Raw genomic sequence first — 144179 nt, forward strand, 5'->3', positions numbered from 1 at the left:
CAGGCAATTTCACTCTGGCATACATAAAGGAAGCAACACCTGTTATTAAAACACCTTGGAAATCATTGCCAAATAACTCTTACAAACATCAAACACAGGAGAGATAAGCACCTGGATAAAAGGACAAATTATGTGCCCTCAATACCATGAAGGCAGCACTGAGGGAAATGTATTTTCCCATAAGAAATCCACAGGAAAGCCTGCAGTTCCTGCAAGAAGTGAGAGGAAAGGATGGAAAATGAGAAAGCCTGAACACTCTCCTTTCCCAAGGGTGGGAGGACAGGTGGTGAGCCTGTTTCTCACAGACCACAAAGCAGATGTTCAGTTTCAAAATGGAGTTTGGACAGTATGAGACCTGAATGGAGATCCTGGGGTTTAAGTTTGTTCTTTAGGGTTTGGTGTTTCTATAATCCTCCTTAATTCCAGGAATTTAATTCTGTGTGATCTACAGTGTCCTCAATGTGTCCAAGCTCCTTGTTCCCTGGGCACAAGAACCCTTATGTCCTTGGTGTGAGAGGATATCCTCCAGAGTGCCATGCTCTATCCTGTGCTGCAGGGAACTATAAGCTCCATTCCTGCTAGGCCTTTCCAGGCTTCTCAGCCCTGGAAAATGAAAAGTCTGAAATATTTAGGAGCCCTGCAGATTTGTGGATGTCATGGGCAATTGTGCAGCTCAAGAAACCAGGAAGGAATGAAGCAGGTCCTGAAAAAAAAAATATCTCTTTCTTTTTTTTCTCAGAAGTTCATTGGAAACTGCTCAGCTAGTTCAAAGCCTACTAATTTTGATGAACTGGCATTTTCTAATGAAAACTTGTTGTTTTGATGAAAAGTCGTGCCAGCTGAGGGACATACATTGCTGGCTGGTGGAGCTGCATGATCAGTGTCAGCCAGGCCAGCAAGCTCTGAGCCACCATGCTCAGGGAGCACAGCCCTGCTCGGTCCACACCTAGCCAGGGTCCATGAGCTGCTTTCAAACCAGGCCAGGACTGGAGAGGAGCAGCATTAGAGGCAGGCAGATTCTCCTTCACATCTCCTGCAGCCAGCTGCTGGAAGGATCTGGCCCTCCCCTTCTTTGGCTGTTGATGCAATGGGGCTACCAGAGCTCCTGTATCTCCAGAGCAGTTTCTAATTTGTTTATTGACGTTGACAAAAGCCCATTTTTACTTCTGTCAGCAAAGGTGACGTGGCTGTAAACAAGCAGGCTTGCTCTGCCTCCTGCATTATCAGCAAAATTGCCAGCTAAGCACTAACTCCTGGACCCTTTGTGGCTGATATATGGAACAGAGCAGCAAAACAAGTGGCCTATTTACATTTTGCTATGCTGGGAGTGAGAAAAATGAGGTTTTAACCTCTGAATTGCCTGAATTCATGAACAGGAAATGTATGTGTATGCAGGTGAGTGTACAGCCCATGATTTCATGGAAGTGTATTTCTGATCACAGTTGATCTAAAAGAACTGGGGATTTAGTAATGTCTAGCTATTTTGCTGCAATTCATACTTTCTGAGTAAAACCCATAAGATATAGATAGGAGTGATAAGAAGCTGATGGCCCTGAAGTGATTTGCATGTTGGTCCATATAACAATATATATAACATATACATATAAAAGCGTTAACTCAGATTATTGTAGGCATGGCATTATAAAACCAGCATTAACTTGAGATAATTACAGGGAGATTTGCTTCAATTAAGTCCATACTTTCACATTTATCTCTCTCCCTCGATGAGATCCTATTCTATGAATGTTGTTATGAAGCCCCTTTAATATACATTTTATGCTTTTGTAGGACACTTAATAACTTGACTGGAGTTCAACACAGAGATTGTCACAAGCAGAAGTGGAATGCTCTTCCTTTGGCTTGTGCCCCTCAGCAGCCAGCAGAAGCACAGTGTGATACAAACCAATGGACGGGGTGGTCAGAGGAGGTTGTGGTTTTATTTACTTTAAAGAAGCCTCAGCATTGAAACCCAGCTGACAGTGCTGGGATTGCCATTGGAAAGGCAATGTTTGGGCTAGAGCTTGTCCCCGTGCAGGAGCAGGCTGCACAGAACAGACTTGGACCAGGGGGCTCCAAGTGCTCAGAAGAGATTCAATAGCAAAAGGGTAATCTAACATTTTGCAAAGTATTTGGGAGTATTCTGGAGTGCTTCACCCACCATTATCAGTGGGTATCTCCAGCTCTCTACGCTGCAATGGCATCACTGGTTAAATTGTCACACAAATCCTTTCGGCCTTCAGCCCAGGTATTTCTGGAGAACAACAGCAAATTTCATCAGAAGGCACTTCTCCGATGTTCCCAGATGTTTTTACCCTCTTCCCCCACTCACCTCTATCCCAAGAAACAAAATAAAATCCTGTACTGGTCCTGGATGCAGAATTTCCCCAGGCCAAGGGGGTCCTGTAGTTGCTTTCTGTTCAGGAAAAAGTGTGGCTTTGTCTGGTGCGACTTTTGTCGACCACTGAGTGTGAGTAACTGGACAGGATGGTGGTAGCCAGAGCTGCCTGGCAGCACCCGTTCCCTGTGGAGAGACTGCAAGGCTGGCATCGATCCTGCCGTGGGACATGCAGGCAGGAACTCACTCGGTGTCTTGCAGTATGGTGTCCTTAGAAAGGATGAAGGAGTGGACTTGTGGGCTTAGGAAGGAAGAGGAGTTTGGGACGACAGCCAAACAAGTCCCAGCAATATGTCCAAGACGAGTGTGACAACTGCTCCTTATCCCTTGGGTGCCAGGCTGGGAGCACAGAGCCTCTGCCACTCCTCGTTCTGCAGCTGTGAGGAGTTTCCTGCTGAGCAGAGCTTGGCTTAACAGCAGAGCTGCTGCTGCACAGTGGGTTTGATCCTAACACAGAGCCTCGATGTCAAAAGGGCCATTTTGGAAGTGGGTGGGCAGCACATGGGTGTGGGAGTGCTGATGAAGCTGCACTGGGAGCAGCAGCTGGAGAGAGGAAGGGATGCCAGAAAACACCCTTCCTCCCTCAGCCTCCACAGCTTACACAAGTGTGTCTTTTGTCCCACTTTTTTACATCCTTCCAAAGATGCCAGCTGCGGTGAAATTGCCCCTGCCAGCTCTCTGCTGCATTTTGGGAGTGCAGCCCCCTGAGCCAGGAGCCAGCCCACATCTGCAGGGCTCAAGCACTGCACAGCCTTCCAAAAGCACTTTCCTGAAACTGTATTCATTTACCTGCATGCTTAGATATAGGCAAAAGGGGGATTATCAGCTGCTTTACCTTGTCCTTTTCCAGAGCCTATTTTCCTGTTTTGCCTATGACAGGCCAGTGCAGCCTTACGGCAGAATTAAGGAGTACATCTGGCTCTCCGGAGAGCAGGGCTGTGGTGAGCTAGCCCCTGCTCCTGACACTGCCAGGAAGGGCTTTCACTGAGAGGCCCCCTTTTCTCTCCAGGTTGCAAAAGAAATTTAAACTTTTCTAACAGGTCACCATCAAGACAATAGTCTTAAATCAATATTGCTGCGGGACTGAGCAAACAAAACGGAGGTTGTTTGAAACATTTCTGTTCCATGTTTGGCTCAAGCACAGCCTTTGTTACGTGTGTGTAAACCCGGAGGAAAATTGCTTTTGATAAACAGCGTAGTTAGCTGGGGCATGAGTACCTTCCCTGCTCAGAAATTAACCCTAAAAATAAATACTTTGGGAGCAAACTGTGCAGGAGCCTGTGCTATGACGCAGCAAGAGGGTCAGGACACCGGTGGGGTTTCAGCATGTGCTTGGGTTTTTTTGAGAAAAGCATTTACAACACCAGCGTCACCAGCCAAAGCAAACAGGGTGATTTCTCCTTTCCTTCAGCTAAATCAGCCCTTGGCAACAAGGAGACAGAGAGCTCCACCATCCCCAGACTTTGGACAGGGATGTGAGCTCTGGGGCATTTTATCAATGCTTACAGCCTGCTTTTAAGCTCTTAAGCAATGCCTTGGGGCCAGGAAGGTCACTGCACCCTATTGGCTCTTGGGCTAAATGTCATGAACACCGAGGGCTGGAGGAACCATCTTTTACCTGCCAGCGTGGCCACCCTGCTGGGAACCATCAGGTTTGTTTGCAGAGGTGATCTGGGGGAGGAAGGTGCACTTTGGGGTTACCCAGACCTGCTGTAGAGCGCAGGAAGTTGTGCTCTACTCCTAACCTTGCTGATGGCTGCAGTTCTGTAGAGTTTAGTTTGTGTGTCCCAGCAACTCCCAGTGCCTTTACTCGTCCTGGCAGTGGGAACCGGCAGGGAAGCAGGGGAGGGGTGATTCCCAGAGGGTCTCTAGGGGTGAAAAGGAGTCTTTCTCTCACAGCATGCAGCTTTTCTCAAGAGATCAGGCTTTGTCCTTGGCCATCCCCAAAGCTTCTGACATCTCTCCTGGAAAAATATCCCAACAGCCAGGAATGCGGAGTGAGGACTGGGCTTGGCCTGAGGATATGAGGGCACAGGTGAGGGTCTGCCTCTCATCTGAGCTGGCCTGAGCTGAAACCATGAACCTGGGGTTAAAGAGATAAGCCCTTGGCACATCTCAGGGGTGGGTTTTAGGCTCATCAGTGGCAAACCCACAGAGCAAGCTGGGCAGAGCTGGATGATTTTGATGCACATACCCTCTAGTGGCTTCAGTTCTTAAATTATAACACCTTCTCTCAATAAATAATTCCTTAAGCTGTGCTTTAGAGTGCTTGAAATTAAGACGATTTAGCCTGTTAAGATGTCCCATAGAGAGGCAGCCAAGTTTTTGTGTTTATCAGGGGGACCACAGATACATGATCTTCTCCACAGCCCAACATGCACTTTCTGTTGCTGTTTTCCACATCCTGGGGGAGTTTTCACTCGGTACATACAGTTTCATGCAGCCACCATTGGACATGTTCACTGGCAAGTTGTATGGGGCTTTGAGGCGGTGGCTCTGAGCTGATGCTGTGCTTTGTTCCAGTGCCTGTGGGCAAGTCTGAGCTCTGCTGCCTCAGGTACCTCTTCCTAGGTCTGGCTTCTCCACTTGTTCCTCTCCTCATCTGGTGCCACCAGCATCATCCCAGCCCTGCAGGACCTGCAGGACCTGCAGGCTCCTTGCTCATCAACAAGCCGCTTGACCAGAGAGATCCATTTCACTGCTGCTGCACAGACATGTCAGGGGCTGAGACTTGTTCCCAGCTGTAAACCGAGTTTTAGGGTTGTTTATTTCCAAGCACATGCATCCACAGAGCTGGCTTGTGCTCCTTGCAGACTCCTATTATGCTGCCCTTGAGCTGAGAGACTGACCAGGAGTGTGAAGAGCATCCAGGATTTTACACTTCAGCATACACACAGGCACAGAATGTGAAAACATCCACCTCCTCTAATTATACACTGTGGTTTCTAGTACAGCTTTTAGAGCTACCGGTGGCATGGCAATGACTGGGGGGACGTTAAGTTTCCCAAATTCTCTAACTGCTACCTTTACCTACCGCACCCTTCAGGCTCTCCCTCAAGCTTGCAGTTAAAGCACCTGCAACCCAACAGTTCTGGAGAGAAAGGGGAAGCTTAGAAAGCTAAAACCCTAGGGAAACAAAAACCATTCCCCAGAGAGGATCAACTCCTTTCTGTTCCTCCATCAAGACAGACTTAAATGTCTCTGCTGCTTAATTGCATCTTAAAGGATCCCAGCCCTTCCCTGGTAATGGCTGCTGAGCAGGCAGCGCTTCCCTTGATGACAAAGGGTGGGGAATCAATGTGACTGGGTCAGAGTAGCCAAGAGCCCTGAGCAGCCACTGAGAGGCTCCATTATCTCATGGTCTCTTCTGGCTTGGCATCTGGTGAGTATGGGCAATTAATATTATTATTTCCAAGAAGTGTGTAATCGCTCTGTGTCTATCCAGACTGCCAGAAATAAGCCACTGGAGAGCAGTGCCAGCTCTAAACAGCAAACGAGGTTGAGGAAATTGCAGTTTGCTCACAGTATTTGGGGTGAGGAAGCAAAACTTCCTCTCTGACAACAACCGACCCTCCCCTGCACCAAGCTGTGTAACAGCGGTGTTGCAGTTCCACATCTGTGGCTGTAAACCAGACAGCATTGCTCTAGGGTCCTGCTTTTCCAGTGGACAAACCAAATGGTCCTGATCCACAGATCTCAGATCTGGTGCCTTCCCATCACCATGCTCACAAATCCCTGGGACCCATCACAGCATCTGCAGCCTTCAAAGAAATTCAGTGTTTTGCCTTCCCAACAGCATAGTGCTGGGCTTTCTGCAAATGCAAAGGCAGGCTGCCACCTAAGAGAAATAACATTCAGTGAATTCGGTGCTGTCAGTAGTGAGAGCTGCAGCTGCCTGTGCAAGCCAGGTAGCCATATCCTTTTTTTTTTTTTTTTTTTTAAGAACTTTAATGATGTCTACAGAGAGAAATTTCTCAGATTTTGCCTCTGTCCCTGTGGAGAGGTATGTCTCCCTGTCCCTGCTGGTGTAGAATGCAGGGAGAAACTGGAGTCTCCTCAAGTCCATCAAGTTCTGCACTGAACTTTGGGTGCCCCAGGACACAACCTCCTCTGCACTGCAATTTCCACAGAAAAGAATCACCATGTCCTGTCATGTGTCTGACCATGCAGTAATATTTTACAGTGTTTGTAGAGAGAACTGCTTGTACTACAAGGTACAGGAGAGCAACTTTGGTCATTTCAACAGTGAAGCTCAGATCTTAATATCCACATACATGAAAAAAAAGAAAATGCTGGAAATGGGAAATGCAGCCTTTTCCTCCCCAGTAAAAAGTGTACTCTATCTCAAACTGTCACACAAAGTGGAAGTAGTTTCTGACTGTATGCTTTTAGGAGAAATGAACACCTGAGAGGTCCCTGTCACGGCGTCATCACTGCTCTGATTTTCCATGATAACACAATAAATACCAAGCTTTCAGCACAGTTGTTATTAAACATTAAGTCTTCAGCATAACTCCTGCATGCCCTTGCCAAGGTTTCTGGGATTTGGGTCTCTGCAAGTGCAGGTGAACCTGGGAAGGAAGAGGTGAGAGGAAGGGTTGGTACAGGTGGGATGGCAGCCTGGGGATGTGCCCCAAAGACAGTGCCCGGATGCATCGTCTGAGAGCCCGCAGGGGGAGGATGCTGCCCCACATTGTGCCCCAACAGCTCCATGGAGCATGGAAAGGATTGAGGGGAAACTGCAGCACATGAAAGTGCAAAATCCATTCACCCCAGCTTGGCTCCTGTGGCAGAGCATGGATAGGAAGGGGGATCAGGCCAGGCTTTGGGAGATAATGAGCTGTTTGCTCTGTAGATCAGCTGCCACTCTTCTTGTCCCAGGGATTGGGCAAAGCCAAAAGCAAATATCTCCATTCAGCATTTGCAGGAGATTTATCTTTTTGTATGATTTGAAGGGGATTATTTTCCTGCAGTTGTAAACCAGGGTGAGAAGAGACCATGGAATTACTGGTCGTTATTTTCATTCCTGTTTCCTTCATACTGCATGAGCCTTTATGCCACCCTGACACAGAGAGCTGTTAAATGGAAATTTGATAATTCTGTAATAGCATGGACTTTGGTAAAAAAATCCAAACCCAACCACCAAAATCATCTAGATCTGTTTTTAAGTGCTGTATGTTTTCTAGGAATAACTGCTTTAGTGCTAGGGCAAGTACATTTCCTTCGCTCAGATACAGCCTCTGTGTTTGATTCCACGAACAACCACATTTGTGAGGAAATTGTCAAGTGTGGGCTGAGCTTTTGCAGACTAACAAAAGAACAATTCTGAACATTCAAAAGGAAATTCTCAGTGTCAGCTAATGCAGTGCTGCATCCTGATCTCTGCAGAGCTATTCTGCAGGTAAGCTTTGAACATCAAATATTTCCTCACTTAACCCCAAAGGCTGCCTCACCTCTCTCCAGCTGCCAGGCTTAGACCTACTTCCTGTTGAGAAGGAAGTCACATGGGAAAACTAATGGAGTGACAAGTCTCAAGTAGCACCAGTAGGTTGGATCAGAGAGGGATACAGCTGGTCAGGGCTCTGGACCATCAAAGCTTACTGAAGCTCTACTAGGATAAGATAGAAACACTCAACTTACAGAGAGGCAAATGCATCTCCCATGGAGTTTCCTGGAGATCATTCCTCAGGCTCCACAATCCCCAGCCCAGCCTGTGGATCCAGGTACTCCCTGAGGGCACTGGAGCACAGAACTGGCAGCAGCTTGGCCACCCTGCCTGCAGGGTGCCATCCACGACCCTGTTCCCTTTGGCACCTGTCTGCTGTGATGTGGTAGGAGTCTCATGAGGAAGCTGGGTGTGCTGGGGTGGAGATGGGATGTAGGCAGTAGAGGAGGCAAAGCTGGAGGAAGCCAGTGCTCAAAAGCAGGGTTTTTGGAGGTGTCTTGTTTTCATTCCTTCTTCCATTTAGACATACATCAAAGTTGGGACTTCACGTTTTTGACTGATTTCTAATGCTATGTTTGGATTTTCATTGGATTTTCAAAGAGCCTGTGCTGCTACCCAGAGGCACACCATGGCTCACAGTGCTGCCCAGCTTGGCAGCATTCTCCTGCCGAGGCCACCTCTCCGCTCATTTGCCCAGGGAAGCAGGGAAAGGCAGTAACTGCCCTGGCTGAGAGCCCTGCTGCCAGACCTGCAGGGAGGGAGGGTCAGGATCTGCACCTCAGCTGAAATGGTAGGGTGAAGTAAGAGGCTCTGCCAGGCACTGCCTGGAGGCACTGGCTTGGGGCACAGGAGAGTTGGACAGGGGATTAGTGCTTTTAACTGGTGAAAAAGTACAGGAGAAAAGGGCGTGGTACTGGGTAGAGAAAAAAGGTAGGGCAAAGCAGGTGGTGTTGAGGGAGACCAGTTTTGAGAGGTTTGGTAGTTACCTCCTTCCACCATTCCAGTCTACCTGTGATTTTCACAGGATCACATCACAACATCACCCTCCCCCTGTCACCCACTGCTCATACGCTCCCACTCAGTCTGAAAACACAAACCCCTCAAGCTCAGCTTGGCTGGCATTGCCTGCTGCCCACGCTGCAGAAAGCTGACAGGCAGGGTGTAATCTGAGCATCCCGCTGGCTGCACTTCTCACCTCTGGCACGGTTTACCTCAGTCACACCCATCCCTACCATTCAAATAAATGCTGTAGTAAAATGGCAAGTCTTTCAGTAGTAAATGAAACCTGTAAATTTTAAACACATTCTTGAAATTACTGTACCTGGTCTGTACATACAAGTTATAATTATTTGTGGAAATAATTTGTTTGGTGTCTAACCTCTAAGATGCTTGGCAAGAAACTACCATTCATTCCATTAGTTGTGGCTGTACAAAACCATAGCCTCTGTTGTCACACTGCCTGCAAAACCCCTTTCTTACACTTGTCCTGACAGAGCTTCTTTGCAGCCTCAGGCCCTACTGTCATGATCGTGGAAGGAAAAACGTGTTGCAGACTTGGGTCCACTTGTTTGACGAGTGCAAAAAAAGGTCTCTAATCTTTGAAAATTATTTTATTGCTCAGAAAACCAGAAAGCATAGTCTGAAATGCCATGTGGACAAATAAAACATTCAGAAACCTGAAAGACACTCATCATATGAACAACACACTGTAGATGCATACTAATTTTAAAAAAGAACAAAAAAGTTGGAAATACAAGCACAAGAGATATTTCTTGAACAAATATCAAGCTTGATATTTCTTGAACAAATATCAAACAATAGGGGAATAAAGTTCAGTCAACCTGTTTCAGGTGTTCACTGGACAGCAAGAATGAAGAAAAGCTTCTACAAATTCATGGAGCTTTTGACTTCTTTAATTATTTCCTAAATCATGTAGAGTGCCTATGTTAGCTATATTAACATTTTAGACAAATAATCTAGAAAAATAAAACAAAATAGAGTAATGTGTACACCAAGGAGAAAGGGGGGGGGCGAGTGACTGAACTGTTTTGACAGGACATTTTTAGAGAATTTTATAATTTGTCTTGCTTTTAGCAGTATTTCTTGCAAAATGCAAGGTCATTAAAGCTTCCATGTACCCTTTTGAGAAGCAGATAATTAAAGGCGTGTCTAAAGCAAATTCAAGCCATGGTTTTGTACTGCAAGTTGTACCTGGTTAGCACGAGCACTGAGAACAGGGTACAGAGTGAGAGCTCACATGCTGAAAGGTCTCCATCTTTCTGCTGGCACCAAACTAAAAACCATGTCTGCATCTACAGATGACACAACTGCATCTTCACTTTGCTTGCAGTCATTCGCTGGTTTACTCAGGTCTAGTTACTTTGTTTTACTTGTTCTGACTACAGTGGGTCATAAATGTGACCATTCTAGAAGAAGTCTGTTTGAGGCGTGGTTCTGTTCCCTGGAGTAACTCCATGCCCACGAACACGTCATCAGAACTCAGAGAGCAGAAGCCTGTGCCTGTGACCATTGACACTGACATGCAGTTCTACTGCTGGGAGTGAAGTAAGCAAGGACCAGAATTAGGGCAATTCACTGGAATCACCCGTGCTCAGTTACGGACCACAGCAAACCTCCACACCCCTTTAGTCACACCCACCAGCTTAAATAAACACAGTCACATGAGAAAGGTTGTATTTCCTCTAGTACACTGACTTTGCAGTAGAATTTGTAAGGACTTAAGTTTAGTTAAGCTATGCAAAGATATTGACCAAAGAAATACAGGGACACCATGTGAGCCTAACTGTGCCTTGTGAATGTCTTACTGTAGACTTTTTCAGATGGCCCCTTAGCTTAATTTACAGTTTTGGCACTCAGTAGATCCCTGACGAGAAACCTCACAACTAATGAAGTCATATAGCCATGGCACCTAGTGGAAATATGATTTTTGGCTGTTTAAACAGATTCAGAACCTAATGGACACTTCAATTACTACATTCACTATAAAAGCAACAACCCTAATTTTATTGATAGTGGACATTTCACTCCATTAGGAGTCTCATATTCACACCTTTTCTGAGGCGCAGTGTACACCAACAAACTAAGAGTTGTGCACATAAACAGACAACAGCAAGGAAAGCATGACATGGAAATGCCTGCACTAACCTGCACATTAATAAATGGATGTCCTGCTGTAAATCAACTTTTCAGTTATCTGTCTGGTCACAGCCTTACCGGCAGACACCTTCTATCAGTCAATGGCAACTGTATTGGACTAGCCGGTTACACAGGCTTTGCAACAACAAAAGCAAATGCTTTAGAGCAATAGTGACCTGGAGATTTATGTCCATGGTGTTCTAGGTTTAATATAATATGACATGGTACCAATATGAGAACATGTTCTTCTTTATGAAGCCAAAATCCATCTGAAATGCAATGCTGCTTCAACACAGGTAAGCATGTCTGCATTAGAAACCTGCAAAGTCCAACTAATCCTCAGTCTCTGTTTTAGAATAAGCATGAGATGATGATGACCTACATTTTTATGGTATTTTTGCTGGTGCAAGTCCTTTGTTGAACCATCTAAAGACAAGTAACAGCTATAAAAACAGCAAACACTGTTCACGTTTAACCATTTATTGAAAAAAATTGAAGTATAAAAACGGTAGGGAGACTTTTCAGTGGTAAAAAAAGGAGGTAGACATCTCACTTTAAGATGATTTGAAGGCCATTCATAATCTCCCTTAACAATGAATAAGTGGCACTTGAATAATTATTGACTTGTCTAAATGCCAAAAATATGATGACTGTAAAACAATTATGGTCTCTGTGTTATATCTAAAGATAATAAAGTCAGCAAAATAAGAGATACAAAGGTACATGAGCACATGTGCAAACGCTTCTAAAATGATCAGAACAATTGCTTCCATTTCACTTGTGTAGAAAAACTGAACAGAATAATTACTGTTGTTTCCCTGAGCATCTTGCGATCAGATGACAGAAGATCAGGAACAAACCCCAAATGCCGATAACCATCTCCTCTGCTCTACCATAACTGACCTGCTTTTATCCATCACTGTAACACCACTGTGTCTCGAACACATGGGATGTCATGTGTAGGCCACACCCAAGAAAAACAATGGTAAACTCCAAGAGAAGACAAGAGAAGCATACAATACTATGACACAATAAGGAGAAGTTAAAATTTCAAACTGGAGTCACCACAAACAAGTGATCTTTCAAACGTCCTCCTGAAATATTAACTTAATTCAGAACAAATCCTGTGCTGTGTAAAACTGGAAATACGTTTGCTCAGTTACATCTCAAAATAAATTAAAAGAAAAAAGAAAAAAAGATTTAAGGTATTTTCAGAAAGCTTTGGAGTTGACAACTTCTCCTGTCAACCAGATGCTCAAATTATTGCCTCAAAGGGACTGGTCCATACATTATCAAAAGCCATTTAATAACTTTTATCTTATTCTAAAAACAACTACAGTAAGTTTACTTCTGTCTTATTTGCATGTACATTTCCTTTTAAAGGCCTATGTCTTAGTGTTCACAAATTAAAAAAAAAATCTGTAAATACAGAAGAATAAAGCTTAATACAACACAATATAAAAAATGACACATTTCAAACCCATTACATTATTATTATTATTGAAAAGTACTCTAAAATAATCTGCAGATCAGAGATGCTTTGATCATGGACATAATTTCCACAATTAACTCCTCAATCAGGTTTTTCATCTTCTTAATTAAATGAGAAATCTTTCATCCACCAAGGTTTTGGATGCCAAATTCTTCTGCCCAAGTGTACTACGGATAAACCTAAATATCTAAGAACATTTTAGAAAATATGTTATTAATGAGGAAATACTTGAAAGAGTATGCTTCAAAGAGTATCAAACATAAAATATTAACTTTGTATTATCTTTAAATTGTAAATAATATGAGTGAATTAGGTGCTTAATGTTAGCATTTTGGAAACATTTTCTACTACCTTTCCACCCTAAATTATGATAGAATTATGTGTAATTAATTTTAATGGATATTTGTGTTTTCTACTGAAAATTATTTGTAACCTCTTTATTCATGACCCCATGTGAACAAAATCAGTTTCTCACAAGCCTATTTGTCAAAAAAAATCAAAAAACTATTTTATAAGTTCTCAGTGTAATCTTCTGTCACTGCATACTGCTGACTTACCGCTTTAATTAGCTAGTTAAGTGCATGAACTGCCAAGGTGACCCCTATTTAAAAAAATATGACTTTGTTCTTAAGTTGAAATTTACCTCGTGTTGCAAATATGTCAGAATAGCTGCTAAAACAAAACTCTGGGAAGCCAGATCCACAACAGAGAAAAACAGGATATCGAAAATGAGCAGTGTTGTTTCATTTCCATAGTAGAGAACATCACTGAAAGAGTGTCCTTCGTCTACAAAAAAAAAAATGTTTTTTGAAAAATGATTATTGCTGTGAGTTGCAAGATTGTGAAGTTCACCAGTCCATGCTGGTAAGAGAAAGGGAAGTCAGAATCAGAGCTAGTTAATGGCATTCTGTGGAAACATAGAGCTAATTGTGTCCTTCTATTGAAAAACAGCACAAACCTTTTCACTTATAAAATGGTGTAATACTGATGGAAAACAACAGGAAAAAACTGTGTACCACACACAACTCTATTCCCTCCTGGAATCTCAGATTGTTTGAAAAGGTAGTTTTAAACAAGAAGCAGATGTAACTGTCTTGTCCTTGAAATTTCTAGCAACTGTTAGCTCTGGCCCCAACTCAACAAAATAATGAAAACGTATGCTTAAAGCCTTACTTAGGAGGAGGTTCAGAGCTCAGCATTATCTTTATTTATTGGTTAACAGTGCCCCCCAAAATGGGTCTTTTAAGCTTAAAATACCTTTTTCATAGCCAAAGTGCGCTAGAGCATTTATCCACTTCTTTATCTTATCAAAAACACCACTTTTAAAGAAGAACACTTAAGCAATTATAGAAAACTTATTCTTTCCCCTCTTACTACTTTTTCAGAAAAATGTCCAATACAAATTTGATTGGAAACAGTGTATTTTCATTAAAAATCGCATATGTCCTACTGCCATGAAATCCTGATTTATATCTGAACTTCTGGGAACCATGAGAGTCTCAACAAACAATATATTTCTATCAATGCTTATGATTATGAACCGTATCCTTTCAGCTCGCCTAAAAGAAAAAACATCACAAATAAGCAGCAGATTATAAATAGGATTTCTGTAAACTAAAGAACTTCTCTTAAATACCTCCCTCACAAGGGGTCATTTAATGATCCCTCCTGCTGTAAAGTCCAGTTTAGATTGTAAATCCTGAGAAACAAATCTACACAGAAACCTAGATACTTGACATAGTACAAATACCACAAATCTTTTACCATTATAAAAAATACTTTTCTCTATTGGTTCCATGAATTCCATGCCAAGAATCCGTTCAAGTAGCAACTTATCTTTAACAATATAATCCATTTCTTTATGAACCTATAAGAAAAAGAAAACCAATACTTCTTGTTTCATGATTTCAAAGACAAAGTGCTTTCTACAAAGTGAGGAATGGCTACTTAGACCTTTATGAATGAACAAAAAGCACTGGTCTATTCCAAGACAAAAATAAATACATAACAAAAAAGGGTTTGTTGTTTTTAAGAGCAGTCTTACTGTCTTTCAGATTTACAATTTTTAGTCTCTACTTAGTATAATTATATTTTCCTTAGTATAGTAATGTCAATGTACATACGTGATCAATAAAAGAACTGAGAAATTTGTTCATGGTGTTGTATGCCCTGGTGCTTTGTTCGAAGGTATTTGAAGATGAGTCCAAAAGCCTTGCAGGACCACGTTTCTGAAATACAACATGCCTATGACTTCAGCAGAAAAATCACATATTTTAAATAACATTTAAAGAATACCAGTCTCTCACTTACTCTTGTTAGGGTTTCATGAATCCAGTCATAGTGCAGTCGCATTTTTCTTGAAATGGAAATCTGAAATGTCTGCCCATCTGTGTTCGGTAACAAACCTCTCTGACTACACAGATTTTCCTATACAATTAAAGCAATTATAAATTAACATTATCAGTGTCATTCCTAGACCCAAAACAAGTCAAAAGCTTTTCATTTCCCCTCTTTCATGTATACCATAGTACTTAATATCTCTAAATATTTGAATCCATTGCACTCTTGGTTCTAATACAGCAAGATTTTCTTAACACATAAAATAAAATCCTGACCCCTGCTGTCACAAAGTCATATTCCTCTTTTCACCTGTGTTAGTTCATTATTTTTTAATACATCTTCTGATATCCACTCGGAAGACCTTTTGATTAGGTTTATTATTTTTTTCTATACTTGCCCTGCTTTTTTTGGTTGTTTGTTTTGGATTCCTGACTTTTTCCATATGTTTTCTGGGTCACATAAAATAAAATGTCAGAAACCCCAAGAAACTGAAAAATTCGACAACTGCTGTTTTACCCCAAATTATATAAAAACAAGCACTTAGGAAAAAGAATTATTGGAACACACAACTCAAAAACATTACTAAAAGATTACTCTATATTTCAGTGTTTAAAATTTAATTTTCACATGGTTAGGTCTTTTTTCTATCCAATTACCACTAAAATAGCAATATCCTTTGTCCAAGGTACTTTCTTCTTGTCACTAAAAGGATGCAAGATGGCATGACATTTAGTGCAAAATCTCTGAACATTAGACCTTTTACATTTGCCTGATCTTGCAGCAAAGATACAACATATGACAAACTAGAAAAATACTTATACAAGTTCATTTCTGTAAAGAAGAAGTTATATCACCATAGTAGAAGAGATGGAATAAAAGAATTTATTGGTAGAGTAGATTTTTTTTATTATGAGTTTCTCAGATTTGTCTCTTCATGAAACCTTTTTGGTATGCAACTTTTTGAATGTGGCCATGATCTTATGAAAAGCTTGAATATTAAAAAAGAAGGTTCTTAACTACATGAAATAAGACTTTTTAGAGAAACAGGAATTTCACATCTTTGAAGTCTGAAGAAGTAACAAGAGGAGATAATGAAGAAGGTGAACAGATAGTTAAACCAACTATTGAGTCATATATTTACACACCAGCACGTAACATAACTTGGTGTAATGTAATGTACAGCTGCCATTTCATAATGCAAAGGACTGAGGGTTTTTATGTACGATAAATAACCAAAGCATGTGTAAACTTTAATGCTTTTACTTACTGCTTCTCTCTTTAGGTTCATATTCATTTCTTCCATATTGGTATCTGCGTGTCCATGCACTGAGCGACCGTGGATATAATAACCAAAGCAGCGGTGTGACAAGAGAAACACTGAAATCTAAGAGATGGGGGAAGAGAAGAATACTTCAATTAACAATTATCATTTTATTTTTGAACTTTTGAATTCACAGTGAAGATCAGCCAGCCCAGCCAGCCCTTCTACAAATACAAAGTAGGTAGGTACCAAAATAAATATGGGAGAAAAATATTTAGTAACTCTTTTGCTGATTGGTTTTATCTATATGTGACTAAAACACACACCAGCTTCAAGTTTAGTTTATCAACAGCAAGGATCATTACTTAATTCCACTGAGCCATAAAAGTTAAACCCAAGTTATTAGTTTTTATTTTGATTCAGAAGTTACTTCTGTGATACATAATACATATATGCATGACTCCAGCTGACCTCCTAGGGGACTGTATTTAAAATAATTTCATCCAGTATGATACAGTGCTTATATATCACATAAACCCCCAGATTAACTCTCTCTATAACCCAGGTACTACATGGATGTTTCACGGAAGATGAAAAACCAAGGCTGGAAAGGCTGATTAAAAAGTTCGGGACAAATAAGCTAATCCAATCAGTTCTGACAGCACTCTTCTTTGATTAAAAAGGAATTCCTGCAGTACAAAGCCTCAAGACCCATATTTAAACAAAAAGGAAGGGAAGTAGTTTAGATATAACTGAAAATACATGGAAAAGGTGATAACTGTTCAAGAGGGACAACCATGAAGCTCAACAGTTGAGCGACAACCTCACAGAGAAAGGAGCAGAAATTGAACATAAATGTATTAAATAATAAATAATGGCCAGTCTTCGCGAGCGAAGATCCGGGGAAGGTCTTTCCACCTTCCAGCCTGCGCATTGGATTTTTTAGGTGAGACACAGTGTGCGCGGAACTGAGCCCACCCTTTAATCCTAAGGTTCATCTGCCGGGGCCAAGTGAGCTTGGACGGTGGCAGCGAGGTCCTTAGGACGTAGGTGGGTTGCCTTTAAGGGCTAACGAGCTCCATCTGCCTGGGAGTGGCCCTGACCGGGAATCGAACCCGGGTCTCCGCGGTGATAGCGCGGCGCCTTTACCACTAGACCACCAGGGGCTCCAAACGTATTAAATAAAACCAAGACAACTGTGTCTGAAAGACAAAAGCACTAGAATAGAAACCAGTAAACAGAATGGCAACAAATGGTTCCACACCTAATTTCTGTCATAACTTGTTACTTTTGAATTTGTATGAGCATATGTAGCCAATTAAAATAAAAAAAACCCGAACAAAATAAACTGAAAATCCCAGGTCTAAAAGAATATATTGATACCTGTAGTTCCAGAACCTTTTTCAAATTAAAGTTTAACTGAAATCTTGCAGAATTCACCAATAAAGTGAGCTGAAAGAAACACTGACTTTGGCTGTTAGCTAATAATATCTGATTAAATTAACTGAATAAATATTATTTAATATTCTTAAAACTATCATATGTATTATTCAATTTAAAATGCCACTGTACAACTGACACAAAGAAATACTTACATTGCTCACGCAACACAAGTCAACAAATTGGCTTATCTTATCTTCAACAAATCTTTCATAAAACACAGAAAAAAATATAACCTGAAATAAATCAACCAAATTTTCTTGTATTAGTTCACCAGATTTGACTTTATTATGCAATTAATTTTACAGTTTAACACCCACAAATGACAGAATTCTGTAGTCTGTCAAAAGGATTGGGCTTTATGAAATGGGATTAACATACTTCCTCTAAGAAGTAAAGTTGTAGCAATAACCTGCTTTTCATTTTGAACTTGTGAGATCCTTGAAAGTTGTTTAAAACAAAACAAAGTAGTTGCTTAAATTCACATCTTTGAGAGGTTTACAATTCTGACTGCGAAGTAAGATGTCTCTAGCTCAGAAGGTTCACTTTGAGTCCAAAAGGTGTGCTATGCTAAAACAACTAAACAAAAAATTAAGAACAAACCCAACGCTATGATAAACAGCATGATTGTCCCAGCTTCCCAGAACAGTATGATATTCCAGCTTCCAAGAACCAGTCTGAAAATGGTAATTCAGTGTGTCATGTGTTTCACATACCTGTAGCATGGCAATGGCTATCCAGAGTGCAACAGACACACCGAATCTTAAAATGCGGCTCCAAGGGGCTACGTAGCTCTCACTGCTTCTTGTAAGACTGGAAGAAGCATCCATTAAGGCCAGGTTTGAAAATCCTACCACCTGAAGAGGTAAGAAGGTCCATATAACAACAGGAGGCAATGAACAGTACTAATTAGGATCCTGTTGTTCCCATCATAGCAGGAAGTAAGAAAAAAATCAGGAAAATGCACCTGAGAATAGCAGCACTTTCACTGTGATAGAGTTTAATTGTGTGATCCAGTGTCATTACTGAGAAACCATAAAAACATAAACTGTACATATACCTGTTGACACAAAAATTATAAACACATGCAGCTAAATCTCACAAAAAGTCAACACTGGTTTTTACTGAAAAATTCCAAAAGATTCTACTGTTAGACTGCATAAGGATATTATTTCTGTCAAATTTCAGCTCTTTGGTCCTATATATTCCAGTGTTAAAACAAATTTTTCATGTGTTTTGCAACTGTCAGAAAGTAATTTTTTTTTGTTTTTATTGAGTAGAAATATATTCCTCTCCACTATCTGTATGGCTGAATCTATTTTAAACAAAAAATCTGGAAAAAGTCCACAATAAAAAAGATGAGACTAACACTATGTCTTGAAATACTTAACTGGTGAAAATCATTCAAAACTGAAGCTGCACCAGAAACATACTTGTGGAGGGTTGACTATTTCCTCATGGTCATTTCCTTATGTCCTACTGCTGATTACTTGGGAAAAGAGACTGACACCCACCTCATACGCGCTCTCTTTTCTACCATTCTTTTCTTGCAAGATGGCACCTAAGTTGGTCCTGTCCTGCAGGTACCAACAGCAGAAATGCTGATGTAGTGAATGAGGAAAGTTTGGGGTTTTTTACTGTATTTAATTTAAAAGAAAAATTTAAAAACAGAAGTATAAAACTGAGTAATAGTATTAAACATATATAGAAGAACCTCACATAAACAACTATATGTTACATGCTTTAAGAGTACTTCCCAAAAATAGAAGTAATTACTAAACTACAGAAGAAATAAACCCAAATGTTTTTTAAAAGGTAAAGCACAATTTCACACATACCCTGACGCTGTAACTGAAGGCATACTGCCATCAGGAACAGAGCTGGCACATTTCATTTCCTGCATTATAAAAGGGCACCATAGCAAACAAGCAGGAAGAAAACCAGAAATAAAGCTGTAAACTGTGATAGGAGGGAGCTAGTAGGCAAATAAAGAATTGAGTGTGTACACAGATTTATCAGTCTCTTAAGCCATTTAAGGTAACTCATTACCTTAAAAAAACCTCCAACCAAATAAAACTAACAAGGGTGTTTAGGGCATTTAAAGGTTGGGATTATTTTAAGTCTTCCCTGGTGAAATATTGCAATGACCTATCCATACATATAAAATAAAAAAATGCATTAAACTAATTATTTCACAAAGTTACATGTTTTCAAGTGAACTTGAAGGTGATCCACTGTTACCTCAGGGAATGCAAGAATTAAAAACCAGACTCTCAAGTCACACTCTGGCTGTGAATCATAAAAAATAAACAACAACAACAACAATAAATCATAATAGTAGTTATACTACCTCCAAAAAAAAAAGAACTGCAAGCACTTGAAAGAGGGGATTTATCTTCCTCACTGTCTGAATTTCATTCCATTCATTTGCTACAAAATATGTCCTCCATATGCTCACAGGTACAGCAGCACTTTTAATAACACCTTCACCTAAAAAGAGTACATAGAATAAGGCTCAGAAATTTCACACTTGAAAGTAATACCAGAATTTAATCAAAGTTGTTTATACAAACAAGCATAGTTCGAGTTACCTTCAACTGCTTTAAGAACTTTGCCTTTAGGTCTTTCCCAGTCAATAAAGAAAATATCTACAGTAAGTTGTGAAATCAGCAACTGTAAGAATTGCAGAGCCTAGGGAGAAAAAAAAAGGACAAGTATAACAAGTAGGGACAGCAACATGAAAGATGAAGAAACAATCATTGCATTTATTAAACATAACAAGTGATATCTTGACTATACTTGAGACAGCACCTTTATTACCAACTTCTGATTTTTTTTTTTTAATTTAAAAGTTTGGGGCAATGATAAGTCATGTGATAATGTCCAAAATTATGAACAAAATACACCAAAGTAACAAATTCTAAAAAACTCTGTTTCCCCATAACATATTAACTTGTATTATGAATTCCAATAGAATTCCATATAATACCCACAACTAATACAATACTTGCGTGTCCCATGAAGACAGAACAATGATCTCTGAATTCTAAATATTTGAATAAGATTATTTGAATCCATCTTCTTTTTAATCAGGAACTGACAGCATTTATATTCTGCTTCAAAAGAAAGCACTTCCTTCTTGACATGATGCTATTTTGTTTGGGTTTCTTTAGACCTTTATCCTTGAAAGAATGATTTTTCATAGACAATCTTCTTTAGACATTTGTTTCCCTATTACAACTCCACAAAATAAATTTCTACGGAAAAAATTACTTAATTATTATAAAAACATAATTATTTATGTCTATGCACTAACAAAATGAACTGTACAAGATGTTTAAAAACAAGCTTACCTAAAATATACAGAAGCATGTTAACATTTATTTAATGGTGAGGAAAAAAATATTTACCTTTAAACTAAATGCACATGCTATGTATGTAACAAAATCTTCTTCTTGAGATGGAAGTGGTAAAAGGACAGAGACAAACTGCTGAGCCTATAATTGAGAAGTTACATTGAAACACTGCACATGAAACATGTAAAAACACAGTAAGTGCTTAAAAGTGAGTAAGCTTTTGCAGAAAAAGATCAGTATTTAATGTGCAATCATTCTGAATGTGTAAAATACTTTAAGTGACTATTAAGCAGACTGCAAGTACAATGAGTCCTAAGGAAAAGAAACAGGTGAACACAAAATTTAAGCACACAAAGCAGAATATGATATAGAACTTGCCTCAATAGTCTGACCAGAAAGGAAAAAAAAAATAAAAGAAAATTAATCTTCATGTAAAAATATATGTAATATTAATAGGTTTTCATACCACTCAAATCTGGAAAAACACTTACTTTGAAGAATACAAGCCAATAAATCCCTGTGCCCACTGTGATGATGAAGAAAACGTTGGCAAGGTCTCCAGCATAAAACAGTAAGAACTTGAAAACTGTCTGCAATTATAAAAACACACTGTAGAGATCTGTAAAGCTAATTACGTAATGAATATGTACATTCATAGCGAACATTATGCAGCTCACACAGGAAACTCTAATACTGAAAAGGAGCCTTGAACAAAGTTTTTCTACTGTAGTCATATATTTATGGTATATTCACCTAAATGCTAATCTTTGTTCAGAGAAGAATTAATCTGAAAACTAAGTTCACTTAACTGATCAGAATAGCTCTGTTAATACCTTTATTTTTACCAACAGTATATCCTGAATGACAATATCAGAATCAAAAAAACGTAAAACCTGCTTTCTGAAGTGAACCTAACTCCAGTGCACTGCTCTATGCAGCTAGGCTAGAAATTATTTCAGTTAGCTGAAGAAACAGAATACTTATAATCACAGGGAATGATAGCAAGGTCTCATTAAAGGGGGGAAAGAAATGTCCCCTTTTTGGTTGCCAGCTGTTTATACCTGCAAGTCAATTATAGAGCTTCCTGTACGCCTCTTCCAGCCTGCAGTCTTGAGAAGGGACCACAACACTGCGAGCCCACCCAACACACCCAATGCGACCTGAAAATAATGAAAAATTATTTGCAGATATTTTTTAAAAGCACAAAATAGAAGTTAATCATTCATTAAATCAACAAATTAAGGGGAATTGGAACTTACATCAGTCTGAATACGAGCCTCTGACTGATCCATCTCATAATTGACTGAGAACGAAACCTGAATATTAAGATGCAAAAAGTAAATATGCACAGGAATTCTGAAATGCTACCACCACTACAGACAGTGGTAGTTTTCACACTTTTATTTTAACGTAAACTACAGGTGACCTGAAATGTTTGTGTCATAACAACCTCCTCTTAGTGCATTGCTTTAAATAAAAACTCATTTCTTTGCATAAATGGTTGCTTTTAGTGTACTGATGCCTTAGAGGTTTTGATTTTTTAAATTAAAAAAAAAAATTAAAAAAAATTTTTTTGATCTTTGGAGTCTTTTTCTCTGCAGTCTTTTAGAAAACATATGCATAAAGAATACTTTTCCTGTTATTTTCTGTGCATATAACTTTATTTGAACTGTAGCCTAATTCAGCATTATACAAACAACTTCAAATTCTAATTATTTTAAGTTAAAAAAGACTCAATATAAATTAAAAAGTGAATCCTTTTAACCACTTTATTTTAAAAGGTTTAAGTTTCAGTGAAAACTTAAGAGCAGAATTAGAAACTGCACCAAAATGTTCACTCAACTGGAAAACTGGAATTCCAGCAGATCTAAAAGTATGATTACCAAATCAGTTTAAGTAAGATAACACAAAGATCTCACCATCACACTCTGGGTTTCAGGGTTTTGGACAAGCACATCCGTGTAAGCAATAGTAATTAGAGGAGGGTAGATAGTTCCTTTCTGCATGTGGGATACCAGACGAATACTGCAGAAATACAGAGTGTGATTACATGAATGAGTGCTTGGAAAGCATTCATTGCAACTTATACTAATAACAAAATACTAAGAGAACAGAACAACCTGACCAATAAAATGTGAGTTTCAAATCCAATGGCATGCACTTCACATTTTAAAAGCAACTGGAGTGTACAAGGGCATGTACACAAATACATAAAAAGAAAAAGCTAGGAAGGATTATTTGTAAGAAAATACCTGAATCAATCTTTACCTGGCTGCTGACATTAGGATAGCTGCAACTGAAGCCAATTCAAAAAAGTAACTTTTCTCAAAACCTTACAGATTGACCTTTCTTATGTGTATTTTGAACTTCTGGCATTATCCTTTGCTTGAAGGGGATGGAAGGGTGTTCTTCTCACATACATAAACTAATCCTTATCTTTTGAAATAATGTAATACGTAATTCTCAGGAAATGGAGTCAATATATTAAATTAATCTCTTGGAGATCGTCCTGTGCAGGGCTGGGAGTTGGACTTGATGATCCTGTGGGTCCCTTTCAACTTGGCATTTTCTGTGATTCTGAGAAGATTGTTACTTTTATGGATCAGTACTCAGTGCTACTCAGCAACTGTTTAACTGATAATAAGTTGAAGCAGAGCTGAAGGAAAAGGAAGATACCAAAGTTTCTTTCAAAATATACTCCATCTTAGATTAACCATCAGTAATGACCCTACCATGCAGTCTCACATTTTCAGTCAAATGCCTACAAGCCTATTCTGGACTGCATAACAGAATAGGCAACAGGCTGTAAATATACTGCAAAAAAGAATATGGAGTGTGAAATAACATCCTTGTATAGTCAGCAAAACACACATTGAAAAAGAATTAACAGAGTTTTTAGGTCTTTCCAGATGACACCTGTTTGTTTTTAAGAGGTGACTGAACGCCTGCTAACATGGTCTGATCCATGGAAGGATACCTGGAAGGTAATCACAGTAAATTAAACTCCCACAAGTCAATGTTTCTCACTCATTTATCAGAACTACCTATGGAAATTCATGCCATTTTCACATAAGCAATGGAGAAAGAAGCACATATTATATATTAGACATATTAGAAACAACATAATAAAACAACTTATCTTTTGAGACAATAAAATGCACACTGTGCAATACTGGCTTTATTTTCTATGTACTATATATTATATGAATGACTCACCTTATTGCTATTTCGCTAGCAATCCGAATTACCCTTGGTGGTTTTCCCAAGTCAGTCTCTTTTCCACTAAGCGTATCCACCAAAAAAAATCGACGAGTCAAAAGCCAGTTGTTCATGTTACTACCTTTGAAAAAACATGACAGTTTCACACAGATAATTCAACACAAAAAAAAGAAATCTACTAGAAACAACACATATAACTGTGCAACACACAGAACTATTGAGGATATAAAATTGTTTATTTTCAACTTAAACAAATACATCATGAAATGAGATTATTTTATTTGTGCAGAGTAACAATGGGAACACTGCATACAAGCAAAGCTTGCACTTAAACTATCAGAACTTGCCCACAAAATATTAAATTCTTTAAATGGAAACAAGTTGTGGTGTGCTGTGGTATCTTTAAAACAACTTAGTAATAGTAATGAATATAAATTATTTCTATTTAAAGTTATTCAGATGACTTAAATTCAAAGAAATGTTACTGTGACAGTCTTACCTTGATTAACAAACTTTTCATTGTATTGAAGATTCATATTTAAAACTGGCACGGCCCAAAGTTGTTGTTGTCCGTTGTCACCATTATATTCAAGGAACAGGTCATAAAAGATTGGATCAGCAAAATCCAATAAAATCTTGGAAACTGAAATTTTGCACTACAAGAAAAAAATGTCAAAATAAAAAGATCACTTTAGCAATTTAATTATTTCATTGAGTTGCAGATTTATTCCCTACAAAATTATTGTGGAATCTGTCCCACTTTTTCACAGAAGACAGAATCACAGAATCATCAAGGTCTCCCCTGAGCCTCCCTCTCTCCAGGCTAAACAACCCAGTTGCCTTAACTGTTCCTCATCAGACTTGTGCTCCAGACCCTTCACCAGCTTCCTTGGCCTTCTCTGGACTTGCTCCAATACCACAATGTCTTTCTTGTAATGAGGGGCCCAGAACTGGACACAGCACTCAAGGTGCAGCCTCACCAGTGCCGAGTACAGGGGGACAATCACTGCCCTGGTCCTGCTGGCTGCACTATTCCTGATACACACCAGGATGCCCTTGGCCTTCTTGGCCACCTGGGCCCACTGCTGGCTCATGTTCAGCTTCCTGTCAATCCAAACTCCCAGATCCCTTTCTGCCAGGCTGCTCTCCAGCCACTTTGTGCCCAGCCTGTAGCTCTGCATGGGGTTGTCGTGGCCAAAGTGCAGTTACTTCTTCAGACTTCAAAGATATGAAATTCCTGTTTCTCTCAAAAGTCTGGTTCTTAAACACACTGCTGGCTCATATTCATTCAGCTGTCAAACATCTTCTTTTCTGACAGGCAATTTTCCAGCCACTCTTCCCCAAGCCTGAGCACTGCATGGAGTTGTTGTGACCTAAATGAAGGATGGTCTTGTTGAATCTCATACCATTGTCCTCAGCCCACTGATTCAGCCTGTCCAGACCCCTCTGCAGAGCCTTCCAACCCTCCAGCAGATCAGCACCCCATATCCAACATGGTGTCATCTGCGAACTTGCTGAGGGTGCCCTTGATCTCCTCAACCAGATCATCAATAAATACTGAATCCTGGGGAACCCCTGGCCACCAACTGGATTTGGTTCCATTCACCACCACTCTCACGATGGCCCAGCCACCCAGCCAGTTTTTCACCCAGCAAAGAGTATACCTATCCAAGCCATGAACAGTCAGTAACTCCATGAGAACGCTGTGGGAAACAGTGTCAAACACTCTACTGAAGTTCTGACAGGCAAGGCATGCCAGCTATTTGCAAGTAATTAAAAAGTACTAATGATTTTATACAAACTTTGTAGAAATGATTGTAATTCACTATGTGGAGAATGTGGAGAATGAAGGTTTTAACATTTTCCAACAGATTAGGAAAAAACATCCTAGCAAAGTTCACAGGCATAAAATCTAAAACAGTATAAACACTAAAGTTAAGACATATAAATGCTAAAGTCATGGAGTTCAGAATCCGGTTCTGGGCTCACCAGTACAAGAGAGATATGGAACTACTTGATATAGCCCAGTGCAGGCATCTCTGCTATGAGGAAAAGCTGAGACTTCTGCCAGAATAAGAAAGCTCAGGGGAGATCTTACCAATGTGTACAAATATCTGAAGGGAGGGTGTACAAGACAAAGCCAGGCTCTTTTCAGCACTTCCCAGGGACAGGACCAGAGGCAATGGGCAAAAACTGAAGCCCAACTCAGGGGCCCAGGCAATGGGCACAAACTGAACCCAGAGGTTCCCTCTGAGCAACAGAAAACACTTTTTCACTGTCAGGGTGACCAAGCACTGACACAGGTTACCCACTGAGACTTTGGAGTCTCACTCCTTGGAGATATTCAAAAGCCATCTGGACATGGTATTGGGCAACCTGCTCTAGGTGGCCCTGCTTGAGCAGGGGAGTGGATAAGATGACCTCCTGAGGTCCCTGACTACCTCAACCACGCTGTGATTGTGTGAAGACATTAAATATGAAAGTAGGTGCAGTCTTTAAATACTCATATAACATGTTCAAATACATTTTCTCCAAAGCTGTAGGAAAGAAAATAAAGTACTGCAACCCATGAAAAAAGTTACATTAAACAATACTCAGTTAGTTATTATTTATTGGTGTATATATTCAAACCCAGTAATATTAACTGTTAGTAATACTTAGGTTCTACAGATTCAATATACCAAACACGTAACATTTTAAAGAGCAAAAAAATTAAACCATACTTGACTAGTTCAATGATCATAAATAGAAAATGTTTTCATTCTGTCTGAAATACTGAAATATGGGTTAAACAACATTAAACAATATGGAAGAGTAAAAATATTTAACACTTGTCAATGTTATTTGGTAAACACTTTAGATTTCACAGACTAAAGCTTTGTATTACCCTACAGAACTTTCACACTACCCAAGTAGCAGCCAGAGTTTATGTATTTTTACGCTGCAACACATAATGAGGGGAATGGTTTTGAATGTAGATGAGTTACTAAACAGTATTAATATATAGGTATGAGATGCTGTGCACACATACGGAGTTTTATAAAAATAAATATGTTTCTTTCACCACCTGCTGCCAAAGAGACTACCACCTCCCAGTTTAACACGTTAAGTGACAAAAATCAATGATACCTTATTGTTGGCAGAACAATGTCTGTGGCTGACTGAATTTAGCATGTAAGTATACATAAACTCAAGTGCTCTATCCACTCTTTCTTTCCTGCTGTTTAGTAAAGTGTGAAAACTCCAATAGTTTTTTTCCATAGTTGAGACAACTAAAGAATCTCTTTCCTCTGATGAGTCATCTGTTCAGCCTTCAATCTCTGTATTGAGTTCACTAAAATCAAATTCACACCATTAAAGAGTTAACAGGGATAATATACAGGCATGGAATGATGAGATTTGCCTTCTTTATGTATGAAACCTTTGCCAAATGTGGCAAAAGGAAAATTAGAAGATACGATGTAAAGTATATGACTGCCAGAATTCAAGCATTGTGTTCTTCCACTCCTAAGTCAGCAACCTCAGTAACAGAAATGCCAGTTTAATTTATTTTGATCATGCTATGTAATACACAAGTTTTGTGATGCACAGTTAAATAATTTACCAAACCCCACTTATTTCAGTCAAAAACAAAGAAAAATTAAAATAAGCACCAGTTTCACAAGAAAGAACTTCATGTTGTAGCTTACGGCTAAACTCCAGATGTCCTTCAATATACACTGAATTACTAATGATGTATCAAGCAACTTGATTCAAAAGTTAGAATAGCTTTTTATATCTTACTTACACTTTGTTGGTAAGTTGTTCCAAATGTATAAGCTGCATCCAATTTAGTTTCTGTATCAGGACAAAGCTGAACAAATCATAATTATAATTAAGTCAATTCAAAAGTATCATTTTCTCACATGAAAAAAATTTACAGGTGCCTCAAGCAGTTTATGTATTCACAGTTCTCTTAAAAGATATTTTGTTCTATTTTTTAATAGAAGGAATATTTTGAAGAGTAAACAGGATAATTTATTGCAATAATACTGATGGTCTTAAAATGTTGATTTAGCACAGCATTTTTAAGTTCCACTGAATCTGTGGACAGCAGCATCCAAACAGGCAAAAATAATCTTTTCGGGGACTGAATGTTCCATACCTGTGCTGCCTCAAGCTTTATTAGTGGCTTCTGCTAAATTCAAGAATCCCATAAGAAAAGGAGTCCACATTCATATTACACTCTTTCTCTTAAGCTGGCATTATCAGAGGATTAAAGTTACAGTAAGTAACAGAATTTTTTCCTTTTTTTTACTATAACACCTAAATTTTCTGCAAAGAACAGCAGATTCAGCTGAATCTAGAAAAAATGGACCAAATTCTAGCTAAATGAGCATGGCATTTATTGAAGGGCGTAGCCATTTTCCCAAAATGAAAATCAAGTCTAAATTTAGATGAAACACAGTTCTGCTAGTGTGAAGCTGAAATCCTGGGAATTGCTATAATTATGCACTGAGACCGCTTTGGCACTGTGATGTCTTATCATCATACACAATCTATTACATTAAATGAAGCTTTGAATGGAAAAGATATTCCTTTCCCATTGGTTCTTGATAGCTGTGAAATACTTTGCCTAAGAAAATTAATATGCCCTAATGAACCTTAAAATTTACCTCAGAATGTATAATTTTCTATGCATAGTAATTGCCTTAGTAACCTGTCCTCTCAGACACTACTTCTCCTTAAAACTGGAGAGGCAGATACAAGAGGGTTCATCCTGAGACAGTAACAAAAGAAATAGCAGTCACTATTTAAATCCTGAATGTCAGCTGCTCTTCTGCAGACACTGCAGCTTCAGAAGTGACACGCTCCAAGAGCGACATGAAGAGCCTAGAAAGAGGGACAGAGAATTCCCAATTGTTCTTGCTAGTGTTTCTATTGTTGCTGCCTAGGGAAATACTGAGAGTGCTTAGACCACCACTAGACTGCTAAACAAATTCTACTCTGTAATGTGTGTTGCAGCTGCCCATTTCTCTTGCTGGTAACTAATTTACTATTGCACTTTCTACTTGCTGCTTACTTGCAATTTTCACATGTTATCTCTACAGCATGGTACTGCTGAAGTAGAATTGCGTGTGTGCCACTGAAATCTGAGGGCAGAGTATCCAAGGGTACTGCCAATCTTCTAGCCAGTGTTCCCCATTTCTATATAAAGTCTCCCAGCAAGTATTTATAACTTTCTGTTATTAAAAAGATGGGCAGATGTTGGCCAAAATGTACATTTTATGTTTCAAACCAAAAGAAATAAGCAAGCAAAAAATCCAAACAGAAGTGAAAGAAAATGGGATAGTAGATCAGGTTTCCTACCACTCTTGACAGTGACAAAATCACCGATTTGCTTGTTACCCCCACAATGTGTGCAAGCAGGTGACAACATCCAATAGGGACATACTCATGGAATCATCTATAAACATATGTGGACTGAGAGCAAAAAAAATGCACTTTTCTCAACAAGCAAAAGAGGTCTAATAAGAAACTACACACATGGGTAACTGTGCTGAAAGGAAGAAAGATGGTTGGTTCTTAGTGACTAATGCTATTTTTCAGAGCTTTCCAATATACAAAATTTATACTGGTACAATGTATGAAGGCAGTGTTAATGAATTTATACCTCTGATTTTGTAGAGATCATTGATCAAGAATTAATTATTTTCCCTAATGTAGCTGTATAGTTATGAACAGTCATTAGTATAGTAACCAAACTCTTGGCTTTTGTATTAATTTAGACTAAAGGCAATCAGAATGTTATGGTATCAAGGAGAGATAACTAAAATCAGACATACCTGTAAGATGCCTCCTTCCAAACTCTGCCATTTAAGAAAGTTTCCTGCTGCATCAAACGAGGCTGCAATAAATTGCAGCTTTAAATCCTGATGACGAAAATAAGATAAGGAAACAATTAAACGACCCTAAAGTGGACATATATGTTTTAGAGATTGCTGTCTCATCGCTTTATGCTTCCTGAAACTTTCAGCATAATCCTTTTTTTTTTTTCCTTTTGATTTTGTTTTAAATCTTGGTTTTGGTAGTTATCTTTTACAAAAAACCTACATACTTTACTGTACTTCTACAACTTCACTGGAAGAAGTTCCAAAGGAACTTCTACACAGGTAGACATGCCCTAAACTAATAAAAAATCTATGCAGATTTCTAATGTATACTGTGCTGGACCTTGAGGGCTTCCAGGACTTTCAGTGTTAGGAAGAATAACAAATATTTTAGTTGTAAAAGAACTGCTGCATTGCAACACTGTTTAATTTAAAACACAGCATTTTAGAATATGGCTGCAAAAGTCTGATTTTATTTTTGAGTCAATAAGAAAACTCTCGATAAAGTTGGCAGTATAATTGACAAACAGGTTATCACTAGCACTACTTACCTTCTGTGATTAGCTTAATTTGAATAAACTATTGCAGTTATTCTATTTTTACAGTGAATCTGTAAAATAAATCACACTACTGTTTGATTTACTATTTGATTCCTTCATAAAACTGCCAGTTAACAATCTATTTGCACCAGTCTATCCCTCCTAGGGATGGATATATTGCTTTGTTAACACTGAAACCATTTGCTTTTCTCACCTCTTTTGTTGTTGGTTGTTGTTGGTTTTTTTTTCCCTAATTCACTGTAGGAAGAGGAAAAGGCTGGAGTAATACACTGAACCCATCTCTGATACAAATTAGCTTGTAGAGATTTGTAACAAATACTACAGTTGGTATAAATGAAGTAGGGAGAGCAATGTGTGTGTATGCAACAGAAGCAACGGAGAGAAAGGATTAACAATGATGAAAAACACTATTCTCAGCAACAGAGCCGAGAAATGGGTTGTGATAAAACCATGGCACAGACAAATTGTCAGCAAAAGACCCTGCACTTTGGTATCTCAGGCAGGTGACAGCAAAGTTACAGCATACCACATATACCTCTCTTTTTCCAATTATCTCACCAGGAAAACTGAAAAAAGGATTAATGTATTTCAAACAATATAAAAAGACAAAAACCAACTTTGCTTCAGATTTATGAAGACTGAAGTAAACAAGACTGAAGCAAAGGACAGTGCCAAAACAACTAGTAACTCCTAAGGGGTATAAAAGATTTGTCCAATTACTAGTCCATTCCTGTCAACCGAGGACCCTGGGGACAGAATGAGCACTTAATAGCTGACATCCTCTGTTCTCTGTCACACAATTGATCCTCGTCAGACCACTCAGGCAAGCAAATCTTGGCCTTATGAGAATGTGGGTATGAGAGCATAAGCAAAGCAAATGTGTGAGTGGGTGTCAGTAAAACCGCCTTACTAGATATTATTTTACATAAATATCGCCTTCTTCTTCCATAAGATCTCACAATGAGTTCTATTACACTGACTGCCTAAAATATATCTTTAGTAGAGTTACATCTATAATAAATCTAAGCCTCTCTGTGTGATTATGTCTTGTTCCTAATGTCTGCTTCCCCATGTCTATTACCAAAAACCTACCTTATCTCTTCCTTTAAAACTGAAGGTTGTAGGGAAATGATTTTTCTCAAGCACTTGAGATGCTAATCCTGGTTGATCACCATAATATAGCCATGGAAGATTATGCCTCCTGAAAATAATTACAACGTTTTCTCTAAAGAAACATAACATTTTTCATCAAAGAACATTTAGGATAATTTCCATAAAATGCTATTAAAGACCAAAAGTTATGGAAAAGGCAACTTACCAGTAGGCTATTGAATGAACAATTCCTAGTCTTGCTGTACCAATAAAAATATATTGAAACAAACCACAGGCATCTGTACTTGAAGAACTCAATGAGTTCATATTCATCACACACATATTTCCAAGAGCTTGGCATGCTGTTACATTTGAGTACAACTGCAGTGTAGAAACACAAGAACATACAAAAGTATTTAATTACCCTTCCTTTTGATGAGGCAATCATAAAATGAATGTTATCTTTATGAAGCCACTCCTAAACCCTTGTTTTCACTTAAAAGGAATTTTGTTTTGTAAACACCTAGTGTTTTCTGCCATGTATTCAGCTATCATATTTTTATAGGTCTGCAGATGGCACCATAAAATCAATACTCTCTCTTTTTCAGTTTATTTTAGTTGCATCAGCTATGATGTGATGATGTGACAGAAATGTCAAAATCTGTATTTAGAAAACAAAGTAAGAATCAAAATGTTTAATACCACTTAGGCTGTATGACAAAGATGACTCCATCAAAGAGCTCAGACTGACAACTATAGTTGCATATATTGTAAATATCTTCTTTTCAGTACTTTTTCTATCCTTCTGTTCCTAAACTATGTTGTATTTATACCTTGTTCGGTTTTGGCAAACAAACCAGTGCTAAGTGCTAGGCAGAGGTGATGCCTGGCATCTCTGTGCAGTGATCACTGCACTAGTACTGAATTGCCACCTCCTTGCTCCCCTTGTGTGGGTCAGATCAGTAGCTGCACGTTACATTCAGGCAGCACCTCTGAGCTGCTGAGCAGCCTGAGGACACACAGGACAAACTTATGTTAGCAATGAGGACAGTCTCAGTTGATGGAAAAAAATGGGACAAGAAGGAGAATACATATCAGAGCAGTGTTTATGAGATGATGATGGGAGCAGCCACAAAGGTGATCTGGGAAAATACTGAACAAGAGTCTGATGAGACACTGAGTGAGAGAACACCTGCCAGTCTAGGAACTAGGCCTGGGAATCTGAAACATCCTTGAGAAGGGCAGGTGGGTACCTAATGTCTCTGGTACCCCAGAGACCTCTTGAGATACCATCAATAAATACAAACCCAAGGAATTGTTACAGCAACTTTTATCTGGAAGCATGAGAAAGAATCTAGAGGAGGCAAAACATTCCAAAAGAGTAGGAATTAGCAACGGCTATTGGCTGTGGTAGATGAAAGAGCACAAAAACTGTCTGGAAAAAACCAAAAAACCAGCCTGAGAGAATATAAAACACCATCTATTGGCTGCTCCAGGTGGTGCTATCCTATGCTGCATTATGTCTCTGTGATCCAAAAATTACTTACTTTTTACCCAAAATGGAGAGTGACATCTGTCCCTTCAGTGGTTTCTCTTTCAATCTCTCTAACACACAGAGAATGTACCCTACACAAACGTTTCCATGAGCTCTCCTAGGCAAGTTATCAGGCTGGGGATGCCTGGCTGATTCCAGACTATGCGAAGTGGATCATCTTTGAAGTGGAACTTCACTGTCATCAATTTTGAGGCCCCACTCCTGGGTGTGGTTTAGTGACTATGGTACTGGTACTGTTTTGAATAATATATATACGTAGCCATGCATATAGGTAATTAATCCTAAGCATATTTGCTGCTTTACTAGTGATCATTTTATAGTAGCTTATAATATTGAAATATATGCTTGCTGCTACTACTGATTGCTGCTACCACTGGAATGCACATATACTCGCTTTATTAATCATAAGTATACTCACTTTACTGGTAGCTATTTGTAGTAATCTCTAATAAAGAAATGTAGGAAATAAAGGCTCTGTGTGCTTGCGTGTTACGGAATTCTGCAAATCCACTATTGTGATCTTCAGAGACCAGTAGGCCAGGTAACCCTTGGGATGTGACAGATTGGAAGAAAAAGTAGGTCTCGAGAAGTTAAAATATGATTTTGAGGAATGGAATACATATGGTAAAGGAGCATGTGTGATAACAGAGTTGGTAAAAAAGAGGCAGAGGCATATGTCACAAGTGTCTGTGATTCTCTTGCTGCACCCACTCTTTCACCCATGTTTACTGTCACCCAGAGCAACATAATGGCAAATAACACTTGCATACATAAAGCAAAGCAAAGTAAAACTAAAAAGGGTGGTTCTATGGTGATCCTTCTACATCACAAAACAAAATTAATAACCAAAAGTCAAATATGAGGTAAAGACCAGGTGCCAATCAATACTGAATATGTAAGAAGTTAATTTTATGGGTGATCCCTTCCTGGATGTGCTCAGTTGACAGTTCACATACTGCTGACTAATGTGGGATTTCTTCTTTAATCCCATTCATCTTGTGAAAATTCCTGCCCTGTAGACTTGCATTAACATTGACTGCCCTCAATATTTCTACACATTCTGTATATATAATTCTTTCTTATCTACTGTTATCTCAAAATAAAATTATTTAAAAATAAGTAAGGTAACTTCCAAAAATCCCGTGCTTTTACAGAGTATTCCACTTCTGTATAAAAAAAGCAAACTGCAAACATTAATGAAACTTACCCAACAGGCAAAGGCTGAGGACTGGAGGTTTTTCAGAAACCATGCTGATGTCAGTGTTATACCCTGTAAATAAGGATTTTTTTCACTGTCTTTGTTCACAACAATTTATCTATAATGTAACAGTCCAGAAAACTAATCAGCTAAAAGATGCTATTTATTTTTTATTAAGAGCTTTCTGTCCTTTGTAAATATCTCAGTCAAACAATATCAGTTCAAAACACAACCATAATGCAGTAATTTCTTTCACTTCACTAAATTAAACAAAATATACAGAACAAGATGGAATATTTAAGCTTTCAATATGGATTTTGGGGCAAAGACGTTTTCTTTACTGCACAACACAAGTACTAGCAATTTCAAGGGTAAGATGTTGAGTTGGTAAATTTAACTCAGGACCAAATCTGCCAAATTAATTATTTCAGCACCTGCTTTTTATAACTACTCACATTTGAACTAAACAGTGTTCATAAATACTGTAAGCCACCAAAAAGACATATTTTCAATATAATAATACTTACAAAATGACATTTTCAGGAAGCAAGACCACTATTTGATACCAGGAAAAGTGAAGGCTGCTTTTTACTTTCTTTCAAGCAGTTGCCTTTAACATCCATTCATTTAGGAACTAAAATACATTTCTTAACCATGTAGCATGTCCTGAATTCAGACAATGGTCCTAACTGTGAGAAGATTTCACTCACTCAATGAATAAAAGTTCATTAGCTAAAATACCTTCATTCTTCTCAATAGAACACATTTTCATACATTAGCCAATTCAAGAGTTCAGCAACTTCATACAGAATCTCAAACTTTAGATGTGTCCATTTTCTTGTATAAGCTTTAAGCTGAAGATGTAAACTCAATCCTTATCGGTTCTTCCAAATGTTTTACATAAATACCAATTTTACATAGTAATAAAAACTCTTCAGCACTTTTTTTGTGATACAAGCGTGTGCTTTAAATGCACACATTTAATACAAAAGACCACATGCTATTTGTTTTGATACTAAAGTCATGTAAATTACTTCTCTTTTTCAGTTTCCAAGAGGGCATGAATTTTTAAAACCTTATTCCCTTAGAACAGTGCTTGCCTGGTCTCCATACCTATACTCTATCTTGATGCAAATCAGACAACAAAATACCACCACAACAAACTACTACCTTTGTTTTACAGGATTGGAATTTAAAATATTTACTGAAAGTAAACAATGACAGAGCTTAAAAATATTTTAGAATTAAATACATTTACCAGCTGTGCAAAACGAACAGTTGCAACTCCCTTTGGGGGTAAACTTTCCTGAGCAAAGAAACACAATCCCCCAGTCTGAAAGAAATAAGAGAAAAAAAAAAAGAAATTTATACACTTGTCAAAATAACTTTTCTGCTCTGAACTTCAATATAATAACAATTCCACTTACTAGAATGTTTGGGCTGCTGCAGTCACAAGACTTGCTTACATGGATGAATGTTTTTTCACATCTTACACACCTATGGATCACAAACACGAAGAATGCACTTAAAATGCACTTAAGTATGAGGTTTGCTACTTAGTGAAACTTGATTACACAGCATGCCCGATAACGATGTCAGTGGCTTCCCTAGTTCTGAAATTCTAAAGTTATTACCTATTTGTTTCTACTATCAGTGAAGTAGAAAACAAACCAAATAGTTAATTATCAAAGTAAGAATTCTATTTTTGCTTCCAATCCAAAGCCTGCTTTTTAGTCACACTAAAACCAGACAAACAAACCAAGCTGCTGGTCATAAAAGGACTTCAGTGAGCACAAAACAGAGTTTGATATGGAGTTGAGGATTTCCAATTCACTGCCTTCAAAACTGTCATCCCGAAGATACAGACTATTCCTCAAGAATACTCCATTTAAACAGAGCATGACACGTTCAAATTTATCATCACAAAAGGCAAAGAACACCCACCTACTTCCTGATGCATCTGAAGCAGAGAATGACTGCTCACTTCCATTACAATGTATGCACAATGCTTCGTTAAGCAAGATGCCATCGATGCTTCTTTCCACTTTGGTAGAAAGGAGAAGCAACCATGATAAAATTGCACAACGCACAGTATGTCACACAGATTAAGAAAGTGTGAAAAAATAAAGTGTCTGTGCAGATCTACAATAAATTCATAGAGTTTATTTTGAAAAAATCAAGAGCACAACTTGCAAATAATATCCACTATGTGTGTATGAGTGCATTGTGTATAGCTATGCACACGCAGTTTAGTCTTAGTGAGAAAGGCAACATTTCATGTGTAGGTTTTCTGTTCCTTTGCTATTTATTCTGAACTGAATTTCAGATCTTCACTGCAAAGCAAAAATTCAAATGTCAAGTTTACAGTTACTGGGAAAAAAATAACTAAACTTCGTCTGAAATGATTCGTGTAAATGTCACAAATCTCAGGTTTCAAAACTGCATCTTCCAGTAACTAAATCATTCAGAAAGAGATTTCAAATCTAATTACAGAAAAACCCGAAACCAAATAAAATTTTAAAAAAATTACATTACTAATGTTCTTCCTGCATGTTAAATTACAGAATCAGCTTTGCTCTCAAAATTTTACTTTAAAAGTTCAGAATGTATTTTGTAACTCTCATGAAGTTTAAAAGAGAAGACTGGTATTCATTGTTTTTCAGATTCCTTGGAAATTTAAAAGTAATGATCTGGAAAACACTGATTCTCCAACATACTCTGTTAGAAATGTAACTAAAGTGGACATTTAAAATACTTATTCAAAGAATTACATCCATTCCATGTCTTTGAAAATAAGGAAAAGCAGGGGTCCCAAGAGCTCTTATATATAATTCCTTTCTGCTTTATATACTTCATAACATTGTTTTTATTCCAAATTCAGTGCCTCCACCCAGTACCAATGAGCTTAATGGAAGTGATACATCAGTGTTCATTTTTGGAATGTTTACATAATAGTTTTTATTGCAATGAGCAATGGTACAGATTTATCTGTTGTCTTTCAGGAATGATGATTAAGATCAAGAGGAATGTTGAATTTTTACAATAGATATGTAAACATATGTCAAATTTCCATTCTTATTTAACATGTCTTAGTAAACTCAAATATATAAAACAAGCACTATTATCTCATAACTTGCATATATTTTTTACCTAATATTTCATTATTGGGGCATTTACATTTTCCTTCCAAAGTCAGGCCTTTAGGACAAGTAATACAATTCCACCCATCCTGAGTAACTCCACTCTGAAATAAAACGTAAAACTATTAGAATTTTCAAAAATATAGACATCACCCAATGTCTGTGAAGAATTGGCCTTATCCAGACATTAGTTACAGAAATGCATTCAGATAAAACATTCATGAAGCTTTTAAAGACAAAAAAAAAAGGCTAAACAATCTGGCAAAAGCAATTCCTTTGCAGACACAGACTAAAAAATAGTTTAGCTTTTCTGAACCTCTTAGCTCACAACCTTTAGTGAAGACAAGAGTTAATTAAAAGTGGAGAGTTTAAAAAGAGATACAGAGGTCCTACACTGGAAAAAGAAAAAACAATGCACATAATAATAGACACATCTGCATATAAATATATGGAAGTAATGGATATGGAGGAGTTCTAAGTGAAGCAGCTTACGTAACTGCATGGAATTTTGTACATAACTGAACAGTTCTCATCCACATTTACTTTACACTATGAAGTAACTGCACTACAGATGAAAACCAAAATATTACTTCCTTCTCCACTATCATCATTTTATCTTTAAAAAAGCCTTGCCAGTAGATCAAAGACAAATGCCATCAGTGCAGGAAAGAGAAAGAAATAGCAAATGATCAAATCACCAAAGGATATTTGTCAATGTCTTTGTCTAACTTAGCAAGTAGATGCAAAGAAGAGGGAAATTACCTACAATGCCCATTACTCATTAAACACCCAACTCAGGCAACTAAGCTGGTCTCTTGAGAGTTCTACAGTTATTGAAGAGAGAGAAGCATCTGGGAAGGCTTCACTCTGAAAAGCTGATCTGCTGCAAAAAATATTTCTCTATTTACTATGACAGGAAAAAGCTGCTTAAGCCTGGTGTCTCTGGCTCAATGCTCAAAATTATAGCTTAATTTGTCAAGAATGGTAGAAAGAACTGACCAAACCACAAAGACATTTATAATTAAAGTAACAAAATAGTAGCAGTTCATTTTGGAGTAAAAAGAAGCATTGGGGCTACGAAGATACAGCCTAAATGTTACAATAATAGGATTTGTATAAATAATCAAATAAGATACCTATGAGCTGAAAACCATCTTTGCCATTCTACAGAGTTGTGGTCTCTGGGCAAGGATAACATAACATAAAGCAGAAAGAAAAAAGCAGTGGAAGGAAATGAACATTTTAAATATTCCTATTTTATCTGCAGGGTCAAATTTGTAACGAAAAAATGCCTGCAAAATCGTAGTAATAAACACTTCTAAATTGAGAAAAAATACTGCATATTAAATATACGAAATACTATAAATACTTCTAAATTGAAAAAAATACCTGTAAGCATGGTCTTAAAAATTCCCAAGCAAAGACCATAATGCAAAAGTATTTTAAATTAATGAAAAATAACTTGCAGTCAGGATGAAATTTAAAATTATTATTATTATTATTATTATGGCAAAGCATGAAAAGTTCAATACCTACCATATTTTCTGGGCATTTTTCACAAGTAACAGAGAACCCACCATTACTGGAAACCATCCTGTATCCTGGCTCACATACACAGGAACGACCTGAAAAAAATAAAGCAAATGCACTTTTAATCTATATAAAACTGACTGTTTTTTACAGAATACTAAAAACTGCTGTTGCAAGAGATAAATATGGATTATTAGATAGACACATAAAACACCTGAGATGTGCATGAAAATCATCTTGCTTTTTAAAAATATCCATATTACAATTTGTACACATATGTTCTAGGAAAGTGTTACAAGGCTGACTGATCCACCAGGGTGCAACAGCAACCCAAAACTTGTGGTTTTGGGTTTTTTTAAAACCAAACAGATATAATCTCTCCATCTAAATCTTGCCACAGTGACTTTCTCAGCCCATTTTCTCTACCACACCAGCATAATATGTTTGTATACAGTTTTATTTCCATAGGAAGTCAGTCCTAAAAACAAAACATGTTTAATGTTTATATTCAAAGTTTTTTTAAAATTTAGCTGTCATAGGTAAAGCTGTTTTAAATTTGCAAAGCTTTTAAAATTGTGCATGGGGATCAAACTTTACACTCAATGGTTTTCAGTGACTAACAGAACACACCTAACATTTAGTATGAAATGAAACACCACTTTCATAGCACATCATAGTGCACATCTGCTAGTGCTCAGCAACCTTTTTGTTTTAGAAATCTTTTCAGTCTATCAGACTTCTTACCATTGAAACACATACTACAAACCAAAACTGACTGTATGTATTAATAAACTTCATTTATTATTACTTAAGCTTGTTGAATTGTGCATGTACAAATAATGTAAAATTCTGTGAAAAGTTTAATAGCCTTAAAGTACATCTTCACGAGATCAGTTGCCCAGAAACATTTGTCAAAGGGATGAACTACTCATAATTGTAAAAAAGACCATTAGGATTATGTCAGTGAAGAGCCTTGAGTTGTGACATTCACTGTGACAATACCTAAATTTGTAGGCATGTCGTTTGATGGCAGAATCCAGTGATGAGCTATCGAGGGAGTGTATGGGTAGACTTGTGCAATCACAAGTGGAATTCAGCCAAGATGCAAAGAGCAGACTGAACTTCACCTACCTACATTGCTCCCCTCAGATGCTCCATGAAAAAAATAAACCCTTGACCTCTACCTGGAATTTATGTCTCCCTGAAGCCCCTGACTTAGAGGATTTAGATTTTGAGGAAGATTCAGCCTAAAAGGGAGTTATGGATCTAGAAACCCACATTATCAGATCTGAAAATGATTACAGGGTATTTTTTTTTTCTGTAAGTAAACTACGGGATTACTCTTGAGGGTGCCATGTTGGTGGTGAAGAGGTGACCACCTTTTACACAGCAGTTGTGGAAACAGCCATCCACGTCACTGCCTCTCACTGAGGTACCAGCTCTTAAGAGATGCTGTTGGGTTTTAGTCTCAAATTTATGTCTGTACACATGACAGCGAACTCCCACTGTTATCAAACCATCTCATCCCCTAAAGAAAGCGACTGACCATCTGGATTTTCCATCCAGTGCTCTCACGGTGTGTTGTATCTGCTCCAAGCTCCCGTGTGGGGCTCGGACCAGCACGGGCACAGCCTGAGGATCTCGGACACGCACATTCAACTCCGACACCACCTCTGACAAGGAGTTTTAAGTTACCGAAATGTTCAAGAACATAATTTCAGGACTCTGTGGGATTTTACCGATGAAAACGCAAATACCCATAACCATACAAATGCCTGAGGAAAGAAAGATTATTAAGAAAGGTTTTATTTAAAAAGGCTTTATTTAAAAAGCCGTTTTCCTGGGCTGTATCTCAGACTCATCACAGCTGCGGCCACTTGGGTCTTTGAGGCATCCTGCCGCTTTTCGCTGCCTTCAGACCCGCCCCGGTGGGGGTTTCACCGCCACAGCATGAGCCCCGATTTTGCGCCTCCCGCTGCTGGGGGTGGGATCCAGCGCGGAGCCCCGAGCGGCCCCGGGAGCGGGCAGCGCCGCCTCCCCCCTCGCTCACCGCCGGCGCTCTGCCGCTGGTGGGCTCCGCAGGGCGCGCAGGCCAGGCGGGAGCTGTCGAAGTAGCGGTCGGCGGGGCAGGCGGCGGGGCGCTGGAGCGGCACGGCGGGGGCGCGGGCGGGGGGCAGCGCCGCCCACACCGCCATCAGCAGCGCTGCGGCCCCGGCCCCGCCGCCCCGCGCCGCCATGGCCACCGCCGCTACGGCGAGCGCCGCGGGCCAGCCGCCGCAGTACGCGAAGCGTCCGCGGGGTGTGTGTGTGGGGGGGGGTGGTACAAATCCGGGATTAGAGTGCGGGCTGAACTGGGGTTGGTTTTTCTGTTTTACGGGAGATCGGGAGGAAGCCACCTTTGTGTCCCGGCGAGTCCCGGATTGGGCTTGCCTGTACTTCGTCTCTATAACGGTGTATCGTACTAATGAAGCACTTGTTTGTAACTTCCCCCCTGTGAGAGGATACTGGTACAGTGAAAACACTTTTCACTGAGGTGAAAACACAAAATGCCTAGAGGAACGGATACACAGCCGAAGTTAACCCCCCTTTACCTCTTTCACCTTTGTCGGGATGTTCGTGCTCCCATTCCACAGAATGACAGAATGGGTCAGGCTGGAAGGGACCACAGTGGATCGTTTGGTCCAACCTCTCTGCTCAAGCAGGGTCACCCCGGAGCACATGGCACAGGACTGCATCCAGACAGTTCTTGAATATCTCCAGCGAGGGAGACTCCACAGCCTCTCTGGACAATCTGTTCCAGTGCACGGTCACCCACACAATAAAGTTCTTTCTCATGTTCAGGTGGAAATTCCTGTGCAACACTTTCTGCCCATTGTTTCTTGTTCCATTTCCTCAAATGTTACCAAAACTTTGCAGGGTACTTTGTGCCCTGGTTATTTTACCCGTTGGTGTGCTTGATTTCTGGAAACCTCCACCTTGCATCCTGTGCAGGAGGAGCAATGTCTCCTTTTTAAACTAGACTGTGTGTGTTTAGAGAGTCCTAAAATTGGCAGCATTACTAAGTGAATCTACCAAAAATAACACGGTTTCTTTTATTATTATTTGTTTATTTGAAATGGAGCAGATAAATGCTGAATAAGTTTAGAAATACAGGGGAGAATTCATAAAGGCAAGTGGGATAAACACTAGAATAAAATAACTACCTCACCTGCCCAACACTCCTGCCTCCGCCCTTCCCTTTACACAGCCCGAAACCTTTCCTCCTCCTCTGCCATTCTCCCATCCCTGCCTGCCTTTCCTCCCCAAACCCAGGCTTAAGCCAGCCCGAGCCAGGTTAGAAATCGCGTCTGCCGGTGCCGGCAGAGCAGCGGTGAGCACAGACCCGCTCCTCAGTTCTGAGGCAGCAACGGGTATGAGCCTGAGCAGAGCGCGGCGGCCGAGCCCCGCAGCCAGCCGTGTGACGGATCTCTGTGTACCGATGTATTATAAACTCTATCATTACGCAGACCGATCATTATACACCTCTATTTACAATGGGACCGCAGGGCCGCCCCCGGCCCACACGGCGCATGCGCACTACCTGCGGCGCGCGCGGGCACCGCTGTGAGCGGAGCGCGCGAGGGGGCGCACGCGCGGCAGGGGCGGTGGGGGCGGGGTCACGGTCACGGGGCAGCGGCGTGTCCCGCCCCGCCCGTAGGGCGCGTGCGCAGTCCCGCGCTGGCGGCTCGCGGCGGGGCTGGCGGGCCGGAAGCGCTCGCGCGGCGCAGTCGCCCCTCGGCGCGAGGGGGCAGCGGCGGCGGCGCCATCTTGGCGGGGCCGTGCGGGAGCGGCGGGGCCCGTCCGACCGCAGCCCGGTGGGTTCTGCATAATGGCGTGAGGGACAGCGCCCGCCTCCCCGGCGAGCGGCGTGCGGCCGAGGGCGGCGCGGGGTTTGCGCCGGGAGCCGGCTCTCGGCAGTCCGACCCTGGCGGAACCGCTGCGCGGCCGCTCCCCGGGCCTCGGCCTCCTCGTGCCGCCGGGTTTCCTATCCCCCTTCCCCGCTCCCGGTGCCTCCCTCAGCCCTGTCCCGGTGCCGAGAGGCGGCCGGGCTTCTCCGTGACGGCGGAGCGCGACCGGCTCTGTCGGGCCGGAGCGCGTGTGGCGCGGGGCAGCCTCCCTTCGGCCCGTCCCCCTCGGCCGTGCCCCGGTCCTGCCGCCCCCGGCCCCGCGCTCCGGCCCGGCTGGGCCCTGCAGCGGCGGGGGTGTTCGGAGTATGAGCGGTGCTCCAGCCAGCCCAGCTACAGAGCTCAGTTGCGTCTTCCTCCAGCGATGTGCTAAGTGCCATTAGCAGCAGCCTGCTTCCACTGTTAAGGCTTATTTTGAAGAATAAGAAATCTTCCTCTGATCCACCGGTTATTTTTACATTGGTTCAGTTTACAGTCGGAGTGTTTCTGTGTGTGTTGTTTCTAGCTTGCATACAGACTGTGTAATCTCTGAATGTTGTGGTTAAAATACTGGTCTAGTGCAGGCTTAGTTTTCCACAGTGTTTACAAATTGTGGGTTTATTTTAATGGCTTTAATGGTATTTGGAATTTCTTGAGGCTGTGGAAGAATAGGTATAGTACTGTTTTCTAGTCAGCTTTGTTTAAATATAAAATGTCATAAAACTGTTTGCTTCTCTGCTTTTCAATTGATAGCATGAAGTTGTCAATCTGTTCTCCAAATCCTTGCTCTCTGAAGTCCCTGCTCAGATAATGAATTGGTCTTACTTTTCATGACAAGTCACTGATTTTGGTCATTCACTTTAAATAGCTGGATGGCTTGTCTGTACCTTCTACCCACACTTGATTGTTTAATATCCGGTCAGTGAGAACTTATTACGTGAGCTTCCTTTTTTGTTTGTGGACTTTACTTAGAGATCACATTATGATCTGGAATCACTGTGTCTAGTTTTCACCACTGAAGGTTGTGTGTTGTGTCCCTGGTGCATCGTGGAGAACTTGCACTTTATCACCGAAGAAGTACGGAGGAGAGCTGTTGTGAATGATGTTTAAAAATTGGGATAAGAATGTGGAGTTGTGAAATCCAGGAGCACTACAGATTAAATACATCATGAAGTAGCAGGGCAGCGGATTTTTTGAAGACATGATGGTGCTGTATGAAAATTCTGCCCTTGAATTCTCCATGCTTTTTGGCACTGCCGTTGCATCTGTTGAGAAGAGACGTAAAGTTCTGGGTCTGGCTGGGACGGAGTTAATGTTCTTCACAGCAGCCCATACAGTTCAGTGTTTTGGATTTGTGGCTGAAGGAATGTTGACAACACATCAGTGTTTTTGGCTGTGGCTAAACAGTGCTTGCACAGTGTCAAGGCTTTATCTCTTTTCCTACTCTGCCACTCCAGCGAGTGTGCTGAGAGTAGGCGAGAGGGGACGTGGCTGGGACAGCTGACCCAAACTCACCAAAGGGATATTCTGTGCCATATAACATCATGCTCACCACCAACAACTGAGGTAGAGGAAGAAGTATTTTGATGGTTTTGGTTGCTTAGGGGGGATTTTCTCTTGTCTCCCAAGGTGGTTGTAATTTCAAGGTAGGCTGGACATCAGTCAGCCTGTAGGAGGTAATGAGTGATTTTCTTTGGTTTGCTTTTTTCTCCTCACTGATGAGACTATCTTTATCTGGCCCACGAGTTCTCTTGACTTTGTTCTTCCTATTTTCTCTCTTGTCCTGCTGATGGGGACGAGGAGGTGCTGTGTGGGTGCTTGGCTGCTGGCTGGAGTCGGCTCGCCACAAAAGTAGAGAACAGATGGTCTTTAGAGAAGTTATTAAATAGGCAGTTGTTTTCTGTTGTGCTTGCAAAGTGCTGATGTAGAAGTGACATAAAATCTATTGCTTAGAGAATTTGGGCTTTGCACTTGTTTTGCTAAGTTCAGTTGGAGTGATAGTCATGGTTACTGAAAGACAACTTGTCATTAGGATCTGGTGCTTTACGTTATTGTGCAAAGGTTTTGGGTTGTAGGAGCAATGTTGTCAAATGCTTGGAGTGTTGGGCTGTTGTGTTTGTGTTGAAGGGAGGCAGTCATTTGCTACAGAAGCTTGTGCTTGTTCTCAGAGTACTGTGCTATTTATTGTGTGATGTTAGATATGTTGAAAATCAGGGCACATTTAAGTCGGTGTAGTAAAGCATTTCTCACTCTTTTGTGTAAATGGCAATACAGTAAAGATACAGGGAAAATACTGAAGTTGGCTTTGTAAATTCAGGTATTTTCCAAAGTTTCTCCTTGTTGGATATTTTTGTTCTTTCATTTGGTGGTCTTCACTGTGTACATTAAGTGTAGTGCTGGACTGGTGCGTAGCATACTCTTGTTGTGAACCTTGAAACCAGGTGGATCTCAGAAGAATGGACACGTCCTTTAATCCTGAGATGGACTTAAGCATCTTTCAAGGACTCAGTTGAGAGTTTTTCCCTCAATACACTGGCAGTCTGTTTCACTGCAACAGTTCAGTGTGGCACAATTGATGACCAAGTAATCTCATCGTATTTCATCGTTTCCAGAAGTCAACTTAAATTTTGAGTATCTTTTGCTTCTAAAATGGAAACACAAAGATGCAGTGCATAGCATCTTGGAACATGGAAGGAGTTCTTCACATGGGTTCATAACATGTTTGGCTTTATTGTAACCACTGCTATGGATGAGCTGCAGCAGTGTAGCACAGTATGTAAAGCAAAGTACAGGTATCAGCCATTAATTATGTTTCGTTTTCTTTCCACAGTTAAGTTGATTTTACAGAATTTATCAGGTCTCCAAAGCAGAAACAGGTAAGCTGCCAAAAGCTTAACACTTCTCACTGAGTATTGTGACAAGATCATACACAGCCTTTTTTTCTCACATGTTTGTGGCTGGGAACTAGGATATGCTCTCCTGAGTGCTCGTGGCTGCTGCAGTTAAAATTCTGACTACGTCAAAGAGACAACTTCTTTGAATGCTGAGAAAACATGCATTACTGAACAGAACTGATCACTGGGTAGAGCAACTTGTCAAAGCAGTAAAGGCATCACTGTTTGTGAATTATGTCATTTTCCAATGACATAGTTATTCTCTTTCCTTTCTCCTTTTATCAGCTAGTGTCCTGTTCAAAAGCAAACAGGATTTTTTTGTTCCTTCGGACTGGGCAGAGATCTCTGGCATACAGTCACTATGCCATGAAAGACCTGAGGTGTTCTTTAGGTATTGTGGATGGTGAGGAGTGACTTAGGTGGATTTTGTTGCCCTTAGGATAGGATAGGGAATATTGATAGATTTGTGCACGAGTGCTGGTGGAGTAGCTAATTGTTCTGACTAATCAACATTCAGTGAATTGTGTTTTAATCTCGTTCTTGTGAACTTGTGGGTTTTTTGATACCTTCTGTCTTGATTGAGACAAGGGCATTCATTAAAAAGGCTCTAGCTTCTTAAGTGATAAGATACTGTAATAGCTGAGTACTAAAGACGTGCTATCATGTGTACCTTTTTGTCTGCAGGTGATTTTTGCTGTGGGTTGAGCTCAGCATGGCTGTAGTCATCCGTTTACAGGGGCTTCCTGTTATTGCGGGTCCTCCAGATATTCGTCGTTTCTTCTTGGGATTGAATATTCCTGATGGAGGTGTGCATATTATTGGAGGAGAGCTTGGGGAGGCTTTTATTATATTTGCAACAGATGAAGATGCACGGCGTGCCATGAGCTGTTCAGGAGGGTTTATCAAGGACTCACGTGTAGAGCTCTTTCTCAGCAGCAAGGCAGAAATGCAGAGTACCATAGAAATGAGCCGGAAACGATTTGACCGTGGGGGACGAGAAACTATGTCTAGCTCTAGAAGAACAGGTACTAATGGTTCTGGTGCATCAGGTGTTGGAGACATGCCACATTTAGTCACAGCTTCTCCAAAAGGAGTAAGAAAACCTAGTTACGGGCCACCAAATCGCCTAGAGGCTGGTTTCCATACCAATGGCACGAGACACGGTGATATGGGTATACCTAAGTCAAACTATCAGTTAAGAAAGGATTCTCACCCATTTAACCCAGATGACTGTTACTTATTTCTACGAGGTATACCTTACTCTGCAACAGAAGTGGAAGTACGTGCTTTCCTTTCTGGGATACGCGTGGATGAAGTAATTCTGATAAAGCACCGCAATGGTTTAAACAATGGTGATTGCTTGGTAAAATGTGCTACACCTGGTGATGCCTTGGAAGGACTTAAACGTCACAGACAGTACATGGGTCAGAGGTTTATAGAAATTAGTCCAACAACGGAGGAACGGTGGATTGAATGTGGTGGCAGGGTGGACATGCCAGATGAAATGGATCACTTTTTCTGTGAAGACCTTTCTCCAAAAAGTTCAGGCTACATGCATTCAAGGAGGCATTCCCGTTCAAGATCGCCAAGGAGACAAAGAACGCGTTCTCGTTCGTCTCCCAGCCAGGAATATTACATACACCTAAGAAATCTATCTTTTAATGTGGAGAAGAGAGATTTGAGAGATTTTTTCCCTGATCTGGATATATCCAGCAAACAGATCAAGATTCTAACAGATAAGCATCAGAAAAGGACTAGAGATGCCTTTGTGATGTTAAGGAGTGAGAGAGAATACCAGGCTGCTTTGGAATGTCATAGAAAGGTTCTTCTCAATCGTCCTGTTTACATTTTTCCAATTTCAAGAAAGTCAATGTTGAAAATAATCGATTCTTGTGAGAGAAAAAGATCACTAGACAGAGATCATCCTGGACAGGCTATATCAGAAAAAAGTTACCGGGAAGGTCATTCCAGCCCTAAAATGTGTGTTTATGTCAGGAATTTTCCATTTGATGTGTCAAAAATTGAAGTGCAAAAGTTCTTTTCAAGATTTGATATTGATGAAGATGATATTTATTTGCTCTATGATGAAAAAGGACTTGGACTGGGAGAAGCACTAGTGAAGTTTAAATCTGAGGAACAAGCCATGAAAGCAGAAAATTTAAATCGTCAAACATTTTTGGGAACAGAAGTATTAATAAGACTTATATCTGAAGAGCAGATGCAGAAGTTTGGTGTATCCATACCATTATCTGCACCGAATGAAGTGCATGGTCATTCACATCCGTATGACAGAGGTGAGCTTTCCCGTCCAGTTGGTTCACCATCTGGGCCACCACAAGGGCCACCCATGCATTCATTTGGTCCCCCCGGGAACTTTAGGCATCATTCTGAATTTAGACACCCCCCTGAGGACTTCATGTGCCCTCCTAAGGATTTTAGGGGTCCACCACCCCTCATGGATTTCGGTGGTGACAGTGAACCTTTTGGCAGAATGGATTTTGGGAATAATAAAATGGGAAATTTTCCTGAAGGAAGATTTATGCCGGATCCAAATTTCAGTGGCGGTTCTGAGCGTGTTGTTCCTATTCTATTGAAAAATCTACCTTTTAAAGCTACTCCTAATGAGATTCTGGATTTTTTCTATGGCTACAGAGTGATTCCGGAGTCAGTTTCTGTGCAGTACAATGAACAAGGATTACCTTCTGGTGATGCCATTGTTGCTATGACAAACTATGAGGAAGCTATGGCTGCTATTAATGAACTGAATGATAGGCCGATTGGTCCACGGAAAGTTAAGCTGAGCTTGCTGTAAAGGAGGAAAAGATGCTCTGTAGTAAAACATTGTAGGTTTGCCAGTATTGACAGTTATTTTACCTTTTTTAATTACTGGAACATCCAAAAGAAACAGTTTCCATCAACGGTTGTAAATAATACCCATTTCAGTTGTTTAGCTCTTGGTTGAAATGTCTGTAGGACATTGAAAGTCATTCATCAAGGTCTAAAGGGATGGAGTTGTAATGCTTTGGATTTTTTTTTTTTTAGTTTGTTTTAATTCCATGTCCTGTGTCTTTGCATCAAATACAAATGTAAATGCTGGTTGACTGACCACGCCAACGGTTCAAATAGACGATTTTCAGTGCTACCTGCATTAGTAAATAACACTTCTTACGGAGGTTAGCTTAAAATTTAAAAGATGACTGATTTTTATATTTTGGGGTTTTTTTTGGTTTTGTGTAAACTTCAGGTTTTATTCGGTTTCATGTGTTTGCAGGCATTCCTGTTAAAAAAAGAAATAAGAGCTTCCTGTTCACCTTAGCTGGCTTTGCAACTTTTTTTTAAATAAAAAGGAAATTGCCATTTAAATGTGTGTCTTCTATTTAAAATTTGAATAGTTAATGGTCTATTACGCTCAGCAGATGTGGGTCTTGGTGGGAATGATGCTGGCTGCTTCCTCTGGGAAGAGTGAACTGTTACAGTTTGCCAACACAGTGAAGAACAGGTAGTTAGTTTACAGAGTCTGTATTAATTAATTACAGTCTGTATTAATCAGTTGGACAGGTTTTCTTCTCGCTCACTGTAGTACCTTGAGGCAGAAAATGAATATTGAAATCAGATCAAGAATTCTGATTTCAGTGGTCTTCATTTTTATCTTCACATTCTGCATAATATGAATACTAGCTTGCTAATGATGTTTGGATACATTCCAGGTCAATCTCTGATTAGTTTTAACTAACATCTGTCACTGGTAACCAAGCTGACAACCAACTATGTTATTTTCTTATGTAATAAAATAAATACTTATGTCAGCATTTAGAACATGTTGATTTGATTGGTTTGGTACCACCATATTTAAATTTTAGGAGGAAATAAAAGCTAGCTTGGAAAAGCTGCATGTTCAAAATTCAGGCTTAGTAGGAAACTTTGGTTGTGTGCATAAGGACTTTTTTTCACACTGCAACTGTGCAAGATAGTATTTGGAGTACTAAAGAATTCCATGAATTTTAGTCCCCTCAGACTAGGACAGCAAAGTTGCAGCTGGGCAGTTAAAACTTCTAACCTTTGCCTGGGCAATAGGAAAAAATCATAAATTCATGGAGTAGGGAGGTCTCTACTCCAACCCCTTCCTCAAAGCAGTATCATCTAGATAAGTTACTCAAGGCCTTCAGTATTTATTAGCTCTAAGGACAGAGCTCTTCTGGGCAACCTGTGATGGCTCACTGGTGGGTTAAATATTAATTGCTTTATTTATGTAAAGTCATCATCATAATTGCTTAACTTTCACATAAACTGTTAAGTACAAGCAAACGAAATTGAGAATTTTTTGTTCTGTAATTTTTAAAAGGTTAGTGTAGCTTTATATCTTCTGCATATTATTTGTTCTCTATTTTAAGTGCCCAGAAAAAAACATTTTGAATGAAAATGCAAGGTCTGTGTATGTAGCAAAGAAAAATATGTGGCTAAGGTTTAAGTTCTGAACACTTTACAGTTTTTTGCTGTCTGGTAGGAATTAGCTTCAGAATCATATGGCTCTGAATCCTCTGAATTTAAAGGGATTTAAAATAAAACCCACAAAGTTGTGCTTTTATTTCATAGTTTCTATGAAAGGATCAAGGAGCCAGAAGACTTTGCAGGTAAAGATATGAGAATCCTCAAAATAAACTTCCCTGACGTTATAATTATGTTGAAAACTTAATTGTGATTATTTTTGTAAGCCAATATTTTTACTGCTAAGCTGTGTTGTAAAAGTGAATGCAACTAACTTCTCCAGTTAGTCAGCTTTAGATCATTTGCTGGTTTTAAAGTTCTTCCAGCTGCTACACAGCAGGAGATTTCAAACTTGGAGGCTGGAAAGACAGGGGAGTTAAGTAGGTTTTTTTGCCAGTAAAATGTGAGAATTTCTTTTAGAAATAACACCTGTTGCCAAAAAACCTAAGTGTAATTACTGATAAAATACCATTAATTTTTGGGATGGTAAATTTCCCTCCCCCTCCCCCTTAGTGAACATATAAAAAGAATCATGAAGCTCGTAATGGCAGAGGTCATAATTGAGGCATTTCACAATGGTTTTCTGTTTGCCCTATAGCTAATTAGCATTTAATTTATTTAATTTGTATTTAATTTAAAGCCAGCTTAGAGTTTATGACTATTTTAGTTTATCTGAAATGTTTGATTGACAGGCCAAAGAAATAATTATATTTTCAAGGTTTATAAATACAAAAGCCGTGTTCAAAGTATATACAGATGAACTTGAAGCGTAGGGAATTTGGGAAGGGATGCCAGTATATCAGTGAAATAATAAGGTTACTAGAATAGTTGATTCTTAGTTTATAGCTGTTCTCTGATTGGCGTTTTGGTTCTGTATGTGTCTATCCTTTTCTGTCTCCCTTTTCCCCCTGGGATGTGATACAGACATTATATTCTGATTCTGGCTGAATAGGTGGTACACATGCATGGTGTGGTGGCAGCATTTCCTGATAATAGGGTTATATAACTTTAGATGTTTAATGGCTTGAAGGCACTGTACTTTTGGTACAATGGACAAATCAGAAGCCATCTTATAATTACATGACTTGAAATACTCTTCTTCCTTTTTAAGTATCATCCACATAGTAAAAGAAGAACAAATGAAATGCTGCATTTGTGATGTTGATATAAAGCACAGCAAGTTTCCTTAGTTATGCCTTCTCTGAAGTTGCTTTTGCTATTATTGCCCAAAAATTCTGATGTAAAGGAGAACAGTCTCTATTGTCAAGAACTAGAAATAGTGATCACCTACTGAAGCAGCTTGAGGTGTTCAGGGAAGCTGTAACAGCACAGTCTGTTTAGAAGAAGATAACCCTTAATCCCAAAAGGAATGTGCCAGCATTTTCAACAGTGGCAAAATAGTCTTAGCAAGAATGGATACAAGCCTACATTGTCTAGGTGTCAGTAGTCAAAAATATATGTTAGTGGGTAATGTCAGTCTTGCAGCAAGCACTTCTGCCACGAGAAAAATCTTTGCAGAAGTATCTTTTAATTCTGTAATTATGTTATAAATTATTCTGGCTCTAAAGTATTTTAATCAGGGACTTTTCATCTGTAGTTTCAAGGTCACACAACTGCTGTGCAACATGCAAACTTAAGACATCATACACGCAGGACAAAGTTGCCCCACACTATTTCTCCTGTTCTGGAACTTTGTAATTCCTGAAGTTGACTTTTTTTGTGAGGTAGTGAGAAGGAATTTGAAGCTGCTCAGGAAAACAAACCCCTCATTCTTACCCTAGCTGCTAATGTTTTAGGGGGGAATTAATTGAACATGGCTGCCTTTTTTCAGCATTCCTTTCAAGGCATAGTACACAAATAATCACTATTTGCATATATGTATATGATATGAAAACCTGGTATTGTTATGAAGTTTGCCATCTGTTTTGGAGATGGACTACTTCATTGAGTATGAAATGGTAAAGTGGTGAACACCATAATTCTGATGCTGTGATACAAATATTTATTTAAGCACCTTAGTTGCTGAAATAGATGGGAATCGGTTACCTAGATACTTTTAAAATTGTACTCCTTCGTATTTACTCCTTGTCAATAGTATGTAATTCTGGTGTAAAATTATTTTTTGGGTTTAAAACAGAACCTTTTATTGTGACGTTTTCATCACGTTAGTTTTTGGCGAAACCTGGTTCTTTCACATCAGAATAGGTATGCATTGCATATTTTGCATCAGTGGAAAAAGGCAGCATCAATACTATAAATGCACTTTTTGGTTTATTTCCATAATTTAAAATTTTTTTCCCAGCAACAAGTTCCAAGTCTATATTTATGCATGCGTTTGTTCTTTAACTAAAGCTGAACAGTGTGGTAGCAGCTTTCTGGCAGACAACTGTACACTATTAAAAAAAATGAACATGTGTATCACCATCTCCAAACAGAATACGAAATTACACTCAAAATGTGTAATTTCTTGTGTGTTTGATGGAATCAGTAACTGAATCATGTAGTTAAACACATGAAATTTGAACTATATATAGCACGTCAGCTAATGTAATAAACACCAACTGCATAAAATATCCACTAATTTTATAATGAAGGCACTTTTATTTAAAGCAAAGCAGCATTAAACGTAGACACTGGGCTCGGTCCTTATTTGTGAGCATTCATTCTGTATGTGTAAAGGAATCAAGTCATCTTAGCCTGAGGAAAGCCTGAGGAAAATGAAAACGAGAAAACAATACACCTCACCCTGCCATCTGCAATCCAAGGTGGGTAACAGTGAAATCTTAAAATGCTGTTGCTGCAAACAGTTTCTTGTTTACTACAATTAATTTAGGATGTATAAACCCAATTATGACAGGTACAGCTAGAGGACTTACTAAATGGAATAGGTGTTTAGCTAAAGAACAAGGTAATATATTGGCAAAGTAACCAGCAAACCCTTATGTTCATAATTGCTTGTCAGCTTAGTGCAGTTTTTGGACACTGTTTATGTAAGTTTAAGCAAATATGTGACTGCAATACAACATTTATGCAAATATAATACAGGATTCTATTTAAATATTTCATTTTCTAACTACTGAAATTGTCCATTTTCAGCAGATTTTGTTCCATTCTTTGAAACTGGTCATTTGTTGTCTGGCACTGTAGAATTAGTGCTGATTCTTGTTCCTGTTAGAATTTTAAATATACAGCCTCAGTGAAATTTTAACACACAAAAGCCTTTAGGTAAAGGGATTTTTTCCCCCTTAATAAAAAACCCCCTCTTAGAACAGCTTTGTTATCTCACTTCCTTAGTAGCATCAAATTCCTCCTCATCATCCTCCTCTTCCTCATCCTCATCTTCCTCCTCCTCTTCATCTTTTCTTTGCATACTGCGGGAAATCTGCCAAAACAAAAATCCAACAGAAGTAAATCTAGTGTTTGTTCTGCTCAAAGAAAAAACAATTATATGTTGGCATTTCCAGTCTATTTATAGTTTTTTGTTTGGGGCAGAGCGTAAGTTGTTTGTCCCTTAACCCTTCATAACATGCAAGCCAATGGAAAGATACATGGCACAGAATAAAAATACTGTAATGATTTTTAAAAGCTAAAAAAATCCCCATAGTCATGACAACTATTATAGGATTGGGAAAACTATACTTTGATCCAATTAATGCTAAAAATCAACAAGATGCTTGTTCTTGGGTTGGCTGTTGAGACAGCAGGCTGAAGATGAGTATTAGGGCCTAATCTTGTCTTGAAGACATCAGTTCAAAACTATGCTGCTCTAGGTTTGGTTTTTTTGAGAATGAAGTAGACAAACTTTATTAAAAGTCTTCATTCACAGATGAACTTCTTTCCCTGCCCATCAGTGCTTGCCCTTCAGAATGACATTAGTCTCCTTTCTTTGGTTCATCAAACATTAAAAACAAGTGCCAGCTGCCAAGCTTTCATCTCATCTGGCAGACTCTGCAGTCTGTACTTTTTTCTAATGAGGGTTCAGTCTAATTCCTATTGAAGATAGATTCTTCACAGACGATGCAACATTTACAATTTAATGTAGGATATATGGCGTTCTTTTTCTTTCCCCATGAGAAAGGGAACATTAAAGATAGTTATCCAAGTCATCTCGAATGCTTTTGAAAAATGATTTCAGGTTCAGCAGTTCTCTAAGAGCATCTGCATCTCTAATTTTGGTTATATTTTCTGTGTTTTCTCACATACAGTGATATAATAAAACTTCTGTATTGAAGACAAAACTTGTCTTTTTTTTAAACAGCCCCTTATTTTAAAAGTCCTTAAATGCTCATTATTAAATTGACTTCTGAGATGTTATAATTCATACAGCCATGTATGTAACACAAGATTGTGTGTGCATAAAGCAAACTGCAATCATTGAACTAATGAAAGCAGAAAAATCTTTAGTCTTGTTAATGCTCACAAAGCACATACTTTAGCTTCAAGCAAACGCTCGCTTACAAATTTCTGAACATAATAGAAAACACACTTAATCATCGGATGAAGCTGGGTTAACTTGAGCTGAAATGCCTAAAACAGCAATCTCATTCTGTGAAAGGAAAAAAAAAGACAATGACACTGATTTGTAATTGGAGATCAAGGAATGCTGCAGATTGGCCTTGTTAAGGTAGTGTCATTTCAATTGGATAGACTAATTTTCCTGGTTTTTTTCTAGTTAAGAGTATCTGAAATTCTTAAATGGAACTTGCATCATATGTCTGAAGAAAAGCTCTCCCTTCCCCTTTCCTGAAATAAGAGGTGTTGGTTTTGGCTTTATGGCCTTTTTGTGTTCACTCTTCAAATACCTCTCACCATGATGTAAGTAATTAAATAGTACATTATATGTTATCACTGATGGTTGTAAGGAAATTAGGCAGTTTAAATCCACCGTATCGTGCCACAGAACTAGAACATACTAGTACCTGAAAATTTAATTTCTGATTACTTCATGCCAAAAAAATTTAAAATAATAATAAAAGAAATCTGATAGTTTGTTGCTCATAAATAATTTTATGTGAAGATTAATTCTATGAGTTTGCATGTAGGTGTGATGACTGTTCTTGTTTAAGCTGTTCAGCTCCATGTTTCACTGCAGGTGTTACTAGAGAAAGCATGGCAATCTTTTCTTCATGTCTTGGGCAGTGGGCAGTGTTGGAGCATTCAGATGCAGACATTTTCAATAACTTTTAGAATGATACTTTGCTGTCCTAGAGAGTCAGTGCAAAGCACTTTGTTATATTAAGCGCATGTAGATAAACCTTACGTAGTTAAGTTTGATTTAAATGATTTGAATGTTATTTTCTTCTGCTATAGTTCTAAAAATACAGCATATACCAATTTGAATCATTAAAAGAAAATGATAGGCTAAATTGCAAAGTAAAGTGCAAAATGAAGGAGGTAGCTCTTTGTGAACAATGTATCAAGCTCAAGGACTAGTTTAGATTTTTAATATAGAAATAATACAGAAAGTTAGTCCACAGAACCAGAAATAAATTCAAGGATGGTATGCCTTAAATCTTCTGAAAGACCTGAACTGTGTTACTGTCACAGTTTATTCCATCTCGTATGCAGTGACTTCCCCCACCGTCCCCCACCTACGGGTTAGTGCTGGCATGTATGTGTCTGTCCTCCCCCGCCCCACAACCCTCGGCTGAGTGATTCTGTGAACTGCTTACCATATTGTTTATGTTGCTTTGCACTGGAAATTGTAAAGTGCTGCCTTGTAGTTAGTAAGGGATAACTGTGTAGCAGGAAACTAGACTTGTGAAAAATTTGGGAGTGAAAGATCCCCAGAAAAGATAAAACAAGTCACCTGAAGGTTTTTCTGAATACGGCGCTTTTTTTCTCTCATGAGATGTTTGGTGGGTACCAGAGATTAGAGCCCTTAGTGCAATTCAAAACACACTATTTGCAGAATCAGAAAGGGCAACATGGGGAGTGTGTGGAATAGGCTGCCTGCCCCTTCTTGACTGCCCTGTAGTGACTACATTAGGAGGGTGTTCCACTCCTTTTTTTCTGCCATATGATCCTCTGCAGATACACTGCGCAGCCAAGTAAGATGATGTTATTTTGAAATGTATTGGAGTTTTCCTTTAGATCTCGATGACCTCCTGTTCTTTTCAGATATTCCAATGAGATGTTATGAGAACATTAACACCTGAAGTTATAACTAAGAGAGAGGTCTAGGTAAACTTGCAAGTTAGTCAGAATGGAGTTCCATGCCATCTCTGGGAATAATCACAGTGTACATACACTCACTTTCCTGTTGCTTTGGGTTTTTTCTCTCTCACATTTTTTGAAGTAGCTTGAACATGAAATTTGCTTGTTTGATAGAGACTGGTGGGTTACTCAGAGTTCAGGCTGTATTTCATGCACTGAATCACTGGGTTCTTTTATCTTTTCAGATGATTCAACTCACTTTCAACAGAATAGCTGAACTATAATAATTGATCCTTTCTGTACTGAGAAGGTGTAAAGTGTGTATGAAGTCAAAAAAACTTTTCCTTATTACAATATCAATGCATGATTCTATCCAAAGAAGAAAAATAAAACATGTACATTTTAAATGTGGCTATCTTTGTCTTAACTGAAACACTGGTAAGAATCATCATAGTTACAGGATTACAGCTGTAATAAAGAAAAAATAATTAACCCATTTTGCAGTATCTGCAAGTTTACTGATGCAAACAAGTGCCAAAGATTATTGCAAGGTAGGTGGTCCAAAAACAGTGGTACTGTTTCCATTTATTTCACTCATTTTTATCATCCTCTTTTTCCTCACTTGCTCTGAATTTTCACAGTATAAAAGGAAAGGTTTGTTGGTCATGGGTTTGCTCTGCTGCTACAAGATATCACTAATCTGAGTTAGGATCTGGCAGAGAAATCACACTCCAGAATCTGATACTGAGACTAAGAATACGCAAGTGTTATTTAAAGAATGTCACTTCCTTTTCAAATAAGCTCCTAAATGTTTTTCTCTGCAAGAAAAACATTTTGTTGATAGAAGAAACAGTATCGCTGGAAATGGCATTTTTCAAAAGTAAGCAACACAGCTTTAAAAGCTGATTTTTTTTCTCTCAAATGATAAAGCTGCATTAGTAAGAGCTTAATATGATATTTATACTCTTGGAATTTTCTTAACCTTTCTGGCTGTCCTGAACTGAGTGAAGATAGTGGATCCATGCGCATTAGCTAAAATACTATCCTAAGCAGAGCTTTAATACAGTGATTGTAACATGTAATTTTTCTTTCTTACCTGTACTGTCCTCAGTGAAGATTTTGAGGAGGCAGTTCTTTGCAGGGGGGACTTGGAATTTGCACGAACTATGTCTAGGCGAGACTGATAGTCCGATGGATAAAGTGAGCTCCGAAAAACCTGTTGAAATGGAGAAAGCTGTGACTCGGGTACCATGATACAGCTTGCAAGCTAAGAATCACCTAGACTGAAGCTAGCAGAAATGCAGCATTGGACAATGAAACCTGATCTAGGTCTGTTGTCTGTATTGATCACTTTTAGCTGAAACAACATCCTTTCTCAACCTGAGACACATAACAAACTTATGTGGTCAAAGTAAACATTCTTCAGAGACTTGAGGGCATTTACACTTGGAAAACTGCAATGCTTTCTCACCAGGATATGTAGTGGAGTTTCAGGCCAACCTAGAGGTATGAACCCCAGCAACTGCTTCAGGTTCTCCATTTCTCAGAAAGATGAGCTTTTAGCCCCTTCACAAGTAAATCCTTGCTGACAGTCACAGCTGCATCAAAAAAATTTTACTTGAAATGTTCAGGAGATGCACAGCTTGAGAAAAATTTGGGAAACCTCTCAGAATACAGAGAAGACTGTCAATCAATTCTTTTTGCAAGTTATTTCTAATAACCCATAAAGCTATTCATGCAAGACTTTAATAAAGTCAAGGAGATGGCAAATTACAGTCAGTATTTTTATGGAAAGTAAATAATTGTCCAATTAACAGGAAATTTAAAATGAGATTAGAAATTTGCTTGTGAAAGACAAAGTATTGACTTAAAGGATTTTTCTGAATTGGTGCCACATGACATTTTAATTGTGAAACTAGAATAGTACAAGATTGCCATGGCATAGTTTAAATGAAGTTAAATTACCAAGTAGTCTCAAATATGATTGCCACTGAAGAATCATGATTTTTTGTGTCTTGCACAAACTGAATACTTGGTCCTGAGCTATGTCATGGACAAAATAAAATTAGGACTGGCAAGATTTACAGAAAAAGACTGAAAATGATCCAACTTTCTTGACAAGCTGAACATATATATACAATGTCCATTTCAGTGATGCTCAGTTTAAAGGCCCAACATCCAGAAGAACTGCAAGAATAAATAAAGGACTGAAAAGCAAGTCTTGGGAAAGAGAGACTGTAACTCAATAGAAAAGAAAGGGTGACTGCCACAAGACAAAAAAAAACCCAGTAGCTTTTTAATGCAGTAATTAGTCTTTAGATCATCTGATCAGAGCTGTGTAAGATTTTCTCTATGCGTATCTTTACAGCAAGATTCACTGCAGAGGTGTTCTTTAAGAACTTTGAATAGCTGAGCTTGGAGTCGCAGGTAATTTCGAAAAAATCTCTCACCTGTGTTTTGTGAGAATGATTAGATGGCCACTGCAGTTGTTCTGTTTGTGTTCCCTGAGATTATAAACCTGCATGCTTTTGTTGGAGAAGTGCAAAAAAAGGCTTGATATACAAAAGAAGTTTGTTCTGGGAATCTGAAAAATGCTGCATTTTTCTGCCTGGGATATGTATAGCCCAAGTGTGAAAACTGTTTTTAGGTAGGAAGTATACTGAAAAGCAAATCTTCATCACACTTACCTCCAAATCTTCATTTTCATCAATATTTTGGATATTTTGGTAGGCAGCAGTATATATCTCTAAAGCTTTCCCATGGAACAACATTTCAATAGTTATAAATTCAGAAAAGATGTTCTAAAAGCAAATGAAAACAAAGATTTTTTTAATCCAGTAAAGTACATTTCCACTTCAAAAAATTACTGAGTTCTGTACTTGTTATTTCTATGATACATATAACTGCACAATGCGTAGTACTTTTAAGCAGTCAGACCTGAATTTCAGAAACTAAACATAAATGCTGGCTGGGCTGTGACTTATGCAGTTGTTATTATTTAATTATAAATTCTAAGTAAACGTTTGAAAAGTGAAGAGGAGACTCATTAGGAATAACATCATGGTGAAAAGACACTTAATAATCCCCAGTATGTATTTACAAGATGTAGTTGGTGGATTTTTGCTTTATTGAAGACAATAGTTTATAACAGGTTGGGGGTAAGTTATCTGTAAATTCTATACATATCTATAATTTACAAATAATTATATATTTTACATAATTAAGTATTCCTTATATATTTACCCCCCCCCAATTATGACATCTTCAGAAATCACAATCTTTTTCATAATACTTCACTATCAAGTACTGATTGGTTTGGTTGGGTTTTTCAACCATGTTTATTCTTTCCTGTTTAGTCTGTGTCTCCTCCCCTTTCCCCCTAAAAAAAATCACTAAAGCAATTTTATAATTAAATGAGATCACATAATGCAAATGTTTTTCAGTCACTGTAGTCTTTGGGACTTATACCACTTAATGTTTGACATTAAGAGAGAAATTAAAGCTTTCACTGTTTGCAGTCACTGAACATTTTGTGCTTTTTGCATCAGTAAAACTTTTAACTGCACTAATGTACACATACTTCAGCATGGATAAATATATTATTCACTTATCACTATTTCTGTTAATTCTGCTGATATTAATCCACATATCATTCCACGAAAAAATGCAGCTATCAGTGAAGTAGAATACAGTAGCTCTTGAAAGGTGCAGACACTAAACAACTGGATACAGAAAAATTTTGAATTCAACAAACTGTAAGAATAATAAACTGATTTTTTAATTTCAGATCTTCTCGTATTTGGATTATGGATGTTCCTGTGTAACCTGCCTTAGGTGACCCTGTCTTAGCAGGGGGGTTGGACTAGATGATCTCCAGAGGTCCCTTCCAACCCTAACCATTCTATGATTTTGAAATATTCATGAATACAAGACTTGCATTTAAGTGAATATTAAATGTTGCTAATCTTGCCCAAGACTTAACTATAGTCATTTTACTGTGCAAGATAAAATTGATGTCACATACTGAAATGTGAGCACACATACTTTGATGTCCTTTATCTTCTGTTTCTCGAAATTATCAATAGTTTCCTCTAATTGCCGAGTTGTTCGAGTAGCATCCAGTGTCGCTCTCTGCAGTTCACTTTCAGCCTGGTAAAGTAACACCAAGGTGAAATTAGTCTTGTATTTGATACAAAGCTATTTGCTCCAATTGCCATGAAAACATTGAAGTCTGGGTTTTCAAAACACTACATATCTGTGTTACACTATTTGTAAATCTGTAGTTTAATAAACATATAAAGCTATCTCCTACACTGTTGTGACTTGGATGTGAAACATGGAAAATGACCAGCTGCAGCCAGTCAGGAAAGTCCCTCTGCCCTGATCCATTTTCCATAATAATTATCTGATAATTTAACTGAGCCAGCCCTGACACCCCATTGACAACACAGGGACTGGGTCTGGGTACTTAACCAGCACAAGGGTTTACTCTTCAGAAAAGTTCTTGTTTGTTTTGGTTATTTTTTTTTTAAGCTTGCTCAAAGGAGAAGGCAGGACTGAAATGCCAGTGCAGTGGATGAGCAGAAAAGATCACCCTTGTTTTCAAGTGCAGATCAACCTGCTGGTTCTTAAAGAATCTCTTGCAGTGTCCTGCCCTGAACCTCATCTTACTAAGTTTTTATATATTATTTAAAAAGACAATTAGAGCAGCAGCCAAAACGAATGCATTTATCCTGTCAATATCTCAATAGGCAGGCTAGAGTTGTTATAATTTCTAGATCCAAAAGCATTTCAGGTATTTCATATTTTCAGTATTTTTGTACTATTAAAATATTCTATAGAAAACATCTTCAACAGGGCACTGGGATGGGGACACATCAACCAATCCCTAACACATAAATACACAGTTTTTCTTATTTTGTTACTGCAAAAACCATGTAGGTAGTTATTTTGATTACATATAATTATGAACTTTATAAAAATGCACACTACCATTTAAATAAAGATCTTGAAACTATTCTGGTTGTGTCAAGTCTGAAAACTGTATATTACTACAAAATAATGATGTAAGAGCTTGCACTTGAAGACAACAAAATTTGGGTCTAAATTTATGTAGGCTCAGTAAGTATCATCACAAATCCATTTTGTGCTGAGATTTGAAAATAGTATATGGATCAAGTATTGTATTCTATGATCAAGTTGTAGGATTCTTCCCATTTCTAAAAAACTGCAACTTAAGACAGGAAATTTTTTTTAAATAGACACCACAGGCCCAGTTCCTGTGATCTAGTTTTTGGAAACCTAAGGCATAAGGCATGCTCTGTTCACTTCTTTGATTACAATCTCATAACCTTGTATTACAGGATTATCAAATGGAAACAATCTTTCAAAAACAGCTTTAAGTCACAGACACAATTCTGCCATTACTGGGCAAAAAAAATTGGTATCAATGTTTATCAGTACATAAGGTCACCTGTTCACCTCTCTTTCTTGATTTTGCCCAAAACACAGGAGGGAAACCGAGTAAAAAAAGACATTTTGTGAATTCTCTATTAGTTCAAACAGTTACTCCCTGTAAGTGAAGGCAGCATAAGTTGCATAAGCGGCCATTACACATACAAATACAGTACGTTATTTCCATGATAATAAAATACATCTTCTCAACACATCTTAAATAGACTGGCCAGATTTTGTGCACAGATGCTTTGGGAAGGAATTCTCTCTGTTGTAGAGTGAAATGTCTAAAGTCACAGAGCCTCCACAGTTTGCACAACAGCAGTTTGATATTTTCTCTTCTAAACACTCACCTGTGTCTGGAAATACTAGTGAAGGAAAAAAGGGCAATGTAACAATGAATATTCATTAAAGTATGCATTTTCACTTCTGCTTTTAATATGCTGTGAACTATTTAACTTAGTTATTTCAAAACTTCTGTATACTGAGTGCTACTATTATGTTATCTGAAGCTTCTGGCTCAAAGACATTACAGTTTGTTACGGCTTTGCTAGAATTCAAGTATCCAGACCAAAACAGGACAGCTGTTCGACTTGGACTGAGGATTTGGTTATTTATTAAAAAAAACCCACAAAACAAAAAATTAGACAACTTAGGTAGACTATTTCAGGGCAAAAAAAAATTGATATAAAAAAAAGTATTTTTATATTTTTAAAAATCTGGTAATGTTTTCTTTTCAAAGCTGTACTACTCCCCACCCCGCCCCCATTCTGTAAGATGAGAGTGAGTGCAGATCCTTTGCTATCTGGGGCCAAAGTTGTTTGCTGCTGCAACATCACAGTTGCTCGACCATAAGAGAAGCATTGCAGGAGCCCAACTACTGTGCTCTAGCATGGTGAAGCCTCTCTGAGACCTGAAAGCAGGACCTGCACACATCCTCAAAAGCAAAAGAACATATTCCTGCTCCTAATACCTTTTCATACATTTTGTGTCAATCACTTTAAAATGCAACTATGCAGAGTTTGGTGCCTTTGGCCATATGCAAAACCCGACTGTACTGAGATTTTGTAACTCTTCAGGCAAAGCTTTAACTACAGAAAACACAGGTGTTACAAGAAGCTAAGCCACAGAAGTGTGTTTGTGAGAAGCTTAGCAAAGAGACAAGAAGAAATTAACTAGGTGCCAGCGACACTCCCATGAAAAAACTACTGCTCAAGAGGGAGGAAAATGGGACCAGTGTCCCTCTGGGGAGAAAGCTTACTGTTCCAGTTTACTCCCTTAATTCCAACAGAAAAGAACTCTGCATCACAGCTCAAGTTCTAACTCTATAGCTGACATGCATCTGTCTTTATTATAGAAGGCATTCAAATTAGTCATCACTTGATCTAACTGATCTGATTAATATTAGATGTGAATTCTTTGGCAGAGGCGGCAAAAATAAAACGTAATTCTCCTGTGTGGCATTTGACCATCACAATCATTTTCGCTTTCTATACTCCCACGCTCCAGTCACTAGAAACATCCTAATTTCTGAAATAAAGTTGATAAAATCCAACTAAGGATAGGACTGCTTAACTCCTGACTCCAGCACTAGAGTGTCATAAAAAGTAAACAGCATATCATCATGAACTTAAAATGCTTTAACATAATATGTAGGCATAAAGGGACTGAAGTAGCATTGCCTTGATCCCCTTTATTTTGGCCTTTTCTGTATTCTGATTGCTTCAGAATTTGAGACTTCAATGAGATTTTAATGGAAATTCTGTATACTGGGGAAGGTGAGTGGTGTTTGGAAAGGAAAAGTCTAGTTGAGTATTCTACTAACAGAATAACAACTTTTCCTTTCACACTTCATCATGTAGCTGGAGGAAACTCATACCCCATCTAGGTACAAGGAAGCACAACTACCAAAATGACAGGAAGAAAAACAATAAAACAAGAAATCTACAGAAATAAAAAAGAAGTTGTCTGATTACACTTATTTTCAAAAACTTCCAAATTCCTAGTAAACTATGCCTACCTCTCCTGCATAAACATATCAAATAATTAATAGTTTCTGTTCAATTCAAAAAGAAGTAACAAAGCAGCTATTGTAAGCTGTAACTCATCATAAAGTTTAAGAGGAGCTTCGACATTGGAGATAATCCCTCTAAGAAGACTTATTGCTACTACTACTTTCTTACTATTTTCTAAACACAATAGTTTAATTCCCTAGAAATTTTAAAAATATTTCTCATCGTGACTAGAAAAAGAGGATACAATAATGTGTAGATCTGATGGATTCCGCTGACGTGTCTTTTCCAGCTGAGATAATTGCTTGGCTTCTCGGTTCTTTGCTGTTAAAGTTGCTTTAAGATCATCCTGGAAATAAAAATGTTTTAGACATGTTTGACATAAAACTAGGATAATACAAAATATACTTCCCTTCATACATGCATTGCCTAGAAAACAGACAAAACTTCTGCTTTAAACAAAACCAGATTTTACAAATCTTATCTTGTTAATTGATCCTCTGAAAGAGAAGTCAGTGGGGACCAAGGGAGTTTAGCACCTTGCAAGCTCCCTATAGCACGCACTATAATTTAAAATGTGGGGAAGAAAAATATATTCACAGCTTTTCATGACAAGTATAGCAGATGGTCAAAAGCTGAGATCACCAAAGCAGTAAGAAGGCAGGCCCATTCCTGACTTAGAATAAAGGTGGCATTCAGAAATAAAAAGTGGCATCAAATATATCAGTAAGAAAAATAACAAAGCAGGAAGCAGCCAGTACCAGTCAGAAGTTATGAAGAAAACGTAACTGCTGTCACCGGTCCAGAGGACAGCAGAGCTGGTAAAGGGTCTGGAACACAAGTTTGATGAGTAGAGGCTGAGGGAGTTGGAGGTGTTCAGGTTGGAAAAAAGGAGGCTCATGGGGGACCTTATCGCTCCCTACAGCTCCCTGAAAGGAGGTTGTAGCCAGGTGGGGGTTGGTATCCTCTCCCAGGCAACAAGTGACAGGATAAGAGGACACAGTCTTAAGCTGCACCAGGAGAGGTTTAGATTAAATATTAGGAAAATGTTTTTAACTGAAGGGGTGGTCAGTCATTGGAATAGGCTATACCCAGGGAAATGGTACAATCACCATTCCTGGAAGTGTTCAAAAAGATGTGGACATGGTTCAGTGGTGAACATGGTGGTGCTGGGCTAACGGCTGGATGATCTTAGAGGTCTTTTTCAACCTTAACGACTCTATAATTCTACGCTACACAGATTTCAAGGTACCATATAAAATCTATGGCTGAAAGGGTTGAACTGCATATTTTTATATATGCAGTTAGTAAGGTGTTCAAAACCACTGGAAACAAGACACAACCTAGTAACGATGTAGCTGGAGAAGATGAAACTTACTATAGAAAAGGCAGAAACTGCTGATAAATATTTTTGCTCCTCATTTCCAAAGGATGTACTTCTACAGAGACCTCTGACAATTTAAGCATGTTTACCTACCAGTCTCGAATTTTTGTTCATGCTATAAAACTGTGTTTTGCAGAGTGTTTAGCATTCATGGGATCTAAGATTATCAGTCAGATATTTATGACTTCCCTGATCCTGGTATCAGAAATGACATACACTTTGATGGCTTCAATTTAAAGGAGCAGTAGTTTAGAACAAGCAGAAATATAGCCAAAAGTCTTAAAAAAATCTGAGCCAGAAGTTAGGTATGCATTTCAAACAATTTTTTTTTCTAAAAATACCAGTTCCCATTTATCCACTACTTCAGAATGGAGGGAATTAGGGCTATTAGAAACTATCGTATTAGGAAGTAGTCTATGTTCCTTCCTTGGATTTCAGAATTTTAATATGCTTGTATGTCTCCTTTACCCAGAAGGATATGCAACCAAAGATGTGTCTTTCAGCAAGTTTTGTGACCCTGTGACCAGATCACTTGTCAGTGACAAGCACAAGCGCACCAAGTTTCACAGTGCTGTGTTCCTTCAATAATGAGTCTGTACATGAGGTCAGGGTCAAAAAACACAGTTTCTTCTTTGTTTCTGTCTTTACTGTCTGTCTGTATGTCCTTGTGTATGACTCATTTTGCTTCCCCTTTGGGGGGACAAAGCTGGTTTCTGATAATAAAAACTCTTGTATCTTTACCCCATCAAAACTAATTTTACTGCTGTTCTTTCAGAAGGGAATTTACACCACCTTTAAGGTCATCCAAAACATTGCTGGAAAGGGCTTTCCCTTTATCAAAACCATGAAGCTGCAAGAAAAGCAATAATAGAATTTTTTTAATTGTTTTATTGTTTTGAGTTTTAAACTTTAAAGGTAGAGAAAGAGAAAAATTATTTTTTTTTTATAGAACAAAACAGATTTGTACCTAACTGTCACAGCTGCATGTTTAGTGTTGTTTAATGACTAAAGCCTGTTAACAGCACTGAATTCCAGGCCCATCTAAAACAGTCAATCACATTTAAAGCTGAGGCTGAAAGGGTTCTGACTTTCATATACTTCAGGATGCAAAGTTCTAGAGTTGTTATAAAATTCAGTATTTTCTTCCTAGCATGTAGTGACTTTGGAAATACTAATAATAGAGTTCCCTCCTCTACCTCTGTTTTCTGTAGCCTCAGCCACCATGAAACACACTTCTCTACTAGCCAATACCTGATAAAGAGTTAGCACTACTGTGGCCACACTGGTGAAGCTATACACAAGTTTTGGACATATAAAAGTAGGGCACAGTTACATGCACATTTTGTCTAATATACTGAAAAACTGAAAAGGGTGCAGAAAAAAACCCTGTAAAAATATTAAAAAGCTGGGGAAAATGTGATTACGGTGAAGGAATCAAGGTGTACATTATTAACTAACAGAAAAAAAATGAAAGATTGGTTTTACTAGCATCTAAATACCTTTATTCAGAAAAAAACCCAGAGCATTACAGAGCTCTTTCATCTCAGTGGAACATATAACAAGAATCAGAGATTAGGAGAAGTCTTTCATTTAAAACAATACACCACAAACTCACCACTTACTACCACAAACAGTCCTACATGCCCCTTCAGTGTCTTCAGACCAAGCTTTGACATATTTTTGGAAAATATGCTTTAATTACACTCGAGGAGAAATGGAATGGAATAGGCAATGAGTCAAAGGGCAGATAGAGAGAACAGAAAATTATTCATAGTCCCTCTGGCTTTTAACTATGAATTCAAGTCACACGTAAGAACTCTGGTCACCCATCTAATTTCAAGCCATAGAGAAGTACAGCTACAGTCTGTCCACCAGACAATGAGCTGGCAGAGCCTCATCACTGTACTGTTACCTGCTTCAGTCACTGAAGTTATTAAAGCAAACCAATCCTTTCTTCTGCACGTGGATCACCTTGGTTTTATGATGTCCTGTTTTATATGAAGAAAAGGAGCCAGGAACAGAGTTGCCAAAAAGCAGAAAAGTGAAGATTGATATAGAGAACAGTGAAACAGAAAGAAATCCTAAAATCCTACATTTAAGCTGCATTACAGAACAAGAACATTATATTAACATCCACTGACAAGCTATTTGGCATCATAAACTGGAACAAGTGAATGAAACAATTTTATTGCATTAGCAGTTAAAGGACAACACTACTCTGATTATCTGGGCCTCTTTAAAGCATTTAGTAGCATAGGATGCTGATGTCTTATGCCACAGAAATAGCAACAGTCCTTTTTAGATAAAGCACAGAAATACTCTTGTGTGCATCCTGGAACAGTTCCAATAAGTGAGCAGCAGTGAGAACATTCCCTTTATTCAAAGTGCTATAATGACATGTTCTAACAGGTTTTACTCAGCTAAGGTAGTTACAGGTAAAGCAGTCCTACACCTTGTGCGAAATTTGAGTCACAAAACTTTCTTTTTCACTAAAGATGTCCCAGTGTTTAGAGACGATAAGTGAAGACCAGACAGCTGAAATTTTAACCACAGCTTATGGTTAATGTGCAATGGGGAAAAAAATAACCATTTAATGGCCTACGTCTTTAGCAAAACCTTAGTTCAAAGGTGTGTTGATAAAATAGTTAATCCCACCTAGAGTTTAAGAATGCTCTTGTACTCCTCACTGTAGCTGAAATAAATATTATGCAATGCTTTCTGGCATTCTGAAAGGCAAAGACAACAGGAAATGCCATTCACTGTTGCAAGGGATGACTTGGCTTCAGTTGCTTCTGTCCTCAGCATTACTGGCTATCAGTGGCAATGCACCTCAAGAGACCGTTCCTTCAATGCTCTGCAAAACCCAGGCACTGCTGTAGTGCACTGTGTCTCCTCAGCAACCATACTGCCACAAACACATGAAGCTTGTCTTCCACCCTCATCATTTATATCCCATGGAACACTCAGATCTAGATCTCACGAACTGGGTTTTATAATGACTATTAGAATACCAGATTCTAGGCTCTATACTCTACAACTCTGCTAAGGACCACCACATGTAATCCCGCTCAAGTGCAGGATGCATTTCCTTCACAATTGTTTCTCCAACCTCCAAGTGAGGTAGCTGGGGAGTAAGTTCCAAACACTGTACTCGGTTCTTCACCATATGGAAAAGATACAGAACAAGAACATATGAAAAATGCTAGTTTGAGATGCAATGCCACAACATGCTCAAATTAACCATAATGAACACACTGTAAGACTTTGGTATGTAAAATATCATCAAAGAATAATAATTTAATACTTTGATTTATATAGACTATGATACAGATATACATCAATTACAGATTTGAGTTTACAGGATTAAGGTATTCTATGTGTAATACACAAGTATTATGAAGATCTACTTTTGTCCTATAAACTAGTATCTGCTTATTGAAAGTTACTTGCTCAAGCTTATCCCTCCTGGAGAAAAGAAACTTACAGATATTTTAAGGGAACATTTCAAATCCCTATAAACACTGTTTCTAAAATATAGTGAATGAAGAGACCTCAGATTTTTGTGTATCTTTAGGTAATCATGATGACTTAATAGGACAGAGAGGGATTTAGGCCACTACCTGTGTATCAGCTTCAAATGTGTCTTCTAAATTACGAACTTTAATGTAGAATGGAATTCTGAGTCAGAAAAGTTGCTAAAGGCAGCATATTGATGACTAAGAGGCAAAAGTATTACATATAATTCACCTTTTGGAAATCTGAATAATAGAAGTAATAATCATAATCATAATAATAAAAAATCCCAACAATAATAAATGACATTATTTACACTATCCAAGAAGTTTTACACTATCCACAATGCCTATTTTTAGCATTTGTTTGTGCTCAAAGAGCCTGAATATCCTTGTCTTCACACCAAAGCTTTTTTCTCCAACATATATATATCTTCAATTTAGATGTATTACTACATAATTAAGTTAGACTGATTATTGCAATATGAAATATCAGCACCACTCCCCCCGAAAGCAGAAGTTTTCAACTGAGCAGCCAGAACACTGAAATGTGCCTTGTGAGAAAACAGATGTTTAACCTACCCTTTTAAGTTTCACTATGGTCCCGTAACATTTCAGAGGTTCAACAACCTTGGCTTCAAGCCTGTCGACCTACAAAAGAAATCACAAGGCCACTAGAATCATCCATATCTATGATGTGCAGAAACAGGAAACAATTGTGACTCATCTTATTAGGAATTAGTCCATATATGCTGAAAAAATAGTGGGATAGTTTTAAAAATATTGTAAAAACTACAGTCAAGTATATTAGCCAATAAACAATTTGTATTTTGAGGAGATCAAGCTGATTTCTAGTGGAATTACTTTTTCCTTAATTGGAAACCCATCAGGATAAACGAAACACTGAGATTCTAACAACTGAGTACTAAATGCATCAAACTCTGCATCTTGGAGATCTGTAACTTTCTATCTAAAAATCAATGTATTTGCTCTACACTTACTGATAGATTACGGATTAAGCCATCTTTGCTATCAAATATATTGTACAAAATGCAACACTTCTTAAAAATAATGGAAACAGCATCGTCCAATAACAGGGTGTGTAAAAGGCAGAAATGTTCTCACAAATGAGTGCATCTAAATTTTTGTTTCAGGTCTCCTACTTAGAAAAACAGTTACATATGGTCAGACAGACAATAGGATAAGACCTGCTTGTCAAACCTTATAACACTGTCCAAGCAGCCCCAGCATAAGCTGCCAATGATTTAGGGGCCAGATGGGCCAGATCAGGACAAGGTGCATACCTCTATTAGAAATGTAAAGTTCCCTCTAAACTGGGCTAAAATTTATGCCAGCTGAGCAAACATATTTCCTTTATATACTCTACCAGTGCACTGTCAATCAATTTCACTTGAACTGCCAATAAAATAGAAAGGATTAGGGCAGTAAAGCTCCGAATGAAGTGCATGTTACTTTGGTCTCTTTTTTGAATTATAGTGGGTCTTAGCTGTTCAAAACTACAAATGGGAATTTTCTACACTCTACTGAACGTATAGATACATACTCCAAAAGCTAGTTTGAGTCCATGTGAATGAATTTATTTTGTCCTAAATTGCAGTATATGGAATCCTGCATCATACCTTACAGTTTGACTGGCCCTGCAGATAGATGTGTAAGTGGCATAAACACCTTTCTTTACACTCTCACTCATCTAGCAGACATGTGACTACACAGTCACACATTGTCCAAATCAAGTTTGTACTTTGAATGTTAAACTACAAACTTTAAGAAATCTACAGTGGTCCCTGACAGCATCTCAGTGGGGCTATCAGTGCCCAGTGAAGGATTCCAGTTAGTATTCTCTTCCATACTATTTCAGGTAAGACTCAACAAAAGGAAAATGACTGATTTTACCTCAGCTGCTGCCAGACAACTCAAGTCACACAAATAAAAAGAACACTTTATTAACCATAAATCGCAATCCAAACTCTAAGACCATTAAAAAACTTGTTCCGTCTCAAATACTTTAAGTGTTCATAGGGATAGTTTTGCTGACTTCAACAGGACTAATTGCATTCATTAGTTTTCATTAGTTGTTAGGGGAGTAAATAATGAATACTTTAGCAGCCTACTCTGATCAGATGTTAATATATTTAGAAGTGTTTTCTCCTATGTTTTTCTTGTCATTGCAGAGTATATATTTCCCTTTTTAATCACAGAGGAGTAACTGAAAAGTTCAGATGGCAAATACAACATGTACAGCTTTAATTTTGTACCTCTGCCTGGCGATAATCCTGAAGTCTGGAAAATGCATCTGCAAAGTTTTTCAGTCCAACTTTTAAGTTTGGTGTCTCTGTGGCTGCATATGCATATATTTCATTTACTAGAAGATCTGCTTTGTCTCGTAGTCTGGCAGTTTTACGTACATATCCAGCAAATATTTGGCATAATTCACCAAAATGTTTTTCCACATTTGAAACAGCATCTTGTATTTGTCTAGTCTGATTGTCCCTGGATACAAAGAAAAATAAGTTAAAAATAAGAAGGGCACAAATCAGTGCAAACCAGAAATTTATTTTTAAAAAGAGAATATTGTAACAGTCTGATGTACTATGTGTTTATTTATGAATGGGTAACAAACAAACAAACAAACAAAAAAAAGCAGAATTTACACTTAGAGATCCAAGAGAGGAAACTGCAAATCACAAAAATATGCTTGGAAGTTTTCTTACTGTATTTAAGCAAAAGCTCACTATTACTATTGGTATTAATTACTGACAGAGTGGTAACACCTGAAGTCTCAGTCAAGACCTTCCCAAGACCACTGCTTCCTGCACAAGTCTGCAATCTAAACTGGCAAGTCAATGGCTGGAGAAATTAGGCAGCAGAGGACAAACTGTAAAGGTATTAAATGGTTTTTAAATCATGAAAACCAATCTGCTCCTGGTCAGCACCACAAAGGATAAATACTGCTGACAATTAAAGAAGAAAAGTGGATGGACACAAATACAGAGGTGAACAGTCTGTACCACTGAAAGAACGTTCATTACACTAATAAATTATTTTCTTTTAAATTACATAAGTCTAATTAATTTGATCCAAATGCCTGTATGTTTCATTATTAATGTCCTAGATGAGTCATTCAAATAATTCATGTATTTCACTTTGTATTTTGCTTTCATATTTCTACACCATTTGATGGTTGTGTGAATTCATGCCAGTTGTTGACAGACTGAATCAGCTACAAGGCAATTTAGCTATAAGTTATCTTTCCATATACTGGGACCTAAGAAGTCTCCATAGTCAAAGATGAGACTATTCATGTGAAGTGCTTGAATTCTCAGCAAGAGAATTCACTTACACCACTATCTTGGCAAGGGGCAGAAACAAAAACTTCCTTCATATCCTTAAGCTACCTCAATATTGCTGACCAATATTTAAATATTGACTTCCTATCAGGACACAGGAAGATCAGAATAATCGGAAGAAATTTAGTATTTTGAGAATGAACAGTAATGCAGTCAATTCAAGCGAGGAACATTTTTATTTCAGGAAAAGTATTTCAGGCCAAAGTTACACTACGGGCAAAAACCCAGTTGCATTGCTTCATGGCAAGCACTCTAGAGGGCTGTTAGAAAGAGATTTCATTAAAGGAAAAAAAAATCCTAGTAAGTTGTTTAGTCCTCCAGAACATGCTGGAGCACAGAACCATTTGAATAGGGAAGTTTTCATCCAGTGAGTGGGAAAGTAAGAATTTCATTAAGTCCTAAAGAAGTTGGTTTTCAAAATTAATACTACGTGATAAAATCTTCAGTTAAAGGTACATCCTATTTTCTTGGAAGGTCTTCATGTCAGAAAGTTCCCCTCCCGGGGGAAAGCCTTAAGCACATTTCCTCACCCCCTTTACAATTCAGATCTCACAATACTCCCATGCAACTCGTATTTAATTTGGAGACACGAAACACTGCAGTTCCTTATATGGGGTGTGAAAATTTTTATCCCCCCGTCATTTTGCACGATCGCTTAGAGTTGGCCACAAAATTATCCGCGACAGGCCCAAATATCGACACATCATTACTTCATCCTTGCAGAGCACACCAAGCCTAGAAAAGTTTTGCGGCCTTTCCCGGAGGGAGGCAGAGGCGGCCCCACCGCGCGGGGCGGGCCGATGCGCTAACGGGGACTGGGCCCGCATCGGCCTCCGACCGCCGCGCCGGGCCCCGGAGCCCTGCCCGCGGCCGGGCCGCCTTCCCCGCAGCACCCCGGGCTCCCCCGGGCCTCCCGCCCCGTACCTGGCGTCCAGCCCGCGGCCCAGCAGCATCATGATGGCGGTGGCGGCGGCGGCCCGTCGGGAAGCAGGGAGGGAGGGAAGGAGGCGGCGCTCGGCGTGCGCTCGGTTTCCATGGACACCGCCCGCCGCCTGCGGGACGGGCTGCGGCAGATCCGCCCCCGGGAGGCGCCGAGGGGGAACTCACGGCATCGCAGGAGCCGTTAGGTTGGAAAAGATCTCTGAGATCGTGGAGCCCAACCTGTGACCGAACGCTACCATGTCAGCTAGACCATGGCTCTGAGTGCCACGTCCAGTCTTTCCTTAAACATCTACAGAGACGGCAACTCCACCACTTCCCTGGGCAGCCCATTCCAATGCCTAATCACCCTTTCTGTGAGACATTCCTCCTAATGTCCAACCTAAACATCCCCTGACACGGCTCAAGACCATTTCCTCTCGTCCTGTCACTCGTTGCCTGGGAGAAGAGACCGACCCCCACCTGGCTCGTTGTACAGAACACCAAGGCTGACCGAGTTCAAGGAGAGTTTGGATGATACTCTCAGGCACACGGTGTGACTCTTGGAGATGATCCTGTGCAGGGCTAAGGTTTGGACTCGATGATCCACGGGGTTCCCAACTGAGGACGTTCTGTGATTCTGTGATTCCTGGGGCAAACCACTAGTGACTGGAGCTGTCCAGGTGCTCCAGGTGACCCTCAGGGTGTGCAAAGCCTCACACTCGAGCCTGGCCCAAGGGCAGGGACTAAGTCTGTGCCAGGACAAGTGCAGCATCAAGGCCTGGACTGGTGCAGGAGCAGAAAGCCAGAAGGCTCAAGCCTGTCTCATAAAATAAAATAAAATAAAATAAAATAAAATAAAATCAAATCTAGCCTTGGCAAGCGACAAGCAGTACCAGGGGATGTGGCCCAAAGGTCTTCCACCTGAGGGAGAGCTGCCAAGTTTGGGCAGCCATGGGAAAAATCCCATGGAGCACCAGGAAAGGTCTTAAAAAAAAATTTTTTTTTCAAAACCTTAAAGAAAACATCCCTCTCTGTAGAAGCAATGTATTGGGAATGTGACTTTGTGACTGTGTGGGCATGAGCCTATGTTAAAGTTCCTGCAGGTGCTGTGAGACTAATGCAGAAAAGGCTCTAAAAGAGGGAAGGAGAGAATTGTGCTGTGTCCAACACAAATCGACCTGAAATTGCAGCAGTCCATGAAAGCTAAGGACTTGGCCAACTGTTAGCATGCTGTCATGGAGGTATAAGACAACAACTTCACTCAGATAACAAAGTCGAGCTTTAATTTGCAACTAAGTACAATGGCCAAAACTAGTGAACAAGGTGAGTAATGATGATGTTCCCATGGCATCTAACAGGTTACAGTTTCAGTGTACCCGTCAGGCTTATTTTACTACACAAAATGCGTGCGCGCACACACACACACACACACACTCTCTCATGCACATGAAGCCTCTCACTCAAAAGCTACCCAAAAGATCCAAGGGTTGAAGGCTCACTCAGGTTTATCTAGTGGGAAAATAGTCACTCACCCAAAAGGCACTCAGCCCTTGTAAGTCTTCTTGGACTGTCATCCCAGCCCCAAGGGGAGGGCTTCTCCTCACAGATCCACTGTTCCAAGGAAAATCACATTCAGGTGATGTCCAGCAGGGCCCCCACCCAGATAACCTAGTCAGGTTGGGGCCCCAGGTCATACCTGGTCATGGGCCAGAAACATTTCTGGGCCAAGGCCCCCACTGGCTGAGGACTCTGTTGACCAAGACATTCTGTTCTCATTCCCATCACAGAGGGGTCTGCAAAAATGAGGGCACAAAAGGCTGGTCATCTCCACATGTCAACTGTTGGGGAAGGTAGGTGCTACCACCACACATGCATGAGAAAATCTGATAGGCTTGCCTGACCATGTGAATAGAAACTGATTTAGTTAAGGTTTGGTTTTAAACTTTTTATCATATTTTTCTTCTGAAAGTAGATTGTTTAGATTACTTAAACCAAAGCTTTAACTCACATAAAGCAAACTGTTCTTCAAATAATAATGACCTATTTAGTTTGCACCAACTTAAGCTAAAACAAAAGGTCACCATTTTTCCTTAGACAAGTTTGTGAAATCAGTGGTAAAACTCACCCCAAAGGTATGCAGCCCTTATGGACTTTGCAGACTAATACATGTAATTCCAGAATGTCTTTCAGAGGATGCAAGGGTGAGACATCAAGCCAACTAAAGGTCTTAATTTCTCTCAACTGCAGGCTTGAACTGAGAGATTACAATGTTTATTGTTAAATCAACCATTTATTAATAATCTAATAAATCAGTTAAATGACCTAGCAAATAATGATGTAAATATTGTTAATGTGCAATCCTGTAATTCCCCACACTGTAACAAAATCTGAGTTTATCACTCTTAGGTCTTACTCATTACACACAACTACCACTGAATTACAACTCTACCACTTGTCTCTCTACCACATCACATTGCTAGTTATCAGGGTGCAGTACAATATGTCTCTGGATGGATTTTTTAGGTGAGATTTTTTTTCCCTCCAGAAATATTTCTGATATTCCCCTTCAGTTATGTAATTCCTACTGTGGGCATATTGTTTACCCTTCACACTTTCTGAGACATACCATTCAGTTTTAGTCTTTACTTCATTCCAGTTAAATCTAAGCACTTTATCCTTTATGCAAACAGTTGACATACCAGAGAAAGGCTTATCCTGCTAAATGTTGTGGGTTTTTTTAGTTTTTCCCACTGTTTTTGTACTCACATAGCATCCTGCTCTTAAGTGTTTAATTACAAATCATTGCCCTTGACGTGTTCTTTGGACAATCTTCTGGTCTCCTGAGGTGGTCTTGTCTCTTCACAGGGACCTGTATTCCAGCAAGACCTCTCACTCACAAATTTTAAGAGCTCTGAAAGTCGAAAATATCTATTCTTCTACTTGGACCATCTTTAGACTTGGTGACCTGGCAAAGCAAGTTCCAGAATACCCAGAAATTCTTAACAAACAGTGGAATGTTGTTGTATGAGGTGCTATACAAACTTTGTAAGAAGTACAGGGTTATTTGCTTAAAATTATGGTCCAATGAGAAACAGAGACTGGCACTTAATGAGAAGCTAAAAAACTGAAAATAAGGAAAAGTTATTTGTGATTAAAATCAAATAAGTAGTTGTTATTGGAACAAGACAAAAAAGAGGAATCACAGCTCATACTCAGTTACTGAAAACTAAATCTGCTTCAGTCCTGAAGCACAGTACTTGGCATAGACATTAAAATTCTTATTTTGTATATGCTGATATCACACATGGTTTGACTTAATAATTCTTCATATGATGCTGTAGATAGTCCCGGAATATGTGGCCCACCAGCTCCAGCTGCACATAGAAAGTTGAAAATAATGTCATGAGGGCCTGTTGAAATATTGAGTCATCAGAAAGTGTACAAGAGCACAAGCTGCATAAATCATGGAGTGGAAAAATATTTTTGTACTGTGATTTAGAAATAATTATGGAGAATTTTGTTGAAAGTAATGCCAAATTTCCTGCTCATTACCTCTAAGTAAGTTTCCAGAATAACATACTAAAGATGATGACATCTTATAACAAATTCTGAAAATAAGAAAGCTCTGAAATATCCAATTGACAGTGTTTTCCAATATTCATCCAGAGGATAAGCAACAAAGTCCTGCTGATTTAAATGAACACATATAAATTCTCTGTACTGGTATATTGAAAAACAGTATGTAACTCCAGAAGTTTTCAGCAGTGGTGAAGAATTGCCTGTCAATACTAAATAGAAAAAATACAGAATACACGAGTCTGTGGAAACCTCAAGAGCACTAATTGGAATAGAATTTCTCCTGTAATATTTAGGGAATGCCTGAGTCATTGGTAAGGTAAAGCCGTTTTTCTGGGTTGGAATTTCACATTTCATCAATGAGTGTGTCCTAGATATATGTAAAATATCAACAGAATGTTCAGTCAGCTTTTGTTTGAGTTAACTGATGTTAATTTATATGGTATAGTAGTTACAAAGTGATCCATACAGGTCCAGAGGTTAAACTGCAGTGCACAGATGATGTGATAAGGTCTCTGTATGTAGCTGATATAGGAGCCCCTGGTGGTCTAGTGGTAAAGGCGTCGCGCTATCACCGCGGAGACCCGGGTTCGATTCCCGGTCAGGGCCACTCCCGGGCAGGTGGGGCTCGTTAGCCCTTAAAAAGGCAACCCACCTACGTCCTGAGGACCTCACTGCCACCGTCCAAGCTCGCTTGGCCCCGGCAGATGAACCTTAGGATTAAAGGGTGGGCTCAGTTCCGCGCACACTGTGTCTCACCTAAAAAATCCAATGCGCAGGCTGGAAGGAGTAAAGACCTTCCCCGGATCTTCGCTCGTGAAGACTGGCCATTATTATTATTTATTATTATGTAGCTGATGAGCTACCTATATATTCATGTGACTACTTCTCTTCTCATAGTGTGTTTTGTGACTTTAGAATATTTTTTGCAATCTTTAAATGTTTTTTATAACTTTCCATTTTCGTGTCCACCTATGCTATCAAATCTTATTCTATGTATGAAAAAGCAATCATTGTAGACTTTGAATGTCAAAAACCATTAATTTCAACATACAAGTTTAGCTCATAATGGATTAGGGATTGTTCTTTGAGATTTAATAATTTCAAGTGTTTTCTCCTTCTATAACATGTTCTCTCTTCCTGCTATTTCACTTCTTTGCATCTGCAGTTCCCTTAATGCAGGAACTAGACCATTTCTTATTCCTAGCTTTGTGTTTTCTCAAGAACAAGAGGTAGCTTGTGGGAACCATCCTTCCCTGATGCACAAGTCTTCAACAAGTTTCAGATATCTTAATTAAAAATCAGTTTATTAGAGAAAAAAAAAAGACAACATAATTAGAAAAACCGTAAAACACTGTTTCCTCAGGCTGGTATAACCTTCTGTCATCCATTTTGCCAGTATTGGTGAGAGCATAGAAACCTCTAGATGATTTATGCATTTGCCTGTTGTATTTTTAGTTCTGTAAAAGAGCTTTAGCCACTGTCAGAGGCAGGATGCTGGGCTAGCAGGGTCTTTGATCTTGTTCAGTACATGCACTCATGCTTTTATGGTGTTACATTTTTTATAAACTAAGAGGAGTTCTTTTGTTTGGTTCCTTGCTTACCTCTGTATAAGTATTTCTGCCCCTGTGCTTCTTTTCATGCAAGCTGAGTTTAAAGGGAAAATGCAAAATATATCTGGAACATGCTGCTATACAAGTTCAGTCTTACTTTCACTTTTTTCTACCATGTAGACTTTCAGGCTTGTTCCTCCCAGACTCTCACTCGTGTAGAAGAATACTGTATTCTTGTCTTGTTTCCCCAGCCTTAGCAATTGTATTGTATCTGGTTTATCATTGAGATTTACTTCTCATAATACAGACAGATGAAGATGTTCTGTGCTGACACTGTTTTATAATGTCTGATACTCTATTTAGGTAATCGTCTTTGTGGTGATGCAGACCATGATCTCGGTCACGTGTAGTGAGTACTAATTCATATGCCAGGGAAGGTGTTGGAAAACATCTGTTTCTTGGATCTGCAGTCTAGATGATTCTGAATGTTCTGATTCATTAGTGCCAACAAATGGTGCTCCAGTTTTTGTTGGTAGCAACATAGAAATCCTAGATTAGGCTGTCAGAGTGCTTTACTGAAGCCTGCTAAAGGTTCCTGAGCAGTGTAGGCACATTGTGAACATTGCTGAAGAAAAATTGGCCTGTGCCAATCTGCTTGTGTTGCTGGAAAGACAGGGCAGAGGGGACTCTTGGAAGGAGACTATTACTACATGTCTCCATGGAAATCTCTAGTAAAAAACAAAGGATTTATTTGAACTAAATGTATAGATGGTGAGGAGAATAAGTTTTGGAGAGCAGGTCTGCTACCTGTTCTGCAGCGTTGTCCCTTGTTCCTTCAGTGACAACAGCACTGTCACAGCCTGCTCAGCTTTCCAGGGCTCTGATTGATGAAGGTAGGCAGTGGAGCCAGGCTGTTTTGCCATTCCCCTCAGGCTAGTGCCAGAAGCAATCTAATCTGCCTTTTGTTTTCAGATAACTGTGATAATAAACACATTAATTAAGTAGACACTTGTATTATTAACATAGTACATAATTTTAATTAGTTAATAGTTATTTTCCAGACATACTTTATTATTAAAACAAGTATGAGTCAATAAGAATGAACAAGTCAGAATTATTATTTTTCAATTTCATATTTATTAAAATACAAAACTGGTGGCAAGTCACTTTACTGCCTGAGAAGTAGAACAGAGAGTATGGAGTTCTTTGTTTGTCCCATTCAGCAGGTAGAGAGTTTCTCCTAGATCCTTCACAGCTGAAGTGTGTGGGGCTGGAAGAGTGATAAGGTGGATGGAGCTCATGTATTTGGAACAGGTATCTGCAATACATACGAGGTGCAATACCTTTGATGAATGTTTCTTCATGTCTTCTATGCCAGATTATACTGGTAGTCGTGGCAAAATTCCTGAAGGATGTCAATACTCTCTAAGAATGAGACTGTACACAGGGTGTGTTTCTAAATTGCTTCTCACATAAACAAGTGCTTCCCAGAGATCCCACCAACAAGTGGCAGGAGCTGTCTTATGCCCTTACTGTAATTGCTACCTCAGTAGAGGTAGTGGAGCAGGCTGCCTGCGTCTGTGCTGTGTGCCTGGATGTCTCCTGTGGGTCTCTTGCGGCGCCACTGTGGCTGAAATAATGCAAAGCCATGAAATAGCCCTCACGAGTGCTCTTATAGCATGGAATTGAGGCTATATGTGTCCTGGGATGTGGTTTATGAGATATTTGAGAGGCAAAATTTGTTGCAATAGTGTTGACGGAGGGTGGAGAGTGGAGGGAGTCAATCGCAGAGTGAATGGGCACGGCAAACCTGGTGCAATTTTCGCCAACTGACTTTTGTGATCATTTCCCTGGAATAAATTGTTCCCAGCACTGTGCCTGTACTTTGTCTGAGAGAGGACAATTTGGAACTGAAAATGGTAGGCTAGTGATAAAGCAATTAAGCAATACTTGGGTTTGTCTCATGGCCCTATAACATTTAGCAGTGTAGCTATACCCAAAGAAGCAGGTATACACAGATGGTCTCTTCCAGGTGCACCTGGGAGCTCTCTTGCAGGTTTGCTATAAAACTAAAATGCAGATCTGGTCTTTTGAGCAACCTTGGATTTGCTCTCAGAAGATTAGAAGTATTTTATGAGGCTTTGAAAGGAAGTTGATATTGGTTTCATTGAAGTCTGTGATAATTTCTGTCACAGTAGGAATAAAATTTTATCCTTAGTGAATTATTTTCTTCTTTTTATAGTAATAATATTCAATTCACAACAAATTCCTGGCTGTACCAGGAATGTTTTCTGCTGCTGAAGTGGCAGCTTGGAGTGAGGTCATGCTGAAGATACCGGTATGTGATAATAGCTACCACTTGGTGGCATCAATGCCATGCTTTATATAGCTGAAAACTCCATAGCCAGCAAGCTGGGAAAACTTTGGAAGTACCTGTCTTGACATTCATTCTCTAAGGGTATTTAAAATAGTTAATCTGTATTGATGTGCGAAGTGCTTGACATATGCATGACTCACCTTATGCTTGTAGTTTATTGTGGGAGTATATATATTTACTGACTTTGCAGTTGGCTCAAGTAATCAAAGTAAAGTGAATAAACTCTATCTTGTTGCTGTTCTTTGGAAGACTGTTCAACTAATTTTTATTCACAGAAAATCTGTCTAATCTCTTGGATCCTTAGCCTTGACCTTTCCACTTACCTGAGTTTAAAACAAGGTTTGATTTTAGATAAGTCAGTTAGAAATAAAAATAGCACAGATCTGATTAGGGGGAGAGTGTATTTAAAAAGAGTTCTTGAATCTTTGATTTGCACTTTTCAAAGACTCATTCTGGAAAGTGTGAAACATTGGCATTACTAAGGTTTATTACGAGGTGGAAACAGCTACAGATTCACTTTACCTAAATTTTGACATTTACATGAGACATCAGAAATATATTTCACTAATCAAAATCTTAATTTGGAAGTTTCTATCTGTCTCTGAAAGGATATCTAGCACAATTCAGTTTGACTCTTATGAGTACGTAACTTTGGATTTAAAGTTGTAAGACTGTCCTTCTTGTATTTATTGCCAAAGTACTGAGAAAAGAAGCAAGTGCTCAATGATCTTTTTGAAACTGTGATTCTAAGATAATTTTTAAGAAAATGACTGGTAATTATGAATATATCAGATTTTTTGGTAGCTTAATGCATATATAGGATAGTGTGCATTTTTTTTTGATAGAAGTAATCTGATGTAAGGAAAATCAAGAACTTTTCAGCTGTTTAAGACTTGATCTGCAAGTCCTTTGTCACTTCAGGGAACATAATATATCAATGAGAATGAAAAAATTGTGGATGAGATCTAAATAAATGGCACTTGGCACTAAACAAATGGCACTTCTCTGTTTGTGGACTGGTACTAGAACAATATTTCTACTTTTGAATACTTCACCCATGAAATCCACTTGTGGTGATAATGAAATAAAAAAAACCTTATGAAAACTGTATACTTGTAATCTAATTGCATTATGCTACGATGATTAAATAGTAGCTGACATTTGAGTGTTATTCATTGCTTTGTTAGATTCTTTAACTTCTTGGAGCAGAGGTTAGAAGGTTTTTGGGTTGTCTTATTTACTTTTTACTTAAATTTAAAAGAAATATCACTCCTAGGTTGTTGGAGAGTTAGTGGAAACTAGACACTTCCCAGCACTCTTGAGACTTTTCTTTTTTTTGCTAGTAAAATCAAAATAAAATGGAACAAAATTTTCTAAAAGCTTGATAAGCAAATAATCATTATTAATGAATGAGATTGCTACTACTTTTGGAGGCAGTAAAAGATTTAACTATCAAAACACTACACAGAATTGAAACTCGATGACTTATTTTGTGATTTATTTCATCATAACCTGGTGAATCTCCCATTCCTCTCAGTGGCCTGCATCAGTGTGGTGAGGGATGGGCTTTAAAAAAAAGCCTGATTCTATTCTGCTAATTTTCAATTTTATTAAGTAGGATAAAGCAATAATCTGAGTTAATGTCTTCTTGAAAATTAATTGATAATCCCAAGAGCAATAAATGACACTATTCCATGCTTCAAACAGAACAATCAATCATGTTATCAAACGACTGAATTTGGGTAACACTTCAAAATTCTCAGTACCTCATAGTTCTTCACATCTCTCTTGTCCTTCAACATTACTCTGCTTCTTTGTTATGTACATATTTAAAATTACAGTGAAAAGACCTGTATTGGAGAAAATGAAATATGAGTCAGCAGTGCCCTGGTAGCCAGGAGGGCCAGCCCTGTCCTGGGGGGCATCAGGCAAAGCATCGCCAGCCAGTTGAGGGAGGGGATTGTCCTGCTCTGCTCTGCACTGGGGCAGCCTCACCTTGAATACTGTGTGCAGTTTTGGGCACCATAATACGAGAAAGATATTAAGCTATTTGAGATCATCCAAAGAAGGGCAACAAAGATGGTGAAGGGCCTTGAGGGGAAGCCGTATGAGGAGCAGCTGAGGTCACTTGGTGAGTTCAGCCTGGAGGAGACTGAGGTGAGACCTCATTGCAGTTAAAACTTCCTCATGAGGGGAAGAGGAGGGACAGGCACTGATCTCTTCTCTGTGGTGACCAGTGACAGGACCTGAGTGAATGGCCTGAAGCTGTGTCAGGGGAAGTTTAGTTTGGATATTAGAAAGAGGTTCTTCACCCAGAGGGTGTTTGGGCACTGGAACAGGCTCCCTAGGGAAGTGGTCACAGCACCAAGGCTGACAGAGATAAAGAAGTGTTTGGATGATACTCCCAGGCACATGGTGTGACTCTTGGGGATGGTCATTTACAGGGTTGGGCTCAATGATCCTTGTGAGTCTCTTTCAACTGGGCATATTCTGTAATTCTTTGTGATTCTGTGATTCTGTAAAGTATATGCATTAGTCTGCTTCTAGGGGGCAGCAAATGACTGTGTTTTGGTCACAAGAGAAACGATAAAACTAGCATACAGTTCTGCCAGCAAACCAAAGGCACAATCCAGCATCTTGTAGTTAATGGCAAACTTCCCATTCTCTTTCATGGGAACAGGATCAGGCCCCTATTGCATTCCTTGCTTTCTTCCAACCTCCACTTTTTAAGTGGATAAATAGTGTGCATAAAAGGCATTGTACTCCTGTTATCAGTCCTCACTTTTTAAAGCAGGGTGAACTGTGATGCAAACATTATGGTTTTGATTAACATTCTGAGGCTACAATTCAGTGGATATAAAAAGTACATGACATAAATGTAATAGTATTTATCTAAATATGAGCTCATTGGAGGTTTTTATCTGTTTTGTTTTGTGGTGTTTACAGGAGTGTGGATGTTTCTTTTTCTCTGTCCACACTTGGTAGAGAATAGTGGGGGGTGCCTCTTCTTTTGGAAAAAAAACCCTACTGATAAATTCACAGGTGCTGCTTAATGCAATCCAAAGGAAAAAAAAGATTTTAAATAATTTTTATTTTAAATGTAATTAACTTTTATTTACAGGTGGGTTTTTCTATTATCTTTGTCATAGCCCTGATATATTTGCATGTAATCTTATACCAGTAGTGTAGTCTAAATGATGATAAATTACCTAAACATCTCATAGCTATTATATTTTTCTTGGTCAGTTATCTATCTCTTTAGAAGCTGTTCTAACTGTGTAGCTCCTATGATCCCTTCCTCTTCTTTTTTTCTTTTTTTCCCAGAAAAAATACACATTTATTTTCAAAATTTTATTTGTTGAATTTGTGCAGAGCTAGAGGAAAGGGAACTGCTCAGATAACAACTTCTTCAGAGAGTGTATTTTGACTCTTTGGCCCTTTGCTTTGGAAGAGCTTAAGTTTCGTGTTCCACGTACCTAGAGAACAATCTGGCTGCAGATACAAGCTGATGAAATTATAAAGCTTCTCAAGGGTATGATTTATGCCTCATGGCTACCTATGAATGTAGAAGACTGAAAACAGCCACAGTTCAGTACATTCTGTACATTCAGTACACATATCCTCTGGCCTAGAGGGCATTTTTACCAAGTATCAGAGTATCAGAAATAGCAGTGTAACAGAGGCAGGCTCCTGCTGTCATAATTTCAGTGCTGTGCAGGTCAAGAAATGGGATTGTTCCAATACAGACTGAAAACCTCTCTTTTAGATGAGAAATATCCCAGAGCACCAAATAAGATGCCTCTGGTTGAGGGGAAGCCACTGTGGATCATGTTTGCAGCACCCCTTGCCAGTGGTGACCTTTCCTGGGGGAGCTGGTTCCTTTGAAGGTGCTCGGAGTCCACAATTGCTGGGAGGAGGATGCTGTGAACCATGTCTCTTCTGGAATCTGACGAAGCCTGCAACTATTTTCTTTGTCTCAGAGAACCCCTACTTCTTTCACCAGTGAACAATTCTGGTGGCAAATCAGATCTCATTTCAGTTGCATTTTAAAAAATTGTACTGAAACTACCTTTTCCAGGTCCACATTAGTTTTTGCTCTGTTTTCAGTGCTGGTTCTGGGTATCTGTTTCTTAAACCATTTACAGTTCTGATTCAATTTTCTAATAGAAAAGTCTAAAGAGTGACTCACACCAGAGTTTCAATTTTTCTTTTCAATGGTTATGAATAAAACATAACGTAAAGGGAAAAAAAGCTTTTGTTGTCTACTTCTGAAGGGTACAAAGGAAACATAGAATATTCTGTGTGACTTAGTGCCTGAAAAAATCACAGCAAGGCTTCTAGAAAAGTCAAGAGGTGAAATACTTTAGCTAGATATGATATCTTTGAGATGCCTCAAGCAGGGCACTGTAGAATTTTGCACCTATAAAAAGAGAAGTTTTGTTCTTCAAGGTTTAGGTTCAGTTTTTGGCAGTCTAGAAATTATGATGTTTGCAGTGACATAGTTGTTTCTCGGAATAATTCTTCATTACTCATTTATTTCTGAAAGATTTGCACAGATACTGGCCCACAGCATGCTGTAGTTTAGGCTACTAAGTGTATTACTTCTTGGTGCTGACTTCTCCAGCATATGGTACTTTATTGTGCTGGCCACAGAAATGTTATATAGTCTTGCAGTAGCTTTGAGTGTGGTTCTGTGGCTTTCAACTTTAATTATGCTTAATAACATAATACATACACAGCAAATAACATTTCCCATATTTAAAGTGTGGTTCTACTTTGAAATGTGATGATTTTAAAATAATTCAACAAATAAGTTCCTTGTGCTAGTCAAATCATAACTGACTAGTAACAACAATAAATTTTCCTATCTGCCTTTTCTTTAGCAGGACAGAACCAGCAGAGTCAGTGCCCATGCCAGACTCTTCTTTTCAACCTCTATGCAGGAATGCGTATGGCGTATTCAAGGGTGAATATACTGCCTTATGGCACCTCTGCAAACTCTTCCCTTTCTAAAAAGATACCTTTTAGGATATCTACCTTCACCCAACTGAGTTTTTAAAACAGTTATTATTGCTTAAGCTATCAGTAAAGTTTTGACTATGTCTCAGTAAACAACTCAGTCTTTTATTCACGTTTCAGCAATGACATCAGAATGAATCAATAAAGATAATTTAAAAATCTGGGGATTGCTGTCACTTTTTTCTTTCTCGTGCTGTAGAGAGACGATTATGCTGAGGTAGGTTTTTTGTTTTGCTTTCTTTCATTTAGTTTACAGGATTTTGCTGTCAACCCTTTTAAACTAGCCATGCTTTCATCTTGATAGAGAAAAAGACCAGTAAGCCAGCTTGACAGGCACAAGCTCAAACACAAAGCAATTGGGAATAACCAAGGAAAGTTGGAGACTTAATTTAGAGCTATCAATACCTTCCTAGTATATAGCTTACCTTGTGTTGGGGCATAAGTATTCAGTGGGCACAAGAGACAGCTGTGCTGTGTGCTGCCTTTGGAGCTGGAGGAGCAGCAAGGGTGCAGAGGAGAGCACTGGCTCTTGAGACCCATCCAGGTGAAGTGTGTGCTGGCTGTGGTGGCTGATGGATGTGAGCTGGTGTCTCTGCACAGCAGCATGCTGTGCACAGGGCAGCTCACCTGGAGGTCTCTGCAGCAGGTTCCTTTCTTTGGACAGGAGATAGCTTCAATTTCCTACAGAGAAATGATTATGATCTGTTCCTAGTTTATTGCACAAAATTGAAAACAAGCAGGAAGTCAATCCTTCTACTTTAATAAAACCGACCATTTTTACAAGCCAGTAAAAAAAACAGAACCACCTGAGACTGACAGGAGTAAAGTAAGTGAAATTAGCCTTTGTTGCTGCTTTGAATTTCCTAAAAAATCCATCCAATATCTCACTCAGAGCACGTGTGGAGGCAGTCTTGCTGTACTGTAACATGAACTGTGATAAACTCATCCCAGTTAGTGATATATGAACTATTCACTGTACATGGTGGAGTTTCATTCACACACACACACATACATAAAAATCAAAAAAAACCATTCCAACTTGAGCAGAAACTAATTAAAAATAGATATTTTTTTTCTTAATAACATTGCAAATAACTTTTTTTTTCCAATGGTCAGCAAGTTTTCATTTCAAATTCTCCTAGAGACACTGATATTGGATGAAGAATTCATGCTACACTGTCTTTTTCTACAGCTTCCTCACTCTAACAGTCTCTTATTTGTTGTATGACTAAGGTAAAAGCTGACTCAGCCAAACAAACTTCGAAAAGCAGCACTAAGCAGTGGAACTGTTGCTTAACTTTGTTTTCGGTGATCAAGGTAGACCAAAGAAACTAAATCTTTTGACAAAAACTAAACTCAAAGCTAAGAGGAAAATGTCATACCCTAAAAATGATTTCATAAAAGATTCTGCTTATGTCTCTAGCTAAGGTTGCAATAAAGTTCAGTCAAAAAAAAAAAGATAAATAGTTGTTCACTTTTGCCCTTTAAAAGATTGCATTAACCCTGGCCTCTCTGCATTTTTAGTCTTTGACTGGACACTGTCACTCAAGAAAAATACCTCTGGAGAGATGTGCTAATGGCTTTGTGAGTAGCTCAGCCAGTGCTTGCCACAAGCCTTGGAAATGTAGTGCCAGAGGCTGTAGTGGCTGGGCCTGGCCATCTCAAGGTCATGCTCTTCCCATAGAGTTTGCCATTCTGGTTGCACAGCTGCCAGCTAGGGAGCACCTGGACATGTCACCTTCTTGTTGTGGTGCAGAATGCTCAGCCCTTAATGCTTTCTAGGTGGAAAGGAGAAATGAGCTGCTTGGTTCAGTGAAAACAGTGAAGGAATGTGTCATTTCAGTTTTGCTGTAGCTTACACAGAAATTTCGCAGTTAATCGTAGTGGGTTGCCAGATACCAGCAGATCTTAAAAGTTTGAGCATGGCTTCAAATAAAACACACACCTTTTTCTTAAGGGCAATAAAAATGAAAATACTTAAGAGTCAACAAAAAATGCACAATAGTACTTATAGTCACCTGCAAAGCTTGTGTGATGATGATGACAAAGTAGTGTAGTTTTGTAAGAATCTCTTTGCTAAAAGGATAGATCCCAGTGCAGCAAATACTCCATAGATTAACAATATTTAGATCCTTTTTTTTTTTTTCAACTGAGAAAATGAAAACTTTTGAAATGTGCATGTTTTTTATTTTGGACTCAAGTAATGGAAATTTTAAAATGTTTCCTGTAATTGCTTTTAGCTACACAGTTTAAAGCAGAATCATCCACCATATGAAGGATTATTTTCAAGACATTGGTAATACCCCATTACTAGTGTCTCCAGATCTAAGAGATATACTCCAGCTTTGAACTTTGATAATGCATCATCATGATAGTGTATCATTTGTAACAGATAATGCTGAAGTAAAGTGTATACGAATTAATGGAAAACTGAAAAGTTATTTGTTTTCAACTAATTGTTTACTTCATGTACTACTTAATACATGAACTAACAGTCTAATACATGTAATAGCTACATTATTATTTGTTCTCAAGGTTGTGTAATTTAAGGTTTTGTATACTGCACTGCATCTGTCAAAGAGCTTAAAAATTACAAGGGAGATTTAATGTTGTCAGCCTTGAAGATGAGAAAATAATGAAGCATGGCCCCACAAGGTGGTTAATTCTATATTATGCAGTTGAAAGAAACTTAAAATGTTCTTTATCTCATATAAACTGCTGTTATGTATGAACTACACAACTGCAATTTTATATTCTTCCAGGAAAATGAAAATAAAGAAAGCACAGATATATTTCCAGTGACAGTTTACTGCTTATATGTATTTCAAAATGTCCTAAAAGATTTCTATGGTTATACTTTTAAAATTAATATAGCTTGGTTTTGTGTGTGCTGAAGCTTAAGACATAATTTGTTAATTAAATAGTGAATTACCACAAAAAGCTTGTGACAATTTTTGGCCATAGGCATTCATAAGCATGCTTCATGGAAAAACAGGAGAAAAATGGAAAATGATGGTGAAAAAAATGCTGGTATTTTAATAAATTATAAGCATGGTTGGAAAACTAGTGGGTTCTGAGATATTCAGCTGAATGTTTGATCTTGTTTTGGGAGTCAGAAAGTCCCTTCTTATCTCTAGTATTACAGCAGGAGGATACATTCTTAGTGCAAACATACTTGGACAGTTTGCAGAAATCTGCTAAAGACTGATTGTGCTTAAGCTAAGCTTCAATTAAATTAATTTTGGTTGTATATGTAAGGAATTCTAAGAATTGATTAGAAAACCGAAAGAGTGAACTATATCACAGCTGTTAAGTATCATTTAAATAATAAATCGACATTTGTCTGAATTTGACCTTATATTTCATAATAACAGTAATGCATTCTCAAGAGGAAAGTGAATGATAGGCTAAAAATAACCATAATTTTAAAATATGTGCATTAAAATAAAGAATTGTTCCTTTTCTTTTAAAGGAGCTAATACTGGTGTACTTTTTTTTTACCATGTCAGTTCACAAGTTCTTGATTTTCCTTTTTTTTAAAATTCAATAACTTTTATTGGAGTAACACCAAATGAAAGTAGAGAGGACAGTTACCTGAATAATTAAATAGTAGTAAATTACACTTGTTGCACTGCTTTTAATTTCACGTAGAGAAAATGCAGAAAGAGAACTAAACAAGATTTTCTCTTCTGTCAACCTTGCACTCTCTGATTAGGAGGTTGATATGTTAACTCAGGTTTTGAATTAATCTAAATGCCTATTCCATCATCACTCTTAGTTTGTTGTAGGTGATGTATTTTGTTTTCAAATTGCAGCTATATGACCACTTACTGATGTTTGTCACTGTGGATGGAAAGCAACTTCAATAAGAAGGTGCAATGAAGTGCTGGTGAGTTTGGCAGTAAAGGCACAAGAGTCTTTGATGGGGAAGAGAGGTTTGAAAAGCCTTGATTGGATGTAGAGGTCTTGAGGCATCGGAGAGCTCCAGGAGGCAGCTTGCTCCTTGGCAAGCCATGTACTGTGCAAGGCTGGTAAACTTCTAAAGGGATCCCACCAGTTTCCTTTCTGCCAAGGAGTCACCCGATAACCCTTTTTGCTTCAGCTCCATACCATCAAATTTCTGAGAAGGTTCATTAAGAAGCATCCTTTGGGCTTTGTCTTTCTAGGCTGATAGGCACAAGGCTGCAGTCCCAGCTGGCCAGGGAATGCAGCAGGAGAACTGTCTCCAGTGGAGGCTCCTCTTGGTTCCTTCAAGGTCCCTGTCTAGGCCTGAGGATGTTACAGCTGCTGAGCATTGTGTGTGCATCTCTTTTCAGAGGAGAGGAATGTGTGTCAGTATTATCCTCACTAGTTATAAGTTGTCTGGGCTGGCACAAATTGACCTCATGGGCAGCCACTAGCCTTGCATCAGCTGAGCAAAGTACAGGACAGGCATGCTGGGTAGAATAAGGAGGCTACTGGTTGAAATTACAGCTGAAAGCAGTCAGGGAATTCTCCTGGGAATTCTTTTCAAAGGTCAAGGATAACTCTGAAACTGAAAGTTGAGATTTTGCTTTTCATTGACTTTCTGGTGCATGACTAGTGCAGCAGTAGGAAGGTATGACCTGAACTTGGCTCCCTGAGAGACTGTGCATCCTACTGAGGCATGCAGGTCCTGTGAGATGCAGTCTCTGTACCATATTTTTAAGTTTGCAGGAAAACTCCCAGGCTTTTATGAGGTGCAGGTAGAGCAGCAAGGCTGGTTGCTACTAGTGACAGAATCAGGCCTCTATGTGGTTAATATGCTTCGCTCAGCTTTAGTAATCAGTTGAGAGAAATTTTGGCTTCTTTTGAAAAATCAAAGTGATCATTAGCTTACACTGAGCTGACAACAGAAATGAGTCAGAAAGGATCTTGATCTGAAATGTTCCCTGTAGGGCATGTGCATGTGTCCACAAGCTTTACTCTTCTTTCCCTGGGAGGGCTTGCCCTCATTCAGTTCATAACTCTTTGCCTTCCTGCCTGATATTTGTTAACTTTTGAAAGTTGCTGTTGCCAAGAGGCAGAGTTATCTGATTCATGGGAACCTCTACATGTTCTCAAAAAATGCATTTTATTTCTCAATAAGAAAGATTTTTGTGAAATCTCAGTAAAGTGATCATCATTTCCTGCTCAGACCATGGGGAAAGAGGCAATTTTAGCACTTAACTGATGTATAATCATGATTTGTCATACCTTCTGGAGTCTTTTGTTGAAGTGGATGAATGGAGCAATACTGAATAAACAAAAATTTGAAGATAGGACTTTCCAAACTGGATTCATTTATTTAAGTTCCCACTTCATAGGCTTTAACTGATATTCCAGGGTAATATTTGCCTCCCCACATTTCATTAGGACTGCTGTATGTAGTAAAAACCCAAGCAGAGGGCCGGAAAAATTATGAAGCAATTTTGCTGCACTGATTACTAGCAAGAGGAAGAGCAAAATGAATCAAAAAACCTGCTGTTTTTTTCCCAGAAACTCCAGTGTTACTTCTTGTAACATCATTAGGAGCTGTAAGGAACGAAATTTATATTTGAAGGCCCTCCTCCATTTACAGGGTAGGTGCTGTAGAGGAGAGGGGTAGTGCAATAGCACATTCTACAGTTCACCATCTCATTTTCTTGGAAGGAAGAACTTAATTCGTATCACTGCATGAAAGCCTCTCTCTTCATGATGTTCTGGCTGTCAGTATGTGTGAGCAAATGACAGATGCTTTCCCCAGACTGGGCAGGGTTACTGCTCCTGTCCTTTCACAAGAGGATACCTTCCAAAACTGTTTTTCTGCATGTCTGTGCACAGGCCTTCTCTCTGAACTCTCTCAACAGCTATTAAAAAGCAGTTAAACAAAGTTCACCAGCTGAGACCAAGCAGGTCTGTTGCTGAACAGAATTCCTCTACCATAGCATTGCTTTTAGAGAGAGAAAGGGAGAAGCACATTCAGGGCAGACAGAGACAACAGCAACCTGGCAGACTGGAAAAAAAATGTATCCATCTTGTTTTGAATTTTTTGCACCTTTGTGACATCTTTCATGGGAGGATTTTTTTCCTCACTGTCTAGTTTCTGGAATTTTAGAGGTTCATTACTTGCTGAGACCTCTTTACGAGAGCAGTATCCCAGCAGAAACTTCTGTTTGGTTGTTGAACTTGTTATGACAGAGTAAAGGGTCAAGGAGCTAGGCTGTCTCCAGCTGGGAAACGTGGTTGCTCTCAGGAACCGTTTAAGTAAATCTGCGCAATCTGGGAGAGAGAGGACAATTTTTAATAACTGGCTGCACATTAAATTCTCTTGTAGCAACCCACTACCCCCTTTCTACTGGTCTAGGTCTTCAATTTCTGATGTAAATAAATATATTCATGGCCATTTGTGTTGTTGTTTTGCTTCAATTTATATAGCTCTTTCCAGCCTTGATGTTACCCTTTTCACATTCCTAGAGAGGAATCATATCTCATCTAAGACTTTGTTTTGCTGGGTAATAATGAATTTACCATGGACATTAGTGCCAATGGCAATAGTGCCAACCTCTTTTTGCAATCTCCAATGAACCCTAAATTGCATGATTTGTCATAACAAAATCATCTCCAATGTTGATGCCTTTGATTAGGGTCAACCATATAAGCAGTTAACCCTCATCTCCTTCTGGTATTAGTAAACCAACTGGTAACAAGAATTCTTGTTATAAGCCCCAAAGGGCAGTAGTTCACACTTCACATTATACTTGCTGTTCTCATTCCTCCTTACCAGGCCTGAAGGATGCTTATGATTATCTTGGATATCTCACAATAAAAGAGAAGACATGCTTGTTCTCATGAGAAACTTGTAAACTTATTCAAAACATAACATTATTTGATGGTACCAAAACTGAAAGAGGGTAGTCTTAGATTAGATATTAGGAAGAAATTCTTTCCTGTGGGAGTGGTGAGGCACTGAAACAGGTTGCCAAAAGAAGCTGTGGGTGCCCTATCCCTGGAAGTGTTCAAGACAAGGTTGGATGGAGCTTTGAGCAACCTGGTCTAGTGGGAGGTGTCCCTGCCCATGACAGAGGGGCTGGAACCAGAGGATTTTTAAGATCCCTTCCAACCCAAACCATTCTATGTTTTTATGACTGAGGCTGAGGTAAATAACTAATCTCTCAGTATAGCTCAGAAAGACTAATACATAGCATGATGTGATTAATAATTTCTTGATTTCATTACTAAACCAAATATTTTTTTAATTGATATTGGCAGCAAAAATAGCTGCCATGGAATGCTGGAAATCATCAGAAGAGATATTCAGAATAAGGCAGGAGATGTTGTTTTACCGCTATGTAATATCTTGTAGCATCCACATCTTGGGTCCTGAATGCCATTCTGGTCTCTGCATATCAAGAACAGTGTGGAGATGATGACAGCTGAGATGATTAAGGGGGTGTAGTAGTTGACTTATGAGAAGAAACTACGAAGGCTGAAACTCTTCAAACAGGAGAGAAAAAAGCTGGGGTGGGGGACATGGTTAAGCTCTCAGAAAATGTGGAGATATTGGGTAAGCTGAATGCAGAACAGCTTTTTAGCAAATTCCTTGGTACCAGAAATATAGGGAGCTTGGTGAAGCCAGAGGGGGCCTGGTTTAAAACATTTTTTTTACTTCAAAGACAAGGAATTGCTGTATTTACTTACTACAATCATCTGTGTACAGAGTATCAGTAGGTTCAAAATAGATGAGATAAGTTTGTGGGCATCAGGTCCGAATAGATCAAATTACTTAGAGCCATATAGAGTCGAATTTTTAACAACTTCAGAGGATCCATAACTTCTCAGAGTTACCTGGTCCAGTGTTTGACCACCCTTGCATTGCAAGAGGTTTTTCTAATCTTTAATGTAAATTTTTCATGTTTCAGCTTGTGTTTGTTACTTCTGATTGCATCCCCTTTCACCTCTGAGAAGAAGGTGACTCCATCTTCTTAGTAATCTTCCATGAGGTAGCTGAACATAGCAGCAAGATGCCCCACTGGGCCTTGTTTCTACAGGTAGAATAAATCCAGGTTTCTCATCCACTCCTTATACATCTTATGCTCCAGCTCCCAACCATATGAATGGCCCTTCATTGGCCTTACTGCAGTATGTCCACATTTTTCCATAGTTTATTTTAAAGAAATATGTTAATTCAAAATCATAGTATTTTGAACTGGTGTTTTCCTTTTTATGTCTTTTTATAAAACTCATCTCGGTAAGTTTTTAAATCTGGAGAGACAATAATATCCTACTTATCCCCAGCGCTGGAGTACATGATATCTGGTCATATTCTGATATTCTACAATTTGGGTTTTCAACTTGAGAGTGCTATAACTCTCCAAATATTCAAAGTGATGTTGGAAAAATGTTCTTCTTCCACCTTTAGAAATAATATCATAAATATTGTCAAAATTCATTAAGTTTAAAGGGCAGGAAGGTCTAATCTCTGCATAAGGGAGAGGATGAAAGCCACATGCTCCAGAATTTTAATGAGAATACCACAGTTGCCTTAAGCTGGCGGTTCCAGCAGTGGAAAAGTTCCAGGTATTATCTACATCTCCTGTACAGACTTTCCTCTTTTTACTTTGTAGGCAGAAATCCACAGTGTGGCTTGAACAATGAACCGCTGATACTTATGGGATTAAGGCTGCAGTAATGATGTCAGTCCACTGAAGTCAGCAGAGAGAATGCATTTAATTGTCCCCTGAAATCTAGGAGTCAAATGTAGTTCCTAAGGTGCAAATCTCTATTGCACATACCTAAAAGAATGTAGCAACTTGCAGGTTTTCCTCCCCCCAAACCAGCAAATAAAGTCTGATATCTGCTATGTATTGATTTACTCCACTGCTCCTAGACTGAATTGGGTAATAGCTTGCCATTAGCTTGCAGTTCATCATCTGGTGGCATCTAATCAATAGATCAAGTGGTAGCTGCAGTTAATCTTATTTCTACATATCAATGTACAGATCAGTGCAGACTTTTGTTCCTTTCTCTTCATTCTCTTCAAGAATGATCCAAGAATTCCCATTCTTGATGGCAGGATGGATCCAAAAACCTGATGCATTCACTCCTTCCCCTTCTGTGGTTTCCCCATAACCAGAATTGAGCAATTCACATTACTATCGAAATTCAGATTTAACCTTAATCCAGACTCAATCTTCTCCTTCTTCCATTCCTTCCTTCTTTTCTCATTTCAGGCATACCATCAGCTCTTTCTGTACCTGATTGGCACATTAGGGAATTTCTGCCCTTGCTTCTCATCAGATGCCACATGGTTTCCTCTGCCCAGCTCTTTTGTGGACCCCTCCAGTCCTCTCTCTAATGATTTCCCACAAACCTCTACTTGAGCAGTTTTTGCCCTTCCTTTCATGAAAACACATAGGCTTTCTCTTATAAGCATTTTTATTCTGGATTGTTCTTTGATGTTCCTGACTTTCTCATTGAGCTACCTATACAAGACTTCAGCCATAGAAACACAGAATGGTTTGGGTTGTAAGAGACCTGAAAGATCAGTTAGTTGAAATCCCCCTGACATGGGCAGGGATACACTTGCAGCCCTGAAAGCCAAATGTGTCCTAGGCTGCATCAAAACAAGGGTGGGCAGCAGGTTGAGGGAGGTGATTTTGCTCCTCTACTCTGCTCTGGCGATACACCACCTTGAATACTGTGTCCAGGTTGGGGGTCCCCAGCACAGGAAAGACATGGACCTGTTGGAGCAATTCCAGATGAGGCCAACAAGATGATTAGAAGGATGGAGCACCTCTCCTATGAGGAAAGGCTGAGAGAATTGGTATTGTTCAGCCTGGAGAAGAGAAGGCTTCAGGGTGAACTAATTGTGGCCTTCTAGTACCCTAACCATAACCCTAACCCTACAAGCAAGATGGAGAGAAACTTTATACAGGAGCATGTAGTGATAGGACAAGGGGGAGTATCACGTATCATTCAATATTTTGTATATTTTTCTGATGCTGTGTGTAGATGAACTGGTACATGTGGTACAGTGACACCGCTGCAGTCACAGTACCCTGAAGGTTGAGGTCATAGATAGATCTGACTTATGTATTCTGGCTTTCACTCCAGGGAAAATAGGGGATGTCAGGGTGAAGGAGCTGCTGTGTGTGCCTGCCCTTTGCCCAAGTCCAAATTTCTGGAGCACGTATTACAGCCCAAGGAGACTGGAAGTGCTCCAAGGTGCCCCAGCTTGGACACAGCCTAAAACACCAGAAAACCCAGGGATTATGTTATTTTGGTTTTGTTGCTTATCTGTACTTGGACCCAATTCAGACAAAACAGAAAGAAAACACAGGGCTGTGTTGTGTTACCTACTTCGCAAGTCACTGCTTTTAGTAACGATACGTTCAGATGTTATTACACAAAGCAAAGAAATAATGTTTCTAGAAATAAATGTGAGACCTCTCATTGAGAATATAAATAAAAATAGAAAAAAATCAGAATGAAGAAAAAGACATATCTGATCTAAATCTGACATTTACAAATCATCAGCTTCAGATTTACATGTGACAGGTCTGTATAGATACAACAGAAAAAAAGAATCTTTCACTGTGGAGGAATTGAGGCTAAAAAGTATTATAAAAAATCCATATGAGTCACATAAAATGGCATTTGGACATACAAATGTGTAGTGTGGGAAAATTAACTGAGGACACATGGTACAGGTTTTGAAATTACAAAAAAAATGAGATGAGAGGGATACAAGTGAAAAGAAGGAACTGAACAGCAATTGTTGTGCTTGCTTTGGAATGGGCTGCTAGCTAGTGAGAAAAATAATGGATACAGCTCAATAAATTACTGAGTTTCAGATGATTTTTGCAGCTGGGGTAGTAACATAAACCACTTGTCACCAGGGCTCTTTTCCTTGATTTATAACCTGTTCACCCATCCATCTCCAAACATCACTTTCTTTATAGTGTACGCTTCTAAAATTTTGGCCCTCAAAACTGGGGAAGTCATTGGAACAATAAAGAAAACTATAGAGTTCTTTCAAGAACTAATAGTTTTGTTATCTTGTGTGAGTCAGCTTGTGTGGGAGTTGAAGATCATTGTAGCACATTTGTTAACTCTGTGCAGCTAGTGAAGTTTAGTGTTTAAATGAATGCCTGTGAAAGTTGTCTCATCCAACTAAATCAATTTATTTCAAGTCTTTGCAACAAATCTGTTCTTACAATCTCTTTGGTATTGGGTTAAATTCCTCAGTGTAAAATGAATCGCTTATCAGATTTTGCATATTATGAAAGCTGTACCCACAATGTTTCCAGGCTTGAGAATATTAATTGGTAGAATTTAAAGATGAATACAGATGGTAAGCCTATTAATAAATGATGGGTAGGGAAGTACATACAAATTTTTAGAAAAATATTACATGTGGAGTGTACAGTCTAGTTTAAGATGATCAAGATTTTCATCCCCAAGGAAATTTTATATATACTTGCAAATTAGACCTAATATATGTATGTAATAGAAAAGGACAACTCTGCAGCAGGATGGAATTGCTCACTTTTAGTGAAACATAGAAATAGTCTCTTTAAGATAGAATATTAAACAACAGGTAGAGTGAACATCTCTTGGCTGAGCATAAGGAAAAAAATTAAATCAAATACAGTGTCTCTCTATCCAGTGTAACACTGTGAAGAGGCAGTCCTGTAACACCCATGTGTGAACTCTCAGAGCCTGGTGCAGATGTGCATGTGTTTTGCAAGGATTTATGGGCTGTGACAGAGATAGTGCAACATTTTATGAGAATACCATGAGTACTGGGACCATCAGCCAACCTCACGGCAATGCAACAGCCCTACCTGGCTGTGACCTTGGCCCTGGCTGGGGTGCATGTGGATGAGAGAGGCTGTTAGAAGCTGATGGCCAAAATGGCACTTAAAGAAGTCTACTTTGCAGTAGGATATGTAGGTGTAGTCCAGGGAAAATAAAAAGCTGCTGTGTTACTGTGGTGGTATAAACATGTGTAGAGCCTCCTGGCATCTACACCATACCTTTAAGAGTACCTTGTGGGCAACCTGGGGTAGGATCTGACCATATTGCTCTCCTCACAGTACTGGGGACTCTTAAAAGTTACACAGTGACTTGTACTTTTTGATGCAGACAACAAGAGGGACTTCAGATTAGCTGCTAAAAAAGAAACCTTTCCTTACTGAAATGTTCTGCAGAAGTTAATCTGGGAGATGAAATTAATAAACTTAAACTAGTCAAATAGAAGATTTATAAAAATTATTCTAAACCCCACAAAATGTGTTAGGCAGTGATATTACCCGTGAAAAAATCTGCAGGATCAGCTAAACTGTCTATAAACTACGCTCTGTTTAACTGCATCACTGTTGTTCCAGTAAGAGAAACTGCAGGTGGAAATAAACACTAACACGTTATGAATAATAAATGGTTCCTAGCCTTTCCCAAGTATCTTTCTAGTATTTCATTTAGCTGGGGAAATGGTATCTGCTGCTTTAATTGCAGTCACTCTTCTGAAGCTGCTGTTGTCTGAGCTAACTTCTGCAGCCTTGGTCTTAGCCTGACAGTCAAAGATGTTTTCATCTGAGCCCTGACTGAAGTTACAGCTTTGTAAACAGCTTAACTAAAGACTGTACTTATGTTCATTGTCTAACCAAACTCCCTGCCAACTTCGCAGACTTGCAGTCTTGCCCATAGGTGATAAGGATTTATGAGAAAGTGTTCAGGCATGGCTGTACAATATTATCATTCACATTTTTAAAAGCATTTAGGATATAGTAGCCACCTTACAAAATAAGAATAGGTCCTTGTGCTGAGAGCTGCATCCATGCTAACACAGATGCCCATCATATGCTGGAAAGTTAGATAACAGGGAATGCGTGAAAAGAAAGAGAAGAATAATAATGCAACAACATGGGTATGCACTGAGATACAAATACAGCAGGGCAGCTTCTTTTCATTTCCTCTCTTGCCTGAGATTTCTCAAACGAAAAATAATGGAATTGTACAAGTAGCTGGATGGATGAGGGGAGGGCAGTGGATATTGTCTACCTCAACGTCAGCAAGGCTTTTGACACTCTCTCTAACAACATCCTCATAGGCAAACTCAGGAAGCGGGGACTGGACAAGTGGACAGTGAGGTGGATTGAGAATTGACAGAACAGCAGATCCCAGAGGGTTGTGATCAGTGGCACAGGATCTGGTTGGAGGCCTGTCACTAGTGGTGTTCCCCAAGGTTCAGTACTAGGCCCAGTATCATTTAACGTATCAATTACTTGGATGAAGGGTAAATGCCTCCTCAGCAGGTTTGCTGATTACTCAAAACTGGGATGAGTGGCCAATACTCTCCAGAGGGAATAAACCCATGCACTAGTACAGGCTGGGGACTGACCTGCTGGGAAGCAGCTCTTTGGAGAAGGACCTGTGGGTCCTGGTGGACAGCAAGCTGCCCATGAGCCTGAAGTGTGCCCTTGTGGCCAAGAAAGCCAATGGTATTCTGAGGTGCATTAGGAAGAGCACTGCCAGCAGGTTGAGTGAGATCCTGCCCCCTAGTCAGCCCTAGTGAGGCCATACCTGGAGTGCTGTGTTCAGTTCTGGGCTCCCCAGTACAAGATAGACATGTTGCTCCTGGATTGGTTCCAGTAGAGGTCAACAAAAATGATAAAGGGATTGAAGCATCTCTCTTATGAGAAAAGGCTGAGAGTTGGACCTGTTCAGCCTCAAGAAGAGGCAACTGAGAGAGGACCTTATAAATATCTACAAGTATCTAAAGGGGAAGGGGGTCAAGAAGATGGAGGCAGGCTCCTCTGGGCAGTGCCAAGTAATAGGACAAGAGGCAATGGGTAGAAACTGATGCACAGGAAGTTCCATCTGAACATGAGGAAGAACTTCTTTACTGTGTGAGTGGCCACGCACTGGAACACCTAGACCAGAGAGGTTGTGGAGTCTCCCTCACTGGAGGTGTTAAAGAACTGCCTGGACAAAATACTGTGCCATGTGCTCTAGGATGACTGTGATAAAGCAGGGAGTTTGGACCAGATAAACCACTGTGGTCCCTTCCAACCTTACCCATTCTGAGATTTTGTGAACTTTTGGTATTGAAGGGGATGGAGCTGATGGATAGAGGGAAGGTTGGAGACAAAACACCCTTCATACTGTGAAATTACAGAAAAACAGATAAATATCAGTAAAATTTGATATATATTTCTTTCATCCTTAGTGTCAGTGTGTAAATTTCCATATATATTAAAAATGTAGAACAAAGTTCTTATGACACTTCAGTTACCAGGCTCCCATTGGCATAACTGCAGCCTAAATTTTACTCATTTTCTTCAGTGTTTTAAAATCTCTTGATCAAATCCAAATCACCTTTTTAAGACTCTGGGATAATCCTTCAGGAATACTTTCAGTAGTTCAGGGCTTTGGTTTGTACTGCTTTATGATCATTCTTTTGTATTTCCTGTACCTAATTATGCATTTTAATGAGGCTTGCCTCTATAACTTTCATCTCCCAAAGAGATGATAATTTTCACTTAGAATAATTTTAGAATTCTTTCAGATGATTAGTATTCTTTAGAATATATAATTTTTTTTACTCTGACAGCTGGAAAGACCATACTAGCAATTTATACCTGTTGTAGCCTCAAAACCTACCTGAGTTTAACCAAGCCAATTTTAAGTCACACTGTTAGACAATATGTAGTTATCTACTTGCGAATATCCTTTCACTGACTAAATTTGGTGTTGGATTGATAGATACTGGTAAAAAAACCATACAAGCTCGGTTTAAGTGAATCTGGCAGCATCCACAATACACATTTGCAGTGATTCCCCTGTATCAGTTTTTACATCAAGTTTGAGTTTTACTGTCTAAATGTGCTTCAAGACCTTCAGCTTTTTCCAGTTTGCACATAGAAGCTAACCTTCCAGCCCCATGCCTGCAGTAGGTCTGGTTCATATGGATGTCACCACTCACAGTCTCCACTGACTAAGGTGGATGGTCCCAAGATACCAGCAGCAAAAGGTCAGGGCAGCAAAAAATGGCAGGGAACATGTGGTGGTGGCTGGGCATGGTGGGCTGCTTATTTGATTGAATATTACCGAATGAAACCACAGCCAAGCAAGCTTAAAGAGCCTTCCACGAATTTTTGACTGAGAGCTGTCAGTGTTTCCAACTATTTTTAATGCTTGCCTCATGAGCACAGCTAGAAGTACGAATTTGATGGCAGACACAGGTGATGCTATGGCCTATCCCATATTGTCCTAGGCTGTGGGGGCAGGGGAAAATATTACTGCCTGGAGTCCTCTCCATCTAGGTGGGGAGCTGGAATTGGGGGTAATTGTAAGGAATACTGAGTAGTTGAGGGCAGAGACTCTGTGTGTTCTTGTTGGGGAGGGCTGGAACAGCTGGAAGTGCTGACACAGACCCTTTGTAATCCTGGTGGGATCATCATCCCTTAAATGAATTTTCTTAATTGGAAGAGTATGAATAATATAAATAAAAGGTGATGATTTACCTTGCTTTTCTTCTTGTTTGTTACTGGATTTTTATACTATAGATGTGTGCCAGCTCTGTTAGGAGCTGGTTGGTAGTCTGCTCATATGAATTATTACTAATTGCTGCTAAACTGTTGTTTTGTTGAAAAAAACTTTTATAATGAAAGCACCAAGGATGAGTGTTGTTCACTGGACATTTTTCATGTGTTTCTGTGAAGATATCTTTATTTTGTTTGCTTAAGGAAATGAGACAATATGGTAACAAGCATATACATGTTTGTATATGATGTTTGTGAAGGCATATGAATATAGGTACTATAGTGCCTTAATGTTTGTCTGACCAATTTCTGCCAAATTTAATGAAAGGGTAGAAGTCTTACAGTTGCTGTGTTCTCATGCATTCTGTAAAAAAAAAAAAAAAAGAAAACCTTGTAAAGAAGCCCTTTTAAAGACCTTGCCAAAGGGAAACCTGTTGTATTTAAAACACATCAGAGAGTCCCAGTGGAAGGTTTCCCCCTTGAGATATAAATCACTGGGTGGTTGTTAGCTCCACTGCAAAGAAAGCTATTTGTTTACTCTATTTGGATAACTTCTATCCCTTCTTCAAGCCAGGAGACTATTTGATAATTGTAATGCTAACTTTAAAGGGATCTTTGAGGAAGTGGAGAGCTATTTTTTTGTTTTGTTTTGGACAGTGTGTAAGTCTGAATATAAATGGCAAATCGACTTCTTTCCCTTCAAAAGTGTAGCTGAATTAACAGGAGTTGTGTTAATATAATTTATACTGGAGAAAAAAGAAATCCAGCCCACCTTGTGTAAATAACAAGAGCTACATTGTGTCTCTGTCTCCTCTCAAAAGTGACCATAAAAGCAGAGGAGAATTGATGGAACATGGGAGTTGATGTTCTCAGTTACCAGAGTGGATATTCAGAGTAACTCAGCAATCCTGCTGGAGTGACTGAGAGGAAAATTTCAAAAGCAGGAGGAGATCTGAATGAGATCTGATCTGTGGGAAGGAGAACTCCTAAAACTATGTCACTGTCCCACTACCCTTCTGCTACTGATCACTGGTGATGGGAGAGGGTGCAGGGTAAGCATAAATATCAGCTAGGAAGTACGATTGCTTAGAGAAGACATGCCTGAACCATCTTTTGTTTAGGTACCATATATATAGGTGCTATATATAACAAACAGCTGCTGAGAAACACCCATCCTCTGACTCAGAGAAATCATCTGGTTCACAGAAGCTATTGAATTTTATTAGTGGGATGCACCATCTCAGCCCTTCCAGTTCATTTCCAGAACAGCTGTCATTGCAGAAAATTTCATGTTGCAGGAATGGGAGCCATTTGGTAGCTTTTGACTGCAAAAAAAAAAAAACCTTAGAGAAAGTGGAAACAGCCTAGGACTTGCCAGGATGGACGTTTAAAATTTACAGATGGAGGTCAGAGTGAAGGCTTGAAGGAGGCCCAATTAGATCAACTTACTCAACAATGTCCGCTTAAGTTTTGAACAGCTCCAAAGATGAAGGATCCATAAACCCTTGGGGCAACCTGGTCCAATGTTTGACTGCCCTTGTAGTGGAAGAGGTTATCCTAATATTTAATGGGAATTTTGCATGTTCCAGCTTGTGCCTGCTGCCTTTCATCATGTCTCCAATCACCTCTGAGAAGAGAGTTACTAGATCTTCTCTAGTACTCTCCTATTAGGTAGCTGAAGGGAGCAGTAATGTGCCCCACTGAGACTTCTTTGTCCAGGCAGATTGAAGTCAGGTCTCTCATCCTGTTCTTATGTGTCTCATGCTTCAGCCCCAACCATATTGATGGGCCTTTACTGGCTTTGCTGCACTGTATCCTTGTTTTTCTTGTACTGGCAATCCCTACTGAGCACGGTCGTCCAGATATGATCTCATTAGTGCCCTGGTGGTCTAGTGGTAAGGGCGCGGCACTGTCACCCCCGAGATCCGGGTTTGATTCCCGGTCAGGGCCACTCCCGGGCAGGTGGGGCTCGTTAGCCCTTAAAGGCAACCCACCTACGTCCTAAGGACCTCGCTGCCACCGTCCAAGCTCGCTTGGCCCCGGCAGATGAACCTTAGGATTAAAGGGTGGGCTCAGTTCCGCGCACACTGTGTCTCACCTAAAAAATCCAATGCGCAGGCTGGAAGGTGTAAAGACCTTCCCCGGATCTTTGCTCGCGAAGATTGGCCATTATTATTTATTATTAAACTAGAACCACTTGACTCAGCCTGCTGTCTATACTCCTGCTAGAACAGGAGTGCTGGTGGTGTTGATGGTGTTTGTTGTACTGCTTACCAAGACCCTGAGGTCCTTTTTGGCAAGCTTGTACTGTTGCATAGTATTATTACATATGCATTGTAAGATTTGGCATTTGGCTTCTTTGAACTTCATAAGATTCCTGCCAGCCCTTTTTTCAAACCTGCTGAAGTCTCTGTGTAGCAGAGATCAACCTGCAGCAGATCAACTGCTCCACTCAGTTTGATCTCATCTTTGCATTTACTGAAAGTGCCTTCTAGGTCTTTTATAAACAGTATTGGCCCCAGTATCAATCCCCAAGGGATGCCCCTACTAATGAGCTGCTGGCTGGGCTTTGTGCCACTGATCACAACTCTTTTAGCCTGGCAGTCCAGACTATTTTCTCTTCATCATCCGGCCAATGTCTCAGCAACTTGGCCACAGATGATCATAAGAAAGGACTTGCTAAAGTCAATATATAAATTATCCTACTGCTTTCTTCTTGCCTGCTGTGCCAATCATTTCATCATACTCTGATGTTAGTCAGGCAGAATTTGCCTGTGGTAAATCCATGCCGACTGTTCCTAGTCATGTTCTTTTTTCCAATGTTTTTAAACATATGTTTACATATTTGAATTGTTTCCTTGTGTTGTCTGGAGTACATACTAATTAAAGACTCATTTTTTTCCATCATTAAATGGGATATAGTGAATCACTCTGGAGTGGCATTAGCACAAACAACAAGAAACTTTTAAGTATATTAGGAACAGCAAACCTATAAAGGGAGTCATGATTTTTGCCAGCTTTCGAAGAATTAAACAAATGGTTATGACAGATGCACAAGCTGCCAAAAACCTGAATAACTTCTTTATATAGGTCCCCACTTCAGAAGGTGTCAGGATGTTCACTATGTTGATCTTACTTGTGTCAGATAAAGATGGAATTATGCCAAGGAACAGTTTTTCAAAGAAAGAGGTAAAATACCCTGGTATTTTCAAAGAAAGAGGTAAAAGGACTCTGTGAAAGAACATCCAGGAAATGCAAAGATATCCAGTAATGGGGATATTGGTTAAAGCTTCCAGCATTGACACGACCTGGATTGAAACTACCACCGATTAAAACCACCACACAAAGAAACAGAAGAATTGCAAATTTGGGGATGATCCCAGAAAAATCAATAGAACTTATAATAGTTGAACTGGATGAAATGCTAGCTAGAAATAGTATAAAGCATCCAGATGACATGATATGACAGAGTGTGAATGATGGTTATATAAAGGAAATCTTGCATCTGTAGAGCAAGAATCTTTTAAATACTTCAACATAAAAACAGATAAACAGAAATCATAACCACAATTTGCTTAGATTTTAAAAGGCATTGATATCTACTGAAGTATCGAAGAAGTAAAGAGTAGACAGCACAAGCAACAGCTAACATAATTGATTTATGGTTGAACTTTCCTCCCCCTCTCCTAAGAAAGAAGAATAGCTGTTGCTATTGCATTATCTTAGGCTCCATAAGCAGAACAGAAGATAAGGAAAGCCAAAAAAAGCCTCCTTAGAAAGATAAAGAAAGGAATGTAACCACTGAGGGAGGAAAAGTGACTCTGCTGAGGTAAGCAGAGGCATTACCAGCTTTAAATAATGCACTGAAAAAAAATTGTAAAAGGTGACTAGAACAGAGAACTTGTGAATGCTTTGAACTTGTGAATGCTTTGAACTTAAAGGAGTGAATCTGCATGATCTCTGCTGTAGACCACTCTCAAGACTCTCAAGACATCTGGCCAACAGACTGGTGAGAGTTTGTTAACAAGGGTTACATATCACCGCTTAGCTCTGCATAGTTGTATATGTTCCAGTAAAGCTTGTCTGTTAGAGGATGAACTTTTTAATCTTAGCTGTTGACCGTCCACTACACACATTTATCACTTTGGCGTCAGATTTGGCATTTCTGGGTGGGCTTGAAGGTTAAGTGAAGTGAGAAAGATAAGCTTCCACACAGGGACAGAGGTTTGAAGGACCACAGTTTCCTTCTCTGAAAGTAAGGAAGGTGCAAGTGCCAAGATAACTTTGCTTTGAAATAGGAACAGTTATCTCCTCATACATTACTGCATAATAGATTGAAAATAACTGGAAGTTAGGAATTCATGTTTCAGATGTATATTCCTCCCACTCAGTCACCATGGCATGCCAGGAGGCATACTTGTGACACACCTGGTGATGCATCTGCTGTCAGGAAAGGCTGATAAGAGTCATGCATCAAACCCTGGGCTAACAGGTTAACCAAGCGGCCACTTCCTCAGCTGAACAAAGGGGTCACAAGAAGAGATCAGAACCCGTCTCCATCTCTGTCTCTGTCTTCGATTTGGTAATAGATGACACAAAAGCAGTGGAAGGTCGAGAGGGCTTTCTACCTAAACCAAAACCACAGAAACTACTCTCTTTGGATGACACTGTTAAAGTAACAGAGCTAAAAAACTAGAGGCTATGTTGGTTGGTTTGTCGGTGGGCCAGATTACAATGCAGGGGGAATAGCTCATGTGGGGTATGTGATGGGGAGTGTAAGTACTAGCAAAATGATCCAGGGAAAGTTAAGTCCACTTTATGCTCAGGCTGACAGATGGCAGCATTAAAAGACACCTTGGTGGATCAGCCACTGCTAGGATCCTGTTTCAGATTGTGCAGTGAGGAATTGGCTCTTGATCTGGAGGAAAAGACCCTGCAATCAGCAGAGAGTACACCTCCTTTAGCTTCAGCGTGTAAGGCTTTAAGTCTTCAAAAGTTGGCCTGCTTCATCATCTCAGATAAGAAGGACAGAGAGTTTAGACAACATAGTATTGCAAGCACCAGATCTAATCCTTTCTGACTTAGTGGAAGAAGAGGAAAATTTGAGATGGAAAGTGGTATGGTGTTACAAGTCTATGGACTTAAAATGTGACTGTACCTGAACACAGAGATCAGGTTGATAGCATTGGGGAAATTCAGGAATAAAAAAAGCCTTGACAAGATTAAAGAGCGGTGCACGATGGTCTAAGATTAGAGAAGATGTAGAGGTGTGTGCTAGGAACATAACTTATATGACTACCAGTCACATACAGAAGTAATAAAGTCACTAGAAATTGTCTAGACTATGAAGCATGTTGTGAAATGGACCCTTATTGTCCTAAACTTATAATAGTTTCACCAATTGACTGAAGTATTTCCAATTCATAGGAACAGAGCCAGCACAGCTGCTCAGACACTGATAGGACAGATGTTTCTCTGACAGAATCTGGCTATGACTTGGGCCTGTATGTCACAGAAAAAATTATAAATGATTGTGTCTGGCATTAGGATTTGCATAAAGGCTTTGATTGCTGGACATCCCCAGGGAGAATTGCTGAATGCTGAAAATGGCTCTGAAAGAAGTTGTAAAGCGCCAAGGGAAAGCCTGAGAAATGAATCTCCCAATAATCCTAATGCTGGAATGAGAAACTACTGCATCTCCTGAAATAGAAGAGACTTGAGGATGCTCCATTTGTGATTAGGAGTGTGGTTGCCAAATAAATTACAAACATATGGTCCAACAGACAGATGGATTCAAGGCATGTTAAAGACAGTGTCAGCTACACACCACCAGGTAGCCAGGCATACATTAGAAACAAATGTTCAAAAGATGGATAAAGTAGCATGCATGTTGCACCTGGTAAAATGAAATATTGGAGACTGAGTAACAGAGAACCAGAGAAAAAAACCCATGCTGAGACTTCAGGAGATGCGACTTAGAAATGTCAACTCGTCCAGCCCCACCAGCTAAATCTAAAATGGGGAAGAAAGACTAGAAAAAAATGTTCTCTTTTTCAGATTCAAATGCATAGAAAAGATCATGAAGCTGAAGGTTTGACTCTCATTTTGTAGAAAAAACAAAAATTTAGCCTGACGAGGACAGAGAAAATTATAAACCTCACAGCATCTCTGGCCTTGTTTGAGCTAAAGTACTTTCGTATTTGTGGTTTCAGGGTTTCATTTGGTTGTTGGTAGATGTAGAGCAGTGAGTATGAAAAGCACATAACTAAACTTACACACCTGTGAGGAGTTTAGTGGAAGAGGTAACAGTTCCCAGTTGGAAAGACATTCTGACAAAGCAATCAGAATAAAGCACATATTTAAATAAAAGACAGATAAAGAGAGGCACAGATTGGCCAAGGTATGAAAGCTACATGAAAAGATATTGGAAATATGAAAACAAAATCAAAAAAGTTGGTAAAACTTATTCAGTATTTAACATTCAGGCTATGTGACACATCTTTTCTGTCTACCCTAGACACAGGATAGTTGATGTGGCTTCACAGCTGCTTTTATATGAAATCTGGTTGATCCTACTTGCTAGCCATGGCACTGAGAGGAGAAGGAAACAGGGAACTCAGGCAAGTCAGTAGCATGAATGTGAGAGACTCTACAGTGTTGTACAAGATCTATAAGTTCTCCTAACTGAACAAAAGCCCAGCCATAGTACTGGAACAATGATTCATAGGAGATATGTTGCCTGTCTGGAAAAAACCCAAAACAAACCCACAAACGAAAAGATCTAATGTTGTTGAAAGTATTGAAAGAAAAAAAAACAAAACAACAAAACAAACTCCCTTGTTCTTGGTTGCCTACAGCACTTGCAGCAGATGTGCTGAGGTAGAGACAGTCTTCCCCACTGAGATCACAAGGACTGTGTTAGATTCAGCTGTGGATAAAGAATGGCAAATACAGACTTGATGGAAACTATTCACTTTTATCCAGGATCAAGTTCTCAGTTAAGTGATTGCCTGGTGTGTCTTTTTAAGAACACTCTGTAGAAGTACAAGAAAACAGCATTAGCTTATGTATGAAAAGGATATGTGTGAAAGGGATGTGTGTATCAGAACAATATGTGAATCTGATTTAATTAATAACAATTCCAATCAAACTGTGCTTACTGACTCCAATGTAGCACTTATTGAATGCTGTCCTTTTTTTGTATAAACCACCTGTGTTTTCCAGTTGATAAGTCATTAAATGCTGTACCTTGTATCAGAATATAGTCCCAAATACGAGTGATATGAAAGTGCCTCATGTAAAAGAAATATTGGACATGAAAATTTTCAATAACTATTAGAAACACTATGGAAGCAGCCAGACTGGCCTTGGTAGTTGTTTATCACAGTGGAAGATACTGGAGTGAATTAGAAGTAAGAAGAATATCAATGGCATGGGTTTTGTTTGGCTGGTCACCTGCTGCTAATGGAATCTTAATGCTTCTGTCTTGGCCACCAAGAAGTGTTGGCTCATTTACTGGGCACCGCCCAGTAAGCCTTAAATGGCACAGACACATGCCATACCAGTCCTTGGTGCTGATAATGGTCTGATTTATTCCAGGAGGGCCTTCAGAGAGGGTGAGACAAATAGGTGGTAGTTGACATGGGTTGCAGTTAGCATTATAACTTAATTCTTGAGCACTTCTTCTCTTGCAAAGTCAGGCATAGCTTCTGACATGTGCTGATGGGTGACATAGGGAACAAAACAGGAAGTCTGGGGAAAATGTCCTCAGAAAGACAGAGAAAGTAATATAACAACTGAGAGAGGAAAAGGAATGCTAAAGCAAGCCTCAAAAAAAGAAATGAGAAGAAAATAAAAAGATCCAGAAGAAAGAAACAATTTGAACTTACAGGAGCTGAAATCACTTGGGTCCCTGTGGGTAACCACTGCCAGGCTGCCAAGACTCCCAGGATGTTTGAGTAAGAGATTGGTGAGATCTGCTACAAAACAGTGCTTGGCTTTGTATAGTTGTGGATGTATCTTGTGAAATTAATCTGTCTCTATCTCAGATGTGTAGTGTCCACTATGCAGATTTACCATTTTAGAAACAAGTGCTGCTTCTGCTCTCAAAGCCCCTTGAGTCTCCGGAATAATACAAAGACAAAAGAGAGTAATTCACATCAGAACCTGTGCTGCATCAGCTTTTCTAACTTCTATGAAATAAAGAAGGTATTGAAAGTGTCATGAGTTTTCTGCACAGAATGTGTTCATTTCAACTGGTGTTCTGTGAACAGAGAGTTTATGCCAATAAAGTACCTGTTAACTTACTGGATGCACAAATTAATTATTGCATTCTCTTTTATTTAATTCTTTTCTGTCTTCTATAAGCTTCACAGTCTGAATGACTCTTGGGGTTATGTCCCCAAGATGTTATATCCATATATATTTTTCTCTTTGTTTAACTCATTAGCTTTCTGTTTTACCTTTTAGACCATTTTCTTCCTGAGATTGTTCCAGTGAGGGTTTTCTGCAAGTTTTGTCTTTGAAGTGTAATTCAGGGCTTTCATAGTGAAAATTCAGTCTCATTGCTTAAAAAAAGCTTTGTTATATAAGAACAAAAAATGGCTGATATGCTAAACCTTTTTTCCCTCCACTTTGGTTATTAAACAAGTCTTCTGGGGCTTATATAAGTTCAGAGATTCTTGAACTTCTGCCAGAACCCTGGTACACTTCCAGTGGGTATATATAACTCTTTAATGCCTAGAATGCAGCTGGATATGTTGGGTTTACACACACCAAGAGCCTAATGTACATTGTCTGCTCCCAAACCGATTCGTTCTTTTGCCATAACTCTTCCTAGATTGTTATACGATAAAGAGCCAGGTGCCAACAATCTTAGCAATGATGCCCCAGCTAAATCTGTTTTAGATGAAAATGCACCTGCTAGAAATATTTCCCAGGACATGCAATCATTTAGTCTACAAATTCAAATAATGCTTATTCTCTTGGTTAAATTACACCTAGCAGTTTAGTCAGATACATAAAGAAAACTTAGTAGATATGCCAAAAAATGAATACATTTGAGTCTCTGATCACTGATACAGATTTTACAGCCCTGGAGCACGGTGAATTCCAGTGGAATTACTTCAGATTTATACCACTTAAGCACGAAATTGTTTGGAATTCCTTGTAAGAATTTTCTATTATTATTTGGAAAAATATTTACAAATATATGTTCTCCTGCTGTTTTATTGAATCATGTGCAGTAGTAATGGATATGTGGCTTCTGTGCCTGTCCCAAAGCCTGGTTTTCAGATTTTGGGGCTGGAGAACTTTCTAACCATTAACTATTTCACAGCTAACCGAGTAAAAGGCTGTCTGTGCTGCAGGGAAATTTTATTACCTTTAATAGATGCAGAATTTCCCCACTGACTTTGCTGAGCAACAACACAGGGTACCAAGTCAACTTTTGTAAGAGCTTTGGTTGAATATTTACAATGTAGGCTTGGAGTAAAGCATTTAAAGTCTAAATACTTCTTTCTGTGACCTTGTGTAAATCAGATGTTACTCCCAAGAAATCACCCTCTTGAGAAACCTGTTTCCTTCCACTGAATATGATACTGCTAAACTGAGTTTAGATGGTGAAAGTACACACCATGTTAAAAACAGCTGGAGGTGTAGGTGCTTTAGAGAATTTAAGGAGTACAGAGGACTTCGCTTGCAGATCTGTCCAAATCCATATTCTGGATAACTGAAAGTTATTATTGTCACATAGCCATGAAAGATTAGATCATGTCTTGTGATTTCCTGCACAGTCTTATGCTAACAAGAGTGGTCTAACTAGGACTCCTGTTGGAATGTCCGGGAGGAAAGAAGGGCTGGGTGGTTGACAGACTAATTTAACATCTCAAATCTTATTACCACCATGATGTGTGTGATTAAAATTATATTTATAGACTGCTGTGGGGAACCTTTCTCTGCCTTAGCTCACACTGTAGAGGAAGGCTGTACTCCTGTCACAGGGTAGTCCTTTTCTATCTGAGTCTGATGGTTTTGCTTTTCAGCTGAAATCCAGTTTTATGCAGTATGCAGAGTAGGTAACAATAGGTCTTCTTGAATGGTCTTAAGTTATCTAGTGGCATAATTAGGAATTTTATTTCCAAAGAGTATCCCAGTTCAACACCAGATAATTTTGAAGTTTCTTTTTTCAGACCATTACAGAGTCTTCAAAAGTCTCTGATCGTTTTAGTATATTATGAGTAAAACTCCTGTATGAGGACGGAATAACAGCATGTTTTCAGAAGCTGTGACCACAGGTTTTGAATAGAATATAATAGTACTTCTTTTGGTGATAAATAATTAAAAGAAATTACCAAATGGTTTTACTCACATGATTTTAAGTAAGTTTAGAGTGGTTTGCTGTGGTAGTCAGCAGAGGCTGTGCTCTAGAGACATGTAGCCTCTTCTGCTGCGTAGTTGGACCGATCTGGCTTCAATTAGTCTTACTTCATGTTCTTCTTTGCTTCCAATGTCTCCTTGAGTAAAACACAACTGTTGTTTTTCCTCTTCAAGTAAATGTATTGAAAAGTAATTAATATAACTGTTCAACTGCATGGCTCAGGTACTCCAGAGTTCATTATCTCTGATACATGGAACTGATTTGGGTGGTGAAGACTATGGATGCCTCATGGTGTAGGAAAATCTTTGAGGGCTGACAGTACTCTGTGGATCCCAACACCGGTGAGTCATTTTTCCTTTCAGCTATTCTTCATGACTCATCTGAAGAATTACCTGTACCTGGTTCCTTCACCAAGGTCTGTGGCCCTCACCTGACATGGTGTTAGTGTTAGAAATGTAGGATCAGGAGACTCAGTTTCAAGTCAACCTCACTCCTCTCCCAGGGACGGCATTATGGGGGTCTATAAACAAGGAGTCTCTGCCATACTGGAGTTACCCTTAGTTAGCAGATATTCCCTTAGATCTTACGCCAGCAAATATAGCAGTCCAAAGTGTCTTTTAGCAGTACTGGAGGTAAAAGTGGAGAAGAAGTAGATCCAGACTCAGAGAGAACTGATTTTTGTGCAGCAGCTATACCCAACACATTCTGGGCAGAGCTAAGAATAATAAGAAACCAATAAACATGTTAATACTGCCTGTTCTTTTGGCACTTAGTTTTCCTCTTGGAGGAAAGCCAGCTCATCTTCTGGGTTTTTTGTGTGTTATAGATTCTCCTGAGATGCTACATATTCAGATCAGGCTTTTTGATTTAAGTGGTGTAGCTGAGAGTAAATCTATTAATTTATTTCAATGTAGGAAGTAAGAATATGAACACTTACTACTATTGCTGAATCAGTAAATAGAGTTTAATAAATGATGCCATTGTGCAGATTTTTTTTTTTTTTCAGACAGTACCTGGGAAGATCTTACAGGTACTTGCTTGACATTAAGTACGAATGAATTCAATGTAATTTTAAAATTGCAGACTTTTAGGTAGCAGTGTGGAAGAAAACAAACATTACAGGTTTTTTTATTCTGTTTCCGAAGCTGGGGACTTGAAACTATTTTTGAATGACTAAGTTTTGCTGTGAAAATGAACAGGTTTCAATTGCAGATTAGGGTGATTTTGGGAAACAAGCTTAGCTACTGCACAAGGGTTATATCTGCAAGAGTTATAAAAAAATCCATCATGTATAGGAGACCAGAAATGAAGCATTACGGAGGTGAGAAAGAAAGAGAGTAAGCCAGGAATGAAAAAGGGTATAGTCTGGCTGCAAAGTAAGTGTTGAGTGGTCTAGGTATCTACACAGTGTAGATGGGACTCATGTATTGTAAGTTTTTGTACATATCATGAACTATTTAAGATTACAAAGTTTACTGCTGTATCATTTTTTTCCGTGGGTACTGTTAGCAAAATTCCCAGATGGACTGGAGAGAAGTAGATTTTCTCAGAGAGATAGATGCATGATGGTGATGGGCTGAAAATTTTAAGGGAAAAACTGGGAGGACAGATGGCTCAGTGAGTGGCACAGTGCTGCCCGAGGGACTAATAATTGGAAGGTTGTCAGTGACCAAGAGTTAAAAGAACGAAGCTAAGCACAGTATAGTGTTTTTTGGCAAATCTGTAGTTACATCATTTCAGACCAAAGCCTGGGAGACTTCAGCACTGTAGATCAGCACAAGTGCTAGTTAACAGATCCTGCCTTTCACTAATCAGAGCAATGTAGAATTCGCCCATTTCTTGTCTCCTTAGCCTGAACACCAAACAGGTGACTGCAGTGATGTCTTTTGTTAGCTTTTACAACAGGTAGAGGCTTTAGATAGTAGCTGTGGTGCACATGATGGGTTTTGATTATGGTAATGGGATTCATTATAATGTGATTGTTGAGAAGCATTTGCTGAGTTTACTTGAGTGCAGAATAGTTAGAGAGGATGTATATAAGAACTGAAAGTGAGCAATATTCAAGCAGTGACATAGGATGGGTATTTGACTATCAAAATTTGTTAGGATTGACCAGATTTTCCAAATGCTGTCTGTGACTAAAAGGAAACCAAGAAGGAAAAATATTTTACAGCCAGTTTTATGCAGATGCCATCAGTATGATTTTCCTAGTAAAATCACTGAAACTAGAAGCATCTGCTTGGAATGGGAAATACATTTGGAATGACAGAGTTGGTTTTTATTAACACATCAGCTTAAAGGTGGGGTTATCGTGGCTGAGGGTTAGGAAGAGGAAAGACAAAACAAAAGGAAGAAAAGGTGGCTATTCTACATCAATGGGGTTGACTGAAATTGCAGTAAGGTGTTATTTAAGTAAAATAAAAAACAACCCACAGACTACATTCTAATCTTGTCTAATTTCAGAATTCTGTTACCAAAACCAGAATTTAATCTCTTTAAGCTATTGATTTTCATTCCAGTCTATAGGCAAGCAAACAAAAGAATTTACGCTAGCAACTCACTTGTAGAAAGTAGAATGCAACTGCAACAGCTAACTTAAATGCAGCCAAAATGGGAACTTAATTGTGAAGGAACATTATTTATATCTACTCCTTTGATAAAAATACCTTAAGTATACTGCAAAGTGTCAATATGTGTCGTGGTTTTGCCCACCAGCCCATCCCTGGGGCTGAGGATGGTTTTGTCCAGGTGATTTCCAGACAAAAAAAACCAATCAAAATTTTCAGTGACGCCTTTGCTAATTACATCTTTAAGAAAACGGAAGAGAAGGTTGTGGCGCAGTTGAAATTAGGAGCAGCAGCCATGTAGAAAAGTAGCGGGCCTGAGGAGGGCCAAGGTCCCCTCCTCCCCCGGCTTGGGCCGGGGAGGGGGGCAGGTGTAGTACTGAAGCCTCCCTTCTCTTCTGTAAGAGAGTGAAGAAAAAAATGTTTAAAAGACAAACTGCTTGGACAGAAACCACTGCAGAGAAATTTCAGCGAAGAGATAAAGAACTTTCAAGGTCAAAGCTGGCAGTCGGAGGAGAGAGAAGAAAGGTTCGAAGGGGGGAGAGCTGCTTCTTCTCCCTTTCGCTCTCCCTCCCTTCAGCAGGGTAAAGACTGAAAAATAAAATCCCTGCCACTTGTGAAAGTTTGTTGGGGTGAAGAGACCCCCCATGCGGCTCACAGAGGAGCTTGTGGATGTACCAGAAATTTGTGACTTTAACAGAGAAAGAAAGCCTTATGCTGGAGCAGAAGCGGCTCGGGTAAGGCAGAGTCCTATTGAAGACTTTGTGACCCTTGAAGGGGACGATGCTTATGTCGAAGCGAGACGGCTCAGATAAGCTTGGGATTTCAGTGAAAAATCCATGTTGCTGGTACTGAAGATTTATAACCCTGAGAGAACCTACGCTGGAGCAAGAAACGGCTCGGGTAGGGATGTTGGGATCCATGTGTGGGATCCATGCTAGACCATGTTGGAGAAGTCTATCAAAGACTGTTTTCCCATGGGGAGAGACTTCCATAGGGAAACAGGGGTGAACTCTTAAACCGTTATCTCCTGTAACCCCGTGGAAGAAAATCCATAGTAAGAAAGTGTCCCCTTGCAAGCCTATGAAAGAAAACCCTTTAGGACCTGGGTAACCTCCAGCCTTTGGTTTTAGTCCAGGAGGGGGATAGGCCCAGCCCTGGAGGCTGACACAGAGAAGAAGAAAGTTCCAGCTGCAATGAGAGTACTGCAAAATTGCTGAAGAGACCTGAAACTCCGAGAATGAAAACAGAAACTGCTTTTCCTCCTTGGACTGATATAAAGCGGGGGGGAGGGAAGTATTTTCTATAAATACATAGTGCCTTTTACTTAAGTAGAATTGTTATAAATATAGTTCTTTAGTTTTAATTGTTAATAATAAATGTTCATACCTTTTTTCCCAATTCAGTCTCTTTTTGTCTGTATAAACCTTCTCTCAACTGATAGTAATTGTATGGGAAGTATAAAAGCAAATTGAGCCAGGGCAAAACCACGACAATATCAAAAGCCACTAAGGAAATTAGGAGGTTGTGGATCTGTTTCTGTACACAAATCTCTCTTTGGTTTTCACCATACTTTAGGGTAGACTAGACACTACAGAAATCTCTCAAACATTACTTGACCAAACAGGAAACATGGACACAGAAAAGGCAAATTCTTGCTGTTTGAACAGTGTTTGCTGCTTGAACTTCCATCTCTGTCTTGCCTAGGAAAAATAGGTTGGACGGAAAACACCTATGGACAGAGGCACAGCCTGAGCCACAGGACTTTGGGGGCTGTGATATTGAGAATGGCAAGTGATGTGAAGGAAAGGATACAGATAATTTCAGGAGAGTGCTTGGTGGGACAGAGGAAAGTTAAATCTCATGATGAACGTGTAATGATGTTGAACAAATAGGGAGCATGAGGTATTGTGAAGATACCTGGTGCTCTTTTGCTTAGAAAGGCAATATCTCCTGAAGCATTATCACTTGGATCAGCTATTTATTAAGTGTGGTGTGTACAGCTTGAGAAATACACTGTAAGAATTACTTTTGTACTTCATAATCTCATTTTCTTCTTGTTCACTAACCTGTTGTCATCACTACAAGCTTTGGCATAGACCTCTCAATCATAATTGGAGATCTTTGTAGTTCTCACAACAGGGATTTTTAGTTCCCAGCAATCTTCTCTTGTTCCTAAATACTTTTGTTATTTTTGTGGGGAAAAGCAAAATTGTATTTCTGCTCCTCTATCTTTGACTAAACTTACTACTTTTGGTAGAGTGCACATACCGTCAATGATAATAGGCAAAGAAAGTTCAACAATTGTGTTATTCAAATTTCTTTTGTAAACAAAAAGAAAAAAATGCCCATTTGAAAAACAGACCAGGACAAAAATGCTAAAAAATCTCAGTGATGAGACAAGGTAACATTCTGCTTTCAGCTACATTGAAAGTCCTGGATGATGACACTGATTTCAGGTTACTCTAGATTTTCACTAGTGAAAGGAAGAGCAAAATCTAGCACATTTGTTAAATCACTTGCTTTCCTTATGATATCAAAACTTGAAGAGAAAAATGCTCTGTTTTCTGGTCTTAGATATTCCTGATTGTGCAGAATTCTGCATCCCGACCTGGAGCTTAAAGTGTGCAGCTGCAGATTTATGCATCTTATTAGAATCTTAGATTTAGTTTTTGCAGTGGAATTGAACTAAATACTATTAAAATATTGTTTTGTTATGTGTATAACAATGCTTCTTTAACTTATTTTGCATTTTGGAGCTGAGAGCTACTAGCATTTCAAAGAAAAACTATGATTGTAAGTTCCTGTTTAAATACAACTGAGATATAAACAGAAAATAAAATAAAACACGTATTTCTCTTGAAAGATCTACATTTTTTTAAGCTCAGATCTAAAAAGCATTTCCAATGCCAATGATAAATTGAGGATATTCAGCATTATAGAGGTTAGTTCTTTTGGTTGCATAGCTGTTACTCCAAAAACTTTTTAAAGTTTCACAATAAACTCCATCAAGAGGCTTTTCTATTAAAATCTAATGCATTCTGTCACATCTTTTGCCCAGAGACTGAGAACTTGGCTAACCATAGCTGGAGGCAGGGTAGCAGAAGACATGTACAGTGACTATAAGTGAAAGTGAATGACTGGTGACTGCCCAGGCTTAGGACAGGCAGGAAGGCTCAGCCCGGGCTGAGGCAATGCTAGCAGGGTTGTCTTGTTCCCTGAAGATGTCCTTTGTGACCCCTCTCCTTTCCTCTCCCTTTTCCTGGGGCAAGAGGCCCCGGCAGGCAGGATCAAGAGCAGGGGAAGATGGCAGAACTGGAGGCATGGGCTTAACTAGGGCTGTCTGTGCTTTCCCAGCAGTGACTGGGGACAGAGCATCTGCTCTTGAAGGGGGACTGTTGTTGAGTGCACCCCTGTGCATGCTGAGGAGGAATGAAAAGCCCTCATGTGCAGATGAAGATGCCAGAGGGCACTTCTGCCATGGTCTCTAGATCCTCTGGCAGTCAGCACCAAACCCAGCAATTTGTTTGCTCTCCAGGCATTTATTTTTTGAGTGGCGAGTAGGGCTGAGCACTCACAGGGCAGTAAAGCAGAGGAATTAACAGCATACTTAGACAAATAATAATGTCATGTGGAACTATTCCTTATTTAGGTACCAGCTGAAAAGTGGCTCAGTCAATTAAACAGACATCAAACCATCCAGTGCCTGACTGGGCTCAGTGACAGTAGTTTGCAATCCAGTTTTGAGTGTACAGACATCACTCCTGTTAAGATCATTTACTCAGTTAGTGCAAAGTGGATCTCATGTTGTCCCTCTTAAAAATCAGAGCAATAATGAAATAGCACCCAAGTACTTCCTACCAGACATCATCTCATTAGTTCAGTTTTTGGATTTGAGGACTTTCTAAAAATTCTGGAAGATGCCAGTATTTTAATGTTATACATTTATTTCAAAAAGTAGAGAAGGGGACTTGCAAGTGCACATTGTGTGTATATGTTAGTGAGAGATGGCTGGTTCATCTCACAGGTGTCTGTGCAATGCAGCAAACCTCTCAAGTTGGTTGAATTAAATGATATCCAGTGTTGTGCAGTGCAAATGAGGATTCTTTTCTTGGTAAAAGAGGGTTTTTTTTTGTATATAGTTATTTAAGAGGGATTTTTTTGAAAGTAAAACCAACAGTCTGTGTGAGTGCAGGCTGAACAGGGGTTGTGAGGTGCAGGCAACAGCTGCAGCTGTACTGTTGTCATTGCACAGCCTTTCACCTTGCACATGCTTATTGTATTGTAAAGGTAATTGTAAAATAGTAACAATTTCTTCCATCTCTCTCTTTCTTCTCCTGTAAAATACCAGTGACAAAATAGTGTCTGAAAGATAGGCATTTTTGTGATTGAGGAGAAGAAAGGAAGTTAAAACTGGGGAAAACACTGATGAAGGGACATTATCCTTTTTTACCTTGGTGTTAACAAAAGCCTCAGCAAGCCTGGACTCTGTGTGCAAAAATGTGCTGGTAAGTGTGTGATCATCCCATGCACACCTGCTGCTGCAGCTGGGAGAGAAGGTAGGAGCTGCTGGGGGTGCCAGTGTGTTCCCTGTGTCGATTTCCATTGCCGGGGCTGTTGTGCTCAGCAGCAGCAGAGCATGTCTGTGGGAAAACAGGGAACCACAAAGGAGCAAAAGCAAAGCCCTGAGATGGTGGTGTGGTTTAACCCCAGTAGACAGCAAAGGAACACACAATCGCTTGCTCACTCCCCCACTGAGTTGGATGGTGGGGGAGAATTGTAAGGGTAAAAATGAGAAAACCACCTCAAACACACCTCCTGTTCAGAAACAGAAGTGGTGAGAAAGAAAATAAATTCTAACCACAGACTGACAGGTACCCAGAACAACAGCAGTCTCCATCAACCTCCACGCTTGCCCAGTTTTATTGCTGAGCCGTGTGGTCTGGAACATTCCTTTGGTCAGATGGGGCCTGCTGTCCTAGCTGTGTCCTCTCCCAGCCCCTTGTGCACCCTTGCACAGCCTCCTCACCAGTGAGCTGGGGTGAGAAGCAGAAAAGGCCTCAACTCTGTATAAGCTCCACTCAGCTATAGCTAAAACATCTCTGTGTTATCAGCACTCTTTTCATCACATGTCCAAAACACAGTTCCATACAGAGCCCCATACCATCTACTATTAAGAAAATTACCTCTACTGCAGCCAAAACCAGTACAAATGGTTTGGGATGCTGAACCACTGCATTGGGTCCAATGTTCAAGGAATAGGTTTTCATCTCTGGTGTCCCTATTGTGTAGGATAAGGAATGAATCAGTGCGGGCTCCAACTCTGGTCCTGATCCTTCAGCCAGGGCTTGCACAAATCTCTCCCTCAAGCTGGTTACATTTTTTTTGATGTATGCAGGCAGGGGGAGGGGAGCCAGTGTAATTAGAAGAAAAAAAAAGCTGAAAGAGAACTAATTACTGCAGTCATTTTTTTCCTGGCTTTGTTAATGAGGAAATGGAATTGGGAAACAGAGATACTGTATATGAAACACTTTGACAGTTTAAAAACTGTTAGTCACATCTAGTGAGACTGCTTAATTTTCAGTACTAATAGCAAAGCCATTCCCAGAACAACAGTTCTCTGAGCTGCAGTGGTACTCTGGGGATGCAGTTGCTATTTGTAACAATATTACTCCTCTTCATCTTTTTTTTTTTTTTTTTTTTTTTAAAGCCTCATCACTCCCCATCTATTGTGCGTGATGAGAACAAGGGAGGTTTGCACATTTGGAACGGCTCCTGAGTGTCTCGACACATCTTCCGAGGATCAGTGGAACAGGCAGCTGCCTCCTCCATCCCCTCTCGTGCTGATGCTTCAGCAGTTGCCGGCTCTCATCCAACGTGAAAGGCAGGTGAGGGGCAGATCACTGATGACTCTTCATGCAGTGAGAAACACCTAACAAAGAAATGTCTATAAATGACTATCCTTTCCTAGGATTTTACACAATGTTGGTAGCGTGTGAGAGCAACACACTTAAAAAGGAAAGCGCATAGTTTCATAGTACTGATCTTTTTCACTGTAATACAGGTTTTTGTAGCAATTTGGTTGAAGAAAACCATATATCTGCTTCTTACCCAGAAACAAACAAACAAAAAAATGGACAGAAGTACACTATGGTACACTATTTTTCCTTTATCTTTTGTTACAAAAATGTTATAATACAGTGTCCACTCACATTTTTTAACGCAGGCATCTTGGCATGGATCCATTTATAAATATTGATTGTAAATGCTAAGCTCACATTGAAGGCAAATAGGGTTGGAGATATATAGGATCACTCAGTTCTTGAGTAGGTTTGCTGATTTACATGAAAATTTACATTTGTTTGTGTGTTCGACCACTCTCTCTTTTGTACAGAAATATTTTATCTTTTCTTATAAATCTGTAGTGGGTAAAATCCAGGTTGCATCTTAAGGTTGTCCTCACTACCTCAGTTTTTCCGCTGGATTCATATGCATATAAGTGTCCATAGAAGAAGAAACCCCAGAATTTTCTGTTCTGTTACATTTACTTGCTACAATTGAGTACTTATCCCAAAGGGTACTTTGCTGGACAACTTTCATTAGAAGTGTGAACATCTGAGTCTGTTCCACAATGGGCCAAATTCAGAACTGATATTAAGTCCACTTGGTCTATTATGTTTGGGAAGAAGGTGGTTTCTTCCATTTCTAGGGAAAAGTGGATTTGCTTTCAATGTCAAAATATGTAGTGACACAAAATCTCTTGAGCTGAGCTTTCTGCAACAGATCTGAATTTGGCCAAATGTCCAAACACAATTTTCACAAATTTGGACTGAAAGGAAATCCTTGATTACTTTGAGCTATCCTTGCTCTCAGATGAAAACACATTATAGAGTTTATTTATCAAGCTTTAATTTACCCAAATTATACATTTTTCCCCACTCTAATATTAATTAAAGGGCTGTTCAGGAACCCACTCTTCCAATGGCTAAAAATGGTCTTCTAAATCCAGTCTTATATAATCAGGAACAATTTATAACCATTTGTTCTCATGACATCATTTTCCTTCAGCTTAAATAGCTGTTTCTTCTTCATATGTTTACCTCCCTACAACTGCTTAGGCTGTTTAGCACATCTCTATTTACTACTTTAATTAGAAATAGCAGCCCTGTTTTCTTCCTTTTCCTTTTCTTTATAAAATGAAAGATTGATTATCAGATATTTGATACCACCAATTTTCTTTCTTTTTTTTTTTTTTTTGGTGTTAATTTTAAATGACATCAATTTATTTAACTTGCTGCTCATACAGAAAAAGAATTTTATGCCTAATTGGCTGCATTTTCATAGCTACACAAAGGGGACATTGCATAAAGGCAAAGCAATTGGATTCCCTGTCAAAACAAATTAGAAAGCATATTTTTGGTTCTTGTTAGGGTAACAAAAATACTTGATTCCTCTGCAAACTGTATAATCATTTGACCTATTTATGACCTCAGGTGCACTTGGTTCACCTCCAAAGACCAAATGAAGTGATAACTGTAACCAGTCAATAATCCAGGACTTAGCTGGCCCAGGAGACATTAATATTAGTGTCCTATGGGTGATGTCTAAATTAGATGGCAGTCAGGTATGTGTACACTAGAGTGGTCATTAGAGTGGGCAGATGTGCACAGCTAATGGCTTACAGTGGGGATTGCTGCAGGGGGAATGCCTTGAGAAAAAAGTGAGCTAATATGAGACAATAAGCTATACAAAAGGGTGCTTTTCTGTGAGCTGTGACAAATATTTTCAACATACACACTTGTTATGATTCACTGATGGACAAAATATGTGAATTATTAATTTAACATAAAAGGTGAAATTAATCTGCGTGCATAAACAATGGCCAGAAACACCATACAAAGTGAGCTTTTAATTCTAAATATGTAGAAACACAGCTAAACTAGGAATGCAGCACAGAGCCCCATGCACAGCAGAATAAAGCTCTACACATGTAAGTAAAAAATGTCTATGATCTCCTTGCGGCATTGAGAGCTAACCAGCATTAGTCCCAGATCACAGAGAAAACTAAGTGCACCAGTGACCCTCGTACCAGCATCTATGCAAATCTCAGGCAGATGCAGAGATTTATACACACTTTACACACCCCTAAGGAAAAACCCATTTTATATCTCTGATGGAACAGATGTATTTTCCTCTGTGAAATGTGCATAGAATGTGATCAGAACAAAGTGTCTAATGTATTCAAAACAAGCACGCACCATCCCTTAACTTTACCAGTAAACTGGGATAGAGAGCAATGTCATATCTGAACTAATTAGAGGGTTTATTGTGTGCTATGACTATACATTTGCAAGATTGCTCTAGAAGATTCCTGCATCGTTCCAACTACACTATGAATTCTTATCCAGGCAAAAATAACTTTTATACTGATCCCAATTGACATCGTGATGAAAAAGCTGTCAATGAGAGGCATTAAAATCCCTTGAAAATTTTGATGTGGATTTCTACTATTTCCTCCTGCTCCTCTCCCCCTTCCCTCTTTTAACTTCTTGGATATGGAAGACAAAAAAGTGAAAAAACTTGGGGCAAAAGTCTTCCCCAAGCAGAGCCTTGTAGAGCAACCTGCCCAATCTGCTGAACATCTTGCAACAGGAAAATATTCTGCTGCAAAATCTGACCTTGTACTTTTTATTGTTTTGATGTCATACCATCAGAGTCCAAGAACATGGTGCAGTTATTGTCTGCATAATACTAAACAGTATGAAATGAGATGTATATTTGAAATGTCAAGGCATTAGAATGTATCTTGTGCCATGGTCATGGAAAATTATGTAAGGATCCATGAATAAAACATTTTTAGTACATAAACAGAGTAGAAATATAAGAAAAAAAGAGAACCAAATGTGCAATAATGAATCAAGAAGGAAATTAATCCTTTAATCTTTTTCTGACTTTGGATCATAGCACTCCAAGTAAAGCAGAATTACTCATAGTAATGTCCAGAGAAATACATAATTTACAACCTATCCACTGCAAAGATTTTAATCCTCATTTTTTTTTTGTGAACCTTACAGATGGGGAAATTATTGTCAGCCTTTCTAAGCCTTTGATACTTCAGTGAGAAGATCCAAAAAGGGGCGCATTAATGTCCATAGATTTAAATGCAGGATTATCAAGATGTTAGTGTTGAATTCAGGACAATGAAAGCCAGCCTCACAAAGCAAACAAATGGCTCATCCTGCTTCTGCCATCAACGGGCAATAACATTGCAAGAAGACCATTTGTTCCAAGGAACTTATAGCTCACATACTGGCACAGATATTTGTCAACCTAAAGAAAGCCTTGTAGAAGGGAAGATACAATTTGGAAATGATTTAGGTAGCTGAGTTATTGAAGGGTTAAATATAATACAATTATTTCAATGTGCCAAATGATATGGCAGCTGACTTTGAAATATGACTTTTTAATGATAAATGAGTTCCTGTGATTATTCAGGATGTTATTGCTCAGTGCTAGTGAGACAGGTTTTGGTGCTTGTTAGATGAAAACCCAAGATCTGTCAGAAGCAGGGTACTAAGGAGATCATTTATACTGACTAGTGAAAATGAAGTGTTCTGGTTCCAGAACTGATTCTTATTAATATTGTTTTGCAACTAGTGAAGCAATATGAGGGACATCTAAAATAAAGACTGTCTTTCAAGACTGTTGCTCGGAACAACCAGGTCCTTCTCAAAAGTGCAGACCTTCCTGTTTTTGAACTAAAAATGAAGCTTTATTTAGTTGATTGGGCTTTATTTATATAATCATCTGGAGATGCAGTAACTACAAACTATGTATTCCACTGGCTCATTGATCCAGCAGGTGAGTGGAGCTACAGGGGGATCCACATCTGGGAATCCTGAACCCAAGCTCTATCTGAATGAGTTGAAACGGTTTTAAAGTTTTAAGAGCTTATGATTCTCCAAACAGTTTTCATTAATTTAATGCCTCCTAAAGAATGTAATTCCCTGGGCACAAGCATGAGTTTAGTGCCGTAGAAACTGTGACTGCTGGTAAAACAGGGAAGGCCTAATTAGTTGATCAGATTTGTTATGGGTATTTACTATCTTCGAGAAATTCCAGGATCTGGAAAAATAACTGAGCTGTTTTGGGGAATACAAAGAGGCAATCTGAGTGTTTTCCACTTAAGGAAAATTATGAAGATTTTTTTTTTTGAGAAAGAATAGAAAGATTTTATTTTAAAACTTGGAGATCTTTTTATCATATTTGGGTACAAAGGCTAGGTGTCTTCCTGCAAGTAAGAAGTAAGTTTTGAAAGACTCTTGAGTTCTGCACATTTACATGGACTGTTTTTCTACATTTTTTCACATTGACACTTTCTATCTTAGAACTTCTACCTGCTCTCAAAATGAACATAACACTAAGGATAGTCAAATAAACTGGACTGATGGCACAGTGTCCTCACATGCAGAGCCCCTGTGGTGAAGAGGTGTAAGAGAAAACTGACAATAGACTGAAAGACAGAAAAACTGGCAGAGCCCAGATATGAGCATTTTGAGAAATCAGAATTTCTGATAGAGGAGGAGGTGTAGTTTAAAAAGTTTGAGCATGGACAAAGAAACATTATTAATTTTCACCTTCTTCTCCATTTAAAATGACATTTTTGGCAGTTACATTTTGCCCATTTCTGAAAGTCCACCAGCTTGTATTTTACCTGGTCATTATTTGACTGGAGAAGCAGTGCTGACTGAACATTTGCTTACCTTAGCAATAAGAACAAGGTCAACTCTACATGCTGCTATTTCTTCAGGAAATAGTTTTAGTTTTGCACCAACCATTTCTAAGTTGCAACAAAATTTTAACATCACTTTTCCTAAAAACCCTTCCTAACACTTTCCTAAAAACCCCAAGATTCCTTGTACATGTGTGACAAACGGGAGAGACACAGTGCCTGAGAGGAAAGCATGAACCACAGCTGAGGAGAATAGTTGGGGCAGGGTGGATAAGGATGGTGCTCAGCTCTGGCTCCTTGGAGATGGAGAGAGCTGTGGCAGAGGTACAGGATGTGAGAGGGCTTGTTTCTCCAGCAGGCCTGGCTGGTGGTAGCCCAGGGAAAATGGTGATGCTCATCTTTCACTTTCCTGGCTATGGGTTGGAGCAAGAGGGAAAAGCACAGAAATAAAAAGAGAATGGCGGAAAGAAGGTGTAAACATGCCAAGAGGCAGGATCTCCTGGTGGAGCAGGAGGTGAGAGGGGAAGCCCATGTCTGTAAGCTCCTCAGTAGCCTTCTCTGGCCTGCAAGGCCTCTGCAGATAAAAGGAGCTGTGCTGGAAGCAACAAAAACTTTCCAAGGTTTTATTTTCTACTGGAAAAAAAAAAATAAGAGAGATGCATGTGTGTGCCTGTGAAAGGTGCTTAGGGCACTTCATCTGCCTGCAAGAAGCTCACCTTCACCCATGTGCAGTACCAGGCTACTGACTGAGAACCTGGACCATGTGCCTGTGTCTCTTGTGCCGGTTCAAGGAGCATTTCACAATTCTGAATATTCAACCTTTTTTATAGATATTGGAGCATCTCCAGAGAGGCAAGGAGAGGCACTCAGTTCTCAGAGCCAGTCCTGAAAGATTCAGCCCTAAGGCTCTTTTAAGGAATTGTCTTTTTTTCTGAGTCAGGCAGAGCAGGTCTGGAAGCTGGAGTTTTGCTCAATTCATGGTGTCCCCATTATAAATATAGACCCAACACAATTTTTTAAGTTTGACCAGTCTGACCAGTTTGATCTGCTGCTGAAAAAGATTTTCTGTCAGAAGTTTGCTGAGACTCTGATAAACTCCATGAAAAGTTTCTCTGTAGATTGTTTTCCAACTGTTTTGCCAGAAAACTTCCAGTTAAATTTTGCAGAGATGCAATGTGTATTGGAGGCTTACAGGGGAATGACTGCAGATTTGTACACCTGAAGCCAAAGCAAAGACTGGATTCAGAGCCTATGAAACAAAAAAGGGTTTTCCGTTCAACCTGTCTTTCCCTCAGTGGGTCTCTCAGTGTACTCATGCAGCATCAGCTTGGTGGGAACCCAGAAATCCCAACTGCTCTTTAAATGAGTCAAATAAATTAGTAGTTTATCTCAACTAACTGCCTTTTGAACTTCTCCACTGTCTTTGCAGTCCCGAGGGCAGCTTCATAGATATTGATCACACTGGACAGGAGACAGCAAAGTTACCATGCCTAAATGGAGCACCTAACTCAACCTGTCAGTGATTTCAGCCTTGAGGATGAATATTTTTGGTACGAGTGCATCAGCTCCTGTGGGAAGGGTTTTATTTTCATGTTATCCACCTGAGACCTTTGAAAATTGAAATTCTCCAGGGACGTTATAGCAACCCAAAAGGATACTGGGGAGGAGAAAGACTATGAAGAAGTGCAATTGGTCTGAGAGGAACCATTTTACTACTGTATACTCCTCTTTCTCTTCTGTGGCTGCAACCTGGACTCGCTGTGCCAGTGCTGGGGAACTGACCATGGGGCTGCAGGGTCTGAGGTGCTGCTTGACCCCACTGACCAAAGGGGGCTCAGCCAGGAGATTGGTAACCAACACTTATCTCTACAGGTGGCTTTCTAGACTGTGGAAACTTCAGCACATGGCCTCTGCAAGCACTGTGGTGTGCTTTGACACCAAACCAGACACAAACACAGTGTTTGGAATACAAGCACAGCTTTACCTCCTGTTTTGTCCCATCTTTACATTAGGAATGGGGAATGAAGGAATTGAGCTCACTGACTTGGGCTTGAATTTATGATCTAACACCACCTTCCTCTCTGTTTCTCTTCTAATTAGTCTCACAGAGAGGTACTGTAATTGTTGAGAGGATCCTGGAGGGGATAACGATGTTCATATGCCTTTTGCTCAAAGCATAGGGGAAACACCCCGCCCCCCACTCCCCCCCGTGTTGGCATTCCTGGAAACATTGTGTGAATAATTCTTTCATTGGTGTTTGGACACAAATGATCTTTTGAAGCTTAGAGCATACAACGCTACTGCCGCTTGTTTTCTTTGGAGTCTGTGGACAAAGAACGACAGGGTAACTGAAGAGAGGGCATTTGGAACTCAAGGCAGTCCAGGGACTTCTGGGAATGTGTTGGTACGAGGAGCTCTTCCCATGACAGTTCTGCAGCTTTTATCTGTTTTCAGCACAATTACAGAGGATCTGCAGGGAGCTTGAAAATTCCCTTTGAGGCTTGATTTGGGGAGCCCTCTGATTGCAGAATTGATTTCTACCTTTCCAAAATGTCTGTCTGATCATCCCATTAGCTGAAGTGGGTGGAGGATGTGAAATGGGAAGCTACAGAAATCTAGGCAAGCCTTGTTATTTTTTGCTTCCTCTGATGCGCTCATTTTGCACCCTCTGTGCACACAGCCTTTATGCTGGCCAGTAGCAATCTTAAAAGTGACAATATTAATTCCGGTCACAGCCTAACAAAACATCTGTAAACATTCCTATCTTCTGGCAAGTGAGTAGCCCTTGTGAACATCAGGAGATTTATTACCTTGCTGGTTTTGTGAAAAAATGATTTTCCATGAGTCTCAGCAGATATGAGTGATTAAATAAACCAATAAGAGAAGACCAGTTCTGAAATGTTTTTTGTTTTTCCAGCTGGGTAAAAGATCATAAAATCAGAGTCATTTGGGTTGGGAGGGATCGTTTAAGGTCATCTAGTCCAACCTCCCAGCAATGAATTGGGACATCTTCAACTAGATGTTGTTTAGATAAATCTATTGATTTGATTTTTATGTTTTAAACTTACTAGGAATCAATATAAAATATTATATGTATTTATATTAAATATCTTCATTTTACACACTTTAAAAATAAACCTAAAGGGAGTGTTTGGATCAATATTTCCATATGAATTTCATTAGTCATGGAAACCAATTAGTTCCTAGCAGTATCTGTAATACAGATGCTTTCCACTGGGAACTTTGATGAAATTTAGCTCATTTCTCATAGATCCCTCGACACCCATGAGAACAGAAATATCTTTGCGTATCACTACTGGCCCTGAGTGGCAAGGTCATGATGAAAGTTGCCACCTCCTGCTTTGTCCTGTCTTTGTTTCATGAAAAGGAATGAAGGAAAAAAGATTCAAACCCCTGGATTTTTCAGTTTCTGGAAATGTCCTATTTTCCCATTATGACAGGCTGTAAATAGATTACAATTTACTAAGACAAAAGGATATTAAACATAAATACATTTACAGCCGTGGTTTCCTCAGAAACCTGATTTACTGGAAATTGTGATTGACTGACAACCTTGTTTATTTTCTGTAGAGCTATTTGAGCTTCTTTTTTTCTAGCAATTGTATGTTTTTATTTGAACTACAAATAATTTCTTGCCAATTATGCTGATGAAGTGTGAAGCTCATTCACAATTCCTCTTTCAGATTCCAGTTCAGTACACAATAATCTTCAAACTACCTACGGCTGGATTGTCAAGGTAGAAGTAGGTTATTTGCTGCTTACATGATTTGACCTACATTAGAAGGAGAAAAGAATAATTTCTCCCCCTTTGTTGGTTCCATAATCTGTATTTACAAAAATGTGCGGAATTCCTCTTTAAGGAAAGAATTTTGTATCTCGGGCCAAATAGTGTCATCATAACTTCAGTTCACTGACTTCACTGCAGATGTAAGAGGAAATAATGTAGTCTAGTATTGGCAAAAACATGTTTTGATTTGAAATTTTTGTGTGCACATGTGTCCTTCAGAGAAGGCGATTCAAAAGAAAAGGTGAAGATTAGTTAGCTGCCTGAAGGATAGAGAATTCCCTTGGGCTGATAGCAGTCATGGTTTGAGCACTGCAGCCTGGAAGAAGACTTAAAACACAAGTCTCTTACTATTCAAGCAAATGCTTTACCCATGCCTAAGGTGACTGGTGCTGGCGCTTCTTACTGCAGCATTTTTTCAGTGGATGTGCCCAGGGCTGGTGCGTTCAGAAATGAACCCAGAGCTGCTGCTGCTGCTGCTGCTGCTCTGCTCTGCGTCAGGTGTGGTCTGTTTCCCCAAGGGAGAGGAAGCCATGGTACTTCTTGTACCATTTCACTAAATTACAGCACTACTTAGGCAGGATGTAGGAATGAGTCTGTTCAGACCTTGTTCTCCTGAGTAAGAGCAAATGTTTAGGGGTCTGGTTCAAAAGAGTTCTTTTTTTTTAAAGTGTGAACAGAGTAAGAAAGCACTGGAATGCTAGATTTTTAATCACCTTCCCAGGCTTGCATCTGCCTGGGTTCCAAGCTTAGCTGAGAGTTTATTCTTTTTTATCTACACTCTACAACTGAGAGTTACTTCACTTGGCTTTGTGCAGTTGCATTACATTTACACTATGAACTGTCTGAGAATAACCCCCTGGTAAAAAGCTGTTCTCACTACCTGTAAAGTTACTCTGGGTAGATGTTGTTGTGACTGAGGTCAAAATTTATCCTTTGGGAATTTAGAAGCAGGCTTGTTTTGAAGAGAAATTCAAGAGTCCGCTTGTACTCTGGAAGCTCAGAAGCTGAGGTAGAGTTGGTGCTTTAGCAATCGGGGTTTTTTTGGCTGGTAACCAGTTAGTTAACTTAACGCTAATAAAGACATGTGAAACAGTTTTTCTGAAGTTCAGGTTGCAATTGTCTCTGAATAGTATTTCACTCCAAAGACAACAGCCCTACAACTGCAGACTAAGGTATTCCTCAGCATCAGTATGAGAAAACTGGTCTCTATAATCACTCTGAGTGGGATTCTGAGACAAGAATAGTTCAAGAAGAAAATAAAATAGTTAAACCACCTAAAATTGCAGTTCCACTTTCTAAGTCATATTATGCCTTGTACGATTTTTGTGAACTTTCACCTGACAAATGAAGCTACCTGATCTGCTAAGGGGTTAATCAGTTTGGTTTCCTAACAATTCTTAACCACAATGAAAACATTTTAGCACCTAAGAGGAGAAATTGTGGGTGAAAAAAGGAAGATACATGATTTATCACTCCCCTCACAAATAAAATTTATTCATTGCATCCACCAGCCATCACACAGATGGTCAGAAAATTGGCTTTGTGTAGGGATGTGGATTCAGGCATGAATATTAATATGAGACAGATGTAAACGCATATTAATATGCACTTGCTTTGCATGGACTGACATTACAATATTTTCATTAAAGAAACCGCATTTGAAATGGAAAGTATAGGTCACCTTTTTAAGACATAAAACAGTAGAGTACAATGTATTTACACCTTCCTGGAGCAACAGAAACAATGGAATAAATATTTTTTTAAAAAAGAAAGAAGAGTATGTGAGTTTTCTTGTAGAAAAATATGTTGGATGCAGCATAATAATTAATAAATCAGGAAAACATCTCTGTGGTTAAAACACATTTCCTCCTTTTTGCCTGGCTTGTTACACCAGCAGTAATGCACGTTGTAACATGGGGGTGATAGATACCAGCCTTCAGATCAGCATACGGTGAAGTTAAGCTAAGTTAGGTAGACTTACTAAACTCATTCTGTCTCAAAATGCACCATTCAATATGTTGTTTTTCCAATGGCAGCAGTGCATAAAACCCATAAGATTTATGAAGATACAGTGCTTCATGTGGGGTTTTTTTGGTAAGGGACAGCATTGATGTTCACAGCAGGCTCACATCTGTGCATTGTTAGTATTTTCTCATGGTAGCACCATGCCTTTGCCCAAAGAGAAACACAGTGTCATATATGTCACTTTATAATAAAGACAATTTCACAGATATTTACTAAGCATTTTTTGCAAAGGTTCTGCAACAGAAATATAATTTCAAAAGAGAAATGGGATCGATTTTGTTCTTATATGAAACATTCAGGTGCTTTCTAGCTGGTAGCTGTAACACTTGAGAGTTTGAGTAGACAGTTTTATAGTTCTAAATATTTGCGAGGAAGGGTTGTTGAAGTTAAGATTAAAGGTATCAACAGGCTGCCCAGTGTCTCGTCAGATCCCATGCACTCTGTGAATGCTACTGTGGGTTATACCTCTGTGGAAGTACCTGGACTGCCTTTTACTTGCATTGTAAAGCCCTCTGCATCCTGTACATGCAGTTGTGTACTCAGGTAGCTGCCTCTCTCTTTTGCAAGTGTGTAACTTAAAGATGTCACAAGTGCTGGTGCAAGCAAGACGGAGCTTTTTGTCCATGTGCAGTCCCTGTGACTAAAAATGAAAACCCTGTGTATAAGGTGGAGATAATAATTACACTGTTGTAAATTGCTTTGAGTGATGAAACCCACAGTATACTATCGACCAAGCCCCACAGCTTGCTAAGTGCAGGATGGGGCACAGAAACCGCAGCCCTGTGGGTTCCTTGTGCTCTTCCCCACTGTGAGGCTGCTCAGAAGAGCCCGTGCTCTGCTCTGGCACCTGCCCCTCCGTGGGGAAGGGCTTTGAAAAAAACTCTGTAGAGGCATCTCTGACACTTTTGTGCTGCCTGCAGATTGCCCTGTGTGGGAGGTGTTTTTTGGCTAGGTTTTTAGAGCAACCAACCATCCCAGGCGGTACAATGAGAGGGTAGTAACTAGTGCCCCAGTGTATTTTGGAAGCCTCTATGAAAATGGTAGCTCTTACATGCTACCAGAAACCAATAGAGCTTTTTTGTAGTTCTTGCAGCTGATGCTGGGTAAATAAATGTGGACTCTCTGACCTTTGCTCCAGCCCTCCCAGGTGCTTGAAAGAGTCCAAGGCTCCTCTGCATGTGTGAGGGCACACGTATGTCAGTTTAATGTTGGTAAGGGAGAAGAAAAGCTTATATTTGCTCTACTTCCCCTCCTCCCCCCTTTTTGACTTTCTAAGTTTCAGAAAGTTTTACGCAGAAGACTGCTCTGTAGCTCCTGGGAGCATGCTGCCCTTGTTGTCCCTGTGGCTGACTGGCTCCCACTCAGCTGTCAGTCAAACGGAGCATCTTCAGGAAGGCAATGCAGTGGGGACCCGGCTCCCAGCTCATTATACGCTTCTGTCAATAGAAGACAAGAGATCTCATTCACATAACGTATTTTGTATCACAGGTAACTGCCTCAAATTCCCAGTCATAAATCTTAGTAATTCAATATTCTGTGGTCTGATTCATCTGGCAAGCTAGCAGAGGTTTCAGCAAGTCTGGCAGCTCCCAGCAATGCTTTTCTCTCATGACTTTCCTCTCCAATGCCATATTCAATGTATCTTTTTCTCTTTCCCTCTTCATTTTTTTTTGCCCCTCACAAAATCCCAGAGAACTGGTATCTTATTCAGCAAGCTTCTTCAGAAATTATTTTCAATGGAAAAGTATATATTAAAAAAAAAAGTTGTTTTTTTAAAGTTATAATATTTCATTGAAACATATGTTTCAAAAATATGAAAATATGTTGGTGAAACAATCCTAGCTTATTTCAGTCTCAAATCAGCTGAGCATTCAATTGGATTTCCCTGGAACATCTGAGGAAGTTGTCATCAGGGAACCTGATTCCTTGTGTCTCACACATGGCAAGACTGTGGCCAGGTAGATTGTCACAAAATAAGGACTGTCTCCCCTTGTTGGCATCGTTAGCTTTCTGAAGGTGTTCAGTATTCACATTTTACATCCAAATTCAGGATAGAACGAATCATGGAAAGTGCTAGTTTTCACTTAAGTGTAGCACTGGCTACTAGTTGGGCAAAGGAAGGTGGGATATAGGCATGGGTGTGAGAGAGTCCTGTGCTCAGAAAAGAGCTCACTGTCTTGTTTTTAGTTGACAGGAGGTTTTGGTAAGAAGTGAGGCTGTGCTTGGCTCCTGAATCCTCTGCTGTACATGTTAATAGGCCAAAAATAAAGTCTCCTTGTAAATGAGACTTTTTAAAAATATTTTTCTCTATTTACTTTTCATTAATAGACAATCAATGAAGAAGAGAAGAGAGCTGGGATCTGCATTTGCATTTGATTGCTTGTTTTGCTTTTTACAGTACATGAAGAGTTCCAATCAATTATTTTTAGGACAATGGTGCTAGAGTTCCTTTGGCTGCATTGGATCAGACTGCAATTATCCTCATCAAGAAATTTTCTTTCTGTCCCAGTAGCAGTTAAGAGAAGTAGGGCCTGCAGCATTCACCTCCATCCAGAGCGGCTGTTCAGGCTCTTCTAGGTAGTCTGTTGGCTTTGCCCCTGACTGAGTAACTTTATCTTGTTCTATTCAATCTCCTGTATACCTTTCACCTTCTGTTCCTTGTGCCAGTTGCTGTTTCCTCCTCATATGCTGTTCTTCGGAGTATTAAGAAGTCATACTCTGTTTTTCCATTTGTGGAAAATACAGAGTTTTTATAAACAGTATCATGATGAGCAATGTCTTAGGGAGTTTATAGGTGTCAGTGACTCCCTAGGATCCTAGTGAAAGCCAAAGAGCCTGATAGGGTTGTCACTGGCCATCAGAGAACACACATCTCAGTGCCAGGTTCTGTGGAGCTCTGCATTGCTTCCCTCTGGATACTCAGTGCAATGTGCTGGCAAGACAGGACTCTTCTCCAGATCTTCAACCTTTTCTTCTATTTTATTGCCTTGAAATTACTCTCAAGCCAGTTAAGCATAAATAAAATATTAACAGCAGCCAAAACAGGGAGCGTTCTTAAAAGTGTTTATAAAACATTGGTGTGCAACTAAAAACCTGAAACTATGATAAACTTACCTCTGTGGGGTTTAGGTGGGAAGAGCTTCCCTACAGGTGAGCCCTGGTGTGGTGTCTGGCACCAGGGATCAACACCAGGGTTTGCCTTACATGAGGTGGATTCTGCCAAGCCCTGTTAGTCAGAGTCTGGGCCCCTAACCTCCAGGTATTGCTCTTTAGTCCATTAGTAGGATCAGGGTGATTAATTTCTCACCCAGACTCATTTCTTTCTGAGAAGACAGACAGACAATTTCTCCTAGTTATTGCAGCTGCTGTTTCCCTACCTGAGATGTGAAGACATGGTCCTTATTGCTTAAGTGATCACAACCACTCTCTGAGTTAGTGAGGGTAAAACTTGCCTCTCTTGGTCCTCTTCCTATCCTCCTGGGCAGTAATAGATGAGTTTTGATATAAAATATGACTTTCGTTATGCTTAACTCCGTCTGTACTTCATCAGACACACTCTTACAAATGTCTAATTGTTGCGTAGTCATTTCATGGTGAAATAGTCTTGAGACGATTTGACCTCAACACTTTTTTTTGTTGACAGATACTGAAATAACCATGTATTCATGGTTCAAGTCACTCAGGATTGTTTTCTGTCTGCACTGGATTTGCGAGGACAGATGGCTTCCAATGTCTAGAGCTAAATCCAAGTTAAAACTGGAGAGGAAAGTGGTTTGATTCTTTGCAGGAATTGCTGTCTAAACAAAACCTGACTTCAACAGATTTCTATGCAAAGCCCTTTGATTCCTATTTTCCATCTGTGAGAAATTTGGGTTGTTATTGTTGGATTTGTATCTTTCCTTTGATAAACATATTAAAACATGGTTCAAAATAGCTTTTTATCTTCTAAAAGATATACTGTGAATGAAATCCCCTCTGACTCCTATGGATTTGGAAGTAGTTTTCCTGCTTTTATTACACTTGCTCAAGGTTTTCATAATTCTTTTCTTGTGGCTTTGCTCACAATGCTAATGCAGAGTTTGTGTTTGGCTCAGGAAGCAGCTGTAAAAGGGACTTCACAACCTGGAGATATTAATATTTCCCTCATCTTGACACTTTCTCAATTTTTGCCTTTGATTACTCCCTCCACCAGAGTGACATTTGGAATCTTGGCAGTCAGTATTGGGAGGGATGCTGAATACAACACTTCTAAGGTCAGGCTTGAGAGCACTCTCACGATCCTTTTGCTTTCTCAGCCTAGGACTTAACTCCTAGACTGCGAGAACTCAGAGTTTTCAATCTTTAATCTTCTGGTTTTGCATATTCTCTTATCAAGCAACCCAGAGTTGCAAAAAGAGACATCACAGTTGTCAAGAACTTATGGTCCATATGGTGATGGCCAGTCATAGTTACATTGTTCTTCCCAGAGTAGCTTGGATGACCTAAGACGGTTACAGGCAAAATAAAGAACACTTCAACTCTGATTCACACTGGCTTGAGTTGTAGTCATCTGTTCTTAGTTATCTCTTTGTAAAAATATCCCACTTTTTAACCTCTTTACTGCTATTATTACCAGAAGGACTGGGGGGTGTGGGTCAGTGAAGAAGCTGGACATCACCTGGCACTGTGTGCTCGCAGCCCATAAAGCCAACTGCATCCTGTATTGCATCAAAAGAAGTGTGGCCAGCAGGTCGAGGGAGATTCTCTCACTCCGCTCTGCCCTCTCAAGACCCCACCTGGAGTACTGTGTCCAGATCTGGAGTCCCCAACAGAAGAAGGACATGGACCTGTTGGAACAGGTACAGAGGAAGGCCTTCCAGATGATCAGAGTGCTGGAGCACCTCTCCTGCGAAGACAGTCTGAGAGAGCTTAAGTTGTTCGTCCTGGAGAAGAGAAGGTTCCAGGTAGATCTCACAGCAGCATTCTGTTTCTTGAAGTGGGCCTACAAAAAGGCTACAGAGGGACTTTTGATGGGGGCCTGTGGTGATAGGACAAGGGGTAGTGGCTTTAAACTAAAGGACAGTAGGTTTAGATTAGATATTAGAAAGAAATTATCTGTCATCTGCCAACATCCGTGTAATCAATAAGTCCAGCAAACTGAACTGTTGGTCTCTAGTTGACAATGATGCTCTGTTTGGCTGGGGCAGCTGTTGGCATCCAGCTTCTTGAAGAAAGCAGGACCTCTCTGCAGCAGCAGTTGCATCTCACTGCTGCACCATTGTGCCAGATTTGGACAGTGTGACTGAGTGCTGGGGGATTTTTGTTCTCTGAAAGCCCTTATCAATCACCAGACTGCTCTTTTACACACGTTTTCTTAAGGCTGTCTGTGTGGCTGAGGAAGGCAAAATGTGGCAATCATTTTCTTCTCTGTGTTTGTCCTTCTGGATGTGATTTTGATAGGACAAGGAATAATAGTTTTAAAATAGAAGAGGATAGATTCAAACTAGGTATAAGGAAGATATTTTTAATGATGAGGGTGGCACAGGTTGCCCAGAGAGGTGTTATGGAGACATTCAAGGCCAGGTTGGACTGGATTGTGAGCAAACTGATCTAGTTGAAGATTTCCCTACCTGTAGCAGGGGGGTTGGTTAGATGACCTTTAGAGGTCCCTTCCAACCCAAACTATTCTATGAATGTTTGATTCTATGAGCATTGTTCTATGATTTTCTTTCAGTCTTCTTTTCCAGGCTATGGCATTGGGACACTAGAGTTGAAACTCTTACTATATTCTCTTGATCTGAAGAGCAGCATTCCTTCCTTCAGCAAATAAGAATATAACAATAAAACAACTAATTTAATAGACAATATTTCACTTTCAAGTTATTTTGACCGGTATAAAATACTGAATATTTAATATTTGATATGGAAAGGTAAATTTCTCACCCATCTCCTTTACTTAAAATCAGAAAGATCCCCTAAAGCAATTGCCTCTCCCTGGTGTAGACAAGGCAACCTTGGCCTGGAGAGGATGAAATGCTGCCAGTGCAGCCCAAAAATCAGCCCCCAGATTCTGATGGGCTTGGTGAGGTTACACAATGTCAATAGATCCCCCAGGTTGTTTACTGTCTTGCTAAATTTGTGGTTGGGAGTCAGAATTAAACTGAAGCTCTGCAGTTTTCCTCTTGCTAAACTTTTGGTTGGTATTGACACACTGTGTATTTTTGCTTCAGTTAATGGGGTATTTCTGTTGCCCAGGGAGGATTAATTGTACCGTGATCATTTTGCAGTTATATGTCATGGATATTAATCAGTCTGAGTCTGGAAAAATATGAGTATTGATCTGTGCTATTTGCTAGAAGTACACTGCTACATTTTTGCCCAAGAGCTCCCTTGCAAAATATAATTTGGTTGTGCAAGCTTGAAATGAAAATTCAGTCACAAGAAGAGCTAATTAAAATAATTGCTTGCTACTATTTTAATAGTAATACACTTTTCAGTCATTCATGTTGCTGCATGCCTTCCTGTGATGACTGCAGGCCCACAAAATGAGGTAATGAGGTGGACTGGAAGAGCATGTGGCTTAGCAGAGTGGAAGAGGCAGGTTACTGCAGGCTGAGCACCCATCTGTGCCTGCATGGCAGAAGTGCACAGGACTTTGACTCTGAATGAGTTTTTGGGCAGTATGATGCAAATCTGCATTCCCACAGACATCCTCCATGCCCATAGCCCAAGGGTCCACTCTCCCCATCTACCATCAGGGAGCAGCTCCAGCTCCTGCCCTCTTAGGCACCTCTGTTGGGTGGCAGAGACTGGTGGAGCTGCTGGGGGACCCAGGCCCTCTGCCTTTCTGATGAGGCTCCCATAACTTTCCTGTGAGTGAAAGGGAGCCTTACTGTAGAAAAAACATGCTAATGATGTGACTAGTAACCAACTGTTATTGCAAAGGCAACAGTAGAGCTATGAGCTCTTGGGCACAGCTTTTGGGCAACACCAATATGGACTGAATTTAAAAAAACCTGTCTCATGGTTTCTCTCTCTTCTTTTACTTTTTTTTTTTTTTTTTTTTTTTTTTTTTTTTAAATCCTAAACTCTTTAGAGCCTATTTTCTGGTCTTTAGTTTTAGGCAGATGAACAACAGAGCTTTATAAGATGATTGTGTTCAGATGTACATCTGCAGCAATAACTGAGATACACAAGGACAAGGGATGGTGTCATTATAACATTTCACAATCAATGTTGGAATGAAACCACAAATAGAAACCACATTCTGTTGTTAATTGTTTGATTTAAACCCATAAACCCTGTAAAAATCAAAGACATAAGAACAACAAAATAGCATGATACTGATGAAAGGCATGCAAGTTTTGAGACCAGATTCTCGTATCCAGTTTCACATCATCTCATACACAGGTCTTGTGAACCAGGTTAAGAGTTAAAGTCTTCTTTTCAGGCTTTTGCAAGCAGTGCTAGAGGGGAAAACAGGGATGACCTAAATGCTTCTGGAATACAGACACTTCCTACCCTGTCTTCTTCCCTTTCTTTCTCCCTCTATTCTTTTTCATACCCTTTCTCTCATCAGGCACCTCCCATGGTAGACTTTGTTATGATTCACCTAGGCTTGTCCCTAAACAACTGCATTGTCCCAAGAAAGCAGCATTATGGAGGTTTACATCTTGCCATGTGGCTTTGTTTTACACTCCTTAGACCTCAGTAGAAATCCAGGGCTAGTAGGGAAGTTATTGTATTCATTACAAAAAAAAAAAAAAAAAAAAAAAGTTTTGTACAGCTCCTTCCACAAACTCCAAAACTTCAAAACTTCTTAGCTTAAAGGATGTGGACTTCTCCAGTCAAACTTTACAAATTCAGTCACAAATATTCCCTGTGATTTTCTGTTTAAATTTAAAAAATGATACAATTTGATAGGAAAAAAAAGTAATTAAAAGATTATAGTGACCCCTAGGTAATGGATTGCTCTAATTTTGACATTTTTCTTTAGAGAGAAAAATAGATAAATTGCCTATTCTTCAGCATGGCCTGAAGTTACCTGAACATGGTCCTGCTTTTCCTATTCTCACTACAAGGGTCAAAACAAACGGTGTAGGAACAACAAAGCATCATAGGAGCTGATACGTTTTGCACAGAGACAGACTTCCTGTCAGCCACAGGTTAGGAACAGGAGATGAATTTTAACTGTTCTGCACAAATAGGAATAAAGCTGGTCTCAAGGCTGAAATAGCCTTGACTAGTACTGATGAATCTACTACAACAAGGATAAGATCATATATCCTTGGTCCAACACTCATCTGAAGCCTTTTCTGGAGATCATGGTATGTACACACACATGTATACAGGACAGCATGACAGGTGTTATAGAATTTGATTATCACACAGAATTACAGAATATGCTGAGTTGGAAGCCACCCACAAGGATCATCAAGTTCAACTCCTGGCCCTGCACAGGACCATCCCCAAGTGTCATGCCATGTGCCCAAGAATATCATCCAAACACTTGTACTCTGTCAGGCTTGGTGCTGTGACCACTTTCCTAGGAAACCTGTTCTAATGCCCAAACACCCTCTGGGTAAAGAACCTCTTTCTAATATCCAACCTAAACCTCTCCTGACACAACTTCAAGCAATTCCCTTGGGTCCTGTCACTGGTCACCACAGGGAAGAGATCAGTGTCTGCGCCTCTTCTTCCCCTCAAGAGGAAATTGTAACTGCAATGAGGTCTCTCCTCAGTCTCCTCTCCAGGCTGAACAGACCAAGTGACCTCAGGCACTCCTCAAACAGCTTCCCATCAAGGCCCTTCACCATCTTCGTTGCCCTCCTTTCAAAGAGCTTAATGTCTTTTTTATGTTGTGGTGCCCAAAACTGCCACAATATCCAAGGTGAGGCTGCCCCAGTGCAGAGCAGAGCAGGAAAATCCCCTTCCACAACTGGCTGGTGATGTTTTGCCTGATAGCCCCCAGGACAGGGTTGGCCCTTCTGGCTGCCAGGGCACTACTGCTAACTCATACTCAGTTTTCTTCAATACAGGCCTTTTCCTTTTTGGGAATTGCCTGCTCCTGTGCCCTTTGGAGGTGATTGAAAAGTGAGCAGCACTGATGTACCTCAGGACCTGCAAAAACATTTTTCCCAAGGGACCTTACTCACTGGTTCCCTAGGCAGCCTGAAGTCTGCTCTTCTCAAGTCCAGAGCTGAGGTTTTGCTGGCACTTTTCGTCCTGTCAACAGAGATTTTAAACTTGATCACTCTGTGGTCACTGTGGCCAAGACAGCCACCAATCTCCACTTCTCCTATGAGACCAACTCTGCTGACAAGCAGCAGATCAAGGAGGGCATGTTTCCTAGTTGTCTTCCTAAGTACCTGTACCCTGAAGTTATCATCCAGTCATTTTAGGAATCTTTTGAACCTGTTTGTGCCAAATGTGTGATGCTCCCAGTTAATTTCTGGCAATTTAAAGTACCCCAGAAGGACAAGGGCAGTTGATTTGGAAGTGCCCCTTAGTTCCTCAGAGAATAACTCATCGGCATCACTGTCCAGGCTGGGAGGTCTTTAGCAGACTCCCACGATGACATCTGCATTATTTGTTTGCCCCTTGATTCTGTCCCAGAGGCTCTCAACTGTGCCATTGCCAGCTGTGAGCTCCATACATTCTAACCCTTCTATTACACACAGTGCCACCCCTCTGCCTGAACTGCCTGTAATCATCCAACAGGGCGCTCCAGGCACAGGACTCATCCCACCAGGTTTCAGTGATGCCAGTGATGTCAGACCTCTGGGACTGGACCAAAGCTTTGAGCTCCATTTGTTTGTTCCTCATGCTGCCTGAATTGCTGTAGAAACATTGGTGGTACATTGTAGCAAACACTTCAGGAGGCAGATTAAGGGATCCCATCAATGCTGGTTTCCTCAAGTTTTGGCACATCACCAGCTCATTGCTGGAGAGCCCCGTTTTGTCCCTTTCCTGCTTCCAAGCTAGTTTAAAAAGCTTTATCAATAAGCCCTGCTACCTCCTGCACTAAAACTCTTTTTCCCCTCTGAAACAGGTGTACCCCATCAGTATCCGTAGACCTGATGAGTAGATCATCTCATGGTAAAAACCCCAACCTTTTTCACACCAACCTCAGAATCACTCACTGACCTGATGAATCTGCCTATTCCTATCAATATTATTCCCTGTTACTGGAAGAATTAAGGAAATCACTACCTGTGCTCCTGATCCCTCTACCAATCATCCCAGGTCCCTGAAGTCTCTTATGATTGCCCTCAGATTTCTCTGGTATTTTGTTGCTGCCGGTTTGAACAACCAATAGCGGATAGTAATCCAAGGGCATTATTAGACAGGAGAGTTTTCCAGTAGTGTCCCTTACCTGAGCCTCTGGGAGACAGCAGACTTCCCTGTGAGTTGGGTCTGGTCTGTGTATCGGGCCCTCTGTTCCACTCAGAAGGGAGTCTCCTATTACAAGTACCCTTTCCTTCCTCTTGACAGAGGAGGTTGTGATGTGGGGTACAGATGGTGTTGTTTTAGGAGGCCCCACTACCACAGAAGGACCTTTACCCACCCCATCAGTTGTCTGGCTTTCTAGTTCCAGAACCTCATACCTGTTGTAAAAGGTGTCAGTCCTACTTAACAAATACTGAGAAGGAGGAAGAGCCTTCCTCCTGGTATGTGCAGTTCCATGGCAGGAAAGTGCAAAAATGGGATCATAGCAACTCTAAATCATCTAAAAGCTAAATTAGAAACTGCCATGCTGAAAACTTGTAGGAATCACGCCTGCTACAGCTAAATAAACCTTCTATGTCTCTGAGTTTTCAGGTAAAAAGTGAATAGATATTGCCCACACCTTTCTTTATATAGGTTTTAGCCATTCGTATTCTGCTCAAGTCCCTGTTTGCCATGCAATTCTTTGTTTCAAAGATTATCCATTTTCATTTATCACCTCCTCTATTCCTCCCCAAAATCCTATTCTGGTATCTCACTTGCCTGAAAAATGTTCCTTGCTGCTTCTCTAGACCTAGTTTCCAGAATTAGTTGAAAGTCTTTTTCTCCTTTGCATATGGAGCACTGATTTTTCCATTGTTGTTGTTTGTCATTTAATTTGATGTCTGCATTCTTTACAACATTTACATTTACAGTATTTTGGTCCCAAGTTTCATATGCACAGTAAAATGAAATACAGCATTAACTCTGCCTTACTGGGCTAAATTCCAGCCTGAGAGCAGCCCTGAAGTGTGTGCAGCTACCCTGGGATATAAGACTTCCCTCTGAACCATGGGCAGACATGGCTGGTCCTCAAATGCTGCCGTACCGAGGAACTTCTGCTACAGTTTCTGCTACAGCAGAGATACTGTTGGGGTTTAGTCACTTGTGGACAAGCTGCAATAGTGCTTCATAATGATAAATACCGATGTAAAGTGTAATTAACACAGGCATTTATTGCCAACAATAGTAGGAAACAGTTTTATTCCTTTATTTTCTGACAACTCTGGGAGCTTAAAGAGCCAAGTGTCATATCAGAACATTGTTGGTACAGGGGGAATTTGGTGTATACTTCTACATTCAGCTAAAAAAAGGAAGGAAAGAGGAAGGGTAGATTGGTGTCCCTTTTGCTGGAGTGGGATTTTGTTAGTAATATATTCCCATGAAAGGTTACAGGTTGTTTTCCATATGCTTTAACATTATTAAAATTACTTTAGTGTACAAGTGAGCATTTTGTTATGAGAAATTAGTGAGGAATAACCACTGCACCATGGGAAAATGTATAGTAAACAGAATGCTCATATTATGAATTTGGCATCATTTGTTCAAGGAAGATTATGTATATAAAAATAAGTAGTAACTCAGGAAGAAAAATATTATAGAGATGACAATCTCCTTCCACTTGAATCCTACTTCACAGGAAGAAAAATATTATTTTAAGAGTACTATCAACCTCCAGAAAAGGTTGCTATGTGAAAACATGGTAACACTGCACAGTGTCTTTTTGAGGTGTGAAAAAATACCTATATACGTCTATATAGAACAACATTTACCACCTTTTTCTGAACTACACTTTTAAAAGACTACCTTTACATTTCTGGCTCTGTCACTGACATTTAGTGGACCTGAGAAACCTTTTCCTAAATTTTCCGGTGTGTGTGTTTTTCAGTCATAATTCTGGGTTTGTAGGATGGAAATTCCTGAAAGATTTCCAACCAGCTCTACTTTGGACTTGATTACTTAATCAAGTTGTTGTAACTGTATAAGAGTTATTAAAATACAGTAACAAAATAGAAAGGAATAACAAAAAGTTCAAGCTCTGTGCAACCACTGGTATATATCTCCATAGAGTTAGCTACAAGATTGCATCACTTTTTCTGTCCAACCAAGTAACCCAGAAGATGGAAAGGAATGAGAAAGATGATACACCAAACATGAGGTCTGTTTTAAAATTTCTTGAAAAGAGTGTACCGAATCAGGACAGCATAGTTCAAAAGAACTAACTTCTTTCATTGATACTAAATTCAGTGTGTTGGTTTCCAGGCAGGCTTAATTTAACTCTGGAAATGTTTTACTGGGTACTTCCCTATGCAGAGAGTAAGTGCCAGAATCAGTGTATGCCTATGAGAGTCTGGTCTCAGGCTTTTCAGTAACTGAGCTACTGGTATCAAGCAGCTACACAGTAGTTCATCCACCCAGGTTCTTTCAAGCTACCACTTTTCAGAACCTGCATGACAATATTGAAAATTAAACCCAGTTAATAGAAAAAAATGTTAAATCAATGGCCATAAAATGTAATGGGTTTATAGCAGTCTTAACACAGTAGGACTGAATTATCATGTTAATTTAATTTCCATTTCTAAATGAACCAGAAGGCAAAATAAAGGTCAATTAACCACTATCTTCTTGGCCTTCTTTTATTCTTTTAGTGCCTCTTTAAAATCACAGGTTTGAATGCTTTGGGGGTAAAGCATTCAAACCCTTTCTGGAAGTTCATGAGTTTCTCTTAGAGACTGCATATAAATAGAATACAACCAACAACACAATGGGTGCTCAAACACATGGATTACTTTACCATGTTCTGTCTTTGTCTGTAGATACCTCCATATCAGAGCTAAATAAACATTACAGAGAGTTTTATTTGCTGGTATTCACTGCTATGTCAATATTTCTGGTTGAACTTTGGGCTTTGGCAAATTATCATTAGCTCCAATCTACATCTTTACAAATAAGTGGTATGTCTGCACCCTTCCCCTCCTGTTTTCTCTGCTCACAAAGTGCTCCCCATCACTGTTGGTGAAGCAGCTTCAAAGCCTGCCTAAAATTATTGTGTGCCATGATGCCCCCCCCCAAAATTCACAGCAGTTAGCCAAAAAGACCATTTAGCACATTTCCCAGGCTTCTCTCTTTGTCATTGCTCCCTTCTGAAGTCAATGATTGTCTCCTACCTTACATCTGGAGTGCAAGGTCTCCAGCTGCACCATGAGAAGCTCATCTTGG

At 39.4% G+C, this 144179-nt stretch overlaps 3 protein-coding genes across 4 annotated transcripts; 1 reads left to right on the top strand and 2 right to left on the bottom strand.

Annotated features, from left to right (window-relative positions):
• Positions 1-11461: 11461 nt before the first annotated feature.
• Positions 11462-41287, bottom strand: TMEM67 (transmembrane protein 67). Of its 2 annotated transcripts, none has more exons than XM_050329782.1 (28): positions 41101-41287; positions 39057-39145; positions 37531-37624; positions 36325-36424; positions 35808-35877; positions 35639-35713; positions 34390-34452; positions 31854-32008; positions 31628-31736; positions 29931-30017; positions 27893-27958; positions 24605-24761; positions 24103-24226; positions 22806-22911; positions 22146-22202; positions 21948-22046; positions 21378-21476; positions 20941-21027; positions 20122-20221; positions 19881-20020; positions 18247-18387; positions 17686-17766; positions 16097-16213; positions 14800-14916; positions 14613-14717; positions 14254-14356; positions 13133-13275; positions 11462-12676 (listed from the first exon to the last, which is right to left on the bottom strand). In XM_050329782.1, exons 1-28 carry the CDS (start codon positions 41285-41287, stop codon positions 12596-12598), a joined length of 2952 nt encoding a protein of 983 aa, XP_050185739.1. In that variant the 3' UTR covers positions 11462-12595. The 2 variants fall into 2 exon arrangements, with proteins under 2 accessions (XP_050185739.1, XP_050185748.1); XM_050329791.1 differs by having other exon boundaries at positions 40597-41175.
• A 1519-nt stretch (positions 41288-42806) lies between these two features.
• On the top strand, positions 42807-49230 carry RBM12B (RNA binding motif protein 12B). Its single transcript, XM_050329797.1, has 3 exons — positions 42807-42904; positions 45804-45849; positions 46552-49230. Exon 3 carries the CDS (start codon positions 46580-46582, stop codon positions 48677-48679), a length of 2100 nt encoding a protein of 699 aa, XP_050185754.1. The 5' UTR covers positions 42807-42904; positions 45804-45849; positions 46552-46579; the 3' UTR covers positions 48680-49230.
• Positions 49231-52930: 3700 nt separating this feature from the next.
• Positions 52931-73242, bottom strand: CIBAR1 (CBY1 interacting BAR domain containing 1). The gene is made up of 9 exons (XM_050329825.1): positions 73163-73242; positions 71147-71381; positions 69453-69521; positions 64222-64323; positions 62316-62321; positions 60553-60657; positions 59196-59309; positions 57605-57724; positions 52931-53734 (listed from the first exon to the last, which is right to left on the bottom strand). The coding sequence occupies exons 1-9, from the start codon at positions 73192-73194 to the stop codon at positions 53630-53632; spliced, it is 888 nt and encodes a 295-aa protein (XP_050185782.1). The 5' UTR covers positions 73195-73242; the 3' UTR covers positions 52931-53629.
• Positions 73243-144179: the final 70937 nt, after the last annotated feature.

The sequence above is a fragment of the Myiozetetes cayanensis genome, unplaced genomic scaffold (genome assembly GCF_022539395.1).
Source record: "Myiozetetes cayanensis isolate MyiCay16 unplaced genomic scaffold, myiCay2020 scf1, whole genome shotgun sequence".
Lineage (NCBI taxonomy): Eukaryota > Metazoa > Chordata > Aves > Passeriformes > Tyrannidae > Myiozetetes > Myiozetetes cayanensis.

What these genes read in the sequence shown, in the direction of transcription:
- TMEM67 (XM_050329782.1), bottom strand. Translation starts at nt 41,287, where the DNA reads ATGGCGGCGCGGGGCGGCGGGGCCGGGGCCGCAGCGCTGCTGATGGCG. An exon ending in CCTCAGCCTTTGCCTGTTGG is followed by an intron (nt 32,009 to 34,389) that starts GTAAGTTTCATT and finishes TCTACACTGCAG; the next exon opens with TTGTACTCAAATGTAACAGC. An exon ending in TGGAAGGAGGCATCTTACAG is followed by an intron (nt 27,959 to 29,930) that starts GTATGTCTGATT and finishes TGATTTGTTCAG; the next exon opens with CTTTGTCCTGATACAGAAAC.
- RBM12B (XM_050329797.1), top strand. Translation starts at nt 46,580, where the DNA reads ATGGCTGTAGTCATCCGTTTACAGGGGCTTCCTGTTATTGCGGGTCCT.
- CIBAR1 (XM_050329825.1), bottom strand. Translation starts at nt 73,194, where the DNA reads ATGATGCTGCTGGGCCGCGGGCTGGACGCCAG. An exon ending in AGGATTATCGCCAGGCAGAG is followed by an intron (nt 69,522 to 71,146) that starts GTACAAAATTAA and finishes TTTCTTTTGTAG; the next exon opens with GTCGACAGGCTTGAAGCCAA. An exon ending in AGAAGATAAAGGACATCAAA is followed by an intron (nt 59,310 to 60,552) that starts GTATGTGTGCTC and finishes ATTTGCTTTTAG; the next exon opens with AACATCTTTTCTGAATTTAT.